General features: G+C 43.7%; 1 protein-coding gene across 1 annotated transcript; it reads left to right on the top strand.

The window, feature by feature from the left end:
• Positions 1-30,104: 30,104 nt before the first annotated feature.
• ORMDL1 (ORMDL sphingolipid biosynthesis regulator 1) lies at positions 30,105-101,796 on the top strand. The gene is made up of 4 exons (XM_082260907.1): positions 30,105-30,248; positions 79,597-79,777; positions 92,223-92,374; positions 101,068-101,796. Exons 2-4 carry the CDS (start codon positions 79,604-79,606, stop codon positions 101,201-101,203), a joined length of 462 nt encoding a protein of 153 aa, XP_082117033.1. The 5' UTR covers positions 30,105-30,248; positions 79,597-79,603; the 3' UTR covers positions 101,204-101,796.
• Positions 101,797-113,233: the final 11,437 nt, after the last annotated feature.

The following is a 113,233-nucleotide window of genomic DNA, read 5'->3' as shown; positions in this document are numbered from 1 at the left end:
TATTGAAAAAAATAAAAATGAGATTTCTTTTGATTTAGTGTCTGGGGGGGTCTAAAAAGTGTACCTGTGAAGTTTCAGCTCTGTAGCATGTCCAGAACCAGAAAAAAAAAGTTTGTTTGTATTAGAATTGCAATAGAACAGGATAGTGGCTCCGCTATTTTCACACCTTGCCGGTTTTGTAGCAGGCATTTTTTTGGGCATTTTTTGGGGGTCTTTGGAGGCAGGCATAACATCAGAACTTCTGTGTAGGGGTATATATATATACACACACATGTATGTATATATACACATACACATATATAGGTGTGAAAGTAGCAGAAACCTATGCTTGCGCTAATGAAATAATTAACACCCATATGGCTTCTCTGCTATAACACCTATATGTGTGTATGTGTATAAATACATATAAGTGTGTGTGTGTGTGTGTATATACCCCTAGCAAGCATAGGTTTCTGCTACTTTCACACCTATATATGTGTATGTGTATATATACATACATGTGTGTGTGTATATATACCCCTACACAGAAGTACAGATGTTATGCCTGCCTCCAAAGACGCCCAAAAAATGCCCAAAAAAACGCCAGCTACAAAATCGCCCAGGTGTGTTTTTGCAGCAGGCGTTTTTTTGGGGCTTTTTTGGGGGTCTTTGGAGGCAGGCAAAACATCTGAAATTCTGTATAGGGGTATATATACACACACACTTATATGTATTTATACACATACACACATATAGGTGTTATAGCAGAGAAGCCATAAGGGTGTTAATTATTTCATTAGTGCAAGCATAGGTTTCTGCTACTTTCACACCTATATATGTGTATACATACATACGTGTGTGTATATATATATACCCCTACACAGAAGTACAGATGTTATGCCTGCCTCAAAAGACGCCCAAAAAAACGCCAGCTACAAAAACGCCCAGGTGTGTTTTTGCAGCAGGCATTTTTTTTGGGCATTTTTTGGGGGTCTTTGGAGGCAGGCAAAACATCTGAAATTCTGTATAGGGGTATATATACACACACACTTATATGTGTTTATACACATACACACATATAGGTGTTATAGCAGAGAAGCCATATGGGTGTTAATTATTTCATTAGCGCAAGCATAGGTTTTTGCTACTTTCACACCTATATATGTGTATGTGTATATAAACATAAATGTGTTTGTGGATATATACAGTGGGTACGGAAAGTATTCAGACCCCCTTAAATTTTTCACTCTTTGTTATATTGCATCCATTTGCTAAAATAATTTAGGTTCATTCTTCTTCCTCATGAATGTACACAGCACCCCATACTGACAGAAAAACACAGAATTGTTGACATTGTTGCAGATTTATTAAAAAAGAAAAACTGAAATATCACATGGTCCTAAGTATTCAGACCCTTTGCTGTGACACTCATATATTTAACTCAGGTGCTTTCCATTTCTTCTGATCATCCTTGACATGGTTCTACACCTTCATTTGAGTCCAGCTGTGTTTGATTATACTGATTGGACTTGATTAGGAAAGCCACACACCTGTCTATATAAGACCTTCCAGATCACAATGCATGTCAGAGCAAATGAGAATCATGAGGTCAAAGGAACTGCCTGAAGAGCTCAGAGACAGAATTGTGGCAAGGCACAGATCTGGCCAAGGTTACAAAAAGATTTCTGCTGCACTTAAGGTTCCTAAGAGCACAGTGGCCTCCATAATCCTCAAATGGAAGACGTTTGGGACGACCAGAACCCTTCCTAGAGCTGGCCGTCCGGCCAAACTGAGCTATCGGGGGAGAAGAGCCTTGGTGAGAGAGTGTAATGTTCTGGTACCTCTGGTACCCTTATTCCACTTTCCAATTCAGTGTATGCGTCCCACCATTCTCTTCTGGTAGGTGCGCATACACCTTTAAGACCGATGCTGTCATCACTGAGCGCCGCAGAGCGGCTATTTCAACCGCCGGCGTTCTCACTCACATGTTCGTTCAACCGTCATGGTTGGATCGTCCCTGCCTGAAGTCAGCATACCAGATGTTACTCGCTCCTGTATCTTGCTACCTGAACTTGTTCCATATCTGATCCTGTGTCTCGCCACCCGATCACTCCCGGCATGCTGCTTTCACCCTTCTGTAATGTTCTGGTACCTTTGGGTACCCTAATTACTCTTTCATAAGTGTATGCGCCCCACCATTCTCTTTTGGTAAGGTGCGCATACACCTTTAAGACTGATGCTGTCATCACTGAGCGCCGGACTGGATGGCTATTTAGATCGCCGGCTCTCACTCACATGTGTTCGTTCAAACTGCTTTGTGCCTTGATGCTAACCTGTCTTGAAGCTCTCATGCTTGCAAGCATACCTCGCTGTCGGAACCACGCTGCGCTGATCCCTGTATCCCGCTACCGGATCATCCGCTCTTGCCGAACCTCTCCTCTGCTACATTGCTATTAGTGATAAGTACCCCACAGGAGAACCCTCTATAACCTTCATACTAAAGCTTACACTATCTAGCTCTGCATACTAAGGACTATTACTACATCTGCATTATCTAAGATTGCTAGCTCTTGAGCCTACTACCACCTGTTCTTGCACTGGGTTGATCTCTCTTGTATGTCCACCTGCTACTCTGTCATCTGCTACCATACATGATTGCTAAACCTATCTGCATCCCATCTGCTACTATCTTACTTTCAAGAACATTTCCTTTCAAGTGTCTGTCATCTACCATCTCTACCCAACCTGTCTCTTCAGCCTATCATCACTGTGTTACTATATACATAAGTCACTCTAGGAAACATCTTATTGAGTGTGTGTATTTACTTGCTGAATTGAGATCATCCACACATGATGAGTCATTGGGAGTTGGGATTGGTGTCTCAGCGTTTCTCTACATGACTACTGAAGTGGAATATTTCTGCAGCTGAAAATCCACATCATACATAAAACGCAGGAGCGTTACAGATTGAACGAACCACAAATGGATTCAGCAGAAATAACCACTCAGATGACACAATTAAAACAGCAAGTAACTGCGTTAATACACGCACTTGCTGAATTAAAAGAAGACAATCAGGCTCTGTCGCAGCAGGTAATTAGACTGACACAACTTACCACTGCTCAGTCCCCTGAACCCAAAATAAATCCTCCTTTGGTATTTACAGGCGATCGCAAAAAATTTTGCGAATTTAAAAACGCATGTGAGTTACTTTTCTTGCTAAAACCCCGTACCTACCTTACTGATCACATTAAGGTTTGTACTATTATTTCTTACCTAACAGGCGATCCTCGGGCCTGGGCAGACTCTCTTTTTGAGAAAAGCGACCAGCTTCTCAACTCCTATGCCTTGTTCCTAGCAGAACTCACTAGCCTATATGATGATCCCAATAGGCAGAGTACTGCCGATCTTCAATTAAGATCCTTGAAACAAGGTAGGAGACCTGTAGAAGACTTTGTTGCAGAATTCAAGAGATGGACCCTTGATTCAGAATGGAATGATGCATCTCTGAAAACCCAATTTAGGCTTGGCCTATCAGAGGCCGTTAAAGACGAGCTCGCCCGAGCGGATCTGCCAAAAACCCTGGATGCATTGATACAACTCAGTATCACCATAGATAGAAGACTACGAGAAAGAAAGGCTGAGAAAATGAGAATGCCATTATCCAGTTCTTCTCGGATTTTCGGCCGTTGACCCCGTTCCTATGGAGGTAGGAACCATACGCCCACCTCTATCAACTATGGAAAGAGCCAAAAGACGATCTGGTAATCTCTGTTTGTACTGTGCATCCCCGGATCACAAGATAAACGTCTGTCCCCTAGTCTACAAAAAGAAGGGTGAGTGTTCACATGTCCTCCTAGGGGGATTGACAACTTCAATCACTAACCCTTACCTTTCTGTTTGCTTAACATTACAGTGGGACCAGAACAGGATTACTACTAAGGCCATGATTGACACAGGATCTTGTGGAAATTATATTGACATACGTTTTGCTGCTTTAAATAAAGTTCCTATTATTTCTAAACTTAAACCTGTCTCAGTGAGTCTTATTAACCGTGTTCCTTTATCCTCTGGTCCGATCACTGATCAGACACAGGCACTCCTAGTCACTACTAACGGGTCTCATATGGAGACCACTACCTTCGATCTAATACCTTCACCCCACTTTCCCATTGTGTTGGGACTTCCCTGGTTGCACACACATCAACCAACCATAGATTGGAAGGAACGGACCCTGGCCTTCCTCTCTTGCTATTGCGAGGGTACGTGTAACCTCCCGTCTTTCGGGAAGATCCTGTCTGTGGTGACAGATGAGATTGCACCACTATGTTATCAGGATCTCTCTGAGGTTTTTCTTGAGAAAAATGCTCAAGCACTACCTCCCCATCGAGACTATGATTGTAGCATTGATCTACTCCCAAATAGCAAATTGCCGTTCGGTCATGTTTATCCTCTTTCACAAGATGAACTTTCCCATCTCAAAGACTATTTGGATGAGAATTTGAAGAAAGGTTTTATTAGACCTTCCACTTCTTCCACAGCAGCAGGACTCTTTTTTGTCCGCAATAAGGACTCAAGTCTCAGGCCTATCATCGACTATAGGCAATTGAATGTTATTACAATAAAAGATCGCTATCCTCTACCGCTTATCCCTGAGCTCATTGAGCAGGTGCGTGGAGCTACCTATTTTTCAAAATTGGACCTGAAAGGAGCATACAATCTCATTCGAATCCGTGCTGGACACGAGTGGAAGACTGCATTCAGAACCAGATACGGATTGTTCGAATATCTTGTAATGCCATTCGGGCTATGCAACGCCCCTGCAGTTTTTCAACGATTTATAAACGATATTTTCAGAGACTTACTAGATGTCTGTGTTGTGGTATATCTGGACGATATACTTATATATTCACGATCCCTGTCTGAACACATAAGACATGTAAGACTAGTATTATCGAGATTGCTTGCACACAACCTTTATGTGAAACTGAAAAAATGCTTGTTTCATAAAGAAGAGGTACTGTTTCTAGGCTACATCATATCCAAAACAGGAATCGAGATGGACATGAGTAAGATATCCTGCATTCAGGATTGGCCTACACCAACCACACGCAAGGCGCTACAGCGATTTCTTGGATTTTCGAATTTCTACAGGAAGTTCATCAGAAACTTCTCTGCCATTGTGCTCACTAGCATTAAAAAAACATTCAAATGGTCAGATGAAGCAAATAAAGCTTTTCACCTGTTAAAAACATGGTTTACTTCTGCTCCCATATTACGCCATCCAGACCCATCCCTCCAATACATTCTGGAAGTAGATGCGTCAAACATGGCAGTAGGAGCAATACTCTCCCAACGACCAACTCACACTTCACCACTTCATCCAGTTGCCTTTTTTTCTAAATCCCTAAGCAGTCCAGAGATAAATTACCCCGTGGGTGAAAAGGAACTGCTTGCTATAAAATTGGCTCTGGAGAATTGGCGACATCTACTCGAAGGCACCCAATTACCAATACTTATATACACGGACCATAAAAATCTCCAATATCTTCAGACTAACAAAACTCTCTCTCACCGACAGGTACGATGGTCACTATTCTTTCTAAGGTTTAACTTCCTAGTGACCTACACACCTGCAGATAAGAACAAAAAGGCCGATGCACTATCACGACTAACTGAAGAAAACTACTTCGAAATCCCTTCCGTTCCTATAATACCTCACAAACGCATTATTGGAGTTGTCCGTTCCTTGAAGGAAGAGGTTTTGCATGGTATAAGTTTGGATTCACCCCCACCACAACTAAATACTGATGCAGAAGGCTTCCACTACTACAACGACAAACTTTACATACCACCTACCATACGCACCAAGATCTTGGAATTATCGCATGATGTGCCTATGACAGGACATATGGGTATGACAAAGACTCTTAATCTGATTACCAGGCAATTCTGGTGGCCTGACATGAAAACATCTATACAAAAATTTGTCTCTTCATGCAATGTCTGTGCCAGGTCCAAAATTGACACTACGAGACCATCCGGTCTACTATGCAGTCTACCAATACCCCAAACTCCATGGGAAGTTGTGTCCTTGGACTTTATAGTGGAATTGCCTCCTTCCAAAGGATTTAATACCATCTTAGTGTCAGTGGACCATCTGACAAAAATGGCACATTTCATTGCTATTCGCAGACTACCTTCGTCCAAACAAACGGCAGAACTCCTGATGAAACATGTCTTTAAGTTACATGGTATCCCAAAAACTCTTCTGTCTGACCGTGGATCACAATTTATTTCCAAGTTCTGGCAAGAACTATGTCACATACTACGGATCGAGCGGAAGCTCACTTCTCCTTACCATCCACAGACCAACGGACAGACTGAAAGAGTCAACCAATGCATCGAGCAATATTTACATTGTTACACTTCTTACCAACAGGATGATTGGGTGGATCTTCTCCCTCTGGCAGAATTTGCCTACAACAACGCAACCCACAGTACGACCAAGCAGAGTCCGTTCTACTTGAACTATGGGTTTCATCCCTCTATTCTTCCACCACGCATCCTTCCTTCAAATAACCCAGTAGCCTCAGACTATCTTACCCAAATAAAGGACTCTCTGGGTTTGCTTAATACTACCATTGCACACGCTCATAGTCAACAAAAGAAGTACTATGATCTTCGCAGAAGACCTTCTCCTCAGTACGCTATCGGGGACCTCGTTTGGCTCTCAACAAAAAATTTAAGACTGAAAATCCCTAGCAAAAAGCTTGGACCTCTGTTCTTGGGACCTTTCCCAATCAAGAAACTTATTGGAAAAGCTGCAGTACAGCTTACATTGCCAATAGACCTCAAAATACATCCCATTTTCCATGTGTCGCTACTGAAGCCCCATGTTCCTGACCAAGGAATAAGGCCTACTATCCCACCTCCTCCTCCTGTACAAGTTGAAGGTGGAGAAGAATATGAGATAAAAGAGATTCTGGATTCTCGTATCCACAGAGGAAGACTTCAGTACTTGGTTCGATGGAAGAACTATGGGCCCCAAGACGACACCTGGCTAAACACCTCTGACATACATGCCTCTAGATTAATCCGCAATTTTCATGCGAAGTACCCAGATAAACCAGCTCCAGAGGCCTTCAGGAGCCGGCCTTAAGGGGGGGGGGGGGTACTGTAATGTTCTGGTACCTTTGGGTACCCTAATTACTCTTTCATAAGTGTATGCGCCCCACCATTCTCTTTTGGTAAGGTGCGCATACACCTTTAAGACTGATGCTGTCATCACTGAGCGCCGGACTGGATGGCTATTTAGATCGCCGGCTCTCACTCACATGTGTTCGTTCAAACTGCTTTGTGCCTTGATGCTAACCTGTCTTGAAGCTCTCATGCTTGCAAGCATACCTCGCTGTCGGAACCACGCTGCGCTGATCCATGTATCCCGCTACCGGATCATCCGCTCTTGCCGAACCTCTCCTCTGCTACATTGCTATTAGTGATAAGTACCCCACAGGGGAACCCTCTATAACCTTCATACTAAAGCTTACACTATCTAGCTCTGCATACTAAGGACTATTACTACATCTGCATTATCTAAGATTGCTAGCTCTTGAGCCTACTACCACCTGTTCTTGCACTGGGTTGATCTCTCTTGTATGTCCACCTGCTACTCTGTCATCTGCTACCATACATGATTGCTAAACCTATCTGCATCCCATCTGCTACTATCTTACTTTCAAGAACATTTCCTTTCAAGAGTCTGTCATCTACCATCTCTACCCAACCTGTCTCTTCAGCCTATCATCACTGTGTTACTATATACATAAGTCACTCTAGGAAACATCTTATTGAGTGTGTGTATTTACTTGCTGAATTGAGATCATCCACACATGATGAGTCATTGGGAGTTGGGATTGGTGTCTCAGCGTTTCTCTACATGACTACTGAAGTGGAATATTTCTGCAGCTGAAAATCCACATCATACGTAAAACGCAGGAGCGTTACACCTTCACTCTTCAACCTGCCTTGAAGCTCATATGCTTACAAGCGTACCTCGCTGTCGGAACCTCGCTACTGATCCCTGTATCCCGCTACCGGATCACTCGCTCATACCGAACCTCTCTACTACTGCTTGCTATTAGTGATAAGTACCCCGCAGGGGAATCCTCCATAACCTTCCTACTAAGCTTACACTATCTAGCTCTGCATATTAAGGACTGTTACTATCATCTGCACTATTATTTAGATTGCTAGCTCTTGAGCCTACTAACATCTATCCTTGCACTGGGTTAGTCTCTCCTGTATGTCATCTGCTATCCTACCACCTACTACCATACATGATTGCTAACCTATCTGCATCCTACCTGTTACCATCTATACTCTCATGAACATTTCTCTCAAGTGCTGTTCACCTATTGTCACTGTTCATACCTGTCTCTTCAGCTCATCACCACTATACTGCTATATACATCTATCACTCCAGGAACATCTTATTGAGTGTGTATATTTGTATGCTGAATCAGACAGACCACAGTGATGAGTCTTGGGAGTTGGAATTGGTATTTCAACGTATCTCTACATGACTGCTGAGTGGAGTTTTTCTGCAGCTGCAAATCCATCTTGTTTCAGAAAACGCAGGAGCGTTCCAGAGAGGTAAAGAAGAACCCAAAGATCACTGTGGCTGAGCTCCAGAGATGCAGTCAGGAGATGGGAGAAAGTTGTAAAAAGTCAACCATCACTGCAGCCCTCCACCAGTCGGGGCTTTATGGCAGAGTGGCCCGACGGAAGCCTCTCCTCAGTGTAAGACACATGAAAGCCCGCATGGAGTTTGCTAAAAAACACCTGAAGGACTCCAAGATGGTGAGAAATAAGATTCTCTGGTCTGATGAGACCAAAATAGAACTTTTTGGCCTTAATTCTAAGCGGTATGTGTGGAGAAAACCAGGCACTGCTCATCACCTGTCCAATACAGTCCCAACAGTGAAGCATGGTGGTGGCAGCATCATGCTGTGGGGGTGTTTTTCAGCTGCAGGGACAGGACGACTGGTTGCAATCAAGGGAAAGATGAATGCGGCCAAGTACAGGGATATCCTGGACAAAAACCTCCAGAGTGCTCTGGACCTCAGACTGGGCCGAAGGTTTACCTTCCAACAAGACAATGACCCTAAGCACACAGCTAAAATAACGAAGGAGTGGCTTCACAACAACTCCGTGACTGTTCTTGAATGGCCCAGCCAGAGCCCTGACTTAAACCCAATTGAGCATCTCTGGAGAGACCTAAAAATGGCTGTCCACCAACGTTTACCATCCAACCTGACAGAACTGGAGAGGATCTGCAAGGAGGAATGGCAGAGGATCCCCAAATCCAGGTGTGAAAGACTTGTTGCATCTTTCCCAAAAAAGACTCCTGGCTGTATTAGATCAAAAAGCCGGGTGACAGGGGCGAAGCCACTATCCGGTTCTATAATTGTTCTAAGAGAAACGATCTTTTTTCTATAGCGGTCACCCTGACATGTAAGGGTTTTGTCACCCTGCCATAGCAGTCAGAGTCAGTTAACCCTACACTACACTATGGTCCCCTTACACTTAACACTTTCCCTACAGAAACTAGATTATTAAATCTAACTATAGTGGAAAATAGTACCCTAACTACACTAGATATCCCTTTCCTCACACTAATAATTGCTAAATGACACTTTGAAGCAGAAGTAACAGAACTGCTTCCACTCTCTTCCACAGCCCTGTATTAAAATGGTAGAGATTTGGCGGGGCTATCTTATATACTGGGGGGCGTATTCACTAATGATTGGCCTCTGGACCCCCTAGTCACTCCAATCACATTCCTAGCATTCTCCTGCCCCCTTAATTGGCTTTTACTGATGGTTCTGGTCCAATCACAGGCTTTTAAAGCCCAGTTCCTGTCCCATTGCATTTTGGTCGGTTCTGGTTGCCGAATTCCGAACTTTTTCAGCAAAAAGTTCGGAATTCGGCCGAACCTCGAACAGTCAATGTTCGGGTCGAACCGATGGTCAACCCGAACCGTTCGATCATCCCTAGTAGTAAGGTACATGACAGTCTTCTCTGTAATCGTAACGATAACATCATGCACCTCATCTTGCACTGGACTTTTTTTTGTAAATTGCAGTGCTGGTTAGTGACCAGTAGGGGGCAAGAATTGCTGAGTGCTGAAAATTGGGAAGCCGTGACTGTTAGTTTTAGTAGTATAATGTTTTTAGGTAGTCAGGTTTACTGAGTTAAGCCGCGTCGAAATTCGGCTGGGAATTTTCATCCGACGACCGATCTGCCAATTTTCGGCTTGTTAGTATGATGCTTCCGACAACTGACTCCGACTTTTCGGCCGAAAAAAAATCTGGTGTGCAGGCTATAAAATTTTTGTCCTCCGTTAAAACACGTCCGGTTTTCGTGCAGTCAGTACAGATTTCGACAGGGAAAAATCTTATGAGCAAGACTTGGCATGCTCAGAGAAGAAACAACACAAAGAAAGCAAACCAACACATGACATCACTTCTGAAGTAGAATTTTGTCGTGTGGGAAAATTTGTGTGCAGTCTAGGCACATTCCAACCAACAGACACCACTCTGGACTTTGGGTTTTACAGGTGCATCTCATAAAATTAGAATATCATCAAAAAGTTAATTTCTTTCAGTAATTCAATTCAAAGAGTGAAACTCATATACTGTATTTTATATAGCTACGTTATATTTCAAGCATTTCTTTCTTTTAAATGTTGATGATTATGGCTTACAGCAAGTGAAAACCCAAAATTCAGTATCTCATAAAATTAGAATATTACATAAGACCAATAAAAAAAATATGAGTTTAAATTTTTGAATTAAATTATTGAAATAAGTTAACTTTTTGATGATATTGATATTCCAATTTTATGAGATGCACCTGTACTGCCATCATCTTTAGGGAGATTACATTGGCAAACAAACTGTAAGCTAGCCCAGGCTAATTACTCTTGCTGGCAACATGCCTTGGTTTTTGCTGATATCGTAGGAGGATTGATGTCTTTTCTGTGTTAAAGTCATTATAAACCCTCAACTTGTAAAACAAATCATCCAATTTTAAATAGAAATAAAAGGAAAAACATTTGTATTTAGATTTTTTAAAAAAATCACATTCCTTCTGTTCTCAGCTGCAGAAGAGCTGGGGAAGGATAAACAGCAGCACACTCATCCTTCCAGTGAAAAGTTGTGCAGGAGGAGGGGGGAGGGGGGGTTGTCAGGACAAGTCTGATCATTGGAGGAAAGCAGGCCCAGTTTCCAGCATAGCTAGAGAACTGACCACCTGTTTTCTTCTGCCTAGTGAGGTCAGTTTTTATTAGGAATGTAGCGGGGCTGGCAGGGTCACCAGTGATTTCAAACAAAGGAAGCAATACAAAGAGAACAGGATACTCTTTTATACAAGTAAATGGTACAGCAGGCACATCTTAGGGATATGAAATGTTGGATTTACATATTCTTTAAGGACTTTTATTTCTCTATTAGCTGTTTTTTTAATTCAGTCAAGCTTCCTCTTAACATGGCTGTTAGAATGTTGTTTGTTCGATTGCAGCTATCCAGTACAGCCATTCTCAACATGGATTTTGGAGTACTGTGTCCAGAACCCATGAAACTGGACTTTATGGGGATAGCCTGGATGTGATCATGGGCACTGAGTTCAACAAAGGGCTTTTTAGACTCAGTGCTGGTGAAAGTTAGCTACGAAGTGCTTTCCAAGTCCAGAGCTGTTGGTGATGCCTGAGCGCTCGCCCAGGCTCTCTGAAGACACACCAGGTGATTAGGCTGGACAAATACCTGGAGTTACCCCATTTATTTAGGTTACTGGGTGCCTGTTCTGCCTGTTCCCAACAGTCTGTCTGCGGAAGAGTTAGGCAAGGTTCACACTAGCTGCGGACGCAGGTCACAGCAGGGGGTCTGGTGCATCCCTGTTACTGACCAAATCACCAGATGGAAAGAAAGCCCAAAAAAGAAAACTAGTGCAGCCATTACATCTAAGAATTGGTACGCTGCTATATAAAAAAAATGTTTGCTTTTGAGTTTAATACTGCTTTAAAGAGATTTATTTAACAAGTGACCTGTGATGCATTAACCCCTTATATCCCATGCAGTGTGCAGAGAAAAATGTGTCACCTTCTTCTCTGTGACTTCTTGGCAGATTTCCTGTTCCACTTCATTCAGATACTGCATGATCCTGATTCTGGTTATTTATTTTGCCTTGTCATTGTGTACTTCATATATTGGCATGAACACAGAAAAATAATAAGAAATGGACACTGTTCCTTAAAAGAGATGTATGAGTTTCATACCTAGGCGGATGCTGCATCTGTCTCTAACACTGAGAACCAAGCGATCGAACACCACCAAATCGCTCAGATCTCACAGCTCTGTGAGCAGACTGTCAATAAGTAGTTCTATGCTCTGACCACAACCCCCCCCCTCACTTACCCCCCTGGGCCTGTGGAGGGGACAGGAGCGGCCAGCTCCAGCTCTCAGCGGCTTGCTGAGAGGCTAAGCCGGGTTACGGTCCAAGCATGTGGGCAGATCCTGACTCCATTGTTGCAAACTTGTGCAAACAATTCCCCAACTGAGACAGTGCTCACTGACATTAGATGAGATCTATATGTGATCAGTGGCAGCTGGTACATAGGGCCCCCCCCCCCCGGCAGATAAAAAAAGTGTTCCTTTAATTGCAGCGGGGCGCCGGCCAATGCTGCTGTTATGGAGGGGGTGGGGTTTTTGTCCTCATCTGCTTTTTTTTCTCATGCTCATTGGCGGCCTTTAGAATGTGCTCGGGGCGCAGAGCGATGTGCCCCGAACACTCCCACCTCTTGCTTGCCATCCTGTGATTTGTGCGGTGGCAGTGGGCAGTGCTTGGGCGTCACCGTCTCCTTCTCCTTCCCGCCTGAGCCGGCCCAGATGACGAGAGAGGATCCAGAGCCAAAGCCTTCCCGTCCCGACTCCCGAAACCCTGCTGCCTGCTGTGAGCCTCAGCCTGACTGTCTTCAGTACTGTAAGTGACTACTTTGTTCGTGTGTCAGCCAGATGCCAGGGGCACGCTGCATTAACTCTGCATTGAATGGGGGCACACTGTAGTAACTCTGCATTGAATGGGGGCACGCTGTATTAACTCTGCATTAAATGGAGGCACGCTGTATTAACTCTGCATTGAATGGGGGCACGCTGTATTAACTCTGCATTGAATGGGGGCACGCTGTATTAACTCTACATTGAATGGGGGCACGCTGTATTAACTCTACATTGAATGGGGGCATGCTGTAGTAACTCTGCATTGAATGGGGGCACGCTGTAGTAACTCTGCATTGAATGGGGGCATGCTGTAGTAACTCTGCATTGAATGGGGGCACGCTGTGGTAACTCTGCATTGAATGGGGGCACGCTGTGGTAACTCTGCATTGAATGGGGGCATGCTGTAGTAACTCTGCATTGAATGGGGGCATGCTGCAGTAACTCTGCATTGAATGCGGGCATGCTGTAGTAACTCTGCATTGAATGGGGGCATGCTGTAGTAACTCTGCATTGAATGGGGGCATGCTGTAGTAACTCTGCATTGAATGGGGCACACTATACTGAAGGCTCCTTTCACACTTTTGTGACCTCAAAGTCATGCAATTTTTTGCCCCGTTTCTTGCCGCAAAGCAATGCCTATTATATTTTTTCTGTTTGCGCCCCCCCCCCCCCAAAAAAAAATTTTTGAGCACCAGCGGCCACTGTATGTGCTTAAATGGAAATAAAATTAAATAAATAAAATAAAAAGTAAAAATGCAGACTGATAGGAACAGAGAAAAATGAAAATTAAATAATATGGTGTTTTTAGTCCATGTAGTCCATAAATAGCTGAGAACCACAGGATAACATGGCCAATGGGAAAAAAGCCAGGTGGTGACTTGATAGAACACTCACAAGATGGCAGCTCCTTGTTGAGGTATGGGATTCCCTCGAGAACAAAAATAAAGGTGCTGTGGTATCATGTGTGGTAATCCAAGACGTTAGACAGGGTGGGCTGGAGGGCTGCTGAAGATGATAACTGGGGCTATTCGCATAAGCAAACTCCAAGGCTCCCACCGCCGAGTGACCAAAGATTAAAAGGCCCCATAGAGAGACCACCGATCACACAAGTACAGACCCGCCACAGAAGAATGCACCAATACTGGCAGCAACAAGCCAGGGCACAGATTCTCGGGCAGATGGCGCATGTGTGGTGACATATTTAAATGTCCTAAGGAGATGCAGTGCTGCAGGCATGGTACAGGAGATTCTCCAGGAGAATCTCCTGTACCATGCCCACAGCACTGTATCTCCTGTACTTTGCCCGCAGCACTGCCTCTCCTGTACCATGCCCACAGCCCTGCATCATGCCCGCAGCCTTGCATCTCCTACACCATGCCCGCAGCCCCTGCATCTCCTGCACCATGCTCACAGCCCCTGCATCTCCTGCACCATGCCCACAACCCCTGTACCATGTCCGCAGCCCCTGCATCTCTCCTGTACTATGCCCGCAGCCCCTGCATCTCCTGTACCATGTCCGCAGCCCCTGCATCTCCTGCACCATGCCCACAGCCCTGCATCATGCCCGCAGCCTTGCATCTCCTACACCATGCCCGCAGCCCCTGCATCTCCTGCACCATGCCCCCAGCCCCTGCATCTCCTGCACCATGCCCACAACCCCTGTACCATGTCCCCAGCCCCTGCATCTCCTGTACCATGTCCGCAGCCCCTGCATCTCCTGCACCATGCCCGCAGACCCTGCATCTCCTGCACCATGCCCGCGGCCCCTGCATCTCCTGCACCATGCCCGTGGCCCCTGCATATTCTGCACCCTGACCGCAGCCCCTGCATCTTCTGCACCATGCCCACAGCCCCTTTGGCTGTAATTCTCCTTTAATTTTATCTGCTCACCCTGCCTAGTGCCTTGTACAGTCCTGTACCTCTTCTCGCCCTGTCTGGTTCCCTATACAGTCCTGTACTACTCTACCTTTCATACCCTGTATGGCGTCCTATACACTCATATACCTCCTTTGCTCTGTTTGGCACCCAATACATTTCTGTACTTCTTTCACCCAGACTGGTTTCCTATGCAGCCCTGTACCTCACTCACCCTTTCTGGTACCCTAAAGAATCCTGTACCCCTCTCACTCTGTCTAGTGCCCTCTAAAATTCTGTACCCCTCTCACCCTGCCTGGTGCCCTATACAGTCCTGTTCCCCCCTCACCCTGCCTGGTGCCCTATATAATCTGGTACCTCTCCTCACTCGGTCTGGTGTCCTCTGCAGTCCTATACCTCACACACCCTATCTAGTGCCCTATACAATCCTGTACCCCTCTCACTCTGTCTAGTGCCCTATAAAATTCTGTACCCCTCCCGCCCAATCTGGTGCCCTATACCATTCTGTACCGCTCTCACCCTGCCAGGTGCCATATACAATCCGGTACCATTGTTACCATGTTTGGTGCTCTATACAACCTGTAGCCCTCTCACCCTTTCTGGTGCCCTATACAATTCTGTACTCCTCTCACCCTGTCTGTTGCCCTATACAATCCTGTACCCCTCTCAACCTGTCTGTTGTCCTATGCAGTCCTGTACTTCTCTCACCCTGTTTAATGCGCATACAATCCTGTTACCCCGTTTGGTGCCCTATACTGTTCTGTATTCAACCAGTCGACTGTTTATAGTGGCAAGGTAGTAAGGGGAGACGTTTCAAGTTATGGGCCACTGAAAAAGTAAGTATATTGTGTTTTCCCATAGCAAATATGTTTTTGCAGAGAAGTGACCATGTGATGATAGGGTCCCTTTAAAGGACCCTCTCACTAACTTAAAAAAATCTGCATCTCACATTCAAGATAATGGCACCCAGCAGCAGTCTCAGGGCTTTTGAATGTCTACACAAGGGAGGCTTTTACATGTAAATAACGTGCATAAAATGCGCTAAATGCACATAAATCTTATGGCAAGTCTGTTGTTGAAAAGAATGGTCTGACAACAGGAAGAGACAGATTTAGACCTGGGGGGCCTGGGGCACTTCTGGGGAGGTGGGCCCCTCATTCACTAAATTTCCACATCAAAGTCAGTATATTGTCCATCAGTGGAAATGACAAGTTATATATTAAAAGGTTAAATAAGTTCTTTATATTTTAAGTAAAGTCATTTATACATATGAATACATTTTAATTAAGACAAATTAGAAAGAATATAGCTCTGCTACTATGTACTGTTTAGTTTCCACAGATAACAATGGCTGACTCGACAATTTACACAACCTGAAACCACCAGGATGGCCAATAATTAGTGGCATAAACTCTATCCACTATAAACAGGGAGAATACCTAGATGTATTTTTACAGCCCATAGCCACAAAGAAAAAAAGCTTTTATAAAAGATAGCGAGGATGTTATTATTATAATAAGGGAGGTGCAAGTGAATGAACACAGTCTATTGGTGACGATAGACATTGAATCATTGTACACAAATATTAGGCAAGCCAATGCACTTGCAGCAGTAGCATGGGCATTGAAAAATCAGTCCGAGTTGAAATTAAAACAGAGAAAATTTATATTGGAGGGTCTAAAAATGGCCATGGGTAATAATTTCTTTTGGCATAAACATCAGTACTTTAAACAAACCAAGGGGGTAGGAATGGGAAACAAGTACACTCCAAGTTTAGCCAATATAATTCCTAACAAATGGCAAGAGGAAGAGATTTTTGGAAAAACATGGCCGCAGATATCGCTATACAAGAGGTTTATAGACGATATTATTATTATATGGAATGGTGGACAGAAGGAATTAGATGAATTTGTCAATTTCATAACCAACAATAAACATGGGATCAAATTTACAGTAAATGTGCATAGCAATAGTATTAACTACCTTGACATAGAAATCTTTAAAAATGGAAGTAAATTGAACCCTCGTACACATTTCAAGGGCACAAATAGGAATGGTTACATTCCCTATAATAGTTGCCACCATCCACAGTGCAAAAGAGCTATACCTAGAGGGTAGTTTATTAGAATAAGGCAAAATTGTGAGATGGAAGATTATTATTCCCAGAATGATATATTAATTGACAGGTTTGTGGATAAGGGGTACAAAAGAAATAAACTGGAAGACACAAAGAGTAAAGTAGGAAGTATGGATAGAGAGATCAGGCTTGGGGATAAGACAGAGAGGCTAAGGGATCAGAATGAAATACCTTTCGTAACAGGATTCAATGCTAAAAAATCATTGACCAATCATATATATGGACCCCCATTTAAGTAAAATATTGCCACAGAAACCTAGGTTAATTTACAAAAGCGCAAGAAGAATTAGGGACAGTATAGTAAAAAACGTACTGGATCCATCTAAGAAGATGACCACTTTCTTTGATGAAAAAGGTTTTTTCAGATGTGGGAAGTGTAAACCTTGTAGAATGACAGAAAAGGAAAGGAGAAGAATGATAGGATGACATGCCAGAGCACCCATGTTACCTATGTACTGGAATGCAGTTGTGGTCTCCAGTACGTAGGGAGAACAATGAGAAAAATTTCCACAAGAATAGGAGAACATAGTAATGTAAAGAAAGGGTTTATACATCACAGTGTGTCCAACCATTTTAGACATAAACACAATAGGGACCCTCAATTTTTAATATTGTATGCAACAGACAAAGTAGAAAAATCACTGGAGGAATTTAAATTTTAGAAGGGAATTGTTGAGGAATGAAACTTATTGGATATTTAATTTAAATACTATGAAACCACATGGGTTCAGTGTAGAATTCGATTTTAATTGCTTCATTGAGGATTATTGAATAATTTGTAATATTGTTTGGATACATTTTTGTATTTTTTTTGTTTTTTCATATTTTACATTTTTTATATTTAATTTCTTTGTTTATTTCTATTTTTATATCTATATTTTATATGTTTTATACATTCTTTTGATTTTTATTTATTTCTATTTTAATTTTTACATTTGTATTTTTATTTTTTGTATTAACTGGATTTATTGATTAGTATTGTTAATGAAGGGCGCTGTACTGCATTTCATATATATTAGAGATCGACCGATTATCGGCAACACTGATATATCGAGGGCTGATATGCACTTTCCCCGATATATCGGAATCGGCCATTTGATTTACCGATATTGCCGATATTTTCGTGACGTCATTCCGTATGTTGCGTGCAAACGTTCTGCCTTCTAACACCGCCTCCCACGCATGCGCGGCCCGTACGTGATGCCATTTCACCGCGCGCACTGCACTTAAGACCGCCTCCCACCCACAGACCCTGGCCTCAGCCACCCACCACAACAGGGTGCCAGCTAAATCGAGCAAGCAACCAGCCACCCAGATGACACCAAGCCAGCCACCCGCAGCCACCCGCCACCGTGACCAGTGTTCGAGCAAGCCAGCAGCTACCCGCCACAACAGGCCAGGGTGAGTGAGAGACACCAAGCCAGCCACCCACACAACAGGGTGACACCAAGCCAGCCCCCCCCCCCCCCCACTACAGTGTTCCAGCAAGCCAGCCACCCACCACAGTGTTCCTGCAAGCCAGCCACCCACCACAGTGTTCCTGCAAGCCAGCCACCCACCACAGTGTTCCAGCAAGCCAGCCACCCACCACAGTGTTCCTGCAAGCCAGCCACCCATAACAGGGTGACACCAAGCAAGCCAACCAGGCACCACAGAGACTGTTCCTGAAAGCCAGCCACCCACCACAGTGTTCCTGCAAGTCAGCCACCCATAAGAGGGTGACAACAATCCAGCCACCCACCACAGTGTTTCTGCAAGCCAGTCACCCATAACAGGGTGACACCAAGCCATTCAACCAGCCACCACAGACTGTTCCTGAAAGCCAGCCACCAATAACAAGGTGACACCAGTCACCAAGCCAGCCAGCCACCCATAACAGGGTGACACCAAGCCAGCCAGCCACCACAGTGTTCCTGCAAGCCAGCCACCCATAACAGGGTGACACCAAGCCAGCCAGCCACCACAATGTTCCTGCAAGCCAGCCACTCATAACAGGGTGACACCAAGCCAGCCAGCCAGTGCCACCACAGTGTTCCTGCAAGCCAGTCACCCAGAACAGAGTGACGCCAGCCAGCCACCACAGTGTTCTGGCAAGCAAGCCACCCACAACAGGGTGACACCAAGCCAGCCACAATGCCAGGCGTCAGCCACCAACCCTCAACAGGGTGCCAGTGCCAGCATCAGCACCAACTTCAGCTTCAGCAAGCCATTTCTTTAATCTATTTTGTGTCTTTCGAGTTTAAATGGAGATGGATGAGGAGAGAAAGAGTAAAAGTGTGGTCTGGGACTATTTCTCGTCTCAACCTTCTCCAGGAAAAGCAGCAGTGTGCAACACATGTACAAACAACATAGGCATGGGATCAGTGTCTGCAAAAAAACAAAAATACCTCAAATCTTTGGGCCCATCTAAGAGTTCATCATATTGAATTGTATCATGCAGCACAGAAAAAACAAAATGAATATCAATGTGATTTTGAAATACCTCCTCCACTATCCCAGGCAACAATAACAGATATGTTTGTGAAAAAAAAAAAAACATATGTCACTGTCTAGATTCAGATGGAAGATCCCAACTACTGGACATAGTAATCACAGAGATGATTGTCACTGATAACCAGCCATTTACAATGGTGTCTGACTCAGGATTTAAGCGGTTGATGTCCATACTTGAGCCAAGCTACACACTGAAGAGTGAGAAGTATTATCGAACCAAAATGCTGGCAAAGCTTCACCAAAAGCTAGTTGACAAAGTAAAGGCTATGCTGCAACCAGAGAATGCTGGTAACTCGCTCTCATTTATGACGGACTGCTGGTCACAAACAGAGTCTGAGTCACTACTCATTCTTACATGCCACTTCATTGACAGCGGATGGACAAAAAGGCAATTGGTGTTGAATACAAAAGTGATGCAAGGATCCCACACAGCTGAGTACAGTAGAGAAATGTTTCTGGGCATGCTTGAAGAATGGGGAATCAACAAAGACCGAGTGACTCTTGCGCAACTTAGAGACAGTGGAGCAAACATGCCTAAAGGAGTGAGGCTTGCTGATACGTCAGACCTCTGTGTCATCATGGCACACAACACCCTCCAACTTTCAAATGATTGTCTGTCAAGCCAAAGAGCTTTGCTTGATATATGTTTTGAGAAGCATGAAGAGATTAAACATGTTGTGCTTGCAAGTCTTTTGAATCCTCGATACCAGAACCATGCTTTCTCTTCTGAGGATGTATTGTCTAAGGGGAAACAATGGCTGACAAAAGATATGGAGGTGCAGGAGGTTCCTGCCGAAAAGAATAGTCCAGAACATTACTTTTTGAAGAGCAGCATGCTGAAAAAACAGACAAATGTCCAAAAATACATCAACGAACAGAAGAGAATCTTCTTCATCGTGGTCAAATTGATCATGACATTTTCTGTGTTTTATTGGGGCCTCATGCGGAGGATTCAATTTCTTCTGAATCTGCAACGATGAGCCTGGATGATGAACTTCATCTCTATTTGAAAGAAGCCATAATTGACAGAAGAAGTCATCCTCTTCAGTGGTGGAGAGAAAATGAGGCACGCTACAAAAGACTTGCTTCCCATGCGAGAAGATACCTCTCTCTCTGCTCCTCTATCCTCCACTCCTGAGCATGTTTACGAAGTTGCAGCATTGTTTGAACAAAACAGAAGACCTTTAACCGGTGACCATGGACATGCTGAAATGTTCCGCTTTCTGCATTATAATATTGTTTTACTTAACTGGGAGTATTGAAAAGAGTAGAGTCCACTCCACTCCACTCCAATCCACTGTCTAGCTGTTGCCTAGCTTTTTCTATCAGTTTTGCACTGACTGCTGTAGTTGCAGTGAGTGCCCTACTGTAGAGGTAGTCCGCTTAGTGACTCCAATCCACTGTCTAGCTGTTGCCTAGCTTTTTTCTAGCAGTTTTGCACTGACTGTTGTAGTTGCAGGGAGTGCCCTACTGCTAAGAGTCAAATCCACTGTCTAGCTGTTGCCTAGCTTTTTTTCTAGCAGTTTTGCACTGACTGCTGTAGTTGCAGTGAGTGTCCTACTGCAGAGGTAGTCCACTGAGTGACTCCAATCCACTGTCTAGCTGTTGCCTAGCTTTTTTTCTAGCAGTTTTGCACTGACTGCTGTAGTTGCAGTGAGTGCCCTACTGCAGAGGTAGTCCGCTGAGTGACTCCAATCCACTGTCTAGCTGCTGCCTAGCTTTTTTTCTAGTAGTTTTGCACTGACTGCACTGCATTAGTTGCAGTCAGTGCCTTAATGCAGAGGGTAGTCCTCCACTGACTCCAGTCCAGTCCAATCCACTGTGACATTGTGTAGCTGTTGCCTTTCTCTTTTTCTAGCAGTTTTGCACTGCATTCGTTGCAGTCAGTGCCTTACTGCAGAGGGTAGTCCTCCACTGACTCCAGTCCAGTCCAATCCACTGTGACATTGTGTAGCTGTTGCCTTGCTCTTTTTCTAGCAGTTTTGCACTGACTGAACTGCATTAGTTGCAGTCAGTGCCTTGCTACAGAGGGTAGTCCTCCACTGACTCCAGTCCAGTCCAATCCACTGTGACATGTGTAGCTGTTGCCTTGCTCTTTTTCTAGCAGTTTTGCACTGACTGCACTGCACTAGTTTCAGTCAGTGCCTTACTGCAGAGAGTAGTCCTCCACTGACTCCAGTCCAGTCCAATCCACTGTGACATTGTGTAGCTGTTGCCTTGCTCTTTTTCTAGCAGTTTTGCACTGACTGCACTGCATTAGTTGCAGTGCAGTCAGTGCCTTACTGCAGAGGGTAGTCCTCCACTGACTCCAGTCCAGTCCAATCCACTGTGACATGTGTAGCTGTTGCCTTGCTCTTTTTCTAGCAGTTTTGCACTGACTGTACTGCATTAGTTTCAGTCAGTGCCTTACTGCAGAGAGTAGTCCTCCACTGACTCCAGTCCAGTCCAATCCACTGTGACATTGTGTAGCTGTTGCCTTGCTCTTTTTCTAGCAGTTTTGCACTGACTGCACTGCATTAGTTTCAGTCAGTGCCTTACTGCAGAGAGTAGTCCTCCACTGACTCCAGTCCAGTCCAATCCACTGTGACATTGTGTAGCTGTTGCCTTGCTCTTTTTCTAGCAGTTTTGCACTGACTGCACTGCATTAGTTGTAGTGCAGTCAGTGCCTTACTGCAGAGGGTAGTCCTCCACTGACTCCAGTCCAGTCCAATCCACTGTGACATGTGTAGCTGTTGCCTTGCTCTTTTTCTAGCAGTTTTGCACTGACTGCATTGCATTAGTTGCAGTCAGTGCCTTACTGCAGAGGTAGTCCTCTTCCACTGACTCCAGTTCATCCAATCCACTGTATGTGTATTTTGTGTAGCTGTTGCCTAGTTTTTTTTCTAGCTGTTTTGCACTGACTGCAATGCAGTAACATATTGAAGTGTGTGAGTCCACTATTGAAGCACTTTTATCATAAAAGTGCTGCAGTAGTGGAGTCACACACTGCAATATGTTACTGCAGTGCAGTCAGTTTTATGCATTAATGCACAATCAGGATGTGAAATGCAAAGCAAATGTCCCTGGAATTGAAGTTTTCATATCTGTTTTTATGCAGTTAAGGTGTGAAGAACGAGCACTTAATGTTAAAAATGTTAATAAATAAAGATTAACATGTTTATTAATAGATTTCTGTCAATTTTTGTGTTTTTTTGGGTAATTTTTACATGTGTGAAAATATCGGCCAATATCAGCCAATACCGATATGCGATCGGCAAAATATCGGTATCGGCAACGAAAAAACTATATCGGTCAATCACTAATATATATACCTTTTAAATCTTTTCAAAAAAGTTTTTTAATATTAATCTACAATTTAGACACTATTGAAAGGTCTAGAAATCTAGAATTATACATGCAGGGTTTGATATTAGAGTTCTTTTGAATTTTACTTAGCATATGCGTATGATATTTATGTATACCAGGGATTCTCAAACTCCGGCCCTCCAGCTGTCGCGGAACTACACATCCCATGAGGCATTGTGAATCTCTGCCATTCACAGACATGAATAAGCGTGATGGAAATTGTAGTTCCTGAACAACTGGAGGGCCATAGTTTGAAGACCCCTGATGTATACACTTACATGTGAAGGTTTTATGGAATTGTAAAAGTCTACCCAGTCATCCCATAGCTGAATAAAAATAAATTCACATAACTAATTGTTAACCTAATATAAGAAAGGAAATAGAGAGATACAGGGGATTAGTTAAGATGGTGGCAGGAAAACTTCTGGTGGGGACAGTCATTAGACCTGGAGGGAATGTGACAATAAGGGCTAAAGAAACAAGGGTAGTAATAACAGCGAGTAAAAATGGTGGATGTGTAACTTCCGGTAATCAGTAAGCTAATTGAATAAACAATACGGAGTAAGGGCATAAATACCATAACCAATATGGCGACACTAGCTGCCTGAAGACGCGTGTCTATTGTGAAACGCGTTGAAGCTAGTGGAGTGAGGTTTGCGCTACTACCGGTTTCCGACCCACATCAAAATCGAGGCTTGACACGCATGCCAGCTCCACTGCACGGTCACACTGGCTTTGTGGATGACTGGACAGACCTAGTGCTGGTCTGAGGGCACTTCCACACGTGAGTGTAAATATTTTAATAAAATTGGATGGGATATTGTGCACTAATGGCTATTATTTCATTGCATGAGAGGGGAACCAATTGGACCAAATAAGGAATCCCATTGATTTGAGTAATAATTACCCATATACTGGTTAGCGTAGCTACTAAACATTTTTTCACTTGTATACACTCCTGTATGGAGTCACTTTAGCTGCAGCAAACCATATATTGGCTACCAGTTTAAGATTTAGTTTGTGCTGGTGACATCCACACACACAAATAATTTACACGACCTGTCAATGCAAACATTTTAAATGTGTCTTAGATAACTTCCAGCTATTATCTGCAAAAAGCCATCCTTTCTACACTTGGCATCTGAAAAATCTTTAATGAACTCCTCTAACTGCATCATCTTTAGAACACAGAATGCTCTGTACATTCAGGAAACACAGGATGTAGTGACACAACATTACCATTAGGTCACACGTGTGCAACAATAGACAATCTTGGGTGTAAGTCCTGTATGCATGGTCTGCTTTAGCCACCAAAGATCATTTAAAGTGTTACTAAACCCAGGACCCTGCATTCACTATAACATGGAAATGCAATTATTTTATTAAATATAAACTGCTAAATACCTTTTCTCATCAGCAGTATATAGCAGTCTTGTGACCTCTATCAGTGTCCAGCCAAGCACTGGTTAAAGCTTGCAGGAGGAGTTTTCCTGACTGTCCTATGAGATTGTAAGACCTCTGACCCTCTGTCTGGAAAGTGCTGATTGGCCTGTGTTGATCACATGCACTCTTCCAAGAAAAAAAAAAAAAAAAAAAAAACTCTCTAGCAATACACACCAAACTAAGCATGTGCAGCCTGACTCCATAGACCCTGTGTTATCAGGAAATTATTAGGGGACAGTGGAAGAAGGGGAGGATCAGAAAAGACTGGATCAAACAACCTTTTTACACAATGCAGATTATTAACTCCTTAAGTGCCACAGTGAGTATAGCAAGCATGCTTTACCGCATATACACACTGATTTTACTGTTGTGGCTTTAGTAACACTTTAAAACTGATACACGATACCAGAGTCAGGCTAGGTTTCCACTAGTGCGGCTACAAAGTCGTGCTACTTCTAGCACGACTTCGTAGCGAAAGTAAACTGCGGCTTCAGTGAGACTTGTCCCTCATATATAGAGGGAAGTCGCACTGAAGACGGCTCAAAAGTAGTGCACGAACTACTTTTGAAGTCGCCGCAACTGAAGCCGCGGCAGTGGAAACGGGCCCCATTGAAAACAATGGCTTTTGACTTGCTGTGCGACTTGACATGTGTCAAGTCGCACCGCAAGTCGCACTAGTGGAAACCGAGCCTAAAGACTGTTACAGATTGCAGGCAAATATTGCTTCCCGAGATAAATTTTAATTAAAAGAAACTAGTTTTATTTTATAACTTTTTTTTGTAACCTACCATCATGTCTTTGGAGTGTGGGAGAAACAAGCAAGCGAGAATATACTCCATGGCACATTTTTTATTAACAAAATAGCTGGAGCTTCTGCCTTGCTTGCCTAGGCAAGAATGATGTAGCCCCAACTTTTCACAGCCTCCTGCAAATTGCAATACTGATGTCACGCATCCCAGAAGGCTTTGGGGCAGTCTATGCTACACTGTGCATGCGCTGCGAAACCAAAACTACACTGTGCTATATCATCAAGGGGCTGGCTGCAAGAACGAAGGAAGAGACAACCGGCCCCTGATGGAAGTAGAGAAGATGGCAGCACTGGACTCGCCATGTGGTTACAGATTACACCATACAATGTTGAATTTGCTGGGCATGTATGTTTTTGAACCACTTGACCATCCTGCTATAGCTGTTATACGACTACAGCATGGCTCTCCAGTTCTGGGGGGGGGGGGATGCCCGTGGACTTCCTCCCTTGAACGCGCTTTCTGCTCACCCCCTAGGGTCCGCATCGAGAAGTGCCTGTGATTGCTGTATTCCTTGGACACAGCAGAAAGTGCTAAACACAGTGGCCCTTTGCCATGTGATCAGCTGTGTCCAATCACAGCTTGTAGTGTCGATATTCCCATCACACACTTTCCTGGATAAAGGCCCGTACACACGTACCGATCGTCGGCATACAAACGTCGGTGGACGAAGGATCTGCCGATTGTACGCGTGTTAGTATGGTGCCTCCGACAGATGTCTGCGCACAATCCGCGGACAAAAGTCTTTCTTGCAAACATGAAAATTTTTGTATGCCGACACCAGAACGGACGATTGTTCGCCTGTCAGTACACAATTCGGCCGACAGACCGCAGATTTGCAAGACTGGGCATGCTCAGAAAATAGAAAACACAGGGAAAGTTAACCATTACATGACATCACTTCTGCAGTCGGCGGACAAAATTCTTGTGCTGTCCTTGTGCTGTCTTTGCACTTTTCAGCAGACACCGACATCCCGGGGAGAAAAGAGGAACATTTGTATGCCGACCATCGGTACGTGTGTACGGGGCTTAAGGCTGTAGGAGTAGTGGGTGCTGCAGCAACAACCAGCTGGAACTGGAGACATCACAGATTAACCACTTCTGGACCGGAAGATTTTCCCCCTTAATGACCAGGCCATTATTTGCAATTCAGCACTGCATTACTTTAACAGACAATTGCGCAGTCATGCGAAGCTGTACCCAAATAAAATTGATGTCCTTTTTTACCACATATAGAGCTTTCTTTTGGTGGTTTTTGATCACCTCTGCGATTTTTTAATTTTTTGCACTCTAAACAAAAATAGCGACAGTTCTGAAAAAAAATATATATATATATATTTTTCAATTTCTGCTATATAACATTCCCAATAAAAAAAAAATTAAAAATCTATTTTTTCATCATTTTAGGCCAATTTGTATTCTGCTACATATTTTTGGTGAAAAAAAGTCCCAAATAGGCGTATTTGATTGGTTTGCCCAAAAGTTATCGCATCTACAAACTAGGGGAAGATTTATGTAATTTTTTTTTTACTAGTAATGGCGGCAATCAGCGTTTTTAGTGGGACTGCAACATTGTGGCAGACAGATTGGACCCCTAACTGACATTTTTTACACTTTTGGGGGTACCAGTGACATTGCTACAGTAATCAGTGCTAAAAATATACACTGTTACTGTAATAATGGCATTGGCAGGGAAGGGGTAACCCAGGAGCGATTGAAGGGTTAAGTGTTAGCCTAGGGAAGTGTTTTCTAACTGTATGGGGGAGGGACTTGTGGAATCATCACAGAGACCTGTGATTCTAAATAGGAGGATCACAGGTGCTCTAGGTTCATTCCAGGGAGAACAATGGTAAGGTGTGTTTACAACAGCGGACCATCGTTCTCACTCAGCGGGGAGCGATCGCGGGTACTGGGCGGCAATTGCGGCCGCTGTTCTGCCGAAAACTCCAACTTGCCAAGATTTCCAACAACGTTATTTCCGGTGACTGTACACCAGGAATAGAAAGAAAAGGGGGTCTCTATGGCCCCCCTTTTCTATATGGGACAGTGACAGGTAATTTAGACATGACAGGAATTAGCTTTGGCGGGCTTAGAGAGGAAGATTATAGTTACTAGGGGGTAACAGGTTTTCTAGTTGATGGTTGGCTGAATAAGCCCCTATCAAATTAGAGATAACAAGTAGCTGGGGAGATTGTGTGAGGTACCGGTTTTTTCTAGTCAGCTTCCCGCCTTTTGAGCCTGTTCCCAGCCCTATTTAAGGGGGCTCTCAGGTAGCTGGACCCTCAGATCACCTCAGCATCCCGGATCGTGCGGTTCCCCTCCCCCCCCCCCCCCAATTTTTTGTTTTGTCGCGGCCAGTTTGTTATTTTGGGTCACCTTTGTCAGTTTGCAAAGGGGGACGATATGTTTATATTTATTGATGAGTTTGATGGATATGTTTATTGATTATTTATTATTATTGTAAACCTGGATCGTAGTGGTCGGGTTTATTATTTATAAGTTGAAAGCTTTGAGTTTTAAATGTTATTTTATAAATAATAAACGGCCGCGGCCTTTTTTATCCAACAGTTTTTTGTACAGTGTCATCCTTTCATAGATAAGTTTAGCTTTAAAGGTAAAGAATCCTGTCTACTGTCCCATAATTGGAGATTTCCACCACTTGGTGTTTTCACACAACACCGGCAGCCTTTATACTCAAGTAGATGCTATAATTAGTGGAGATTGTTAGTCCGCCCGCTAGTAACCAAAAACATGGCCGCCTCTAAGGCGGCGACAACTAGCGGGCTGATTAAAAATCTGCACTAATTATAGCATCTACTGGAGTGTAAAGGATGCCGGTGTTGTGTGAAAACACCAAGTGGTCGAAATCTCCAATTATTCCTGGTGTACACACACCGGAAGCAACGTCGTTGTAGAATACGGCAAGTTGGAGTTTTCGGCAGGACACCGCTGGTCCCATGGATCGGCTCCCCCGCTTCCTAATGGTGGCAGGCACGCGCCCCTAGAAGTGCTCCCGTCAGGGCCGCTGATAGGGGGGGACCACCAGCTGTCCTGTAGGGGGCCCGGGCACACAGGGGGGCCCCAACAACACGCAGAATCGGTGCAGTCGGGAGGAGGGGCAGTTACAGAAGGAAGCCCTGTGCAGCTCTCTGCAGCAGCTGAAAGACATTTTCTTCCCCTCCTGCCAGCTTTCAGCTGCTGCAGAGGGAGGCACAGACACAGGACATTGTTTCTGTAATTGCTTCTACGACACCAATCCCCCTCCCTATTCTGCCTGCTTTTGACCCCCCCCCCCTTCTGTGCCCCCCTTTTTAAAAAATTGCAAAATAAAATAATTGTAAAAAATTGTAACATTTAAAGAAAAAGTCATACATTTTTTTTTTAACCACTTGCCGACCGCCACTGGAGCTCTACTGCGGCAAAGTGGTTAGTTCTACGTCGCTGGACACCTCCCCTTGTGGGCGGCGCACACGCGCCGCCGGAGGCTCGCTCCCGCTGTATTCAGTCACAGCGGGAGTCGGGCCAGGGGAAGAGCGGCGGTGATCACCGCCGCTCTTCCCCGATCGTCGGGGAATCGAGTGTGGAGATCCGCCTGCTTGTGTAAACAAAGCGGGCGGATCTCCTAAGTGACAGGCAGGGTCAGATTGCAGGGTTCAGCATAGCTGAACCTGCGATCTGTCCCAGTGTCACTCAGTCACCTCCCCCCACACACATCAGTAAGCACCAGGCATACATTAACCCCTCCCTCTCCAATATAAATGAACCCCTTCCCTGCCAGTGTCATTTTTACAGTAACAGTGCATATATATAGCACTGATTACTGCAGTAATGTCACTGGTACCCCCAAAAGTGTCAAAAATGTCAGTCAAGAGTCCGATCTGTCCGCCGCAATGTCGCAGTCCCGCAAAAAAAAAAAATCGCAGATCGCCGCCATTACTCGTTAAAAAAAAAAAACCCCAAAAATGACAGAAATCTTTCCCTTAGTTAGTAAACACAATAACTTTTGCGCAAACCAATCAAAATACGATTATTGTGATTTTTTTTTACCAAACATAGGTAGCAGAAAACAAATTGGCCAAAAATTTTAAAAAATTTGGATTTTTACATTTTCTTTGGGGGGAATTTCATATAAAAAATGTGAAAAATATTGTTATTTTTTCAAAATTTACGCTCTTTTTTTGTTTATAGCGCAAAAAGTAAAAATCGCACAGGTGATCAATTACCACCAAAAGAAAGCTCTGTTTGTGGGAAAAAAAGGTACGTAAATTTCGTTTGGGTACAGAGTTGCACGACCGCGCAATTGTCAGTTAAAGTCGTACAGTGCCGAATCGCAAAAAGTGGCCTGGACAGCAAAATCCTCCGGTGGTAAAGTGGTTAAAAAGGGCTAATTCACACAGGTTCTCTGTTATGTTTGTGTCTGCTAATAATTATTCAGTGTATTTTTAGTGAAAATATTGTCTTGATAAATTTGGGGGGGCTGCCAGGTAGGCTGTACGGGGCCCCGTGACTTCTAACAGCAGCCCTGGCTCCCGTAAACCAACGCTACGCTGTATAACTGCGGTAGGCAGTCGGCAACTGGTTACATTTATTTGGGTACAGCGTCGCACGACCACGCAATTGTCAGTTAAAGTAACGCAGTGCCGTATCGCAGAAAATGTCCTGGTCATGAAGGGGGGGGGGGGGTGGTTAGGTCAGTCAGGTGTGGTTGGACCGGTCCCTATTCTGACACCTGAGCTCTAGGATTATAGTGAGGAGGGAGAGAGCCTTGTCATTGAATTCCTAAAGCTGAGCACACAGGTAGCTCACACACAGCCCCCCTCATGCTGCCCTCTGCCGGGACACTCCTCCTGCTACAGGCTGAACCCCTCTCTATTTATTCCCCTCACAACCTCCATCCAGCCAAGCATGAGCGGAAGACCCGCCCCCGTTACGTCACCAGGACGTCCCCGCGAGCCCAATGGCTGGCTCTTGCGTCAATCAGCCGCGTCGCTCCTTCCATACTGTGCGCTCCAGTGGGATCTGCTCCAACCTTCTAGAACCTTTGTGATATCGCCTTCCATTCCAGCTGCGTGAGAGCCAGCGGAACAAGTAACGGGGCTGCTCCCCATCTGGTAAGCAGGAGAATACTGACAGTCAGCAGAGCTGGGCGGAGGACGGCTCACCGAGACACAGCGACATGACAAACGCTGCGTTGTTGTTGTTTTCTGTGGCAGCCGAGGGGTTAATGATGACGATCGATAGGCGAGAAGCGATGCGATCTGAATGCGCTTTGCAGCTTATGCTTTTGGGGGATCAACTGGTGTCCTCCGATTGGGGGCTCCTGGCCGATCACTTTGATAACAAACGCCAACAGTTGTGCGATCGTTTCATGCGATCAACTGGTGTAATGTGTGTGTGTGTGTATCGGCCGATCTAGGGAGCTGTCACCGAGGAGGAGGGTCAGATCCAGGGCTCTGCTTTGTAAGCTCAGTGATGGATCATGGAGGAGGACTGCTTTACTTGCTATGAGTGTCTCTGGCTCATTCCCCCCTGGAATTGTTTTCTTTTGATTGTTTTATTGATGTTCTGTTGTTTATAAATCAGATCTCCTCCCAGCCAATCAGGAGGTGAGATCTAGATGTCTGCCTTACTGTGAGCAGTGAGCAGATCTCATGTTAAACTTCTTAAAACTTCTCCATTCTCATGTATGTATGTGCATATGTGTATATATATATATATATATATATATATATATATATATATATATATATATATATATATATATATATATATATATATATATGTGTGTGTGTGTGATATTATTATTATTATTATTATTATTTATATATTTTTTTTTTTTACAGTGTTTTTTATTTTTGGTTTTTCACTTAAAGGGGCAGCAGGTACGGGAACTCACTATATGAATGAGGCGCCCCTCATGGATTATTTAATTTCATTTTATTTATTTATTTTCAGTTGTATTTTCTGTTTTATTTACCAGCCACTGACAGCTGATCGCTCCATTGTCCCTCCCCTGCTTGCATCAGCACCTGTCAGTGCTTGTGACAAATGGTCGCTTTAAACATAAACTCTGGGCAAATCGCTAAATCCACCCAATGAAATCCATGGATCAGATCGGTTTACCTGCCAAAGCTTTTGTATTTGTCTATACAGTCCTGAGATTTACCCAGCTCTGACACAGTCAACCCTGGTGACCTGTTTTTTCTCGCTAGAAATCAAAGCATTATTAAAACTAAAAAAAATGTAATATCTTGCAGCTTACTAATCCTAAGTCTCCATTCACACTTTTATATGACTTGTCAGGCAACTTGGTCAGCCTGACAAGTCGTGCACTGTCGCGGTCCATTGACTGCTACAGGACCCGTTCTAATAGGAGCGACACAAGTCGCTCCGACTTAGAAAAAGGGTCCTGTACTACTTCGGGGCGACTTGCATAGACATTCATTTTATGAAGTCCGTGCAAGTCGTGTCGAAGTCGCGCTGCACGCGACTTCACAGGTCGCCCCCTAAGTCGGAGCGACGTAGTGTGAACCGAGCCTTAAAGCGTAACTCCACTTTTGGGCCTCTTGCACACGCTACTCCTGTTTGAGCATCTCGCAGCATGAAAAAGCTCAGTACAGCTTTTTTTTTTTTTCTCTGAGCTAAAATACAGCCCATTAATTGTAATGTGCCTGTGCACACAGGCGCGTAAACAAGCGTTGTGCATTCTTCAGTAAAAACAAAATAGAAAAATCTGCATTTTTGGTCAGTAATTTAAGCCTCAATGCACGCAAATACATACAAGGAAAAAAAAGTCTGGGAAAAGTAGATGCTCAAACAGAAGTATTGTGTGCAAGAGGCCCAATGGGCTGTATTTTAGCAAAAGTTGTACTGAGCTTTTTCAAGCTGCAGTGTGCAGGAGGCCTTGTTGAGGAAAAAAAAACATTCCAATCTGGGTGATCTCTGTACATTACAAGGATTATAACTAACTTTGTTGCAGATTCCTATCTTTTTGTTATTCTGGAGAATTCATTGTTTGTTTCTCTGTGCTGAGTGGGTCTAATGGGAGTGGTTTCATAATTATCTGTCAGCTGTGCAGCTGCAGAGCACTAATGAGGAAAGCTGCTGGGTCGGCATCCCTTTAGACATGTTCCTATTGGAAGTATCTCACCAAAAATGAAATTTTTGTTGCAGGGGATGCCAGAAATCTGACTTGTATCTTAGTGCAGACTTCTGGGAAATATGGTGAGCCAATCACACAAGCAGGAAATGATGTTTCTGGGGTGTGGTCAGTACACATTCTGTATACAGAACACCTCCAGGTAGTCATATTGCATTTTCAGAACATCACAGCTGTAGATTAAAAAGGAAAGTTCATTTTTTTAATAACATTCAATTACAATGATTTGTGTCACAATTGTATAAGCAATATTGTTTTTTCTTTACTTGCAATTTTTTTTTCCCACAAAAGTGGAGTTACCCTTTAAACTGGAACTTTACCTAACAGTGGAAGTTCTGCTCATCCTAATCCTCCTCCCCCCCCCCCCCCCAATATTGTTAGAAACCTTTATGTTCTTGGAGTGGGTACCTATTCACTTCCAAGTTCCACCAACCTCCTGGGACATGTGACATGTCATATATGTCCCAGGAGATTGGTGGAAGTGAATAGGTACCTGGTGCAGAACCAGTCTGTTTTACACTAAATTTTATTGAGTTTTTGTTGTATAAAAAATGTGGAAATTGTTAGAATGACACACAGAGCATAATATCAGACAATCCGTTATGCATTATTAAATATATTGTACATTTTTGCAAATAATAAAAAGCTCATAATAAAAGTAAAAAGGATCAGAGAAGATCCTAGTCCAATAAAAGAGAAGTATTAGATTCACTGTTTTCCGATTTTATACTTACCTAGGTGGATGCAGCATCAGTCCCCTGGTGCCTCTGCACTGAGAACCGAGCGATGGGACACTGCTGATCACTCGGTTCTTGACGGCTCCCCAAGAAGAGAGCTGCTGACTGTAAGGGCTCTTTCACACGGGCGATCCGATCAGATCCGCCTGTCAGTTTTTTAGGCGGATCTGATCGGATCCTCCATGCACCTCTATGGGGCAGCAGATGTCAGCGGAGACACCTCCGCTGACACCCGCTGCCATCCGTATCTGATCCTGTCCGTAAAATCCGGACGGATGCAAACCCTATTTTTCCATCCGCTCAGTGATCGGATGAGAGCGGACAGGCGGTCCGCTCTCATCCGATCCCCATAGAGAGCAGCGGGAGCTGTGACACCTCCCTCTCCGCACTGCAAGCGGAGACGGAGCTGTCATCCGCCTGCTCAGCAGAGATCGGTGGATCTATCCCCGCTGAGCAGCACGGATCCGACTACGGAGGTGGATCGTGTGAAAGAGCCCTTAGTCAGCATCTTTCCACTCTGCCCTCTTATCACTCACTGGAGCATTGGGTGGGAGCAGCCAGCACAGGCTCGAAGCAGCTCGCTGAGTCGGGTGTCAGTCCAGGGATCTGGCGCATCTCGACTCTGTGGTCCTGATGATGCGGTGCCTGGACTGACTTCTGTGACCTTAGCAGAAAGCGGACTTCAGACCGCTGTCTGCTGAAAACGGATCACAGGAGTGCAGAACCAACTGCACTCCAGTGATCCATAGGAGATATATAGCCAAACTAGCTTTGGCTGTACATTTCCTTATGTCAAGTGAATTAGAGATGTAAAAGTATATAAATGAAGGAAAGTAGTGAAGGGGGGGGGGGGGGGGGTCAGTAAGTTTGGGATAAGGAGGTAATGGCATGTGGATCCAACATTGGTGATGATGGTAGTTTTTAAAGCATTTGATCAGAGGGAAAGAAGGGAATAATGCCTGTGCGGTGGGGAGCCGACTGTAAAACCGCAGGAAGACACCGCCAAGATGGCGGCGCTGAGGACTCTGGAGACTGGTGAAGAACCGGCCCAGGTGAAGACAGCACTGGACTGGTGAGTGTCTATCTAAGCGGTTCTTCAGTCAGTTCTGCAAAAATTAAGTCAGCAGCTATGAAAACTGTAACTGCTGGCTTTTAACCACTTCAGGACCGCCTGCTGCATATATACGGCGGCCTGGCTGCGTGAACTCGCGTACCTGCATGTGATTTTGTGCATGGAATCTGGGGCACGCACCTGTGATTGGACACAGCGGGAGCCAATTGGTGAGTCTGGTGGCCACGATCATTCTCTGGATAGGCAGAATGGCGGTCTGCCTGTGTACAAGGCACACCGCCATTCTGTGAGGGAGGAAAATGGGTTTTCGTTAAGCAGAAACCTGGATCTGCTTTCCTCCAGTCAAAGCACCCCCCCTCCCGCCCCCGCTGTTAGATGCACTCCCCAGGAGCACACTTTGCTCGTCCCTGATGTTAACCCTTTCCCTGCCAGTGTCATTTATACAGTGACAGTGCTTTTTTTTTTTTTTTTTTTTTTTTTTTTTTTTAGCACTGATTGGTGTCACTGGTCCCAAAAAGTGACACTTGGTGTCAGATTTATCCACCGTATTGTCTGTCGCACTGAAGATCGCTGCCCTACTAATAAAAACAATGAAAAGTCCATAAATCTATCCCATAGTTTTGTAGATATAACTTTTGCTCGAACCACTCAATATACGCTTATTGAGATTTCTTTTTTTTTTTTTTTTTTTTTTTTTAACCAAAAAATGTGTAGCAGAAAACATATTGGTCTAAATTGATGAATATATTTGATTTGGTCAGTCCTCCTTTTTTTTTTTTTTTTTTTTTTTTTTTTTATATAGCGCAAAAAAACACAGATGTGATCAAATAACACCAAAATAAGCTCTATTTATGGGGGGGGGGCATTCATTTTATTTGGGTACAGCTTTGCACGTTCACGCAATTGTCAGTTAAAGGAACGCAGTGCTGTATCACAAAAAAGGCCTGGTCGTTAGGGGTTAAAACTTTCCGGGGCTGAAGTGGTTAATAAACACACTCCCCTGTCCAGCGATCCAGCGCCGTCTTCACTCGGTCTTGTTCTTCAGGTCACCAGCATGTTAACTGTGGGCAGCCGGCTGTCGCTCCTTGTGGCTTCAAAGCTGGCTGCGCATGCCCTTTGTGAATGGTCCCGCAGTCTTCTGGGACCTGTGACGTGTCAAGAGAGCTGCAGGCAAAAAAAGGGGTGAGGGTGGTTTGGGGGGGGGGGGGGGGGGTTGCTTTAGCTCAATTGCTTAGGAGATCGAAACCAGGTGGTGGAAAAGCGTAACTTCTCCTTTTTGGGGTGAAGTTCCGTTTTAAGTCCGCAGCAACAGTAATTGTAGCTGCTGACATTTACTTTTTTTTTGACTGAAGTTCCTCTTTAAAAGTAGTGACTGTATCAGACATGATACAAACCCGACCTAGATTAAAAGGAGCTGATATCAATTCAGGCACTTATACTGTTTATTAGGAAATGCATTTCATGCTAAAATACTGAATACAGAGCTGCATTAGGCTGTCTTTTTTTTTTAATTTTTTTTATTTATTTTTTTATGTCTGGAGTATAGATTTAAAGTGTTACTAAACACAGGACCCTGCATTCACTATATCTGGTCTCCCACACTACACATAACATGGGAATGCAATTTTATTTTAGCAAATATAAACTGCTAAATACCTTTTTTCTCATCAGCAGTATATAGCAGTCTTGTGACTATCAGTGTCTGGTAGGAGGAGTTTTCACTGTCCTATGAGGCTGCATGACCCCTAACCCTCTGTCTGTCTGGAAAGGCTGATTGACCTTGTGTTGATCCCTTGTGTGCACCCTCCCAAGAAAAAAAAAAACTCTTTAGCAATACACACCAAACTGAGCATGTGCAGAGTGCCTCCAAGGCTCAGTACTATCAGGAGATGGCTTGGGGACAGTGGAAGATGGGAAGAATCAGAGGACTGGATCAAACAGTCTTTTTACACAATTCACAGGACTATCCCCTAGGTTTCCTTAAGCCCCGTACACACGTACCAAATGTCGGCCGAACGATCGGCCGTCTTTAGTCCGGTGCTGTCCTGTCGGCTGAAAAGTGCTAAAGACTGCACACGAATTTTGTCGGCCAACAGCCGACTGCAGAAGTGATGTCATGTGATGGTTAACTTTCCGTGTGTTTTTTCTTTTCTGAGCATGCCCAGTCTTGCAAATCTGCTGTTTGGCGGCCGAATTCTGTACTGACTGGCGAACAATCAGCCGTTCTGGTGTTGGCCAACAAAAATTTTAATGCCTGCACAACAGATTCTGTTCGGCCGAAAAGTCGTTGTCAGAAGCATCATACGAACAAGCCGACAATCGGCCGATCGTTCAGCGGCCGAATATTTACGGCCGACAATCGCTACGTGTGTACGGGGCTTAAGTGAGTATAACAAGCCTGCTTTATTGCATATATACACAGATTTTTACGGTTTTTGGTTTAGTAACACTTTAAGACAGATGGGAGATGCTTTGATAAACTTTACTGCAGTTTACTATACAAAACTGTCAGCAATTGGCCTATTCGGGAATCTTGGCAAAAACTTGCTTTCAAGCGATCTCCCACCCACCCCTCTCTAAAGCCTCGTACACACGCGTCGAAAATTGGCAGGGAATTTTCGGCCACCGTCCGATCTGCCGATTTTCGGCTTGTTAGTATGATGCTTCCAACAACCGACTCCGACTTTTCGGCCGAAAAAAATCTGGTGTGCAGACTATAAAATTTTTGTTGGCCGTCAAAACGCGGCCGATTTTCGTGCAGTCAGTACAGATTTCGACAGGGAAAAATCTGATGAGCAAGTCTGGGCATGCTCAGTGAAGAAAAAACACAAAGAAGGCAAACCAACAAATGACATCACTTCTGAAGTGGAGTTTTGTTGGGTGAGAAAATTCGTGTGCAGTCTAGGCACATTCCAACCAACAAAAGACGGACGATCGGTCGGCCGATAATCGTTGCGTGTGTACGGGGCTTAGAGGTACTCGCTATACCCAGTTTTGGTGTGGGGGGGACCAGTGATTTGGTGCTGAGATGGCATCCTGAGAACACCAGTCCCCTGCCGTTCCCCTGTGATGGGGCCCTTCTGTTTCCTGAGATGACCCCTGCAGGTGGTGATCCAATAGGAAGTGTCCATGTCTTACAGGCAGTGACGTGAACACCCGATGAAGAGAAGACTCAAGCTGGCGGTGTCATGTGATTGCGGTTTCAGGTAGTAAGTTAGGGCTCTTTCACACGGGCGTTCCTTTTTTTTTTGCCCGATCAGGTCCTTTTTTTTTTTTGTAACGGACATGGATGACACTTGTGTCATCCGGTCCGTATGTCCGTTTTTCATCCCATCCGTTTGCGGATGAAAAACTGACATAATGCATGTCTATGTAAATACGGATGTCTGCGGATGACACCACTGACATCCGTTTTTGCTTCAGTTCCGTTTTTTGAAAGGAAGAAAAAATAGGGTTCTCCTCCGTTCAAAAGAACTGAACTGAACTGACAAAAAACGGATGTCAGAGGATGATCATCCGATGACATCCGTATTTACATAGAGATACATTATGTCCGTTTTTCATCCGCAAACGGATGGGATGAAAAACGGACATACGGAACGCCCGTGTGAAAGAGCCCTTAGAAGGGAATTTAGCATTCCTTTTTTCCCTTCAAGAAATCAGAGGAGAGAAATGTATGTTACTGAGAGGGGCTTTTGTGCAATTCTATTTATGTAGGGTTTATGTTTGCTCCATTCACTCTTTACATTTTTGATGCAGTCAATGCATCTCATATTACCTGGAAAGTCCTAAAAGATCTGAGTTATCTTCCTGCATCATGTCATACATAGACTCTCAGATCTCGGCATGAATTTCAAAAGTGTAAAGGGGGTTTTAGTTTTACTTGGAGTAAGACACGTCAGCATTTAGTGGCAGGGGTCAAAGGACGAGTGAAGTCTGACAGCTGTTGCACTGCCAATTTGCTGACCGTATACAATGTCTGAACTCTTGTGTGCATAAAAGTATTAAATATCAGTTGTCGGTATTAAATACCTAGTTTGTCTACATTCCTCGTAAAAGTGTAGGCTCCCTCATGGTAAAGTGTCTGTCAGAGGATGAAATAAAGCTGCAAGTACACCTTTTCATATGTGATCTTGCACATTTACAATCTTTTTGGGCAGATTATTCAGATTCTTGCATAAGCCCAAGTGTGATTATTTCTATATATATATATATATATATATATATATTTTCTTTTAACATACATGAAATCCAGTTAATATTCCCCCAAAAAGATCCGTATTTTCTACTTCCTTTTCATAAAAACTCCCTGCCATAGGCTCGCTTGTCATATCTGTGCAACTCTGTATTTTTGTCAGATACATCAATAGAGCAACGCTTTTTTAGGTAGAATTGGAATACAAAAGATTCCGTTTAGGTTTTTGCCATTTTTTTTTTTTTTTTTTCCCCCATCTTCATTGGAGAGATTCCCTTTTAGTCCCAGTTGGCATAGGACAGAAAGACAGAGGATATATGACCAATAGGAATGTAGCAGTAAAAACTTTTCACAACTTTAAAAAGGAGTACTGGTCCCCGGAAAAACATATAACATGCACAAAATGGTATATATTGTTGTATACAACCTGAAATATTTATTTTACTTCTTATTAAAGTGGTTCCAAAGGCTCAAAGGTCTTTTTCCACTTATGCATTCTATGCATGAAGGGGGGAAAAAAACCTCTGTGCAGCAGCCCCTCTAATACTTACCTGAGCCCCATCGTGATCCAGTGATGTGCACAAGAGCCTTGGCTGTCTGGGGACTCTTCCTCCTCATTGGCTGAGACAGCAGAGGGCGCCAATCACAGCAAGTAAGGACAGAGAGTGCAGGCCGAGCCACAGCTCTGTGTGTGAATGGACACACAGAGCAGTGGACTGGGAGTAAGCCTGCCTGGATGCCTCCATAGCAAGCTGCTTGCTGTGGGAGGGACCAGGAGGACCCGAGAGGAGGAGGAGGAGGATCAGGCCTTCTCTATACAAAACGATTGCACAGAGCAGGTAAGTATAACAGGCTTGTTATTTAAAAAAAAAAACAAATTGCATTTAACCACTTTTTTCGCCTGTGCTATAGCCGAAAGACGGCGTGCTTCCAGTGCAGGGAGGGCGTCTATAGACATCCTCCTGTGATTGCTTGGGCTCTGTAAACAAAGTCTTTTGGACTCAGCTGATCACAGAGCAGGGTAAAGGGCCAATCACAGTGGCCCTTTACCATGTGATCAGCTGTCAGCGAATGACAGCCTTTTTTTTTTCTTCACGATCCGCGCAAGGAGAGAAGAAGAAAGCCGGTAACCGACTTCTGTTACAGGGACATCGGTCCCAATCTGTGCCCACCAGTGCCATTCATCAGTGGCTATCATTAGTACCGCCTATCGGTGCCCACCAGTACTGCCTCATCAATGCAGCCTATCAGTGCCCATTAGTGTAGCCGCCTCAGAGCACATCAGAGAAGGAGAAACATTACCTGTTTGCAAACTATGAACATTTTTTATTTTTCATCTGTGAAAAGCACAGGGCACCAGTGGCAGATCTGCCAATTCTGGTGTTCAATGGCAAATTCCAATCGAGCTCCATTGCGCCAACAGTAAGCACAGGGCAAATTGGAGGATGTCAGGCCCTCAAGCCACCTTCATGAAGTCTTTCTGATTGTTTGGTCAGAGACCTTTACACCAGTGGCCTGCTGATTGAAAAGTGTTCTGCTAATTGTTTTGAGCAGTGTACAATGTTTGGTGTTTGAGTGGCCAGCCACAAGGCCTAATAGCAGTCATGTTGGAGCAGAAGGGAATGTCCTTGGCTCTCTGTAAGCTCTGACCCAGTATATGTTTGGAACTTTTAAAGCCATCTTGGAGGAGTGCTATCAAACAAGCCTTGTACTTTGCTCTGCATGGGTAAAGTACAGCTTTGCTATTGGGGCTTGTCGATGGCCTGTAGGCTTGTGTGGATAACATCAGTTTGAGATACTTTTGAAATCATTCAGACTTCATTGACAGATAAATTTGACTTTCTAAGGTTGACTTTACGCTCCCATGCAAAATCCACCTGAAGTAAACAAAAGCCTGTCAGCACAGGCCCTAAGTCAATATATAGGCTTATTTCACAAAGCAAAAACGCCAGGGTAAGGAGTCCATGGAGATTAAAAAATTGCAGTCTCGTGGCTGAAAATAAAGATCCTTCTCCAAGTGTAAACCTTTGTGAAATTGAGCCCTATAGCATCTGTATTCTCAAAACTGTTGTTTAACAAATTGTTAAATACGCTTGGAGATAATCACTCAATCCCAGGTGTACAATAGGTGTAGTAGCCACTTTACAGCTTATCATTATATTTAGTGAAAAATACACTTAAAATGGAACTAAGTCTCTATTTTAGTACTTCAGGCAGGCTGCCTCATTTATTGAAGAAGAGTTTCTTCTGCAATAAAATAAACTAACCTGCCTGCTCAGTCCTCTTCCACCCAAGGGGAAGCTCCACTAGTTCGCAGGTACCCGCTCACACTTCCAGGTGAGATCGGCAATCTACATTTCCTGCCCCCCCAACGCACAGGTCCTAGAAGACCGCAGTACCATTTAGAAAATGCAGCGTGACTTGCCTGAAGGCTTCACCGCCAGTTTCCCTTATGTACAATGCAGGTGCCTAAACCCGAAGCCAATTGATGAATCAGTTATACAAAATAGGACAGAAAAAAGTGGGGCTTTGCGGGCCAGTGGGAGGAGAAGGATCACACCAAAACCAATATAAAACAATTTACATTTTATTCGATTTACAAATAAAAAAACATGGGCGCTCACGCACATGTAAGCAAAGACAAAACACATAGGGTTATGTATAAAAACAATTAATAAGAGTCATTATGGTAGAAATACATCCCAAAGAGGGAAACCAAAAGCCTGTGTAGGATGGAGAGTAGGTCTCAGATGAAGTGCGGTCAATGTAGGTCCCCAGCAAGCTGACACGTTTCGCTCCAGGCCAGAGAGACCATGACAGACTGGTATTTCTACAGATAATGTGAAGTACAATAAAACAACAGTTAATAACTAGTAAGTTAGTATGTCAATATATAGAACATTATCAATATATATACATCACATGTGACAATGGTTTTGTACTGACCCTTTTTAATGACTCAGGAGATGGCAGACTACGGCAAGACGCAGGACAGAAACATCGATGGCTTAATACTCATATATATATATATAAAACAGCCAAAATTCATATCTGTTCTCATTGTATACGTAAGTAGGTATCCAGCACCTTAATCCATGTCGGGAAGCCACTGCAACTGATGAATCAGTTTAGGTTGCCGACATTGGGGGAATCCTGGACAGGTTAGTGTCCTTTTTTATATTAAAGTCAGCAGCTAAAGTGTGTGATATGTGGCTTTTTATTCTTTCTCCAAGACTGGAGCTCTTCTTTTTAATAAGTGCTCACCCACTGGACCTTCTAAACTGTGCATACAGATACCATGTTCTGCAATCTCAATCACTGCTCAGGCTGTTATGTGGGAATTGTTGCATACTCCATCCTGTTATCTTGGGTAGAGCTGCCTTTTCCACCAAAGCTTGTGGTCGCATGGCTTCTGCCTCTCCTTGGGAGCCCGCTATGCCAGAGACTTACCTGGAGAGTGACTGAGATTCGGGGATGTGGAATCTAAAAACATAGGTTAAGGGGTCCAGTGGAGAGAACTGACTATATTATATTATGAATAGAAGCGTTATAAGCAGTGAACTGAATCCTCTTGTATTCTCTTGGGATTAAAGCTTGAGGGATTTTATGCACGTTTATAAGCAATTTATTAAACCAAGGCTCCTGATAATTAAGAATATGTTTTTAAGAAATACTTATATATATATATACACACTTAAATTGCAATTCGTCCTAAAATGTCATGTGTTTGGTTTTTGTTTTTTTCGGGTTTGATGGAGAACCTCTGCTCTGTGTGTGAGGGTTTTTTTTTTTTTTTTTTTTTTGCCATCTATAGTCTTGTTTGGGAAATTTTCTTTAAAGCAGATTGGAGCTGCCAGAAGGCCCCAGGAGCACCTGCCATACTGCGCAAGAATGCATGTTATTGTAAATTGACCTCTTCTACATCTATGGCAGGTCTGCACTCCAAGAAGGATCAGAGAAGATGGTAGCATTGACTCCATGACTAGTGTGGTTTCTTTGGCCTTTGGGCAGCCAGTGATAGTGGAACTCCCATGTATGTGTGCTGGAGTTGCTTTACGCAAACACTTGGCTAATTTAGTCTGCACCACATGTTGGAGTTGTACTATCTGAACACACAGCTGAACTAGTCTGCCCTGCAGGCAGTGTACAATTTAAAGACAAAAATGCTAACAAACAGGTAACTGACATTTTTGGCGAAAGAGTTCTACAACTGTAGTATTAGCTATATACAATAAACATTGCTGTGTTCTAACAGTGGTATGAGATACTTGCTGCCTAGTATGGATCAAGTCCATCTTGGCACATTCTACCATTTATAAGAATCCATGTGTTTTTTATCAATGAATCCAAGGCTTCCTCTGATTGGCCATGGTGAGGTTTGTGACACCATCCACCTGCCTCCCCACCTCCACATATCGGAGGAAATTTTGTATGTATTGATAAAAATACGGAAAATTTAAATAAAAAAATTAGAACACCGCACCACCTAGGGTCTGATAATGCTACTTTGGTCTGTTGCAGCAACTAGACCGTCCTGGCCTGGAAATCATTTTATATAGGCCAGTTTGGCCCTAGCAAACGATTTAAAGTGATGGCTTTCACACTTGTGCGACTTGTCATGCGATTTGGGACTATAAAATCGCATGAGAAGTCGTTCCCCATGATTTCCAATGAGCCCCATTCATATCTGTGCGACTTGTAGTCGCACCGACTTCAACGTAGTCCCTGCACTACTTTTGGCATGATTTTGATGCATTTTGAGTAAAAGACATTATAAGCCCAGTCAAACTCGCATCAAAAAGTTGTGGTAAAATTGCGCTTCTTTGAAGTCACACAAGTGTGAAAGGGCCCTAACCTGGAATTCTTATTAGATGATTTTCAATTAACGGTCCCCATGAGAGAGGTGGTGGCAAGAGCTCTTTCGCGATCAGAGAGTAATACTTCCAAACTGGAAGTCTACTGACTCTCCTTCGCACAAAGAATGGATACAATGCATGGGGGAAACCTTGAAGTGTATCAACATCGGGAGCTTCCCCATGAATTTGATACCCTTTGGAATCTATGGCTAGATGCACCAGGTTTGAGCCCACTGGAACTGGTGAAGGACTACTCATTGGTTAGTCCGTTTCCTATTACTCACGAATGTAACTATGCAATTTACCAAAAGATACCAAAGGAAGGGTGGCATCCATGAATGTCTATCTGTGTGGATACTGTACTAACTCACGTATAGCTAAGTTTGACTGTTTTCTCTTATCTATTTATGTGCTTATCCATTGGCATCTGTTATGTCTACAGATGCTCAGTTTGTATTTGTGAGGCTTGACATTGCCTTGTCTGTATTGCTTTTTGTTCTGTGTTTATTTCCTTTAACAAATTTTCGATTTAAAAAAAAAAAATATGTAATTCTATTTGGGTGGGCTCTGGTTCTTTTATAATTGGACGAGCCACAATGACGTCACTCCCATGCATGTGCGCAGGAGCCACTCTTCTCGGCACGCTCTGAAGGAACGGCACGGATAGTCCTTCAGAGCGCATGCGCCGGAGGCTTCAAAAGTAAATATCTACTAAACGATGCACGTTTTAGGAGAGATCTACTGTACATATAGGTAAGCCTTGTTATAGGCTTGCCTATAGGTAAAAATTGACCAAGGGAGTTTACTCCTACTTTAAAGTTTACCACATTTCAATAAAAAGCAAAAATGCATTTTTTGACTTCCACTTTGGGATTTTACACATTTTTGGGAATTGCCCAAACGCAGATACTAATCCCAGTATCAGTATTTTGCTAGATGCGTGGTATATTTGTTTGGCAGTTAGCCAGTTCTTTGTGTACTGTTCAGTAACGGTGATAAACTAAAGGCAAACACAGGGATTCCATAGTTCTGTAGCTTTGTACTGAAGATATTGTGACCTGTTGGGCTATATTGTGAAGTTTTTAGCCTGTTATTGACCAATAAAAGGCTAAATGAGATTCTGTAAATAAATAAAATGAGTACCTAACGCACCACATAATCACAAGTGAATGCTTGTGAGGTCACATTTCCTATTCAGTGTCTGTGTACCAAATTATCGTATGCAATTCTAGACCAACTTTCCTTCCTCCTGCGTATCCCCATTGGTCAGCTTGTAACGAGGCATCTCCGAGGAGTCAGAAGTGACTCAAGCAGACAGAAATCACACTTGGTAGTTGGATTGAGGCAAGTACACACCATAGAAAAATATGGTTTAGAAATGTTTTAATTTAAATCCACTTTAAAGTAGAACTTCAAGTGGTTGTTCTGTCTAAAGTGCAACAATTAAAAGTTAACTGCTACAAAAACTATAGCTGCTGACTTTCAATAGGACATTCACCTGCCCTAAGATCCAGCGATGTCTTACAGGTTTTTGTTTTTTTCTTCCAGAAACCAGCTGGGTGAGGACAACGGCATAATGAGCTAGTATGCATTGTATACTAGCTCATTTTGTAATCCTTACCTTTAGAACTGCTGACATCTTCCCCGCTGTGAGTGGCCGGCGCTGCAATGACGTCACTCCGGCGCATGCACTAACAGCACGGGCTCTTAGTGTCCAGCACGGTAAGCCAGATCTTCAGAGCGCATGCGCTGAGGACTTCATCGCCTGCATGCACTCTGAATATCTCCTAAACTGTGCAAGTTTAGGAGAGATTTAAAGTACCTGCAGGTAACCCTTATTATAGGTTTACCTGTAGGTACAAGTGGTGTAACAGTCCCTGATGCCGGCATAATATATGTGGGAAGTCAGCTGTGACTGTGGCACTACAGCCGGCATCTCACGGCACATCCTTGAGTCACGCATTGCTATTTGATTGGGACCTGTGACATGTCCCAGAAGACTGTGGAGGTGGTTGAGCCACAGTTTTACTGCCCCCGCCCTGCTGAGCCACACATAAACATTGCCAGTGACCATGCTGGCACAGTTCATGACGATTGTAGCGTTGGAAAAATGATACCACCTGTTGTGTTCTGTCACCGATGCCACCCATTCAAGTACATGGGACTGCGGTACAACTATTCTGCAACAGCCTGTAATGCAAATGATTTTGTCACGGTGCTGCAGGATTTCAGTGGTCAAAGGTGGTGAGAAGGCGACATATTTGCTCTAAGATGCCTTTCAATTGACTCTTGAGAAGCGTTTTACCACAGAGCACTTTTCAAAGGGGGAGTAAACATTGATGCACGTGTAAACGACCAGTTCTTTTATGGAATTCGGACACTAGTGGTGGTTTTTGTGGTGTTTGTGTTTTTATTATTGGCCCTGAATTGAGGCAGGCGATGGACAGCTTGACATGGAGCTGCCGTTTCTGCTCTAGAGAGAGCAAATCGTACTAAATAAAGACATACAGCTACACCTAAATGGTAAGGATATGCTATTAAGATTGCAAGATTAGAGGATTTTGTCGGTTATGACCAACCTTACCCCAGCTCTACTGCTGTATTCAAGATTCAAACGCTGGATCCGTACTCAGGCTGAGGCATCAATAATGAATTCTAATTTGTGACTGGTTTCCTTTAAATCAACCCAGTTGAGCTCTACTAAAAGCATGTTTGAGACTGTAAGATTTTTGGCCAGCTTTTGCCTTGTTACCTACTTACAGCTTGCACTGATATAAGCAGCTTCAACCCCCTGGGATGAGATCATTGTGCACAGACCGCTGGCTCCTAATGCAAAACAAATGTCTGTTACATCAGCAGCTGTTTCTTTTTTTTTTCTCTGATGAGAGAAATATTTAAGCCACGGTAAAAGTGGGTTTTGTGCAAATATTCAGCTTTTGATCGCTCAGCAAACTGCAATTTTATACCTCACTGTTAACAATGGGCATCTAGTTTGAAATGTGTATACTGAAATGGAAAACGGAAAGATCAGCTGTTTGGTATAGTTGGTTTCATTAAAGTGGTTCTAAAGGCTGAAGTTTTTTTTACGTTCATGCATTCTATCCATGAAGGTCAAAAAAACTCCTGTATCCAGCTCCTTACCCAAAGCCCCTCCTTATACTTACCTGAGCCCCTTTGCGATCCAACGGTGGGCATGAGAGCAGAGGCTCTCTGCTCTGTCCTTCCTCACAGGGCAGCAAATCTACAACAGTGGGAGCCTTTGGCTGCTGCGAACCAAACTCCGTGATTTGGGGGGGGGGGGGGCAGGGCTGTGTCCCACGTCCTGCTGTCTGTGTCATCTTAGCTCCGGAGTGAGCCCGCACAAGTGTTCCCATGGGAAGCAGCTTCCTATGAGGGCACAATGTAGAGGAGCCAGGAGCACCGGTGGAGGACCACTGCACAGAACAGGTAATTATGACCTGTTTTTTTCTAAAATTTACTTTTAAAAACTTTCTCTCCCCCCCCCCCCCCCCCCACAATCGCATTGGGCCGATTTGATATGTCAAATCAGGGCCTATTGCCGGCAATGGCACCGTCCCAATCACACCGATTTCCAAAAATAGTTTTTGCACTACTTTTGGCAACTTCGGGGGGACGATTTTAATAGACCTCCTGTGCAGGAACCCGCACAGATGTCTGTAAAATCGTCCCAGAGGTCAGACTGAAATGCCAGTTTGAAATTGTGCGAGTTAAGCCTCAGTGTGAACCTAGGCTAAATGCTGCTTGAAAAATACTTAGGTTTTAGAAGTGGAACTTCACTCTCCCATCAACATTTGATTATTTTTAATCCTTATGCAGCTAGAATTAGGAAATAGATAGGAAAGTATATCCTATTGACTTGTGTTAAAAAAAAAGTTTTGTTTTTTTTTTTTTTAATTTTACATTTTTTTTCTTTAGTTACTTCCTGGTTTCCTGCCTAGGCAAATTATGTCCTACATTCCAGGAGTCAGGAGTCTTTAGGGGGGGGGGGCAGAGGATGAGGGGTTTTCTCAGCTAAGCACACTCCTCTGCATGCATACTTGAGCTAAGGACAGAAAGTAAATGCTACATGAAGCATCCACCCTTATTCAAGATAGCCACAGCCAGAAATGCTATTGGGTGTTTTTCAAAGATCTCTCGCCAAAAATAAAGCATGTAGACATGGCTGGATGAGTGAGTTTGCTTTAAAATATTAAAAATTTATTTAAATGGCTTTTTTTTTTTTTTTTTTGGCGCTCAGGTACAGTGAAGATCTGCTTTAACCCTGAATATGGTACAGTAAAGCAGGGTTCAGCAAGAACCGGATGAGTTTTGGTCCATGTGTACCGCTGACTGTTCAACAGAAGGAGGTCTAACACTGGGCTTCTGTCAAATGGCCATGGTGGAAAACTAGCATTCGATCAGTGCTTTAAGCCATTGGCTGTTGGAGTACTATGTCAGCATGAGAGATCCCTGTATAACACATTTGTGTTGGTATGGGGATCTGTCAGTTTGTGGTGTGGTTTTCTTCTTTTTTTTGACAACTTGCTGGTTGAACGAAATGAAATGGGAATTAATCTGTTTATCTGTGTTCAAGATACAGGCAAACTAACGTAGGGCTACGTTGCTTGCTTGTGAGGGTCTAGGGAGCGAGCGCGCGCCCCCGGAGGCGCGCTCCCGCGTGGTCACGGACCCCCCCCCCCCCCCCCCCCCGCGCGTGTGACCAGCGGACCCGATGTCCGCCGGCCACTCGGCGATCGGCGGGGGAGAGGGAGAATGTCAGGCAGCTTGTGTAAACAAACTGCCTGTCATTCTCCTCGCTGCAAAGACACTGATAAAATGGATCTAGTATGTAGATCCGTTGATCAGTGTCCTTACAGCTAGAGCCACAGCCAATCACAGTAGAAACCACGCCCCTAGGGACACACACAGCCCCTCCCTTCCAAATAAAGTTAACCCCTTCACTACCAGTGTATTTTTACAGTAACAGTGCATATGTATAGCACTGATTACTGTAGAAATGTCACTGGTAACCCCAAAAGTGTCAAAAATGTCAGTCAAGGGTCCGATCTGTCCGCCGCAATGTCGCAGTACCGCAAAAAAATCGCAGATCGCCGCCATTACGCGTTAAAAAAAAAACAACAAAAATGACAAAAATCTTTCCCTTTGTTAGTAAACGCGATAACTTTTGCGCAAACCAATCAAAATACGTTTTTTGCGATTTTTACCAAACATAGGTAGCATAAAACAAATTGGCCGAAAATTTTTAAAAATTTTGATTTTTACATTTTTTTTTTGGGGGGGAATTTCATATAAAAAAAATTTGAAAAATATTGCTATTTTTGCAAAATTGACGCTCTTTTTTTGTTTATAGCGCGTGATCAAAAAATCGCACAGGTGATCAAATACCACCAAAAGAAAGCTCTGTTTGTGGGAAAAAAAGGACGTCAAATTCGTTTAGGTACAGCGTCGCACGACCGCGCAATTGTCCGTCAAATTCACGCAGTGCCGAATCGCAAAATACCCCCTGGTCGGAATGGGGGTAAAATCTTCCGGGGCTTAAGTGGTTAAAGAACCATATGCAACTAAAATGACATCAATTGGTTTTGTAATACAGTAGTAAATGTTTCTTTTGTGAATTCTTCATTGACACAATTATTCAACCCCTTAAAGACTACCACTCTGAAGAACAGAGGTTCATTGAAGTGTTTTCAATCAGGTATTGAAAACACCTGTGGATGTCAGGGAGCAGCAATAAAGCCTAATAAGCACCAATTAGGCAGCTTTAAAATGACTGTGATACTCAGCTCCTTCTAGACATTTACTGATGTGGTTACAAACATGGTGAAGTCAAGAGAATGGTCCAGGAAGACAAGAGAAGAGGTGATTACTCTTCACAGGAAGGGCAATGGCTATAAGAAGATTGCAAAGATGTTAAACATACCAAGAGACACCATAGGAAGCATCACTGCAAATTCAAGGCAAAGGGCACTGTTGAAACGCTACCTGGTCGTGGCAGAAAGAAGATGCTGACTTCGACTGCTGTGCGCTACCTGAAGCGTAGAGTGGAGAAAAGTCCCCGTGTGACTGCTGAGGAACTGAGAAAAGATTTATCAGATGTGGGTAATGAAGTTTCTGCTCAGACAATACGGCGCACACTGCGTAATGAAGGCCTCCATGCCAGAACTCCCAGGCGCAACCCCTTGCTGTCTCCAAAGAATAAGAAGAGTCGACTGCAGTATGCCAAAAGTCATGTGGACAAACCACAGAAGTTTTGGGATAGTGTTCTGTGGACTGATGAAACAAAATAAGAACTGTTTGGGCCCATGGATCAACACTATGTTTGGAGAAGTAAGTACAAGGCCTATGAAGAAAAGAACACCTTGCCTACAGTGAAGCATGGCGGGGGGTCAATCATGCTTTGGGGCTGTTTTGCTTCTGCAGGTACAGGGAAGCTTCAGCGTGTGCAAGGTACCATGAATTCTCTTCAGTACCAGGAGATATTGGATGACAATGTGATGCAGTCCGTCACAAACCTGAGGCTTGGGAGACGTTGGACCTTTCAACAGGACAATGATCCCAAGCATACCTCCAAGTCCACTAGAGCATGCTTGCAGATTAAAGGCTGGAACATTTTGGAGTGGTCATCAGTCAGCAGACTTAAATCCGATTAAGAACCTCTGGTGGGAAAAAAAAAGAAAGCAGTTGCAGTGCACAAGCCTAAGAATGTGACTGAACTGGAGGCTTTTGCCCATGATGAATGGGGGAAGATACCCGTAGATCGCTGCAAGACACTTGTGTCAAGCTATGCTTCACGTTTAAAAGCTGTTATAACTGTAAAAGGATGTTGTACTAAGTACTAAGATTGAATGTCACTTGGGGGTTGAATAAAACTGATAATGATGTGAGCACAGAAAAGACATTTGTGGTTATTTCATTATAAATGTTATATATTTGTCTGACCTACACGTGCCTCTTTGATTCAATTGTAAGCAGGATGACTGATCAAAATCAATGTCAAACTGGCCAAAACAATCAATTTCAGTGGGGGGTTGAATAATTGTGAACACAACTGTATATCTGCTGGATATATTCAGACCTGGAACCACAGTGGGGCTAAACATTTCAAAAACGAAGGCCCGTACACCTGATCCGAGAATCGCCTGAAATTACTGCACTTGAAGTGATCGTACAATAATCGGATCGTTGGTACAGAGCTTTCGAGAGCCGATCACGACCGGTCACCGGATTATCTGATCAGACATGCACAAAAAATGTCCTCGTATGATTTTCCTTTAATCAGTACAGCTGTCGTTTGAAAATAGAAATACGCTAAAACACATGACATCCCTTCCATGTGGTGTGTGTGTTTTTTCATACATTACTAGTGACATGTAATCTCCATAGCAATCCCCCTTTTCCTGCCCCTGTTCTTTCAATGTAGGAGCAGTTACAGGGCACCATAATCTCTCCTGTCCTTTAGGCTCGGTTCACATATATGCGATGCGGGAAGGCTGCGAATTCGCAGCCTGTTCCCGCATCGCACACGCACCCCCGGCAGTTCACACTGCCATATGCGATATGCTGGGGGTGTCAATGTAATCTTAACGACACCCCCAGTTTGATCGCATATCGCAGTGCGATCGTGCAGTTCGCACAGGATCGGATCGCACAAGTGTGAACTGCTGTGCGATCCGATCCTGATGCGGCAGCAAAAATGCCTCCTGTGCGTGTTTGCTGCGGGTGCGATGCGAATTTAGCCATACAAACTGTATGGCTATACTCGCACCGCACAGCTGATCGCATGTAATGTCGGAGCAGTGCGCTCCGACATTACATGCGAACCCCGCACACGCAAAAGTGTGAACCGGGGCTTAGTCGAGGAAGGTACCATCTTGGCTTGTTTAGGTCTGTAGTTGCCATGGCGCTGCACATTTTATCAACTGACCTATGACACCAGCCATTTGGATTTTGAATTGGAACACCATGCTGCAACAGCGAGTGGGATTTTTGTGTTGGATCTTATCTGGGCTGCAATAGCACAGGGACAGTTGAGTCCTCAAAAGGATAGTTCACCTGCCTATGCAGATAAGGGATGTTTGTACATTAAAACAAACTGTGCAGCTCTGACTAAGGATGAAAATTACCCTTGCTATAGCTGTAGGCCATTTTTACATACCTTTTTATGAAGCCTGACTGGAATACTCCAAGGACATTGCTAAGTGAGGCCTAGTCATTACTGCTTACCTCCACCATCACAGTAGTGAGCTCTTTCTCTGATTCACCCCCCCCCCCATGCAGCAGCTCTGAGCTCAGCATTTGAGTGCATTCCTGTGATGGTGGAGGTGAGCAGTAGTGACTAGGCCTCACTTAGCAATGTCCTGGAAGTATTCCTGTCAGGCTTCATCAGGTATGTAAATGGCCTACACCTATAGCAAGGGCATTATTCAACTTTAGTCAGCGCTGCACAGGTAGTTTCTATCGACAGATGCCCCTTGTCTGCATATGCAGTTTTGTGCCAAAGGTGAACGATCCCTTTAAAGCAGGGCTTGACAAATTTGCTTGAAATCTAGGAAACAGCTAGTTATGAGCCATTTTTTTTTTTCTAACAAAGCTTTTTCAATAACCAATATAACCGAGGGCGCCTGATGAAGCCTGCAACAACTTCAGTCTCTTCTCCTCTTGGGAAGGAGATGGGCGGGCAGTGAGAACAGGCAGGGGAAACCCTCAGTGCCGTTAGTAACTACTTGTCACACCCCCGGCCACCACAAGAGGGCGCCAGTTCCCTGATGAAGTGTCTAACTCCAGAAGGCCGCATAGCTGTGGCCTCAATTACCGGTCGGTGCGGCATCCTAGGCTGGCCATACATTGTACAATTACCTTCAACTATGTAGTACAAAGGCCTGCCTAATTGGATACAAGTGAAAGTGTTGTTTAGCTTTGACCTCATATTACATGGTTTTTTGTAAAACTAATCTGAATGGACACAGGGAGCTTCAGCTTGGCTCCGGTGTCCCCATAGACTTTACAATCACTTAAGTCAGGGCTTGACAAATTTTCCTGAAATCTAGGAGCCAGCTAAAAAAGTTAGGAGCCAGTTTTTTTTTTTTTTTAAACTAACAACCAAGCTTTATTTAATAAAACGGATACTAAATTTACACATAAATACGACTAGAACCTAGACTAGACACTCTCCTCTATAGCACAATTGGATGAAAACAGACTGTCTGTCTCTTTCCATCCGATGCCATCTGATCCGATCCACGGGATGGATAGAAAATAGAACCACCATCCGTCTGCTTTTGGTGGACAGGATCAGATGGCGGCAGATTACTGCTCCATAGAGGAGAATCAAGGGTCCGCTCAGGTCTGCCTGAAAAACTGACAGGCGGACCTGATCAGACAGCCCATGTGAAAGGGGCCTTCGGCTGTGGCATGGCGATGAGGAAAAAAAAAAGGAGATAGATAGATAGAGATATATATATATATATATATATATATATATATATATATATATATATATATATATATATATATATATATATATATATATATATATATATATATTTATATAATATATATTTTTTTTTTTTAATAATTGGAAAAAAAATAATTTTTTTAATAATTAAAAAAAAAAGAAAAAAATATTATTTTTTTTTTTTTTTTTTACATTTAAAAAATAAATTAAATAACCACACTCCCTGTCAAAGGTAACTAACTGGACAGGGAGATGGTAATGAATGAATTGAGAACAAAAAGGCAGTGGAAACAGTCATTACAACAGTCATTACTCCCGGCCTCCACAAGAGGGCGCCAGTTCCCCATTGGAAGCCTGTCATCTCAAGTAGGCCGAAAAGCCGGGGCCTCAATTTTCGGACGGCCCGGAAGTCCGTGCGCGGAAGTCCGGGCAAAAATGACAGGACACCTTCTGCAGGGCACCCCCAGGCGCCAGGTCGCTAATTCTAGTCGCAAATGCGACCTGGCGCCCGGGGATTGTCGAGCCCTGACTTAAGTGCCGGTTCACACGCATGTGATGGGGGAACCCTGCTAATCCACTGCGGGTTCCCGCATCTTACTCGACTCGCAGGCAGTTCACCCTACCATATGCAAATTGCTGGGGGTGTCAATACAGAGTTAACGATACCCCTAGATCATATCGCAGTGCAAACTGTCCGTTCGGACATGAATTGGAATGCATAGGTGTGAACACCCATGAGATCCGATTCTGGTGCGGACCGAAAAAAGGGTCCTGTGCGACTTTGGTCTGAATGCAATGCAAATTTAGCCATACAATCTGTATGGCTAAATTTGCATCGCACAGACATCTCATGAGCAGTGCGGTGCGAATCATTGCTATTTCTGACTTTGGCCCCTTTCACATGGGCTTTCCGATCAGGTCTGCCTGTCAAGTTTTTCAGGCGGACCTGATCGGATGCTTCATGCAGCCCTGTGGAGCAGTGGATGTCAATGGAGACATCTCCTCCACTGACACCCGCTGCTATTTGATCCGATGTGGTCCGTGAAATCCATCCAAATATTTTCCATCTGTCTGGAGGATTGAATAGGATCAGATGAAAATGGATAAGCAGTCCCTTTTCATCCCATCTCCCATGAAGGCGAGTGGGGATCTGATAGCTCTCTGCAAAGTAAGCAGAGACGGAGCTGTGATCCGCCTGCTCAGCAGGGATTGGCGGATCGATCACCGCTGAGCAAATCTAAGTCCATTGGGCGCACCGCTCTTGTGAAAGGGGCCTTAGGGTTTCTTCACAAGTGTCTTGGCCAGATGCCTAAAAATTTTAGCAAAAGTTTTTTTTATACAAGCCAGCAGGTGGATCAAGCCTGCCTTTAGTTACACAAAGCCACAGGTTTTCATTATGTACCATTATGACTTTTTAGACACTCGCATCCTAACAACCAATGATGTCCTCAGTTAATAGGGATGTCTGTTGTCTCCACAGCATCCTTGTTTGGCCCTCCTGTGCTCCTCTCCCTTAGCACTGGGGTGACACTAGCTGATTGAGGGAGAAGAGAAACCTGGGAATACTAGTCAGTACCAGTCTGAAAAGTGTATTTGCTTTGGAAGAATAAATTCCCTCTAACGTTGGGTGTCCTACTTGTAGATGTTGCTGCATTGCATAAAGCTATTTAGAAGAGTTTGTTGCATTTTAGAATGGGGTGCCTTGACTGAACAAAGGTTGAGAAACACTGCTCTAGAGCACAGAGGGATCCTGATTTTACAATCTTTCCCCACTGAACCAAAGACAAACTTTACTTGGTGTCTGAAATAGTTTTTATGTTGATGGTGTCTGTGAAGGTTCTCATTCATCCAGGTCATGGTTCAGGGATATGCAAACTGTGGCCCTCCAGCTGTTGCAAACTACAAGTCCCATCATGCCTTTGCCTCTGGGTGTCATGCTTGTGGCTGTCAGTCTTGCTATGCCTCATGGGACTTGTAGTTCTGCAACAGCTGGAGGGCCACAGTTTGCATATCCTGGTATAGATAGTAGTAAGTCAACTGCACTGTTCTGTAACGTTGAAGATGTTTTTCTGCTCATCCAAAATTAGCTTTTAATGAGTATCGGGAACAAACGGTACCTATTTGGTTACATTTTTGCGTGACGACACAAAAAATTGTATATGTTGCAGCTTACTAATTCTTAGATGTGGTGGTTGCACTATTTCGGTCTTTCTTCCCATTATTTTTACCTGTTGATCCTACCAGGATCACACTTCTTGTCCTGGGGTGACAGCGGTGACTCCCCTCCACTGTGTCTGTGAAGTAGCAATTTTGTAACCCTAGGCTGCTCTACCCATTTGGACATCAAACACCTCCCCTTCTCCTCATCTGCATTACAATGTGGGCAAAAGTGATTTGTAGTTTACCAAAGATGGCTTGGAAGGCAGATAGCATTGTTTTGAGAGTTCATTTCAGTTCACAGGAGGTCACAAGGTTACTGGACTTCAGGCAAGTTCAGCATTTTCAGAACATGCATTTCACTTAAAGTGGTTAAGCCACTACTATAAAATCGAATCCACTCTGTAATATAACACTAAATGCTCCTGTGCCTGTCTTATAGAAAAAAATATGCCGATCTGTACCTATGTCAGAGCGGCTCCCAGCGATCCACTGATCCCTCGGCTCTCTTCTCTGCCCGGCTCACAGCTCCAGTGGGTAGGGCCGAGCACTGCAGCTGACATCAGCCAAGGAAGAGCAGAGAGAGAGAGAGAGACGATCGGTCACGTGATCGCTGGGAGCCGCTTTGATATAGGTACAGATCGGAATATTTTTTCTAAAAGACACAGCACTTTGTGTGATATTACAGAGTGGATGGGATTGTTTCTTAATAAATATAAGAGCAGCAGGAATAGCGGGGGCGCTGACACAGCAGACAGATGGGGAGGGGAGAGAAGGACACAGGAGACAGAGCAGATCTTCAGATGATGGTGGCAGGTACACTGACCATGGTGTCAGGGCTCAGCAGCCATGATACACCGTGGTCAGTTTACAGAGGGGAGGGTAGAAACTGGCAGGATCAGCCAGGTTTTTTTAGGTGATACAGGGTGCCAAATTACACAGCACAAGCACTGTGCTCTATAATATGCTTTAAGGAAACAATATCTGAGTTTGTTAAAAAAAAAAAAAAAAAAACGCTTTAATGAAAAAAAAATGCAGTCACTATATTTTTAGAACTGGTAAGCTGCAATATAAAACATTTTTGGATATCCTTTTAACTAGTTTTCATCCGGTATATGGTTTTAGCAAGCTGATCTAATTAAACATTGGCTATAAATGAATATATCTCTAATAAAAAGACAGGCACTGAGATGTCAGGCTGGGCTTGCTCCCAATGCTGAGCTTCCACAATTTTTTAACAGCTGACAGTACAATGCAGCACATGAATGGATGAAGGGACTGTTCTCTCTTATTTGGAGATCGGCATGTCAGAAAATATCTGTATACATATATAAAACCTTGCTCAAATGTGCAAGTTATAATTCTTGTGTTATTCTGTACAAGGCCGCGCTGTCACATTCAATGCAATAATCTGTTACATTTTTCTATGTGTTAGGGCAATGTATTGGTTCATTGGTTTCTCCTGTAAGTGCAGTTTTTACATCCAACTCTGACCGCTTCTTTGACACTTTGCTGACAAGTGCCTTTTTTTTTTTTTTTTTTTTTTTTTTTTTTTTTTTTTTTTTGACACTTGGCCAACAACTTGCTCTTTTGTGCCACTTTACTCTATGGGATTTTAGGCAAATTATGACCAAACACTGGCTAAAGCCTTGATTAAAAAAAGCACAGCTTATACATGTTTTTAAAGATCTCTACACTTGGGGAAAAGAAAAAAGCCCTCCCTCGTCACTTGGCCCATTGAACTGAATGGGCCTGTGCCACTATGCCCCTCCAAACAAGTGCAGGTATTTAGGAATTTAAAGAGGTGGTGAGGATGTGACTTTTCAAACATCCTCTGAAGAGCAATCCACCACAGATTGATCTTCGGAGGGCACCACAAGTGTAAATGAGCCCGAAGAGTAGAATTTACAGAATGCCTGCTGTTACTTATTAGTGAAAATTCTGTATTCCTCCTCCTGATTATTTTATTTATTTCTTTCCCTTTTGCTACTGGGGCCTGCTTTTTTTTTATTTGACTTAATGACTATGCGCTGCTAACTTCCATTCCAATGGTCAATGGCTCAGTTGGCAGTAAGGCACGCATTAGAGTGGAGGTTATCCATGAAGTCCAGATAAATCTGTCTCACCGTAGCAAGATGAAATGGCATTCGAGGAGAAAATTAATAAGGTAAAAATATCAGAACTAGTGCCAAGAGGCCTACTTGCAGGAGTGGTAAAAGCACCATTCTAAGCTGTAAATAGTATACAAAAACAAATGGGTGGCTTACCACCCTGGTTAAGTCACTCTACCATTTCCCAGCACTTATACAGCAGCACTGGCTTCTGTTCCACCAAGAGTTAATAATCCATATGCCAACTTGTTAGAAAAACGGCCTCCTTCTCACTCTGAAAACCTAGGCTGTGTACTATGTGGAAAATGGTACAGGCCAGATACCCAAATAGTGTGCTAGGTTACTTTTTAAATTGATATTAAAGTCAAGGCCTAATTGTTTGTTTCAATGGGGGAAAAAAAGAGGGTATACAGCATCTCACAAAAGTGAGTACACCCCTCACATTTTTTGTAAAAATGTTATCTGTTCATGTGACCACACTGAAGAAATGAGACTTTGCTACAATATAAAGCAGTGAGTGTACAGCTTGTATAACAGTGTAAATTTGCTGTCCTCTCAAAATAACTCAACACACAGCCATTAATGTCTAAACCGCTGGCAATAAAAGAGTACACCCCCTCAGTGAAAATGTTCAAATTGGGCCCAATTAGCCATTTTCTTTCCCCTGTGTCATGTGACTCGTTAGTGTTACAAGGTCTCAGGTGTGAATGGGGAGCAGGTATGTTAAATTTGGTGTTATCGCTCTCACTCTCTTACTGGAAGTTCAACGTGGCACTTCATGGCAAAGAACTCTGAGGATCTGAAAAAAAGAATTGTTGCTCTTCATAAAGATGGCCTAGGGCTATAAGAAGATTGTGGTGGTGGGAGTGTCATGGTCTTGGGCTGCGTGAGTGCTGCTGGCACTTGAAAGCTACAGTTAATTGAGGGAACCATGAATGCCAACATGTACTGTGACATACTGAAGCAGAGCATGATTCCCTCTCTTTGGAGAATGGGCCTCAGGGCAGTATTCCAACATAATCACCCCCCAAACACACCTTCAGGATGACCACTGCCCTTCTAAAGAAGCTGAGGGTAAAGGAGGTGATGGACTGGCCAAGCATGTCTCCAGACCTAAACCCTATTGAGCATCTGTGGGGCATGAAACCTCAAACAGAAGGAGGAGCGCAAGGTCTCTAACATCCACCAGCTCTATGATGTCGTCATGGAGGAGTGGAAGAGGACTCCAGAGGCAACCTGTGAAGCTCTGGTGAATTCCATGCCCAAGAGGGTTAAGGCAGTGCTGGTAAAACATGGTGGCCACACAAAATATTGACACTTTGGCCCAGTTTAGACATTTTCACTTAGAAGTGTATTCCTGTTGCCAGCTGTTTAGACATTAATGGCTGTTTGTTGAGTTATTTTGAGGGGACAGCAAATTTACACTGTTATACAAGCTGTACACTCACTACTTTACATTGTATCAAAGTGCCATTTCTTTAATGTTGTCACATGAAAAGATATAATAAAATATTTACAAAAAAGTGAGGGGTGTACTCACTTTTGTGAGATACTGTTCTTGCCTGCTCTGTGCAATGTTATTGCACAGAGCAGTCCCATACCTCTTCTTTGGTGCTCCACCGCTGGCGCCCTTCCCTCCATCCATAGACAATTACACGCAGTGCGGCTTGATCCCACTGCTCGTCTCACAGGATGCAGGGAATGCTTAAAGGTTAAAAAGCGTATAACCATTTAAAAAGGATGTGTATCGTTATGTATATATCCTATTATGCTGTGAGCTTTAAAATATTTTCCCCTTCCTTCCTTCCCTTTTTTTTTTTTTTTTTTTTTTTGACATGTCCAAATCGCATGACAAGTCGCACCCTATTGTCGGCAATGGAACTGTTCAAATTGACGCAACACTGACTTTTTGGTACCGCACTTATTAGGAAAAAAGTTCCTGCATTATTTTTGGCAATTTCAGGTGCAACTTGCATAGACCTCTGTGCATGAAGTCATGCAAATGTTGGCCAAGTCACACCTGAAGTCGAACTGACATGCGGCTTTGTGCGATATTTTTAATTTTGTTTTGTGAAGTCGCATGTTTTCAAACCCGCATTCAGTGTGAACAGGGGATTAGGAAGATCTTGAATCTTACAAATAAAAGGTAATAGTTACATTAAAGTAGTTATAACCCTCTCTGCTACATTTTTATATAGTCCTCTGTTTCTTGTTATGCTAGGGTCTCCTGTCTCTGATTTTATAAAAAAAAAAATGCAGTTTATACCTGTTTTCAGAGTGCCGATCGGAGCTCACGTGACCCACTCTCCCCCTCTCCTCTCCTCCCCATCTGACAGCTGCAGTGGGCGGGGCCAAGATTTCCCCCACTGATGTCAGTCAGGACAAGAGGAGAGAGCCAGCCTGTCACGTGAGTGCCGTTATGCGCTCTGATAACCGGTATAAACTGTATTTATTTTATAAATCCCAAAGACAGGAGAACCTAGCATAACGAGATGGAGGATTATATATGATTTTTCAAAGTTCTTCCAGCAGCGTGGAGTGAGGACAGAGCTGTGGATGACGGCGGCATGTAAACTGACCAGTGTCAGAGCTCAGCAGCCATGTTAAACCATGGTCATATTTACTCTGCCTGCTCACATAGGACCATCTGGATTTTCAATCAAAGATAGTCTCTGTAAGCAAACACTTCTGTAGTACTTTCTCTATCCATAATTCAATGGTTTGTAACATTGGTGTCATGAGAGCATCCTGGAATAGATCATTATTTTCATAGAGTTTTTATATACATCTTAAAGCGGAGTTCCACCCAAAAGAGGAACTTCTTCTTCTGCTCTTTTGTCTCACCCCCCCCCTCCCCCCTCCTTCCGGTGCCACATTTGGCATCTTTCAGGGAGGAGGGCGGACCGGGTACCTGTTTTTGACAGTTACCCTACCCCACTTCCGGGATGTGGCGCTGTCCCTCGGAAATTCAGCCCCCCTCCTCCGCTGCCGCGCCAATAGGAATGCGCAGCGCGCTTCTTGCATGCGCAGTAGGGACCCGGTAGTGAAGCCGCAAGGGTTCCCTTACTGGCAATGGCGGCGGCAGCACCCGACAGCGGATGTAAACATTGGCTGCAGTGCTGACATCGCTGGACTCCAGGACAGGTTGGTGTCCTAATATTAAAAGTCAGTAGCTACAGTATGGTTCGCTGCTGACTTTTCATTTTGGAGGGGGTGGTGGGGGGGAGGTGGAACTCTGCTTTAAATGCATTTTCACCCAAAACTATAGTTTCCCTGAACGTGCAGCAACCTATAGCAATCAGTTGTCCATCTTCTTACTGTAGCAGACTGAATTCTGATTGGCTGCTTTGGGTTCCTACATTTAAATGGTAATTCCACTTTCGTGGGGAAAATAGCAAAGAAAAAAATGAGATACTCCCATTAGGAACATGTCTATAGGGATGCAGGCCCAACAGATTTCCTCACTAATGCTCTGCAGCTGTACAGCTGATTGATAATTCTGAAACCACTCCCATTAGACCAACTCAGCACAGGGACACAGGAACAAACTGATTTCTTTAGAATAACAAAAGGTAGGAATCTACAACAAAGATTGTTATCCTTGTAATGTACTTAGATCACCCAGAAGGAATGGTGTGTTTTTTTTTTTTTTTTTCTCAACAAAAGTGGAGTTGCACTTTAGGAATTGGCACTTCTGATCAGCTGTTCAGGAGGTTTCATATGAATGCAGAATCTCTGTATTTAAGGATAATGCATTTTTTATCAAGGACAAAGCAAGTCCAAATGTAGTTGGATGTTGTAATGTTGGTAAACAAGGTATGGCGCGATCTTCTGAAGTTGTACGAGCATCTTTTACTCTGCCGTCACATGAACTATAAAGCGCTTTCATGCTCAGGCTATTTTGGTATCTCTCTGAAGGTCTGTTACTAAAACAGGATTCCTCCTCTTGTTTACCGAGATAAAAGCAGAGCTTGTGAATGTCAGCCTTTTGCGTAGGACTTAACCGTGTTATCTAGTATGTGTCCTGTACTACATTAGATAAGTGTGTGAATATCTGGTGTACATTCAGAGTTCTAATATTTTTCTACTCATTTTTACATATTTAATTTTAATACCTTTTTACTATTCTATTTTACACAGTTCTTTACTTGTATCCGTATCCTTTTTTTGTAGTGTGTGGTGCCCCTTGACACACAACATGGTTGCAAGATTCATCCCAGTCATGCAACACTAGTGCAAGCTCCAAAGAAACAGGAAAAATTCAACATTGGGTGTGTAGCTTTGACATAGACATACATTATGTCCGCATATCATCCGCAAACGGATGGGATGATATGCGGGCATACGGAGCGGATGACAGAAATGTCATCCGCTCCGTGGGAAAAAAAAAAAAGAAAGGACCGCAGCGGAGCTCTCACACGGAGCGGCCGTGTAAAAGAGCCCTTAATGTCCCTTTTCTAGTGAAATGATAACATTCGTTATGTGAATGGATGGTTTAGCAAACCAATAATTCTTCTTCTTTTTTCTTTCTCCTTTCTTTTTTTTTTTTCAGGCGGACCTGATCGGACAATCTATGTGCCCCTATGGAGCAACAGATGTCAGCAGTGACCTGTTCGCTGACACCCGCTGCTTTCTAATCCTGGCCGTGAAATCCAGACAGTTGGTAACCCTATTTTCCATCTGTCTGGAGGATAGGCTCAGATGAAAACGGGCAGGCGGTCAGTTTTCATCCGATCTCCTTGAGGAGAGCGGAGCGGGAATCTGACAGGCCTGTCTCAGCACAGTGAGCGGAGACAGACCTGTCATCCGCCTGCTCAGCGAGGATCAACGGTTTGATTCCCCTGCTGAGCAAAGCAAAACTGAGTCCGCTGGGCAGAAAGCCCGTGTGAAAGGACCCTAAGGCTACATTCACATCTTGGCGTTGCTATTACAGGCGTTTTTGCAGGCATTTTTATGGGCGTTTTTACAGGCGTTTTTTTGTGCAGGCGTTTTTCGATTCAATAGAGACCAATGGAAAACGCCTGTAATCTGCCCAAAAATAAGCTCATGTACTTTTTTGAGCATTGGGCGTTTTGCTCAGTGTCAAAACGCTCAGATGTGAACAGGGGCCATTGAAATGATTCTTGTTGGGCATTTTGAGAGCTGATCCTAGAGCAGAAAACCTCCCCAAAAACGGCCCAAAACACCTACATGTGAACGGAGGTAAAGGTACTTCATCTCCAACATTCATTACCTGTTACATTCCTTTCAAAACAAATTTTTAGTCTTTTGTCCTTTAGTCCCGGTTCACACTTCTGCGATGTGGGAATGCTGCGAATATGCAGCGTGTTCCCGCATCGCATCCGCACCTCTGGCAGTTCACACTGCCATATGCGATACGCCGGGGGTGTCAATTAAAAGTTAACGACACCCCACAGTTGAGATTGCATATCGCAGTGCGATCTGCAAGTTTGCACAGAATCGTATCGAACTAGTGTGAACCACCATCCGATCCTGCTGCGGATAAAAAAAAGGGTCAAAACAAACTGTATGGCTGAAATTTGCACGCGCAGACATCGCATGTAATTTAGGAGCAGTGCACTCAGAATTACATGCGATCTCTGTGATCACACAAATGTGAACCAGACCTTAAGGTGGATTGACAGTCATTGGAAGGGTTTAGACAGAGCAAATGGACATTTTGACGTATGTACAGATTTTACCCAGATGTAACTGTGCTTCTACTGTCCACCATCATGTGCAGTCATTCACACTGACACCATCTCTACAAGTGATCTTTCTATCATTTGTGCACATCATCGATTCCATCAGGTTATATTGGTCATTTAGGATCTTCAAGAGTAGATATATATAGCTGCAAAATAATGCAATACTTAAAAATTTAAGAAAGGCACAGACCCTGCCAATGTTTTTATAGGTCTTTGCTTAAAATAGTACCAACCCTTTTTATAGGGGAGGAAAATTTTAAAGGTATTAAACCCAAAAGCAAAAACATTATTTATAGTGCAGCTTACCAACTCTTACATGTGATGGCTGCAATGCTCCCTTTTTATTTTTTGTTTGTTTTGTTTTTTCTTTTTTTTTTTTTTTTTCTAGGCTTTCTTTCCTTTTTTCACCTGGTGATCTGGCCAGTTAGTCTGTTTTCAACAGAACAAGCTGTCCTGCAGATGTAGCAGAGGGATGAGGCAAACCATTCACCACTGACAGGGGTGCTTACAACGATCCGGTTTAATTTTATTCATGGAAAACCTTTATTCCAAAAAGGGGGGAAAAAACGTTTCTGTAACTGCAGTGTGAGCTGGCGTTTTGGCTTTAATTTGTTTAGTAAACCAAAATCTGCTAATGCATCTAACAGTACTCTCCCCCCTAGACTGACAATGCTGCTGTCCAAAGGTGCCCCTGTGCCCTTCATCCAGAGTGGGGGCACTCTAATACAGGAGGTGTGTGGGCGACCAGATCACCAGGGGAAAATTTGAGGGAAAATCCTAACAAAGAAAACTCCTGTAACACCCCATCTAGGGATTGGTAATCTGCAATATAATAACCTTTTTGGTTTTGGGTTTAATACCGCTTTAACCTTTTCAGCACATGCTTACAATACTAAGCCATCTGCAGAGTCGAGGATAAAATTGTGTTAGGCGCTGCGCTAGTGATATGCAGTATCTAAAAGAAAAGAGAGCAGCGCCAAGCCGACCATAGTGTAGTAAGCGTTTTTTTGTAGAGAGAAAATAAAATAAACGTGGCACCTTAACCTTCCCTGTGACCTGAAAATATCACACCATGCAATCCAGACCTCATTGTTTGGGTCCCCAGCTAAGACTAGACACATCTTCATGTCCACACCTAGACACACAGAAGGTCCTCAGAAACCAATATTAAAGGTATGTTGTCAAGTGTCAGCAAATTTACCTTAAAGTATAACTAAAGGCAAAACTTTTTGTAGTTTTTGATAGTGCAAAGGGATTGGAATGTCTGTCAAATTTATATTACGGTCTGCCCCTGTTAGAGAAATTTACCCTCTCCATATGATGAATGATTATAATTGACGACAATTTTTGGGTCATCCCCAGAAAAGTAATCGAGGGGAAATCTTCCAAATGGGGATACTAGTTCTGCTGACCTAGGGAACCCATAAAGGAATTCACTTCCTGTTTGGATATGGGACAGGAAGTGAATAGGCCTGAAACAACTAATCGGTTATGAAAATAGTTGTCCACTATTTTCATAATCGATTTGTTGGCCTGCATACAGAATGCATTATTTGTTTTACATATCAGAAAATACAGTTTAGTACACCGTCCATACATGTCAATATACACAGTGCAGCGCGCCTACAAGCTTACTGACAAGTATGGAGGGTAGGAATGGGCTCGGGCGTGTTCGGGATCCCATCTGCTTGATCTGACAGGAAGCTGACACTGCACACAGCTAATCGCAGGCAGTGAGAAATTTCCCGATCTGCAGCTTCAAAGATCAGGAAATGTCTCCCTGCCTGTGATTAGACGTGTCTGTGTCCTGGCGGGATCCTGAACATGCTAAGCCCATTCCTACCCTCCATACTTGTCAGTAAGCTTGTGAATGCAAGCAATGCATGATGGGACAAGTAGTCCTGGCAAGAAGGAAGTGATTTGAAGTGATTCTAAAGGCAATTTTATTTATTTATTTTTTACTTTGCCTTAGGGGAACTTTATATTATACTTTGCAGCTTGCTATAGGGGCACTCTTAAGACAGGAGGAGCAAGAAACGCTGTCGGGGCATCCCAGAAGAGGAAGTACCAAGTACTGATACTTTTTCTCAAGTACTCCCCAATATCAATTACCGATGCCCATTTTTATTGTCGTGACTGTTTTTTTTTTTTTTTTATTATAACCGTTCTTTATAATTATGAAGAACAGTTCTTCTGTGGCTTTGAAATTGCGCTACTTCTGAAAGTCAAATTGAGAGCAGCGGCTGTGTCAGTGCGGATGCTGCTTCCCAGTTGGAATGCCTGCACAGGAATGCATAGAACCCTTGTGCATCCCCATGTGGGTAAACCTGACCCTCCATTGGTGTAGGGTTATGCACATCTCGTGAATGAGGCCTGAGGCTGCATTCACACTTTGTGAATCTTTGGTCATTTTACAGGCTCCTATTAGTCGGTTCACACTGGGGCGACACGACTCTGCACGACTTCGGGAGGCGACTTGTCAGTCCTGTGCACCACGAATTTGGAGAGACTTGCAGGGACTTCACATAATGGAAGTCTATGCAAGTCGCTCCGAGGTCGCCCCGAAATAGTACAGGACCCTTTTTCTAAGTCGGAGCGACTTGTGTCGCTCCTATTAGAACGGGTCCTGTAGCGGTCAACAGACCGGGACGGTGCGCGACTTGTCAGGCTGACAAGTCGCCTGACAAGTTGCGCTAATGTGAACCGGTTCTTAGTGTTTTTTGTATAGACTTTTTTGCAACTTTTCTTTCAAGAGCATGGAGGAGATTCCAGGAGACAGGCAGTTACTCTAGGATAGCTAGACCTGGCCGTAGAAAATCCTTAACCCATCAGCAGGACCGGTATCTGCTCCTTTGTGCAAGGAGGAGCAGGTTGAGCACTGCCAGAGCCCTACAAAATGACCTCCAGCAGGCCACTGGTGTGAATGTCTCTGACCAAATCAGGAACAGACTTCTTGAGTGTGACCCGAGGGCCCGACATCCTCTACTGGACCCTGTGCTCACTGCCCGACACCATGGTGCTCGATTTGGCTTTTGTCATTGAACACCAGAGTTGGCAGGTCTGCCTCTGGCGCTCTGTGCTTTTTCACAGATGAGAGCAGGTTCGCCCCGAGCACATGTGAGACGTGAAAGGGTCTGGAGAAGCCAGGGAGAATAATATGCTGCCTGTCACATTGTTCAGCATGACCAGTTTGGTGGGTCAGTGGTAACCTAGGGAGGCATATCCATGGAGGGACGCACAGACATCTACAGGCTAGACAATGGCACCCTGACTGCCATTAGGTAGGGATGAAATCCTTGGACCCATTGTCCGGTCCTACCCTAGTGCAGTGGGTCCTGGGTTCCTCCTGGTCCATGACAATGCCCGACCTCATGTGACAAGAGTGTGCAAGCCAGTTCCTGGCGGATGAAAGAATTGATACCATTGACTGGCCCCCATGCTCGCCTGACCCAAACCCAATAGAACACCTCTGGGACGGGGGGCGTGGCCTGACCGTGATGGTGTGAGGACGCATCTCGTGCGAGCTCCTGCTTCCCTGAGCCTGCTGCTTGACCTGTAGCGACCACCGATCATCTACTTACCTACTAGCGATGCCACCAAAGAAGCGACCGTCCTCCCAGCCCCCCGGAGGGCTCTCTGCACGCTCCACGGACCTCCGCGATCTCTTCTCAGCAACCCCTCGGAGCCGCCGCGGGGCGGCCAAGATGGCGGCGCCCCGATCCTCTCCGGCCTCCACGCTGCTCCCGGGACCACCTTCCTCCTCTGGAATACAGCTATCCCAGGTACAGGGGCGCAGCCCCAACCCCTTCTTGCCATATACTGCGGTGTCACCTCACTCCACAGACTCTGGAGACACGGAGGAGGACTGGGACTGGAAGGCCCACATTAAGGCCTTGCCGACCAGGACGGAGATTGTGCACCTGATCACCACTACGGTGGAGCAGTCGGTCACTCAGGCATTGGAGGGGCTGAGGGCGGACACTGAGGCTCTGGGACACAGGATGGCTTCCCTGGAATCCGGCCAGGATGATATACTGCATTCCCTGTCCTCCTTTCAGGAGGCTGCTAGCACGCACGACACTGTCCTTAATACACTTATGGATCAGCTTGATGATTATGAGAACAGGGACAGACGCCGGAACATCCGCATTCGGGGGCTTCCTGAAGCCACCAGAGCTCCTGACCTGGTCCCCTCTGTTCAGGGTATTTTCCGCCAGATTTGGGAAACAGAGCCCCTGATACCATTGACATTGACAGAGCGCACAGGGCCTTGCTTCCCCCACCAAAAGAGGGGGAGCCACCCCGGGATGTCATATGCAAACTTCATAAGTATGCTGTGAAAGAGGACATTATGAAGGCTGCACGGTCTATGGCTGTGATCGACTTTGATGGCGCACAACTTTCTCTGTTCCCCGACCTGTCTAGGCGGACACTTATGCAACGGCGTTCCCTGCGCCCCCTACTGGATACCTTACGCTCTCACCAGGTGGTGTATCGCTGGGGATTCCCCTTCCGTCTTACTGCCTCCAGGAATGGCAAGTCGGCCGTTCTCCGCACCAAGGATGACTTGCAACGCTTCTGTACTGCCCTGGATGTCCCCTTGACAGACTTTCCTGACTGGAGACTGCAGAGTGCTCTCCCCTTGCCGCAACGCCCTGAGCGGTGGCAGCAGGTCGCCTCGCAAGGTGGGAAGCGTCGCAGAGGTTCGCGACGGGGCTCCGCCCGGGCCTCCCAGCACGACTGAACGTTGCTCACTCTCGCTAGAGACTTGCCGGACGGTGGGCTCAACTCAACTTCTGCTGCTATGGGGGGCTTGTCTGGGTCCCTCTATTGTTATGGTGGTATTTGCACTATGTTGTTAAATATGCTTGACTTGTATATTGATGGGTTCAGGGTGGGATTTTCCCCCCTGCGGACTGGGGCTGACCCGGGGCCCTCAGGGGCCGCGGGTCCCCCCCAGCCTGGCTACAGGTCATGTTTACTTCATTGTTGATGTTCAATGGCTCGGAGATGCATTGCTCCTCTCACTGGTGGTTCAGTCACTACCCCACAGTAGGTGGCCCCGTGGGTCTGGGTAATCCCGAGTCCTTGAGGGTTTTTTTCTCCCTTCTTTTTTGGTTATGGTTAGTTGGAGCTGCCCCCTCTTTTTTGAGGTTGAGGGGGCGTGTCCCTTCGGGATGGCTCTCCATGCTGGGGATGGTTTTTGTCTCCTGCTCTCTCTTTTCTACTCAATGTTTCCACTGTCCTATTTTTTCTGTCTCCCCCCTGCCCTCTCCCCTCTTTTTCCCATCCCCTTCTCTTTTCCTTTTCTTGGGTGGTCTGGGGGGGGGCCTGAGGCCCACGGTGGAGGTGTGGAGCAATGCGTCTTGGAGTTTTTTTTGCTTCCCTTGCTGATCGGGGCGAGGCCTTTGATCGCATGTTGTTTACCGGTTCTAGCCGACTGCCCATCGCTGTCTTATGGCTGATGTATTGCGAGTGACCTCGTACAATGTACGGGGGCTTTGCTCTCCCAATAAGAGGGGAAGGATGTGGCAGGAACTGCGTCACTTGCGCCCTGATATGCTTTATTTACAAGAGACGCACTTCACTGCCTCCTCCACTCCCCGCTTACCTACCCAGATGTTTTCCCAGTGGTATCATAGTGTATCCCCAATTGCCAAAGCCAGGGGGGTTGCCATAGCCATCCACAAACAGTCCCTTTGTACTCATGGACTCCCTAACGGATCCTGAGGGGCGCTTCCTATTTCTGAAGGGTACGATCCATGGCCACACGTACACTCTTGCTAATGTGTATGCGCCTAACTCTAGAACAGTCTCCTTTTTGTCCTCAACCCTTACCAAGCTCAAGGGGTTTCGGGAGGGCATTGTTCTCTTAGGGGGGGATTTTAATGTGGTACTTGATCCCTCCCTGGACTCCTCCTCGGGATGCTCTCCTCTTTCTTTTCGAGCTCAGAAGCACCTTCGGAGGCAGTTCAGGGCCCTGCATTTGGTAGACTGCTGGCGGATCCTCAATCCCGGGGTTAGGGACTACAGTTACTACTCCAAAGTTCATGACATGTACTCCAGGCTGGATTTGTTCATGGTGGATCAGTACCACCTGGACTCTGTCCTTGCCGCTTCGATTGGGTCCATTACCCTCTCTGATCACTCCCCGGTCTCCCTGACGATCACGCCCCCCGGTGCTCACCGTGTGACCCGGACGTGGTGCCTCAATGAAAACCTCCTGGATGACCCCTCCATTTTGGATCAGGTTACTGGAGAGGTGCGCTCCTATTTTGAGCTTAACTCTTCGCCTGATGTCTCCCCGTCCGCTGTCTGGGAGGGCCATAAGGCTGTGATCAGGGGGGTCCTCATTTCGCACGGTGCACGATTGAAGCGGCAACGACAGCAGGAGATTTCTGACTTGCTGGATCGTATCCACGATTTGGAAATCAAACATAAGCGTGCCAGGGCTCCTGAGGATGCTCGTTCCCTAGAGGAGCTCAGGAACACCTTGTCTTCCTGCCTGGACAGACGGGCCCGGGATAGGCTGCGCTTCTGGGCACACCGTTTTTATGAGCATGGGAACAAGTGCGGTCGCTTGCTGGCCCGAATGCTACATAAAAGGTCGGAAGCCCGGCATGTCCACGCCTTGGAGACTCCTGAGGGCAAAGTTGTCAGTTCCCCTCGCATAGCCACTTGCTTCCAACGCTTTTACGAGTCCCTGTACCATCTCCCTCGGGCTGGGGGGGGTCAGCCGTCCGACATTCAAGACTACTTGGCAGACTCCGGACTCCCCAGGCTCCCGGATGGGGTCCTGGAGGTGTTGGAGGCTCCCATTACCGAGACGGAGGTGAGCAGGGTGGTATCTGGCTTGCCTGCAGGCAAGAGCCCGGGCCCGGATGGCTTCACAAACCACTATTATAAGTCCCTGCTCCCCGCTCTTGGCACCCATATGTGTACCTACTTTAACGCGGTGTCGGATGAACGGCCCCTCTCACCTGAGGCGCTGTTGGCCCATATTGTAGTACTTCCGAAACCGGGTAAGGACCCCCACCACTGTGCCAGCTATAGGCCCATCTCTCTCCTCAACGCTGATACCAAGATTTTGGCCAAAATTATGGCACTTCGCCTCCAAGACCATATCGCGTCCTTGATCCACCCTGACCAGGCGGGATTCATGCCCCTCCGAGAAGCCCGGGACAATACTGTCCGGGCTCTCCATGTGCTCCACTGGGCTCAGCATGGACCGGACAGACTTCCCTGTCTGGCTCTATCCCTGGATGCGGAGAAGGCCTTCGACAGGGTGGCCTGGCCATACCTGTCGGGGGTTCTTCGATCTCTGGGGCTCGGGTCCCGTATGTTGGGGTGGATCTTGGCCCTATATCACGGCCCAAGTGCCAGGGTCAGGGTGAACGGGTTGCTGTCGGATCCCTTTCCCATTTATAATGGCACCCGACAGGGTTGTCCCCTGTCACCCCTTCTTTTCGCCCTGGCCCTGGAACCCTTTTTGAGGAGAGTGAGGGCACTGTCTGACATTGCTGGTGTTACGGTGGGTGGTACGGAACATAAGGTGTCGGCATATGCCGATGACCTGCTGTTCTATCTTACCCGACCACAGCTCTCCCTCCCTGTACTGGTACGAGAGCTGGATCTGTTCGGGCGACTTTCCAATTTCAAGGTCAATTATGATAAATCTGAATTGCTACCTATTCATGTACCCCCCGACCTGGCTTCGACTCTACGGCGATCCTTTGGCTTTAGATGGCGGGAGGACTACCTCCCTTACCTCGGCGTGAACATCTCCCCTGACTTGAAAACTCTATATGACAAGAACTTCGGCGACCTGCTGGCGCGTATCCATCTTGACCTGGAATCGTGGGCATCCCACTCGGTAACTTGGTTTGGCCGCATTAACGTGCTTAAAATGACCATCCTTCCCCGGCTGATTTATTTGTTCAACACGGTCCCCATGCATTTACCGGTATCCTTTTTTAAACGTCTGCGGCGGGCTTTTCTAAAATTCGTCTGGAGGGAGGGGAGCCCCCGCCTGGCCTATGCTGTCCTCAGGCGGACGAAAGCCGACGGTGGCGTCGGGCTTCCGGATGTTACATTTTACTATAAAGCTATGGCATTAGTTCGTATGCTGAATTGGGCGCACGACGGTCAGTCTAAACCTTGGGTCCCCTTGGAGAAAACGCTGGCGGGCCGGAATCTTGCGGGTGCCCCGTGGATTCCTTCGGGCGATCGTGGACTGTCGGCCTGGACGTCACCCCTGACTGTGGCCACACTCCGCATCTGGGATGGCCTTAATGCGTCTGGCGCCATGTCTTCCGGCGTGTCCCCGTTGGCTCCCCTGGGGGGATTTCCCTGGTTCCCCCCGGGGGAGGATGTACGCTTTTTTCGCTCTTGGAACGCTGATGGCAAACTGTACTGCGGGAAATTTGCCCCGGCAGGCACTTTGCTGCCCCTTGCGACTTTGCGCGATCGCTTCGGCGATTTTCCGATGTCTGACTGGCGCTATAGGCAACTGACTGACTTTTTCGTCACACTCCCAACTGCTCCACGCCCGATAACTGGCCTCTCGGACTTCGAGAAGTGGTTTGTCGACCCTCCGGAGTCCCGCCACTTACTGTCGCACATGTACAAATTGTTATTGAGCGGGGTCTCCTCCTCGCCTCCCTATTTCATGAAGGAATGGGAGAGAGAGCTGGGGGTGGAATTTTCCCCTCCGCAACTCTCTCGCATTCTGCATTTGACCCATGTCTCCTCTATTAGCACCAGGATACAGGAGTCGGCCTATAAATTTGTGGCCCGCTGGTACAGGACCCCTGCCAAGTTGGCTCGGATATTTCCGGGCTCGGACCCCCATTGTTGGAGGGGCTGCGGTCAGGTGGGCACTTTCCTCCACATTTGGTGGGAGTGTCCCCTACTCCAGCCCTTCTGGGACGCTGTACATCTTTGGGTATCCAAGCTGTCGCTCACCCCTCCTTCCCGTGCTCCCCTTCAATATCTGTTCCATGATACACACTCCTCGATCAAACGCTACAAACGTAGTATAGTTCCTTTCCTGCTGAACGCCGCCAAGTGCCTCATACCGAGGCATTGGCGGAGTTCCGCCTGCCCCACGCTCTCTGAGTGGAAAAAGGAGGTCAACCTAGTGATGGAAGCCGAAAGACGTGTTCTCACGTCACAGGGTAGGGAGGAACGCTTTAAGGACACTTGGACGGGGTGGATGTATTACTCTGCTGAGATCTCAGATGACCACACTCCTAATATTAGCGGCTGAACTCTAGGACTCCTACCTGGTCTTCTCCAGCCTGGGGCCCGCGCCCCCTGCCCGGACCTCCCTTTCCCTACCTGTTTTATCCTTCATGTTTGTCTTTTCCCCTATACTATCTCTCTCTCCCCCCCCCCCCTTTTTCTTTTTTTTTTTCTCTTGTCTCTCTGAGGCCAGTAGTCGATTCTGCGGCTGTATAAACTGTAACACGGACGTTACCGTGTACAGATGCTGGAACTGTGTGTGGTGTCTGTCGGGCCCTCCGGCCTCCTCTGCGGGGATCCCTTTTTTTTTTTTTTTGGGCGGCACTGACAGACACAGCGCATCCTGGGGGTCCATAATTGTATTTGCTGTTTGGCCGATATTGGCACACGCTTTCACAATGACTGATTAATTGACCTCTATGGACTTTTTTTGTTTCACTAATGATGTCCGGACTGAACATAATGCCGATTGTGCCTTTTCTGTGTTCTTTTTCTCCTACATGCACTTCTTTGCTATTTTATATTTCTGTATGTTGTTTTGAATTTGTTAAATAAAGATTTAAAAAAAAAAAAAAAAAAGAACACCTCTGGGACATTCTGTTTCTGTCTATTTGATGCTGTCAGGTTGCACCTTAGTCTGTTCAGGAGCTCAGTGATTCCCTGGTCCAGATCTGTTAGGAAATACCCCAGACAGATGACACCATCCGTCTTCTCATTAGAAGCATGCCCTGATGTTAGACATGCATACAAGCACGTGGGGGGGTCATACAAACCGAGTACCATTTTGAAGTTTTAGCAAAATGGACTAGCCTGCTGCATCGTTTTCACTTAGATTTTCGGGGGTGTCTTTAAATTTAGTCCTCTGTAGATTGATTTTCATTTCCATCAAACGATGTGGCATCCTTTAGTTCCTAACACATTACCCAGTCCATATCAGTATATATATCCAACATGAGATTTTTTTTTTTTCCCCATTGAGTGCCGGTTCACATTTATGCGATCACAGAGATCGCATGTAATTCGGAGCGCACTGCTCCTAAAATTATGGCTGAATTTGCACCGCAATCGCACTTAACACGCACAAGACCTTTTTTTGGTCCGCAGCAGAATCGGCTCGCATGGTGGTTCACACTAGTGCGATCTGATTTTGTGCAAACTCTCAGATCGCACTGCGATATGCGATCTGATCTGGGGGTGTCGTTAACTTTGAATTGAACTGCTTGTGCTGCGGTTGCGATGCGGGTAAAACGATGTATATTCGCAGCTTTCCCGCATCGCATAAATGTGACCGGCACTAAGATCTGATGTGTTTTCAAAGTGTTCCTTTTTAATTTTTTGAGCAGTGTATCATTTTTTATTTATTTTCAAAGTAGAAGACCATATACTTCCAGCCGACTGGAAAAGAGACTGGAGCAGTGCCAGCTTCTTGTGGTCCCAGAGTACATTTATGTTACCTAGGAAAACGATTGAACCGCCTGAAGTAGTGCAGTAGAGTGGGGTGGTGTTATTTTTCATGTTTTAAATGCAATTTCTGTACCTCTAAAAACCTGAGAGGTTCAATCACTTCTCTCCTGACATTACTCCGCAATTATTTACTGCTTTCTCCTAGACCTTTCCTCACTTTCTGTTCTGACATCAGTCAATTAGACTGAAAGTGGGTGGAATCTTTCCAAATGTCAAAGATGTGCGGTTCAAGTAACATTTATAAATGCTAATTGTGTCCTAGCAGTACCCTGAAAAATGTATCCCCTTTTTGTTTAGTTTTTTTCCCCAGTTTGCATGCAAAAACAATGCGGCTCTGTACATCAAAGCCGCATGACAAGTCTTTCCCCATAACCATTCATACAGGTTAAAGGTGCACTGAATGGAAATTTTGATACCGAAAATGCTGGATGCACTTGGCTGTAAACCAAAAAAAAAATATATATATATAATAATATATAATTTGTATTGTTTTTGACTTAATATCCTGAATTTGTCGGCCAATCTTTGGCACCTTTTAGCGCAAGAAAAGTTTTGGAAAAATGTATTCCTTTTTAAATTCATATTAATCACATGCCCTATAAAAAAACACACCATAAGCACAGTAAAATCGCTGTGAAATAGTGGCAAAATCGTGTGTGTTTTGGATGCCGTTATCGCCATCTTCAGCTTCAAAATGCCAATAACGCTATTTTCAGCCGATATGTTTCAGCCACTGAAATTTCAGTGTATCTCTAATAGATGAACAACTTAAAGCAGTAGTAAACTCATGCAATTACATTTCAGGTAAATTACTCATTGAAATCAACTGAAATGTTTGCTCTGTTTGCATAGCTTCCTACCTGCTTGCTTTCATAGTAACCCTTCATTTCGTGTGCAATGACATCATCAGCATGCTAGTCCCATTTTTTTTTTTTTTTTCCTGGGAAGATCGCGCCAGGAAAATGGTGAGGGCGCAAATAAACGAATCTGTAGATGGGGAAACACAGGAGTTAAAATGGCTGCGGCTGCTAACAAGTAGGGGCTTTACAACAACATTTATTTAAGTAAGAAGCGTTCTATTTGCCTTCTCTGTGGCACATCAGTTCTAAACCACGAAATGGCTGGTTCAGCAATCAGAGATTAATACCACTTTTAAGTTGCAGCGATTTTCAAAGTAGTTCATGCACTGCCTTGGTCCTACTTTCATGCAACTTGAGGGCCATAGACTTCAATGTTAACCCTCAAAAGTTGCATGAATGTTACACAATGTCCATTATCATTGGTCAAAGCCAAAGTCGTATGCAAGTTGCTCTCCAAAGTCTTTTAATTAATTAATTTATTTATTTATTTATATAAAGGTGCTCACATTCCAACTTTTGCACGCAGGGCAGCCCATTAAAATGGATGTTTGCCCAAAATGCGTGAAATTTAAAAAAAGAAGTGCAAGCACCATCACACCTGCATGAGTATGAAGGAAGCCCTTCCCGTAAAAAAATAGCAGTGCACTTCCTGTGTGAAGGTGCCCGTAGCTGTATGTCTGCTGTAGGAGATCCAAGGCACTGCTGCTTCTAACTGCCAGTCTTAAGGCTCGTACACACTTGACGAAAATCGGATGAAATATCCTCCGATTTTTTTTTTTTTTTTTTTTTTATTTTTTTTTTTTTCTCTCTTGCTCAGACTTCATTACCGTTTTTAGTTGATAGTGCATAATGTTCACGAAATTTCTCGTTTTTTTTTTTTTTTTTGGGACATTTGTTCCTAGACTTCTGGGTCTTCAGCAACTTCAAATCATGCGCGGTCTTTCATGTCGGATTTTTCGCGGACGTACTGCATACACATTAAACTAAAATTGGTCGTGCTGGGGAAGGACGATAAACATTTTGGCGTTTGTCCCTCCGTTTTTGTTTTTTTTTTTCTTTGCAAATGTTGGCATCGGCTGCTGAAAGTTGTGTACACACTAGCCGAAAATCGTACGATTTTACCTCGGATGGGAATTTTCGGCAGATTTTCTACTAGTGTGTATCCCACTTTAAGAACTTTACCAATGTCACTGCTCACTATTCTTACGGGAAACTCTGAGGAAGTGCCTTGCCTCCTACCAAGATGTCCTCCTCCAGCCAGTTCAGAACAAGGCATCATTTTGGGCAAAGGTCCTCTTCAGGAAGACCACATGCAATGATGTCTTAGTGTACAACCCTCAGAGTTGTTTTTAGCGTAACACATTGAGCACAATAACATGAACATTCCTCGGTAAACTATTTGTTTGTGGTGTTTTTTTTTTTTTTTTTGTTTTTTTTTTTTTATCCCCAGCGCTTGCAGTTTACAACTTTCAATGCTGTTGGCTCCTGCTCTCTCAGTGCTGCTTCCCTGAACTTCTGATCTTCTCCAGGAACGAGTTATCAGTAAACAGTGCAGTCTCCAGCCAGTCTATTAGCTTGGGAAAAGGAAGGAGGAGCAGGGGAGTGGCTTGCCATCCTAGGCTACAGGGTTGTCTTTCCACTGTGTGTGGGGAGAAACCTCTCTAGTCTCTGCATGCAAGAGAAACGGGAAACCTGGGGCAGCGGTCATGGCATCAGCTTAAACCAGAACATAGGCAAGGATTAGAAGATCAGGAAGCTGCAGATTCAGTAAGTGATTAAATCCGCTGCTGAAAGTGCTTTAAAACTGAAGGTTTAATATCACTAACTGTAGAGAATGTAATGCATGTAAATCCAGGGGATCAGCAGTTCTAAAAATCCTTTTAGCTCATGCATCTGTCCTAATAAAATGTAGGTTTTGATAAATACATACAGTACATATCTGCCTATCGTGTATATCATTTCATGAGCTCTCATAAGAAACTATATTTTTCTGTTCTCAAATCATGTCCTTTGACCTGGACTCCTGTTCCTTGTGTGGATTTGTCTAAGACCTTTGGATTGAATTCTTTGTCTGCGGATTTGTTTACTGCTTGTAATTTAACTAATGAGTTGCCTTTTTGGGGTTTGTTTACTTGTTGGTGTTAGATAGGAAAAAGCTAACACGTGAACTAAAAGGTAATAAGATTTTCTGATGCAGGTGCCTCCTGCCTTGAGCGCAGCATGTTCAATCTACCAAGCCTTGGCATTAGAACTAGTTTTTAAAGATCACTAGTTCATCTATATAATATGACAATCGATTTAACCAGGGCTTGACAATTTGCTTTGACTCTAGGAGCCAGCTAAAAACCTTTTAGAGGAAAAAACAAAACCTTAACTCCTAAGGGTCCATTCACACGGTCTGCCTCCGTAGGCAGATCCGTGCTGCTCAGCAGGGGATCGTAAACACCGATCCCTGCTGAGCAGGAAGGTGACAGCTCCCCATGCATCTCTATGGGGGAATCGGATGAGAGCGGACCGCCTGTCCGCTCTCATCCGATCCACTGGACGGATGGAAAATAGGGTTTCCATCCGTCCGTAATTCACGGACAGGATCGGATGCGAATGGCAGCGGGTGTCAGCGGACATGTCACCGCTGACATCCGCTGCCCCATAGGGTTGCATAGAGCATCCGATCCGATCTGCCTAAAAAAACTGACGGGCGGATCTGATCGGAGCGGTCGTGTGAAAGGACCCTTATGCTTACAGGTGGAACATGTAGACTGTTTCCAAAAGTGAACTTATCCTTTAACCTTTTTTCCTACTAGAACTGTTTTGTTTTCTGAAAGCAGACAAACTAGAGAATAAAATGGTGGTAGTTCCAATTTTTTATGTCGCACACTATCGCAAATCTCTAGGAAGAACAATATTTCAGTAAACGCATTAGCATTTAGAATACATTTTAGGGCACACAAATGCAACAAATTACCTTTTTGTCAAAAATTAAATATATATATATTTAAAAAAAAAAAGCCGGGGTTGCATTGAGTAAATGGATACTTGACATGTCAAACCTTAAATTTGTGCCCGTGAAATGGCGATAAACTTCTTCTTCATCCTAGATTTTCCATCGGCAATGCTTTAAAAGCCCCCTATAGGCTATCAGTTTAGCGCTACAAAGGAGCTCTGGTGCTAGAAATATCGCAGTCAATGTTTTCAGGCATAGGCGCGCTGATGCGTGGGTACGTTTTTGTATGTGCGTGTTGGGTCGGGGGGGTTCAGTTTTTTTTTTTTTTTTTTTTTTTTTTGAGGGGGGGGGGGGATTTTATGCACTTGGGTGTAATTTTAAATTTTTTTACAATTCTCTTTAATGAGATACCCAGGGTCTTAAACATCCTGCATGTCTCCCCTGTGCTCCACTCAATGTAATGCAATGCACATCGCACTGCATTACAATTTTTTCCTGTCCTTGGTGACCAGGGAAATTGTCAACAGGAACCCGGAAGTGACGTCATGCATGTCACTCCTGGATCAGCAACAAGAATGGGAGGAGAGCGTGTGTCCGCTCTGCTCGCTCCCCTCTACCTGGCAGCACATGGGGGGGCGGAAGGGGATAGCATTCGGGCGGCAGCCCAGGCACAATTTGTTGCCGGCATGGCAACATGGTGGCTGGGATTTGTTGAGCCGTGGCTTTTACGGTCCTACACATGTGGAAGAATTTGAAAAAAGTTTGGGATGTCTGGACATCCTCTTCAGCTAGCCAAATCTAAATGGGAGCAAAAAAAGTTAGAGATCTAGAAGTCGCAGCATGCACTTTTATTTTATAACCACAGCCTTGTAATTGTTAATGGAATAAATACAATAAGGTCTCTGCAATAGAGCATAAACAGAATTTCGTAGTATTGCATAGACCTTTGACAAGTTATTAGATTGCTGAAGACAAACAAATGAGACCTAATGTTCCCAGGAAATGGCACAAAATAATAAAGCTAAGTCCGTATAATTTGAATATATTTGGTACAGTTTGAACAATGTTTACATGTATACAGTCCTACAGCATGAATTTTGCCTTTTGGCCACCACCACTGCTGCTCAGATAGTTGCTAGGCCGCAGCTTCTGCTGTCTGTATCCTAGCAAGGAAAGACTCCAATTCTGCTACCAATGCCAATACACAGGCAGCACAGAGAGGGCACATCTAGTAGTGAAGGTAATAGTTAATTTGGAACCACTTGGTCCAAACAAACGATTTAAACTTCTCAAAAAGCTGGAGATCAGCTTTAATATCCCTTCTGTAAAAAAACACAATTTTACATTCAAGCCAAGCTAAGGGCATATTTAAAGGACAGCTGTACCTTGGTGGCGACCCAACTTTATTTACTTTTTACAGCACCTCCAAGGGGACACCTAGGGCTGCTGCATGCATGTGCCAAGTTAAAGTGGTTCCAAAGTCAGGTTTTTTAATTTTAATGCATTAAGATCTAAAGACTTCTGTGTGCAACAGCCCCCCAATACTTACCTGAGCCCCATATCGATTCAGCAATATTGCACGAGAGCCTTGGCTGTCCCTCCTGATTGGCTGAGACACAACAGCGGGAGCCGGAGCCAATGGCACTGTCGATCAGTCAGTGAGCCAATGAGGAGAAAGTGGGCAGGGCGGAGCCACGGCTCTTTGTCTGAATGGACACAGAGGCTCGGGTGCCCCCATAGCAAGCTTTAAACGAAAAATTGTTTAAACTCCTTTTTGAAAAACAAGCACTCGGCCGTGGGAGCAAATGAGCGTGCCATCATGTAATGACCGATAAATCGTTCAATGGACATAAATGAATCTGTTAATTTTTTCACATATACCTAGTACAAACAGTTTGGACCAGAAACACATTAACCTTCAACAATTTTATCTTTCATTCGACAGAAAATTTCCTGACTTGTTTTTTCTTTTTTTTTTTTTTTTTTTTTTTTTTGGCTCAAAAACGTCTCGCCTACCAATTACCGGTTTTGTGCCCATTAACTGGCCGAAAGATGAACAAACTGTCCAAATGACCAAATTTCGGCCGTGGTGTGTTTTTTTTTTTTTTTTTTTTTTTTTTCCATATAGCGTATGGCCAGCATTAGTGCGACGGTAAAATGTGTTCCCTGAAAGTACACAACAGTTTTACTTTAATCCAAATACATTGTCAATATGTTGGCTAACAAAAGTTCTGCATTCATGTAATGCCATTGTCTAAAACTTTAACGGCATACTTGTCTTATCACTTATCCCTGCTAAACAGTCAAGCCATTCTGACCCTAATGTAGCCAGACACATTTGCACAGGGAAATGTTTTCTGTATAAAAGTTACTTAAGGCTGGTACACACTATTCGTTTTTTTTTTTTTTTTTTTTTTTTTTTTTCCAACCCAGCGAGTTTCCAAATGGTGGTAATCTCTCTTTTATGTATTTTTTCAGAGCCAAGATGAATGTGGGTGTTGCACACAGCGAGGTGAACCCAAATACTAGGGTTATGAATAGTCGTGGAATGTGGTTAACGTATGCCCTCGGAGTCGGAATGCTACACATAGTGCTGCTAAGCATTCCTTTCTTCAGTGTCCCTGTTGCATGGACTTTGACCAATGTCATTCACAATCTGGTAAGTCTCTGGTGTCAAGATGTTCAGTACTAAATAAAAAGAACCCTGATTTGACCTACAGATGTAGTACTTTGCTAAACATGGATCCAGGTAATGGAAAAACCTATACATTTTATAGCCTTTAAAGAGTACCTTTTTAGCCAATACATTTTTTTTTTTTTTTTCCCTGGGGATGGGAGGTAGTTGCCGCCGGTGTCCCATTATAGAGATTACTCTTCCGTTCATGTCCTAAAGACACAACAGTAAGGAAGTGGTAGTTGTGCTCCCATGACAACTAGAATTTTGAGTTCAAATTGCTTTCTTTGCCAGTGATGGATGATCTCCTTAACCATTTGAGGAATAATGAGGGCAAAGCAAAAAGTTGACTTCCTTTTAAAATGCTTTCAGAAGATGGCTAAAATTGTTTGTGGGTACCTGGAGGAGAATGCAAGTTTTTTTATTTATTTTTTATATTAAAAAAAAAATATATATATATATATAATATTATGTATGTATAATATTATGTATGTATGTATGTATGTATATATATATATATATATATATATATATATATATATATATATAATATATATTATGTGTGTGTGTGTGTGTGTGTGTATGTATATTACAGTGCCTTGCAAAAGTATTCGGCCCCCTTGAACTTTTCAACCTTTTGCCACATTTTAGGATTCAAACATAAAGATATAAAACTGTAATTTTTTGTGAAGAATCAACAACAAGTGGGACACAATCATGAAGTGGAACGAAATTTATTGGATATTTCAAACTTTAACAAAAAAAAAAAATGAAAAATTGGGCGTGCAAAATTATTCAGCCTCTTTACTTTCAGTGCAGCAAACTCTCTCCAGAAGTTCAGTGAGGATCTCTGAATGATCCAATGTTGACCTAAATGACTAATGATGATAAATAGAATCCACCTGTGTGTAATCAAGTCTCCGTATAAATGCACCTGCACTGTGATAGTCTCAGAGGTCCGTTTAAAGCGCAGAGAGCATCATGAAGAACAAGGAACACACCAGGCAGGTCCGAGATACTGTTGTGGAAAAGTTTAAAGCCGGATTTGGATACAAAAAGATTTCCCAAGCTTTAAACATCCAAAGGAGCACTGTGCAAGCTATAATATTGAAATGGAAGGAGTATCAGACCACTGCAAATCTACGAAGACCTGGCCGTCCCTCTAAACTTTCAGCTCATACAAGGAGAAGACTGATCAGAGATGCAGCCAAGAGGCCCATGATCACTCTGGATGAACTGCAGAGATCTACAGCTGAGGTGGGAGACTCTGTCCATAGGACAACAATCAGTCGTATACTGCACAAATCTGGCCTTTATGGAAGAGTGACAAGAAGAAAGCCATTTCTTAAAGATATCCATAAAAAGTGTCGTTTAAAGTTTGCCACAAGCCACCTGGGAGACACACCAAACATGTGGAAGAAGGTGCTCTGGTCAGATGAAACCAAAATCGAACTTTTTGGCAACAATGCAAAACGTTATGTTTGGCGTAAAAGCAACACAGCTCATCCCCCTGAACACACCATCCCCACTGTCAAACATGGTGGTGGCAGCATCATGGTTTGGGCCTGCTTTTCTTCAGCAGGGACAGGGAAGATGGTTAAAATTGATGGGAAGATGGATGGAGCCATATACAGGACCATTCTGGAAGAAAACCTGACGGAGTCTGCAAAAGACCTGAGACTGGGACGGAGATTTGTCTTCCAACAAGACAATGATCCAAAACATAAAGCAAAATCTACAATGGAATGGTTCACACATAAACATATCCAGATGTTAGAATGGTCAAGTCAAAGTCCAGAGCTGAATCCAATCGAGAATCTGTGGAAAGAACTGAAAACTGCTGTTAACAAACTCTCTCCATCCAACCTCACTGAGCTTGAGCTGTTTTGCAAGGAGGAATGGGCAAAAATTTCAGTCTCTCGATGTGCAAAACTGATAGAGACATACCCCAAGTGACTTACAGCTGTAATCGCAGCAAAAGGTGGTGCTACAAAGTATTAACTTAAAGGGGCTGAATAATTTTGCACGCCCAATTTTTCAGTTTTTTATTTGTTAAAAAAAGTTTGAAATATCCAATTTCGTTCCACTTCATGATTGTGTCCCAAAATTACAGTTTTATATCTTTATGTTTGAAGCATGAAATGTGGCAAAAGGTCAAAGTTCAAGGGGGCCGAATACTTTCGCAAGGCATTGTGTATATATTATGATATCATTTTTTTTTTAAGTTGCTACAGGTTTGCTATACCATGTATTTTTCTGCCATGTATGTAGATGTGTTCAGTTTAAATTTAATCCCGGTACATACCTGGATAACCCTAACTGAGCATGTAGTTAAAGTAGAACTAAAAAAAAAAAAAATCTCTGTCCTATTGATGAGATTTCTCCTCATTTCCCGTCCCATAACTGAGAGTGAGAGACATTTCCTCTTAAGTGAGGGAATTCCTGCATGTCACCGGGGTCACCAGAACTAGTGTCCCCGGTGAAAGATGTTCCCAGGAGTCCTGTTCTGAAGACAACCCAAAATTTGGGTTTTCTTTTACTTCCACTTTCAGTGATAATGGTAAAGAGGACAAAGCGGGTGAATCTCTCCCTAACAGTGGTGCAGACAGTAATAAAAACCTGACCGGTGTTCTAATCCCTCTCTACTCTATCCAAAACAAAACATTGTGCCTTTAGCTATACTTTAACCACTTGCCAATCGGGCACTATCATTTTATTGCTACAATGCAGGCCGGCTATGCAGAATCGCACGTCTATGTGTAATGTATATTTTTGCATTTCCAGGTAGGGGGTGTGCGCCCACCTACCCAGGTGTGCTGTTACTGGCTCCAGCACATGTTGATAATGGGGTCCCGGACAATGATTTATGACCAGGACCTGCAGATTGGTAGAGCGAGTGTCAGAAGAAAGCTCTGGTTTATGTAAACCACACAGAGCTCTGACAGTGGCAATGTGCCGTTTTTTTTTGTTTCCCTGTAAAGCAGGGAATAAAAACTGGCACATCACTTGGTTGAAGCACCACGTAAAACTTAAACCCTTTACACATTACTAGACACAGTCTTATTAACGTGTAAAAAGTATTGGTGCGCAGGATCTGTAAAGTGAATGAAGCTGCAACCTTAGAACCAAAAGGTGATAAAGAATAATAAAGAAAAAATCAGGTGCGCTAAATTCACGTGTGTCACAAGTCAGGAGGTGTATGGCACTATAATAAGTATCTACCACACTCCTGTGATGTATACCTTGGTTGATGTGCAATCAGAATGGGTATACAATAACACTATACTCATATACATAAACATAAATGTAAATATGACTGGGATGAATAAATCGTGGTGTATCATGAATAAATCGTGGTGTATCAATGTCACTCCAGTGAAAGTAAAAAAAGGACAACACAAACGTGCACGCTGAAAATGTTCAACATAAAGTGTCCAATAATTCAACCGTTGCCACCTCTGTGTGATAGGTGCAAAACATTAGAAAAGGTGCATGTAGTTCCAACTATTCCCACACAGGCTTATGGTAAATCCACCTAGTAGATTCCCCTTGGGCTTGTCTGGTGCAGATAGGTCCCACCACCTTATTGGGGATTGGCCCCTTACCGGAAGGGAGAAGGTCAAGGGCGGAGTGTCTACTCAGTAGTGTAGTAGGGATTCCGGGAGAGCAGGTGAAAGGGATTCCGGGAGAGCAGGTGAAACACTCAAGTGATAAATATAGCCTCTTACCAGATTGCTCGATAGTAGGGCAAGTATCAAACTGGTGTCATGGTGCCTCTTCCCAATCCTGATCCTCCACACTCTGGGTATGTCTCTCTGCTATCACGGGTAAGGACTTCCACATGTGTCTCATAGAAACAAAAACCGAACCATAGTGCAGTACCTTTTGTGTTTAATATAACATAGGATCAAATGCACTTACATTGGTGTTCTTCAGTAGTCACAAGAAATCAAACCGATGGTAGAGAGTTGATACTTGCCCTACTATCGAGCGATCTGGTAAGAGGCTATATTTATCACTTGAGTGTTTCACCTGCTCTCCCGGAATCCCTACTACACTACTGAGTAGACACTCCGCTCTTGACCTTCTCCCTTCCGGTAAGGGGCCAATCCCCAATAAGGTGGTGGGACCTATCTGCACCAGACAAGCCCAAGGGGAATCTACTAGGTGGATTTTCCATAAGCCTGTGTGGGAATAGTTGGAACTACATGCACCTTTTCTAATGTTTTGCACCGATCACATACAGGTGGCAACTGTTGAATTATTGGACACTTTATGTTGAACAATTTCAGCGTGCACGTTTGTGTTGTCCTTTTTTGACTTTCACTGGAGTGACATTGATACACCACGATTTATTCATCACAGTCATATTTACATTTATGTTTATGTATATAGTGTTATTGTATACCCATTCTGATTGCACATCAACCAAGGTATACATCACAGGAGTGTGGTAGATACTTATTATAGTGTCATACACCTCCTGACTTGTGACACACGTGAACAGTCTTATTAACCCCTTCCCAGCCAGTCTTACTAGTACAGTGTTTGTGTATATTAGCACTGATCACTATATTAGTGTCAGTCCAGTCCTTTCAGTGTCAGATTGCCCACCGCTTTATCACAGTCCCGCTAAAAGTCGCTGATCACTGCCATTACTAGTATAAAATTTTTTATAAAAATTCCAGTATATGTCCCATAGTTTGTAGTAGGGATAGACTGATTATCGGCAAGGCCGATATGCACTTTCCCTGATATATCGGTATCGGCCCCGCAACTAACCGATATTGCCGATATTTTTGTGACGTCATTCTGCCTACTTAGGCCGCCTCCCTCGCCTTGGACAGCCTCGTCTGGAGTCGGGACTAGTCTCGCGGGAGTGTATCACAGCCATACACCCACCCACAGCAGCCCGGTGCCAGCCAGTCACCCACATCCACAGGCACTGTACCAGCGAGCCACCCACAGGCACTATACCAGCCACCCACAGGCACTGTACCAGCCACCCACCACAGGGTGCCAGACAGCCAGCCACAGGCCCTGTACCAGCCAGCCGCCCACAGGGTGCCAGCCAGCCACCCACCATAGGGTGCCAGCAAGCCAGCCATTAAACAAAAATTAACATGTTCAGTACCAGATTTGTGTCAAAAATTGTCTTTATTTTTAAAAATTTTAAATGTACAAAATATTGTCCGTTATAGATACATTGTGACCAAAATATCGGTATCGGCCCTGAAAAAAGCATATCGCATACTAGCTCATTATTAAGTACTTACCTAAAAACGAAGCCCCCTCAGTGCCGACAGGACAGCCGACATGTCCAGCCATCCTGCTTCCTGGATCTCATCCTCCGGCCATCTGATTGGCTGGGGGCGCGATTACATCACGGGAGCCACCATTCACGGCACTGGGATCTGAAGGAATGGCACGGGTGGCCGTTCCTTCAGAGCGCATGCGCCGATGACGTAATCGGCTGCAAGTTTAGCAGATATTTATAGCACCTATAGGCATGCCTTCATGTAGGCTTACCTATAGGTAAATGTAAACAAAAGGGGTTTACAACCTCTTTAATGTGATGGTTTATGGAGTAACACTAAGCACCTTTTTAACAACTTATTGAAACGCACACCCATCACATGAAAAGAGAAGCAGAGTCATACCCACTATCTCTTTAATCTTTTTTCCTAAGGCCCTGTTCACACCTGAGCGCTTTTCAGCTCATAAAACGCTCATCTCTGAAGTCTCAAAACTCCCAACAAGCAAAATCCCATTAATTTCAATGGCCCCTGTTCACATCTGAGCGTTTTGTTGCCTGAAGCTCAAAGTACATGAGCTTCTTCTTCTTTTTTTTTTTTTGCAGATTACAAGCATTTTTGTTAGATGTTAATTTCTTGCCTCCAAACACCTGCAAAAAATGTCTAAAAAAAAAAAAAAAAAAAAAATGCCTGAAAATGATATGCTCATGTGTGAATGGAGTCATAGACTCTACCTAGGCAGTTGTCTTAGTGGAGTCAGCAGTTCTCACTACAGCACACAACCATCTGTGCTGATGAACACCCCTGAATTTTTCTTTAGAAAAGTACAGTTATCTGCTGATCAGGTCTATATCGGCCTATTTTGCAGTGTGTGATTTTGGCTTCAAATTTTATAAGTGTTTTTTCTCCAAAACCCCCCGTACTTGGGTCGACTCGGTTTATTGGACTATATTCTGCCAGCTGACTGAACTGACCTTGTACAGTTTGCAACTGCTGTCATAATTTCTTTACACACAGAAATGGCTGATAAGATTGTCATGTGAAGCAACACATGCCCAAAAAAAAAAATTGAATCCCTAGCTAACTTGGTTTAGCAATCTGTTTGCTATTTTGCCGGCTCTAAATTGTGAAATATATTGCACAAAGGGCAATGTGTTCATTGGATATAATATACTGTAGCATGGTAATTCTGTGCAAATCATGTAAAACAGTTTGAGAAACGTTTTGTTGGCAAAATATTTTCCCATTTTTAATTAAAAAGATCAGTATAGGTTGGTTACAAGGACTCTGTTATGAAGCAACTCTAAGGGCCCTAAAGAATCTTAGTAGATTTAAACGATAAGTCCACCCTAAACCCAAAATCCCTGCATCTATAGATCTCCACAATTTAACACCTATCCTATCTAGCCCTGTAAAAAAGAAATTGGTATACATTTTTCTGAAGCCGATCCGACCCAATCTCCATCGGCAGAAGCTCTATAGAGGACACAGCCGACAGCGGCTCAGCTCTGAAATGAATGAAAAGTGACATCACCCATAGATTTACAGTGGGGCTTCCGTTGGCTGTGTGGTCTGCGGCTGAGAGTTCAGCGTGGAATCCGTTTGGGTCAGCTTCAAAAAGGAAAGGTTAGTGTTTAGATTGTGGAGATCTATAGATGCAGGGATTTTAGTGTTGGGGTGAACCTATCCTTAAATCTGTGACTAGTCCACATTCCCTACCACTGTGCTTTGATAGATACCCCTCTACTAGACTGCATCCATTTCTTCTGAGTCACTGACCTGTCCTCAACCGTTATCTTCCCGGAGAATACACAAGGGCTCCTGATCCTCTTTGGAATTGTTGGTGCATTTTGTGGATTATGCTCATCGTATCCCTCTTGATTGCTACCTAAACCTTTGCCCGATTCTTGTTGCTCACTTGGCTGCCACCTGCCCTGACTTTTAATACTTATGCCTGTATCCTTTTTTTTTTTTTTTTTTTAACTCGTTGCTTGTGCTAAAACTATATCTGACTGCTGCCTAGTCCCTCCTCTCCACCTTGTCTAATCATAGAATGCCTTGTTCTGGGAATGATGTCTTTGTAAAACGGGGAAGACGCTCCACACAGGATGTGGAAGATGGATATCACTGTAGTAACGCCAATTGCTAAAGTGATTGTCTGCTTCTCCAGCAGACCTCCATGTACAGTACATCCGGAAAATATTTACAGCGCTTCACTTTTTCCACATTTTGTTATGTTACAGACTTATTCCAAAACAAGGTTAAATTCATAATTTTCCTCAAAATTCTACAAACAATAACCCATAATGGCAACATGATAGAATTTGTTTGAAATATTTGCAAATTTTAATAAAAATAAAAAACGGAAAAAATCACATGTACATAAGTAGTCACAGCCTTTACTCAATACTTTGTTGAAGCATGTTTTGGCACCAATTACAGCCTCCAGTCTTTTTAAATATGATGCTAAAATCTTGGCACACCTATTGTTGGGTAGTTTCTACCATTCTTTGCAGGCCCTTTCAAGCTTTATCAGGTTGGATGGGGAATCTGTGCACAGCCATTTTCAGCTCTCTCCAGAGATGTTCAATCGAGTTCAGGTCTGGGCTCTGGCTAGGCCACTCAAGGACATTCAGAGTTGTCCCGTAGCCCCTCCTTTGTTATCTTGACTGTGTGCTTAGGGTCATTGTCCTGTTGGAAGATGAGCCAGATGGAAGATGAGGTCCAGAACTCTCTGGAGCAGGTTTTCATCAAGGATGTCTCTGTACATTGCTGCATTCATCTTTTCCTCAATCCTGACTAGTCTCCCAGTTCTCGCTGCTGAAAAACATCCCCACAGCATGATGCTGCCACCACCATGCTTCACTGTAGAAATGGTATTGGCCAGATGATTAGTGGTGCCTGGTTTCCTCCAGACATGACGCTTGCCATTCAGGCCAAAGAGTTCAGTATTTGTTTCACATGGTCTAAGAGTGCTTCAGCTCCAGGCAGGCTGTCATGTGCATTTTTACTGAAGAATGACTTCCGTCTTGCTGCTCTACCATACAGGCCTGATTGGTGGGAGTGCTGCAGAGATGGTTGTTCTTCTGGAAGGTTCTCCTATGACAGAGCTCCAGCATTTCTCTGTGGAGAGAGTGCCCATCAGGTTATTGGTCACCTCCACTGACTAAGGCTCTTCTCCTCCCGATCACTCAGTTTTGCCGGGCAGCCCACTCTAGGAAGAGTCCTGGTGGTTCCAAACTTCTTCCATTTATAGATGAAGGCCATTGTACTCATTGGGACCTTCAATGCTGCCTAAACTTTTTGTACCCTTCCCCAGATCTGTGCATCGATACAATCCTGTCTTGGAGGTATAAAGACAATTCCTTGGACTTCATGGCTTGGTTTGTGCTCTGACATGCACTGTTAACTGTGGGGCCTTTTTATAGACAGGTGTGTGCCTTTCCAAATCATGTCCAATCCAACTGTATTTACCACAGATGGACTCCAATTTGTAGAAACATCTCAAGGATGATCATTGAAAACCAGGATGTACCCGAGCTCAATTTTGAGTGTCATGGCAAAGGATGTGAATACTTATGTACATGTGATATTTTTATTTATTTTTATATGCAAAGGTTTCAAACAACTTCTTTCATGTTGCCAGTATAATTTTGAGGAAAATGAATTTTTAATACATTTTTTTTTAACCACTTAAGCCCCGGAAGATTTTACCCCCATTCCGACCAGGGGGTATTTTGCGATTCGGCACTGCGTGACTTTAACGGAGAATTGCGCGGTCGTGCGACGCTGTACCTAAACTAATTTGGCGTCCTTTTTTTCCCACAAACAGAGCTTTCTTTTGGCGGTATTTGATCACCTGTGTGATTTTTTGATCACGCGCTATAAACAAAAAAAGAGCGTCCATTTTGCAAAAATAGCAATATTTTTCCCTTTTTTTTTATATGAAATTCCCCCAAAAAAAAATGTAAAAATCAAAATTTTTTAAAATTTTCGGCCAATTTGTTTTATGCTACCTATGTTTGGTAAAAAAAATCGCAAAAAGCGTATTTTGATTGGTTTGCGCAAAAGTTATTGCGTTTACTAACTAAGGGAAAGATTTTTGTCATTTTTGTTGTTTTTTTTTTTTTAACGCGTAATGGCGGCGATCTGCGATTTTTTTTTTTTTTTTTTTTTTTTTTTTTTTTTTTTTTTTTTTTGCGGTACTGCGACATTGCGGCGGACAGATCGGACCCTTGACTGACATTTTTGACACTTTTGGGGTTACCAGTGACATTTCTACAGTAATCAGTGCTATACATATGCACTGTTACTGTAAAAATACACTGGTAGTGAAGGGGTTAACTTTATTTGAGAGGGAGGGGCTGTGTGTGTCCCTAGGGGCGTGATTCTAACTGTGATTGGCTGGGGCTTCAGCTGTATGCAGAGTGATCAACGGATCTACATAGTAGATCCAGATGATCAGCTCTCATACAGCGAGGAGAATGACAGGCAGCTTGTTTACACAAGCTGCCTGACTTTCTCCCTCTCCCCCGCCGATCGCAGAGTGGCCGGCGGACATCGGGTCCGCCGGTCACACGCGCGGGGGGGTCCGTGACCACTCGGGAGCGGGAGCGCGCCTCCGGGGGCGCGCGCTCGCTCCCTAGACCCTCACAAGCTAGTGACGTAGCCCTACGTCACTTTGCCTGTGAGGGGCTGACCGCCGACGTAGATAGTCGTGCGGCGGTCGGCAAGTGGTTAATAAGGCTGTAACATCACAAAATGTGGAAAAAGTGAAGCGCTGTGAATACTTTCTGGATGCACTGTAAATGGATCTACTCTTTATCATATTAAAGAATTGCCTCTGTGTTCGAATTTTACTGGTTTTAGTAATAGTCTTCAACTGGCATAGAATTGTAGTATTCTCATAATTTATAAGCTTGGCCCTTTAGGTCAAGTGAAGGGACCTCTTAAGGCGTCAGCATACTAAAGACATGGACAATTTCATGCTCCCAACAACTTTTTGGGAACAGTCTGGGGATAGCCCGTGGAAACAGGATGTATCTGAGCTCAATTTTGTTAGTATGCAATGAAGATCGTGCCTGGAGTTTGGCTTTGAATCTACAGGACAGCCAAAAGCAGTCAAACTGAGGAGTGGGAAACACCGTAAAAAATGCTAACCAGTCCAAGGAAACTGAGAACTGCGGACAGCCTGAAGTTCAAAGAGCCACTTGAAGGATCTTTCTCTCATAGCTGAAGATGAGGCCACCACAACTAGCTATTAGAACACAGAAAAAAAAAAACCCGGTGATCACTTTGCAAAAAAAAAAAGAGAGAGAGATGCTAAAACATTAAAGTGGAACTAAAGGCAAAACCTTTTTAGTTTTCATTTGAGTGAAGAGGGAGTAGAATGCTTTTCAGGTTTTTATTGCTGTCTGTGCCCCATTGGGGAAATTCACCCTCTCTTTGTCCTGTTTACCATTATCATTGGAAGTGAAAATAAAATAATTTTGGGTTGTCCCCAGAAAAGTAATAGAGGAGAAATCTTTCAATGGGGACATTAGTTCTGGTGACCAGGGGACCTGGATTTCCTCTCGCTTCCTGTTTGGCTATGGGACAGAAAGTAAGAGAAATCTCTGCAATGGGACACAGATGGTAAAAAAATTAATGAATAAATAAAATATCAAGATTGGTTATAACCTTCCCTTGCTCTATCCTAAAGGAAAAAAGTTGTGCCTATAGTTCTACTTTAAGGGGGCCGATGTCCATCTGCCAATATATGTCCTGCACCTCCCATAGTGATTTTGAAGTTTTCTATAGCCATACGCTATAAAGCTTTTTGTTATTTGTCCCCCATTAAAAGTTACTGCTAAACTTGTAGGTGTAATATGAACCTAGGGCGTCAATCTAGACAATATTTGAATAGCATGCCAGAGCTGCAAGTTTGGAAAGAATCACTTGGTGGACAGACGAAACTCACTCCTCTTGCAGGTTCGAAAGTCTTTCAAGAGTTGACTATATGATATTCACTGTGTTCATTTATTTTACAAGTAATTTTAAAATTACGAATGATCCAAGTTACTGCAAGTGTTTACATAATATTTTAGCAAGGCTTTCATCATGTCCTTTTTTAAAACCCCAATTCCAATAAATTAGGGGTGCTATGTAAAATTTACATAAAAACAAAATGCAATGATCTGCAAATCCCGTAAGCCCATATTTTATTCGTAATAGAAAAAAAAAAAATCCATCAAATGTTTAACTCTTTACTGCCAGGCCCTGCGCTCCATTTTTAATTCAGGTGGCCAGACCATTTTTGCAATTTTTTTTCTTTATATTTCACATACTCCTCTTCTCACTTCATGCTATCAGCGTGAGGAGAGAAAAGCCGATAACAAGCTTGTTTTATATCCGGTGATCAGCTGTTGTTGGCTGACAGCTGATCACAAGGTAAAGGGCCGCTGTGATTGGCCCTTTACCCTGATCTTGGATCAGATGAGTCCAAAGGACTCGGCAATCACTGAGGGAGCCCTGCCCCATTATTAGAGGACATTTGTTTTTCTTCCTGGCATTGGAAGCCGTGCTGTAGCTTCTTTTGGTTATACCACAGGCGGCACGTGGTTAAACTCTGAAAGCAGTTCAGTTGTAATGAAGGCTACCAGCCAGGGCATTTGCAAGCAAGGCGTTGAGAATTGATTTGATTAGGGAGTAAACCCGGGTCCAAAAATGCAGGGTTTTCGGGCAAGACACAAGCACAAGGGGAAGACTGAATTTGGCCACCTGCACCAGGGTCCTATACCAGCATGAAAGCAATTTGTAGGTGTTTTCTTGGGTAAATCTGTTCCAGGAGCATTGAACGAGGCTAGCCAGGTTTGACTCCATGCCCATTGGTCTAAGGTTCTGCCTAAGTCAGCTTCCCACTTTGATACATAGGAGTGTGTACAAGGTCCCATAGCATCCATAAGCGAGGCATTGAGATCACACACTAGGCATAAATATTTTTTTATGGATGTAAAATACAGTGTTCTGTATGTTGTATACCGTATGCACTGGCAACCTTAAAGCGGACCTTAAATCAAATGTCTGTGTACACCACATTACATTAACTTAATTTTTAAAAAATTGTTTTATTTTTTTCTTTTCTGAAATTTGTATTGTACACCTAAAATGTGTGTTTTTTTTTTTTTCTTCAACAGGGAATGTATGTGTTTTTACATGCAGTGAAGGGTACACCATTTGAAACCCCAGACCAGGGTAAAGCCAGACTTCTTACACATTGGGAGCAGCTGGACTATGGAGTACAGTTCACCTCATCAAGAAAATTCTTTACAATCTCTCCAATTATTCTGTAAGTTTTACTTGGCTTTATGAATTATTATTTCTTTTTTTGGTCCGAATAAAGCCCCCTCCCTAGCAGCATGTACGCTCTTTTCCCCACACCTGCATGGTGCCATTCGGCTGCCGGAACAGTAAACAAGAGCCCAGTGTACATTCCATACGGACTTGTCAGAGCTTGCACAAGACTTTGAAATCCTTACATAGCCCTATGTGACAAGATTGGATCAATCGTGAGGCACCTTGTTCTGTCACATGAAAGGTAGCAGTGAGTCGCATGCTTACATCACTTTGCTAATGGCAACTAAACAATGCCATTCAGGAGCAATGAAAGATGACTACATACTGCAAAATTCCTGAGTGCGATGAGCAAGAATATCCAAGTAATCTTGAAGCTCAAATATAGTTTTCCTTTTAACCACTTCAGTACCGGGCACTTCAACCCCTTCCTGCCCAGACCAATTTTCAGCTTTCAGCGCTGTCGCACTTTGACAATTGCATGGTCATGCAACACTGTACCCAAACTAAATTTTTAGTATTGTATTTGCACAAATAGCTTTCTTTTAGTGGCATTTAATCACCACTGCGTTTTTTTTCTTCTTCTTTTTTTTTTTTTTTTTTTTGCGAATAATCTAAAATTACTGAAATCTTTTGAAAAAAAAAATAAAAAATTTATTTCTGTTAAAACATTTTGTAAATGATCTTTCTTCAGGAATTTAGGCCATAATGTATTCTGCTACATTTCATTGGTGAAAATAACTCAAATCCGTGTAAATTATTTAGTCTGTAGGAAAGTTGTTATACAGTCCACAAACTATGGTATATATCTGAAGATTGATCTAATTTACCCCTTTTCTGGAATGTAGACAGTCCAAGGTATTTAGTAACAGGCCTGGCTGGTATTTTGAAGTTTTTTTTTCTTTTTTTTTTTTTTGTCATTTTTTGAAAAATGAAGAAAAGAAAGAAGAAAAATCTTTTTATATATAGATTACAGTGTGTGTGTGTGTGTGTGTGTATATATATATATATATATATATATATATATATATATATATATAATTATTATACAGTATCTCACAAAAGTGAGTACACCCCTCACTTTTTTGTAAATATTTTATATCTTTTCATGTGACAACACTGAAGAAATTACACTTTGCTACAATGTAAAGTAGTGATTGTACAGCTTGTAAATTTGCTGTCCCCTCACAATAACTCAACACACAGCCATTATTGTCTAAACCACTGTCAACAAAAGTGATTACACCCCAAAGTGAAAATGTCCAAATTGGGCCAAATTAACCATTTTCCCTCCCTGGTGTCATGTGACTCGTTGGTCTTACAAGGTCTCAGGTGTGAATGGGGAGGAGGTGTTAAATTTATTGCTCTCACTCTTACTGGTCACTGGAAGTTAAACATGGCACCTCATGGCAAAGATCTCTCTGAGGATCTTAAAAAAAAAAAAAAAAAAAAAAAAAAAGAATTGTTGCTCTACATAAATATAGAATTGTTGCTCTACATAAATATAGCCAACATCTGGGATGCCAAGGCTCAACATCACTGGCCTAGGCAATAAGATTGCCAAGACCCTGAAACTGAGCTGCAGCACAGTGGCCAAGACCATACAGCAGTTTAACAGGACAGGTTCCACTCAGAACAGGCCTCGCCATGGTCGACCAAAGAAGTTGAGTGCACGTGCTCAGCGTCATATCCAGAGGTTGTCTTTGGGAAATAGATGTATGAGTGCTGCCAGCATTGCTTCAGAGGTTAAAGGGGTGGGGATGCAGCCTGTTAGTTCTCAGACCATACGCCGCACACTGCATCAAATTGGTCTGCATGGCTTTCGTCCCAGAAGAAAGCCTCTTTGAAGATTTGGCACAAGAGAGCCTGCAAACAGAAGACAAGCAGAATAAGAACATGGATTACTGGAACCATAGGCTGTGGTCTGAGACCAAGAAAAAGTTATTTGGTTCAGATGGTGTCAAGCGTGTGTGGTGGCAACCAGGTGAGGAGTACAAAGACAAGTGTGTCTTGCCTATAGTCAAGCATGGTGGTGGAAGTGTCATGGTCTGGGGCTGCATGAGTGCTGCCTGCACTGGGGAGCTACAGTTCATTGAGGGAACCATAAATGCCAACATTTACTGTGAAAATAATGAAGCAGAACATGATCCCCTTCCTTCAGAGACTGGGCTGCAGAGCAGTATTCCAACATAATGACCCCAAAAACACCTCCAAGATAACCACTGACTTGCTAAAGAAGCTGAGGGTAAAGGTTATGGACTGGCCAAGCATGTCTCCAGACCAAAACCCTTTTGAGCATCTGTGTGGCATCCTCAAACGGAAGGTGGAGGAGCGCAAGGTCTCTCCCATCCACCAGCTCCATGATGTGACTCCAGTGGCAACCTGTTTAGCGCTGGTGAACTCCATGTCCAAGAGGGTTAAGGCAGTGCTGGAAAATAATGGTGGCCACACAAAATATTGACACTTTGGGCCCAATTTGGACATTTCCACTTAGGGGTATACTCACTTTTTTGCCAGCGGTTTAAACATTAATGGCTATGTGTTGAGTTATTTTGAGAAGACCGCAAATTTACACTGTTATACAAGCTGTACACTCACTACTTTACATTGTAGCAAAGTGTCTTTTCTTCAATGTTGTCACATAAAGATATAATAAGATACTTACAAAAATGTGAGGGGTGTACTCACTTTTTGTGAGATACTGTGTGTATATATACTGTCACCAGTGCAGTACAGCATCATCATATAACATGTTTGTTGGTGTTCAGGGACACTGACTGTATGGGGGGGAATTTATTATTTTTTTTTTTTAACACCCTTTGACCAGAGCAATATAATTTTACTATAATGTTTCCATAGTAATATTCCACTACTCTGGGGAAGTGATCAGTATTTTTTTTTTTTTTTTTTTTTTTTTTTTTTTTTTTTTTTAATGAACTTTTACCAGCTCCTATGTCTGGTTGCAACAAGGGTTCGGCTGGAGTAACCACAGAGTACAGAAGGAGACCAGGTGTCAACACACCTGGAAGTGTGGTGGTTGCTTAGATTATTCAGCCAGTAGTAATTCTAGCACATTGTTGGAGGCAGCAAGAAAGATACAGTTGTGCTCAAAGGTTTGCATACCGTTGGAGAATTGGTAACATGCAGTATGTATCACTATTAAAGAAAACAGTGAGCAGGTAAATCACATTTCTTTTATTTTTTATTTTTTTTAATGGGATTCATATTCGACTGTAGGTCATAACAGAATGGCGCAATCATAAAACAAAACGAGTAAACAAATGCAATGAGAAGTCTGCATCCACTTAGTTCTTAATACTGTGTATTACCCCCTTAGCATCAATGACAGTGTGCAGTCTTTTGTAATAGTTGCCTGAGACCCCTGAATTCTTGCAGGTGGTATAGCTGATCATTTGTCTTGGCAAAATGCCTCCAGGTCATGCAAAGTCTTTGGTCGTCTTGCATGAACTACACATTTTGCAATCTCCCTAGAGTGCCTCGGTGACCTTAGGGTCAGGAGACTGTAATGGCCACTCCAGAAACGTCACCTTTTTCACTGTAACCACTGGAGGATCAACTTGACTTTGAGTTTAGGGTCATTGTGCTGAAAAGTCCCAAGAGCGTTCCATGCACAGCTTTCGTACAGAAGAATGCAAATTGTCTGCCATTATTTTATAATATGCTGCATTCATCTTGCCATAAATTTTTACAAGGTTCCCCATACCTTTTAGCGCTCACCCCTCCTCAGTGAGCCACCACCATGCTTTACAGAGGGGATGGTGTTTTTGTCGGTATAGGCTTTGTTGACCCCTCTCACAACAAAGCACTTATGGTTGTGACTATAAAGCTCTATTTTGGTCTCGTCACTCTAGAAGCGGTGATGCACTTCAAGGTCTTGTTGGGCATATTGTAACTGGGCTTTTTTGTGGCATTGGCATAGTAAAGGCTTCTTTCTGGCAACTTGACAGTGCAGCTCATTTTTGCTCAAGTATCATTGTATTATGCTCCTTGAAACAACCACACCATATTTTTCCAGAGCAACCTGTATTTCTTCCTAGGTTACCTGTGGGTTTTTCTTTGTAACTAGAAAAATTCTTCTGGCAGTTGTGGCTGTAATCTTCTTGGTCTACCTGACCTTGTAGGGATGGGCTAAACACCCCCCCCCCCCCGGTTCGGTTCACGCCAGAACTCTCGGATGCGAACCCCATTGAAGTCTATGGGACCCGAACTTGAAAAATCAATTTTGAAGGGCTATATGAAAGTTATTGGCCATATAAAATGGTATAGGGGCCCGGGTACTGCCCTGAATGCAAAAAAAAAAAAAAAAAAAAACGTTTTAAAAAAGATAGTTTTTAAAGGAGTAGTGATTTTAAAAATACTTAACCACTTAAGGATCGCCCGCCGCAGTTATACTGCGGCAGGCAGCCCCTCCTGCGCAAACTGATGTAGGTATACGTCGGTCACGTGCCTACAGCTAGGGGGCAAGCGCGCACCGCCGGCGGCACGCTCCTGCCCCCACTCGGCAGCGGAGATTTTTTTTTGGGGGGGGGGGGGGGGGGAATGTTATACAGCAGAATTTGAAAAATATTGTTTTTGTTTTTTTTTTTTCCCCAGAATTGTCTGTTTATTTGTTTATAGCGCAAAAAATAAAAATCACAGAGGTGATCAAATACCACCAAAAGAAAGCTCTTCTTGTGGGGAAAAAATAACCTAAATTATTATTTAGATACAGTGTCGCACGACCGCGCAATTGTTCGTTAAAGTAAAGCAGTGCCGAATCTCAAAAAATGGCCTGGTCATTAAAGGGGCAAATCCTTCCGGTCCAGAAGTAGGTAAAGTGAAACAATTAAAAAAAAAAAAAAAAAAAAATTCCCTATATAGTTACGTTGTTAGTCATGTTGAAAAAAGGCACAAGTTCATCTAGTTCCCGTATAAACAATTCTATACCCACAGTTGATCCAGAAGGCAAAAAAACCCAGCAAAGCGTGGTCTAGTTTGAACAGGGGAACAAAAATTCCTTCCTGATCCCCTGAGAGGCAATCAGATATTCCCTGGATCAACTTTACCTTCACCAGTGCCTGGTGGGTCCTCTAAGGCTCTGTTCACACTGATGCGATGCGGGAAGGCTGCGAACTCGCAGCCTGTTCCCGCATCGCACACGCACCCCCGGCAGTTCACACTGCCATATGCGATCCGCTGGGGGTGTCAATGTAATCTTAACGACACCCCCAGTTTGATCGCATATCGCAGTGCGATCGTGCAGTTCGCACAGGATCGGATCGCACAAGTGTGAACCGCTGTGCGATCCGATCCTGATGCGGCAGCAAAAATGCCTCCTGTGCGTGTTTGCTGCGGGTGCGATGCGAATTTAGCCATACAAACTGTATGGCTAAACTCGCACCGCACAGCTGATCGCATGTCATGTCGGAGCAGTGCGCTCTGACATGACATGCGAACCCCGCACACGCAGTAGTGTGAACTGGGGCTAAGACTGCCTGTAAAGTGGCACATCTGTACCATGTATAGAACCTGCTGTAGAAAAACTGACATTTTTATAAAGAATTTAAAAAAAAAAATATTTAAATGACAAGCTGGAATTTATACGCTGGGCATGTGGGTGGCGTGTTTTTTTTTTTCCCCTCCCGATGCAGCAGCTGGGGCAGAGACATTTTTTTAATGCAGAGAGGCAGAGAAATTTTGCCTGCTGGTCTACAGCTGGAGGTGCAAGGACCTGTGACACCCTTTGCTACACTATCATCCCTGTCAGTGGAGGTTGCTGAGAGTTCATGATATACAGCAGGGGGCTAAACCTGAAAGGTGAGAAGGAGAATTGTGTCCCTTGTATGTGGCTTTCAGGTGCCCTTTCCAACTGGCTGAGTGATGGGAGTTTAATGCCTTGTCAAGCATATAGTACCCAAATTGCTGGTGTTTTTGCCATGCTTGATCTGCTTGCGGTAGAGCTAGCAAATGGAAACAGTGTGATTGGCTGCACATGTGCTAGAAAATTCACACAGCTGAGCTGTGGGAAGAGGGCTGGGAGATAACCGCTCCACAATCTGATACAATAAGGTGGTTGCTCTCTACTGGCTACCTCCTGGAGCACATCTACCTCTTGGGGTTGTGCCTCCCCCCCCCCCCCTTTCCTCCTCTGCTCTATCCAGCACCCAAGTCACGTCAATGACATCACATGATCATCATCATCATTCCCTCTATTCTAGTCATCACTGGAGCCAACTTGGCAATATACTGCAGCTGGGGGAATGTGACTGCCAATGTTAGTGTTCTCCCCTCTGTGTAGGCTCATGTTCCCTTCCTCTACCTCAGAACCAACATCTGAATCAAGTAATGTTTGTGCATCTTCAATAAGCAAGTGGCTGATGCTGTATTCAAATAACTCAGCTGACTCCTCTATGCATGATGCTGGGGCTATGGCAGGAGTAACTGTGGCCAAGGAGGCAGAATAAGCCGTTCTGGCAGCTGCAGTGGACTGCGCACTAGTGTCACCTTGGGTCATGGAGGATGGTTTAATATTCCAGTCCACCATCTCCTGCCTGTGGACACAGACCCTGCTGGCCCCCTCATAGTGCCATGGGAACGCCTGCCAGACATAATTGAGGGGGGGAGGGGGGCAATTACCCAAATGTCAAAGAAACTGGGTAATGTGTGATTGGATGCACTTTATTAAATTAAAAGTGGCGTTTGGTGCACTTTAAATTGAGGACTGCCGCTGAAAGAAATGTAAAATCCTAAAAAAAAAAATTAGAGGAAACACCAGCGTTGCAGTCAGAAACTGTGGATGACAATTTAAATAAAAAGGGGGCAGGCAGGGGACAAAAACACGCAGCAACCAAAAAAAGGTGGTAAACTGCACTAAATGTTACATAATGCTGTTAACGCTGCACTATACAAACCGTAAACTGGCACACTATACTGACATACTACACGTACACTCTGGGTCACAATAATACACTAACTCTCTAGTACCAAACTGAGCCCTGCTCTATCTATCTCCAGCATCACACTGCAAAAAGTTACGGCACAAAGGAATGCTTTTAAAGTGTGGGGTGGGACTATGAGCACTGAGCCATGATTTGGCAAAGTCCTCATGACTTTGTCCAATCATGGCTCTGACAGTGCGCTGCGCCCTAATTGGGCACAAAGCCCTGCACCTGACCAGTGGTCACGGACAAACAGGTGATGCATGGCTTGAACTGTTGGCCCAACTCTTTTGGCTTGGTATCAAGAGATCTCCAAATTTTTCACTTAAGTGATTGAACAGTACTGACTTTGGATACATTTTTATTTCCTTTTTCATCTTTATGAAGTTGTTACCTTGTTACGGATGTCGTGTGTGTGTGTGTGTGTGTGTGTGTGTGTGTGTGTGTGTGTGTGTGTGTGTGTTTTTTTTTTTCTTCTTTCCTCCCCATGGCTCAGTATCTAGCCTGCTCAGTGTATCCACATGACCGCTAACAAACTCACTAACTATATAAACACAATACCAATAACTGCAATCTAAGTGCCGGTTCACATTTGTGCGATGCGGGAACGCTGCGAATATACAGCGTGTTCCTGCATCGCATCCGCACCTCTGGCAGTTCACACTGCCATATGCTATACGCAGGGGGTGTCAATTAAGTTATTGACACCCCCAGTTGCAAACGCATATCGCAGTGCGATCTGCAAGTTTGCACATAATCGGATCGCACAAGTGTGAACCACTATGCGTTCCGATTCTGCTGCGGATAAAAAAAAGCCTCATGTGCGAGTTTAGTGTGGATGCGGTGCGAATTCAGCCATACAAAGTGTATGGCTGAAATTTGCACCGCACATGAGATCGCATGTAATTCGGAGCGCACTGCTCCTAAATTACATACGATCTCCGAGATCGTGCTAATGTGAATCGGGGCTAAAAAGCCACAGAAGTGGGAAATAACCTTTTTTTTTTTTTTTTAATCTGTGTGTGTGTCTATACCAAGGCCAAATATTCCAGGGTATGTAAACTTTTGATCAAGGCCATTTGGTTGACTTCTGTTATGTTTTTAAAAGGAGCCAAACAACTATGTAATAAATGGCTTAATTTGGTCACTATCCTGTAAAATTATATATATATATATATAATACAGGCATACCCCGTTTTTAAGTACACTTATATTGGCTGTACATATTTATTTATTTATTTTTTGCATGATCAGTCATATTTCCAATATCCATGCCAAAATTACATGATTTCTGCCAGGGTATGCAAACTTTTGAGCACAACTTGTAGATATTAATGTGCTTCTGTTTTTAAGCAGTTTTTTTTTATTCAATGTTTTTTATATGTTCACCTTCATAATAAAAAAAAAATGCACATGTTTTTCAGGTAAAACAATGTGCATTTTAATTGTTTTTTTAAAAAAAAATTAGGAACCGTCAAAGCATTGCACATGTGATCAAAATTGTGTGGAGAGAAGATCCCCAGCCCACTGTCACAATTAGAAGTGGGATCTCAGAAAGGCTGCAGAGGTGGAAAAATGTAAAAAAAACACAATTCATATTGGTATTGCATTAAAAATGTATGCACTTTTAGGCACAGATGTGTGACGGTTCTAACAGGAAAAAACAAAACAGAAACCTTCACTAACACCTGCAGTCTTTCGATGCAACAGAAACAATTCTTTTACTGTTCTTGCTTTCTTCTTTTTCTAGGTACTTCCTGACCAGTTTCTACACCAAGTATGATCCAACACATTTCTTTATCAACACGGCTTCACTTCTCAGTGTCCTTATCCCCAAGTTACCTCAATTACACGGAGTACGAATTTTTGGCATCAACAAATACTGAACAGGAATCCTGCAGACCCTGAATACGTTACTTCAAGCGCACATACTATTGGCTCTGGCTCTTTCTGTTCGGATGCAATGGATAGCCATCTAAGCCATTTTAATGATTTCTACAGAAAAGATCTCATTGCTCCTGTTGGAAGCTGTTGGAAACCACATAGACTTGGAGGAGAAAGAGCTTCTCTCAGAAGAGAGCACTAGATCTGATTCAGAGGTTTTCCTCTCTGCGCTGGGCGGGCCCAGCTATGACCCGAGGTTTGCAAATCATACACAAGACTTATGAAATAAAGGAGTAGTACTACTCCACGAAAAGAACATTATCGATTACATCAAAATATGTCCTTTTTATCATTATTTTATCATGTGTAGCAATCCCACTTGTGACATGCAACAGCATTCACTAGCTGACATAATGTTGTGCTGCATGCTGTGTAGATATGCACTAGTAGTTTTGGTTCCTTTTTTCTGTTGCTGTGTTCTTTGTGTGCTCCACAATAATTTCTAATTTGCCTGCAGAGCTGTATGTGATCACTGTATTTTCAGTAGTCATCTGGTACCATACATCAACAGTTGGCGCTATACTCTTCTCCGAATTACCAGGAGTGGTTTAATTTAAGAGTTTTTTTTTTTTTGCTATTTTTTTTTTTCTAGGTCTCCTTACCAGACATTGAATAGCTCTGAGCAGTGGCACAATCTTTGTAGTGTCTAGTTGAAAGAAGAATGTACAGTAAACTATGGTATTATTTTAGTTTTCTAATTGTAGTACTGGCTTAGAAGCGGTTGTATTAGAAGCCAGCGATCTCTTGAAAACAGACTGGATCTGTAGATGGTACGAAAAGAGAAATATTTCAAAGCAGTTCGTGTTAGACTAGTCGCAAGGACAAATTTGATCACTCATACAACCTCCTTGGGTTTTTTTTGATTTGCTGTCCTGACGTTGTCTTTATGTCCTGAACTCTCCCTTTATTCCCCTACAGAATCTTCTTGCCGAAAAATCTCTTTAGAGACCTTTTGTGGTACTGCAGATGTTCCCTATGTCATGAGTTGAGCAACTGCATGAAAATTCCAGTTTGATTGTGTTCTGTGAATGAGGGAGGGGGCGTAATGTTACATGTTACAATGGTTTTTAGGCTCACAAAACATCTTCCCTGTTCCCATGGGGCCATGCAGTTGTGACCTGAGTGACACACGTTATTAAAAGTACTTTATGCCTAAGAATAAACACGAATTAGGTGAACCTTCTACTTTTTCAGCAGTTTGCCTAAATATGTGCATGCATTTGTGTTCTGACCGTCTAGATTCTTGAATGGTGTGATTCTTAGATGGCACAAATCTACATGCCTATGTTACAGGGAATCAAATTTGCAATTGGATTCATTCATCTCTACTGTTAACTTAAAGTGGAAGTAAAGTCAAAATCTAACTCTAAACCTACTCTCAGCCATATTCTAAGCCTAATCTATCTAGCCCTGTAAAGCAAAAATCGTTCTACTTATCTGTTCTGCCGCCGCTCCAGTCTGGGCTGAAGCGGCGGATGCTGTGTGCAGGAGAAAACCGACTGGCTGTAAAATGCTTGGGAAGAAATGTCACCCATAGTTATTATTGGGCAGAGCTGATGCTGGGAATCGCACGAGAGCGATTTGCAGAACAGGTAAGTATAGCAAATGTTTTTTTTTGTTTTTTTTTTTTTTCCTTTACAGATCTTGATAGATTTAGGCTTAAGCTGGCCATACATTATAAAAGTTTTTTTTTTATTAAATTTCCTTTTAGATTTACCTTCAACCATGTAGTACAGGGGCTTGCCTGATTGCATACAAATTGAAAGTGTTCAGGTTTGACCTTTTATATTTTATGGTTTTGGTAAATCTAAAGTAAAATTGTTCAAGAAAATCATATAATGTATGGCCAGCCTTTGATTGTGATTAGGTTTAGAGTTAGGTTTTGACTTTACTTCATGTACAAGTCGGTTATTGAATATTGGAATGTTAGACGGTTAGCCACAGTGGTGGCTGGTGCTCAATATTTATTTTTGGGGGGGGGGGCAAAAACCTACACCACCCCCTGTGGGAGGCAGACGGGAGGGGGGGGGGGAACCAACACCACCCCCAGTGGGAGATGGACAGAAGGCAGTGATCAGAGGCCTCCTTATACTTTATGGAGGCAGATGGTAGGGCTGCTGTTCCTCGCTCTGGAGCCGTTGCTTCTCCTCCTGGCCAAAGAGGAAGTGGATCCCAAGACTCCCTGGCCAATCAGGTCTCAGGACTCCCTTCCTGATTGGCCGGGAGGCGAATTGGGAAGACCATAGAGGATATTAATTTGTCATGGTCACACGAGTGGGTGGGCTCGGGACGAAGTGCTCTGCGCCCTGAGCCCACCCTTTTTTTTTTTTTTTTTTTTTTTTCTTTTTTTTTTTAAGCCAATTAATGCCTCAGGCTCTAATCATGTGCTTAAAAAAAAACACATGGAAATCCATGCGTCCGGCACCCTGCATGTAGATTAGGGGTCGAGCGCATGGATAAGGGGGTGGCGCCCCGTATTGGACGGGCCGCCACGGTTTAGCCAGTTAAAAAAGAAAAACAGCTGAAGATCATTTTACTGAATACTGTTAACTTTGCTGCCCTGAACCAAGCTTACATATTTATATATACACACAAATTCCAGCACTTTTTCTTTTAAACTTATCGACACTCAGGCTAACAGCTGGAGCAAAATTAGACTGCTTCCTGCGGCAGCCAATCAGGATTCATCTTTGAAAGGAAGCACAGTTTTCATTGCTCCGCCTCAGTATAAGGTTACAACTATATGCACCTTGCTATTGCATCAGCAGTGTTTCCAACTCTTTGCTCAATTTATTATCCTTCAGCAGATGCTTGTGTAGATATGTGTGTATTTGCACATCTGCAACGTATTAGAAATGGATTTTATCCATAGGAAGTCACCTTACAAATAGGAAGGTTTTGGATGAAAGTAGTCATAAAGGCCTTCTGCTTTTTTTTTTTTTTTTATATTTCCCTTTTTCATTTCTAAGGAAAGGAAGAAAGTGTACACATTTTCTTTAGAAACAGTATGTTTTAATTCAAATAGTTTGGGAAAGCTAACCCTATATGCACAGATTGTAGACACAAATCATGTTATCATTTGTCATGGTTGTAAAACATTTGAGAAATATCCCTTTTTATATTTTCATCCTTCCAGTGGCTTTTCAGTTTATTGAATAAATTAACTTTTGCCCTTGAGGTTGTGTGTGTGTTTTTTTTTTTTTTTTTTTTTGTTCTTTAACCGGAACTAAATTAGGAATTGTTGGCTTGTGAATACATTTTAATTTGTCTCAGTAGCAATATGCAAGTTATGTTTTATCAATCTAGCAATCAATGCTTTACCTTTTTAACTTAAAGTGATTGTAAAGTCTTTGTTGATTTTTTTTATTTTTTTTTTTCATATAAAAATATGTTCTACTTGCCTGCTATGTTCAGTTGCTTTTGCACAGAGCAGCCCGGATCCTCCTCTTCTCGGGTCCCTATTCGGTGCTCCTGGCCCCTCCCTTATGTCGAGTGCCCCCACAGCAAGCAGCTTGCTATGGGGGCACCCGAGCCGAGCTGCAACTCTTGTGTGTCCATTCAGACGTGGAGCTGCTGTTTGGCCCCCTCTCTCTCTCTCTCTCTCTCTCCTCATTGGCTAACTGACTTTGACAGCCAGGGGAGCCAATGGCGCCACTGCGGTGTCTCAGCCAATCAAGAGGGAGAATCTCGGAAGGCTGAGACACTTGTGGACATCGCTGGGCAGAGAGGGACCTCCGGTAAGGGGGGGGCTGCTGCACACAGAAGGCTTTTTATTTTTATGCATAGATTGCATTAAGATAAAAAAGAAATCCTTTTTTCCTTTAAAATGCCTTTTCTTAGTGTTCCAAAACCACAGCAGTAAACTCAGTGTGTATATGCAGTAAAGCATGCTTGATATACTCACTGTGGAACCTAAGGGGTTAATCCTCTGCATTGTGTCAAAAGGCTGTTTGCTCCTGCATTTTATTTTTATTTTTTCATGGGAGGGTGCATGGGATCAGCTCAGGGCCAATCAGCACTCTCCAGACAGAGGGTCAGAGGTCCTGCAGCCTCATAGGACAGTCAGAGGAGTATGAAAACTCCTCCTGCAAGTTTTAACCAGTGCTCGGCCAGATACTGATAGGAGTCAAAAGACTGCTATATACATTGGTCTCAAAACTTTTGGCCGCGGCTGTGCTGCTGATGAGAAAAGGTATTAAGCAGTTTATATTTACTAAAATATTTGCATTTCCATTTCCATGTTCTGAGACATGGATAAAGCTACTAAATACGTTTCCTTATCTGCAGTTGGAGCATTTACTAAAACTATTGAATTTCTGTGTACTGTGGAGTCCAGGTATAGTGAATGCAGAGTCCTGGGTTTAGTAACACTTTACTCAGTTCAGCTTCTTGCACCCGTATACACCTTATGGCCCAACGCAATTTTCAAATTTCAGTTATGGGCCTATTATTTCAGCAATAACCTTGTCATTATTTAAACCTGAACTCCATGAAACGATCAAGCATTACTCTTGCATGGGGTTTCCCCCCACACCACAAGGGTTAAAGCATTTGTTACCCAAACACTTCATATTCCTTATATGTAATAAAATGGGAGCAGCGCCAAAATTAAATACACATATATAAAAAATATGCAAATATACAAAAAACAGTATAGACAAAAGTCCCAAAGTCTTAGATGGAGGAGAGGGAGGAAACAAGTCCAGATCATCCAATCACCAGTGTGTAGTGGGGAAAGCGTATGATCACCCAAAAGTGACAGTCAAATCTGCTTACCAGAGAGTTTGACACCCCTGTTACAGAGCGGTCAAAAAGCGCCAGAGCATTCCAGAAGCGCTTGACATAAAGGATGCCTCAGAGTTCCTCCGGTCTGTGATGACACCCAAACTCTCCACTCACAGGACAATGCAGAAGGACAATGCCAGCCTGAACCACTTAGAAAGCTCCAACCAGAAAGGTAATACCTCAGGAGGACAAAAGCAGGCCAATGGTGTAGTACGTCAAAACAAGCAACTTTATTAAAAAAGTAATGCACTTACACGGATGTAGTTTCAAACAACATGTGAATAAAAACCGCGGTATAAATAGAGCGTGCTGCACATCAGAGTGCCCGGTCTGCCTTACACGTATCGTAATATCGTAAGGATCCTTTATGTCAAGTGCTTCTGGAATGCTCTGGCGATTTTTGACCGCTCTGTAACAGGAGGGTCAAACTCTCTGGTAAGCAGATTTGACTGTCACTTTTGGGTGATCATACGCTTTCCCCACTACACACTGGCAGAGATGTATAATATAAAGTACTAGAGACCCAGACTTGAGTAAAAGTACAAGTGCTCTATCAAAAAAGGGACTTGAGTAGAAGTTGAAGTACTCTTTAAGCACCACACCTAAGTAGAAGTACTAAAGTATTCAACATTTTTTGTACTTGAGTATTGCAAGTAGTTTATTTTAAAATTTGCTACTCAAGTACTGAAAGTAAAAGTACAAGTATTGTGTTATGTAGTTATTAAAGAAAGTAGTCAAAAGGCCAGGGCCCCCCCTCCCATTTTAGATCCCCCTTAGAGCAGGCCAGGGTCCCCCTCCCATTATAGATCCCCCTTAGAGCAGGCCAGGGTACCCCTCCCATTATAGATCCCCCTTGGAGCAGGCCAGGGTCCCCCTCCCATTATAGATCCCCCTTGGAGCAGGCCAGGGTCCCCCTCCCATTATAGATCCCCCTTGGAGCATGCCAGGGTCCCCCTCCCATTATAGATCCCCCTTGGAGCAGGCCAGGGACCCCCTCCCATTATAGAGCCCCCTTGGAGCAGGCCAGGGTCCCCCTCCCATTATAGATCCCCCTTAGAGTAGGGCAGGTCAGGACAGGTCCCATTAAATAGATCCAATCCCCTTAGGGAGTGACTTGACTTCAAGACAGTTCTTACTTCTACCTTAGGCTGTCTCGAGTCCTCCAGTCTTTCTCCACAGTCCCCAGTCCAGTCCCCCCTGCTAAAAGAAGAATATATTCCTACCTCCATCCAGTTCTCCCACGCTGCACAGTGCCCAGAGACAGTCTAGTAGTCTAGACTCTAGTAAATCACAGTCCCTCCCCCAGCCAGGGCCCAGAGAGATCACTCCGCAGGCAGGTGTCTTTCCTCTCTCGCCTCCACCACTTCACTTAAGAGCGGGAGGCGGGACTCAGGCCGAGCTGAGGGAGGGCAGAGGCGGCGAGGCCCTGCCCCTGAGGCATCGGGTCAGGGATTGGTCGTGACTTGTGAGTCTCAGAGACAGTGAGACTCGAGTAAAGAAAGTCAGCGGCGGTGCGGGTTTGGAATGGAATGATTCGTAACATTTTTATAATTGTAACGAGTAACTATGCAGCACATAAAAAAATATTGGAGTAAAAGTATTAAACTCATCGAAAATATGTACTGAAGTAAAAATGGAAGTAGGAGAAAAAAAATTCTACTCTAGGAAAGTACAGATACCGCCTTTTAGTACTTTAGTACAGTAGTGAAGTAGTTCTACTTCGTTACTATACATCTCTGCACACTGGTGATTGGATGATCTGGACTGATTTCCTCCCTCTCCTCCATCAACTCCATCTAAGACTTTTGTCTATACTGTTTTTCGTATATTTGCATATTTTTTTATATATGTATTTAATTTTGGCGCTGCTCCCATTTTATTACTATCAGTGTATGGGTTTGTAATCTACCTATTGAGCTGGCTGCCTATGCTATCTTGATGTAATTCTGAGTGCAGATATCTTTCTCCCATTTTTTGATATTCCTGATATGTGCCTGGTTTACCATGTACTTGTATGAGAAAGTATCCTGTTCTTTTTGTCTTGCTTCCTTTTATGTGAAATCCCTGGTGTTCCTGCTAGTCCCCTTGCTTTCCTATTTAAAACTGATCACACTAAGCAGGAGAGCACACCTTGGTCAGTTCTCTCACTTTGCTGCTAACTCAGCCTGCTCTCCTCCAATGATTAGACTTGTCCTGACATGCCCCCGCTGCACAGCCAATTACTGGCAAGCTCAGTGTGCTAAGCATACATAGCAGAGCTAGCGGCGGCAATGATATTGTCGGCCATGATAATATTAAGCATCACCAAGTCTTGTGACCGAATATATCTTTGAATTATTTTTATCTATCTATTTTGGTCTCTGATGTCGGCTGGTATATGTTACCTCCAGCGATTTAGGCTGCTATTGCATGGCTGCCGCTTGCTTATACATATCAATGCATCTAGACTACAGTATCATGGCCGCCGCTAGCTCTGCTATGTATGCTTAGTATATTGGATTGGTCTCAAATAGTATGGCGATCACTTGCAGAAATGTACATAAGCACCTCTGTCTAGCCTATCATTATCTCCTGAAGAAGTTACGTGACCGTGACGATACGCGTTTAGACGTTAGGCAAAACCGGAAGTGCAGTGATACAGGCGGCTCGGGACTCAGAGGCTCAGCGTTCCTTCACCAATTGTCTTCTACCCAACGGTAAGTTATTATTATTTTAAATAAATGGTTTTGCGAAATACTACACCAGAAGAGCCTCTCGTCTACATTCCATTTGGAGCACTCGCCCCCCCCCCCCCCCCGCCCCGGATATGTTTAGGATTGCCAGGAGTTTCTTCTATATGCTGTATCCTTACAGCAGTAAGGTAAGGGTGTAGTACACCCGGAAGTATTATATACAGATTGTCTCACCGTTCACCTTATGGTGTTGAAGTCACTTCTATGATCTGTTTATGATCACTAACTGAACACATAGTGGGAGAACCACTCACAAGACTGCTTCACATTGATTGTCCCCTAAATGAACTTTATGCAGTGATCCATTTATCAGAATATTTCTCAGGACTCTTCATCTTTTTATGAATTTATCCATTTGATTTGGCACATGATGTATTGAATTTGGTTTTAATGAAATTGATGTATGTCACTGAGTCACTATCCCATTATTGGGAATTTTCTCACCTAAGTTACGGTGTGTGTATGTGTATATATATATATATATATATTTGACACTGATATTACTTTGCACTACAGGCACTTTATATTTATTTGCTCAAGGCTGATTGTTTTCTCACTGGATAAGCGCAGCTTCACTGTCCATTTTCCTTTCTATACAAACTACTCAGTTTTTGGTAAGGCTAAACTAGGAGCTGCAGCTATCCCCTATCTTTACTGATATTCTCATTTTATTTTCATTACCTCCTTTAATTGATAGTGCGGGGGCCTTTTACACATTTTTTGCTCAAGTTTAGGAGCTTTTGGTGTTTTTTTGCCAAAACCCCTTAACTCGACTCCATAAAAGCCTATGTGCCCATACACACAGGCTTTTACCAAAGTTTAGGAGCAGCAGAGTTTAGAGGCAGTCAAAGCTCCTCTCCTGAATGCAGAAGAATTTTGTTCAAGAGAGAAGTTTTATTGGCTTATAAAAAAAAAAAAAAAAAAGCAAAATGTCAACTTTAGCATTTATTTATTTCAATTGCCAGAATCATTTTAATCACACCCCGCAAACCAACGTACTTGTACGTCTGCTAGAAGTGGCTGTACTGGAATAATGCTTGCAGCTGAAGGCATCAACCTAGGACCTATTTTAGTGCTGGGGGTTGGCTTTCAGGAGATAACAACCGATGCCGCTGCTGACCGTTATCCCAGTGAGCAGGAGGGGATGTAAGATCCCCTCCCGCAGCTCTGCCCGGGTCTCCCATCCCACCAGGAAACCTGAGCAACCAGCCGGCACGTCCACGGTCTAGTTGGAGTCCCAAACAAAGCCTGATTCAGCTTCAATCGGGCTTCCAATCATGTAACCCGGAAGCGGCATCGCTTCCGGTTTATTCAGCTGCCAATGCCGCTGATTTAAAAAAAGTAACAGTATTAAAAATGCAGATTTCTGCATTTTTGAATACTTTGAAGTGCAGTGGAGGGGTCTGGGGCTTTTTTTTTTTTTTGACATTGCATGCTATTGCCTAGTCTATCCTCTACCAAGACTCCCAGATCTTTCTCCATTTTTGATTCCCCCAAAGTTACCCCCCCCCCCCTAAAGTGTATTGTGTGTTTGTTTTTTAGCCCCCAAGTGCAAAAGCTTACACTTCTCCACATTAAACCTCATTTGCCATGACGTTGCCCACTCTGCTATTTTGTTCAGGTCATTCTGTAAGATATCTGCCTCATGCTGTGCAGTTATTGCCTTGCCCAATTTTGTGCCATCTGCAAAAACTGATATAGATCTAATGATCCCGTCCTCAATGCTGTTTATGAATAAATTAAACAGGGTTGGTCCCAGACTTGGTGCATCTGTAAAGTATTCACAGCGCTTCACTTTTTCCACATTTTGTATGTTATAGCCTTATTCCAAAATGGATTAAATTCAGTATTTTCTTCAAAATTCTACAAACAATACCCCATAATGACAACGTGAAAAAGTTTGTTTGAAATCTTTGCAAATTTTTATTAATAATAAAACGAAAAAAAAAATCACATATACATAAGTATTCACAGCCTTTGCCATGACACTCAAACTGAGCTCAGGTGCATCTTGTTTCCACCGATCATCCCTGAGATGTTTCTTTAACGGGACTAGAGTCCACCTGTGGTATTTCAGTTGATTGGATGTTATTTGGAAAGGCATACACCTGTCTATATAAGGTCCTGCAGTTAACAGTGCACGTCAGAGCACAAACAAAGCCATTAAGTCCAAGAAATTGACTGTAGAACTCCAAGACAAGATTGTATTGAGGCATAGGGGAAGGGTACAGAAAAATTTCTGCAGCATTGAAGATCCCAATGAGAACAGTGGCCTCCATCGTAAATGGAAGATGTTTGGAACCACCAGGACTCTTCCTAGAGCGGGCCACCGGGCCAAACTACAGCCAATGATCTATGGAGCGGGTGGATGGGCGGTTACATGTTTCGGAGCATGCACGGCTTCTTCGTCAGACCTCCACCTGCTGGAGGTGGATGGACACTTATATGGGTAGCTCAAATCATTGGTGCAAAGGACAGGTGCAATACGGCAAGAACCAAGCTAATAGAGAGTCAAGCCAAGCACGTTCTTGCCGTATTGCACCTGTCCCTTGCACCAATGATTTGAGCTACCCATATAAGTGTCCATTCACCTCCAGTGGCTGGAGGTTTGATGAAGGAGCCGTGCATGCTCTGAAACATGTAACTGCCCATCCACCCGCTCCATAGGATACTGGCTTCTCACGTCCCTGCTCTGTCTCCAGGAGTCTCACGCCGCACACAGCTGAGAGGACATACATATAGGAAGCGGAGCTCTGGATGTCCGCATCATAGTACAGTGGCCCAGAAGATTCTGGAAAGATCTCGGACCATTACGCTTTGTGTTGCTTATGTTTCATCTTACTCTATGTGAGTGCTTTTAATCCCTTATTTTAATAAACTTTTTTGAGCTTACTGCACTTAGAGACGCCTTACCTTCTTGTTTTTATTGCTTCCAGAGCAGCTTCTCCTCTCAAGTGCTGCCCAGGTGCAGCGACTCGTATACAGCCTGCCAAGATTCACGGAGGTGCCCATACAACACCCATCTTTTTGCAATTTAATATAAAGTGACAGGTGTTGAAATCAAGTTCATGAAAAAAAATCGAATATAATATACAGTGAAATCAGTGCTGCTAAGGTACATGCAATCAAGTTGTGTGTCTGTGTCTCACTCATCCCCCCACCTTTTTTGCTACACTCACTAGGGGGTAACCAGCCTTCACAGTACTGTACTACTGACTGCAAGTAAAATCCTTATCCAAACAGGTGCCTCCTTGGTTTTCTCTGTCCCAGTGATCTCATATAAAGACAATTGTTTCCATGGTGTAACTCCATATAACAATACTTTATTGCACAATTAAATGGTGCACTTACTTGAATTCAGATAATATCAGGCGTTTGTGTAGATAATGAAAGAAATAGTCCTAAAATTGGGGCTATCTACAGCGCTTGCTAAAAAAAACTTATATATATTAATCTGTGAGTATAAATATATATAATGTGCAAATAGTGCCAATGTGCTAATAAATATGCAAAGCAATTAATCAATATTCCAAATCCATATGTAAAAATTATAAAAACTTTTTCTAAGTGCAAATAAAATCTCAAAGTGCAAATGCTTGTGCAAATCAATAACTTAATATTATAAGTTCATGCATAAATCAATATATTTTCTTTTGTGCAAAAAATGTCCAAGGTATAAATGAAATTAAATATACAGTCCGAAAAAATCTTTTTCTTGGACATGTGCCAGTGCTCTTTCAAGACAAATTTAGTGACTGGTAAAAAATGTGCAAAAGTGCTTGAAGCTTTCTTCCCGTGCAGTATATTGGGTAACTTACCAAATGGAGTGGGTCTCATATATCGTATAATATTGAGACCAACCAGGCTTTATGGTAAGTTCCCTTTAAGAGTCCTGATGGTTTTCCTCCTCACGGATCCATAGGGCAGCTCAGGTCATATTAGATAGAAAAAATATGCTCCAGATAGTGTGATATCGCAATAAGAAGTTTTATTCCACAAATTTCAAGGAAAAAACAGCTGAAATCAGCGAGTTCCAGCGAGGATATCTCGTACTGATATCCGTGACATGCAAACGATTGTGCAGAGTGGCGAGCAGCGTTACTTCCGGCTTGCGTTCCAATCGTTGGTCACGTGTGCTACGCTGTGCGGTCCACGTCCTGGCGCGTTTCGTCACATCCGGTGACGTTTTCAAAGGCTATATAACAATACTTTATTGCACAATTAAATGGTGCACTTACATGAATTCAGATAATATCAGGCGTTTGTGTAGATAAGCCAGAAAGTCTGGGACGCGATGCGCTCCACGGACTTAAACTGGATATGACGCAATGACGCTGTAGCTTCACCTTATGGGCTTCGTCATGAAGACATCACCAGAAGCGGTCCGATAGGTGTAGGTGTGCCAAGCTTGTAGCATCATACTCGAAAAGACGAGGCTGTAATTTCGTGCCAAAG

Source organism: Pelophylax lessonae, assembly GCF_965119305.1.
Source record: "Pelophylax lessonae genome assembly, chromosome: 6".
Classification (NCBI taxonomy): domain Eukaryota; kingdom Metazoa; phylum Chordata; class Amphibia; order Anura; family Ranidae; genus Pelophylax; species Pelophylax lessonae.
This window is presented reverse-complemented; position numbering and strand designations above follow the sequence as displayed.

What these genes read in the sequence shown, in the direction of transcription:
- ORMDL1 (XM_082260907.1), top strand. Translation starts at nt 79,604, where the DNA reads ATGAATGTGGGTGTTGCACACAGCGAGGTGAACCCAAATACTAGGGTT. An exon ending in CCAATGTCATTCACAATCTG is followed by an intron (nt 79,778 to 92,222) that starts GTAAGTCTCTGG and finishes TTTCTTCAACAG; the next exon opens with GGAATGTATGTGTTTTTACA. An exon ending in ACAATCTCTCCAATTATTCT is followed by an intron (nt 92,375 to 101,067) that starts GTAAGTTTTACT and finishes TTCTTTTTCTAG; the next exon opens with GTACTTCCTGACCAGTTTCT.